Source organism: Ixodes scapularis, unplaced genomic scaffold, assembly GCF_016920785.2.
Source record: "Ixodes scapularis isolate PalLabHiFi unplaced genomic scaffold, ASM1692078v2 PGA_scaffold0__279_contigs__length_252992795, whole genome shotgun sequence".
Classification (NCBI taxonomy): domain Eukaryota; kingdom Metazoa; phylum Arthropoda; class Arachnida; order Ixodida; family Ixodidae; genus Ixodes; species Ixodes scapularis.
Genome location: NW_024609835.1, coordinates 56,910,793 through 57,054,195, shown reverse-complemented (window position 1 = coordinate 57,054,195; position 143,403 = coordinate 56,910,793). Strand labels below are relative to the sequence as shown.

Genomic DNA, 143,403 nt, shown 5'->3' with positions numbered 1-143,403 from the left:
CACGCGCACCCACACACACAAACAGAAGACTGCCTTATCGCGCGCAACATTTATAGTTATTGCAGTGTCCGCCGGCCACAGGGACTGGGCGTTTCGCGTGAATGGTTCTCGCTTTCTCGTAACCGCAGATGTCGCTGCTGCTGCTGCTGCTGTGGAGCCCGAAGCGTCCGGTCCGGCGCCTCTGCGGGCCGTCAAAAAGCCGCGTCTCGACGCGCCGAGGGGCAAAGATGACCTCAGGGAGGCTAATGGTCCGGCAGCAGGGCAGGCGCATGCTGGAAAGCGGATGAGCAAGGGGGGCATTCGCCGTGTGTGTGTGTGCGAGTTTGCGCGTGTCTGGAAGCGGGGCAAACGTGGCGAGGACCTTGGTTCGCGTTCATTCATTCTCGGAGGGGCATCGTCGCTGGCCGGACACCGTGCATCCGTGGACCCACTGCCCCTAGAACGCACGTGGAGGTGTGGTGCAGGGTCGATCGAAGTTTGAGTGGTCGCGAGTGGACTTCCTGTTCTTCGTTCGGCGGCTGACTTGTCTGTTGGAAGGAAGAGTCGGCGATCGCTGACATTGCCTCAAAGTTTTGTGCCGGTGAGTGAATGGTTTCTAATGCCTATTAATGCGCTACATTTGCCGTCCGCCTCGTCGTGTTGCTCCTTGTTCCTATGGCAAATGGGACTGACGATTTGGTTTGTTGACGTTGACGTGTGAGGAATAATTGAGTGTTGGGCTATGACTAGGGTGTGTACTTTCCGGTGTTTATTTGTGAGAAAAATCGGCGGATGTTTTTCGGTGTTTATTTATTTTCAAAACACCGGTGTATTTCGTGGAACGTCTCACGACGAGGCTAAAATCGGTGAATATCGGTGAAAAAGAGCGATTGATCACAGAAAGAGAGTTCCAATTTTATTCACATAGTTCATACACTTCTTCTCTAGGAAGCAACTATTTCTAACACTTGGTTATTATAGTAGATGCAAGCATACTTTTATGCTTGCATCTACACGCAAGGAACGTGGCACCACGTTCCTTGCGGTTCGCAACCCGCAATTATGAAAACGCACGCTCCTGTACGACACGGACGTTGGCAGTGTCTTCCAGGAACCACAGCAACCTCTGAATACATGGCTTGCACCGACATCACTTGGCCAGACACAATGAGGAAAAGGCGCGTGAGAGCCTACCCTTTACTGTGTTAATTTTTCCACAAAAAGGGGCCATGGGAGATACAATAGGGGAAAGGCGTATGAGAGCTTAGCGTCCACTGCGTTCACTAGACGCTTTTGACCCCCAGAAAGGAGGGCGGACTGACGCCACCTGCAAGCCATGTATAAACACTGGAAGAATGCAGGATCCACGAGATAACACGTTTGACGAACCTCTACGGGGAAAGGGTTTCGCTAGGTCGGAAACTAGCAACGACCGGTGTTTTTCGGTTTTAACCAGGGCGAAAATATCCAACCACCGGTGTTTTTCGGTTTTAACCGATTTTATATTTTCGTCACCGACGGATGTTTATCGGTGTTTTTCGGTTAAAACCGGAAAATGCACACCCTAGCTATGACGAAACCCATGGTTTGATGGCCTCATTCCTCAAAAGGGGGAAATTCATGTATACCTCTAGATTGGTATCAAAAAAGATACTCTTCTTTGATGTATATTTTTTTTCTCGTGTTTGTTTAATTTTTTATATATATTTGTTTTATCGTCGGTTTTACCAGTTAGCTTTTTTGAGGATTCCTACATTTACGATGCGTTAAAAATGTAAAATGGACGCACCCTTGTGAGTCTGGTTTGTCCTTCCACTGCATGCTTTTCTGTGTGTGTGTGTGTGTGTGTGTGTGTGTGTGTTTGTGTGTGGAATACCTACATGCTGATCTTTTGCTTTGTGAATAATTTAAATCACTCTGAAATCTGCTTCAGCTATATAGCAAAATAAAGCTCATGTTATTTAAGATTTTGGAGCACTTTCGAAGTTTCCAACTTGGGTAATTGACGGCGGAATTATGAGTGGTGCACCCCAAACTTAATATATATATATATATATATATATATATATATATATATATATATATATATATATATTCATTTTTACGAGAAACACTTTTTTGTTGACATGCATGCATTGTTGACGGGGTCAAGCAAAAACCACCGTGCTTCTGAGAACTTCATCCCAGTCATTCGAAGAACTCCTTGTGTGGTTTTAGATGACAACAGATAACGTAGACAAAGGAAATTATTATTTTTTTTTTGTGTGTGTGTGTAGTAAACACTCCATCTCAATTTGAGCAGGGTCCACGCGCGCTTCGCGTGGCTATTGTTAGTGGCGCGTGGCCGCCGGTTCCTTCGAACATCAGCTGCAGAGATGAGTCGTGCGTTAGGGGAAAGAAAAAAAGAAAAGGAAGAAAAGAACTCAGTGACCCGAACCGAGCAACTTAGACCCTAATGGGCACATCGCGTGAACTGCGGAGGCAAGCAAGCAACACTCGGCAAACCATACCTCCTCCTCCCTCCCCCTTTCGCTCCACGAAAAACGAGGCTGAAAGGAGCCACCGAAAACCGAGCAGTACAAGTCTCGAATCTAGACATCTTGGCCAGGTGGTCCTCGCAGGTGCGCTTTGGCCTAATGAACCGGCGCCGAAGAACGCCAACCGAAGCGCGATCGTGCGCAGCTGCACACCGCGCGTATACTGTTATTATTACAATCGCACGCATGCCGCTATCGCTCAATCAGACGACTAGCTAAAAAAGGGTGACTCTCGTCTTTGCGCTGTGCGCCGTGTATGCGTGCATCCTCGAGTCTTCTTGAGTGGGAGGGCAGAGCTCGCCTCGAAAGGGTGCGCGAGCTGCCGCCGAGCCGAGCTACCTGTTTCGTAAACGTTCTTTTTGTTTTGTTTTTCTGGCATCGATTGAAGCCGACCGTTACAGTGTCCGGCTCGGGGATTCCCCTAATTTCTTTGACGGCGGCGACGGCGCCGGCCGTGTGTCCTTCGCCGTGACTCCTTGACCGTAGCCGCCGTTCCCGTGATTGATGGGCGCTCGGGTGGCTCTGTGATTGGCCTAAAGCAACCGCCCCAAAAAGGGTCTCTGTCTCCAGTATGGCTCGCGGATATCGGTTTCTGTAATGAACCTAGGCATGTAATTATTTTGAAGGAAAGTTTGAATGTGTGGTACTGCCAAAGAGTCACTGACAACGCAAGATACATAGGGTGTGGCTTCTCATGTTCACGTTTCTCGGTTCGTGATTGGTTCTCCGGTGCTCTTATATCGGCTCATGCTGCAATCTCATTGGCTGCGGAGCGACGATAAGACTCTCAGGACGGTGTTTTGCAGCCGTTTTGTCTCATACCTTTTGGCCATTGGCTCATGTTTTATAAGGGGCCGCTCCGAACTCCTTTTGTGTTTTCTGTTTTATACTCAAGAACTCCAGGAAATTAGCAAAATATCGTGTGACGCTGCGACGGCACCGAAAGTACTTTCTGTGATCTTTTCTGTTTAAATTTTTAAGTTATTTGTAGTTGTATTTTCATACTAGAGAAAAATGGTATAATTATTAGTTTCCTTTCCACAAGAAGGTGCCAATTTTTGTTTACCTTCGAAGTGCCAACACAAAAAAAAAGCCAAATTTGGGGGTTTTACGTGCCATACCAACGACGGGCATCTGGCACGCCGCAGCGGAGGACTGAGGATTAATTTGGACCCCCTGGGGATCTTCTGATGTGCAACCAAAAGCTCGGTTACACGGCGCCTTCTCCGCAGTAAGCCTCCGTCATATTGCGGGCACCTCGGCCGGGATTCGAACCCGCCACATGGGGATCCGTAGGCCCGCGCTCTCGCCTCGGAGCCACCGAGGCTGCTAACGTGCCATCACACCGGTATACATGATGTATATGTGACGTTCAGACTGATTACCTTCATTTCGTTTTAACGAGTTGGTAAAGGAAAGGTGTTTGGTAATTTATATTTCAATTTACCACACACCTACAGAGGCATTGATTAGATTTGTTTTACATTACGGTAACGATCTACGGTACACCGCCGGCGCTTTTGGACAGCCATTAGGAAGTTTTAGTAGATCTCTACGATGACTCTGGTAGCAATGCGGCGTGCATACGCCAAGGCGTCGGCGGAGTACCGGGTATTGTTATTCGAGTTATCGGAACTATCTACTAAACCTTCTTATTATATCGTTATTGGGTATCGTTATCGAAGCAGAAAAATGTTATACTAAAATTTGCTATTAGGAAGCTTTGCTAAGTCATTTCGACACTTCCGATAACGATACATTACATACGCTAGGGCGTCGGCGTAGTATCGGGAGATTTAGTAGATTGTTCCGACACCTCCGATAACGATACTCAATGACGAATCGATGTTTGTGCAAAGGCGAAGGTCGAGGATATCGGATATTAGAGAGTTTTAGGCAACCGTTTTTGTACATCCGTTACGTACGGTACACGATGAGCCCTCCGGTGCGAACTGCGCATGCGCGAATCTTCTGCGGTGGCGCATGCGCAGTTTGTACCGGAGGCTCTATCGTATCGTATCGATTCTGCAAGAACGGTACCCTAAAACTCTCTCTTGTTAGGGGAGTTCCCGGAACGATATACTAAAGCTCCCAATTATTGTAGTGGGAGGGGGTCGTACGGGATTCGTCGTAAGAATAACGTGAAAGCAGTCAATTTTAACTTCATAACCACAGAAAAACGCAATTTTGTGCCTCTTTGGAGACCGGCAAGAACTATGGTGCGTCAGCAAGCATATCCTAGAAGTGCCCAGTGTGTGTTTTAGGCAAAAAGACAACAGCACACATGCAAGGATTTTTTTGTATTCCAAAACAAATTGTGTAAAAGGAGTGAGAACGGTTTCTAAAAAAACTACTCATAATCCTCCTCCGTGCCAATTTTGTTTTTTGGCAGAAGCACTAAGTGACATAATGATTGTGATGGTTAAAAGGAGAGGTACTAAATCCCCAGCACAATTGTACAACTAAAACAACCTCCCCCCCCCCCCCCTCCTTTTTCAGAAAAAAAAAAAGATTAGGACAGTGCACTATATAATGCAAAAGCTAAGAATGCGAAATAAAAACAATAGTAAAACAAAGGACCGAGCAGCCTTGTGGGCACAGTGAAAACAAACGCTTTGTCAAAATTGTTCCAACACAATCCTTATTTGTTTGAAGAGCATGTCGACGGCATAAGGTTGAACTACAGGACAACTTCCCACGTAATTGAATGATAGTGACCGAATAAAAAACGAAGCTAGTGAGCTTCTGTGTGCTAGACTTACGACAGACAGGCGAGAAAGAAATCGGGGTGAAAATACATTTTTATGAAAAGTAGATCCGGTCGTCGGTCAAAAAGTTTTGCCCGTTTAATCGCTATCCTTTAATCGATTAATTAATCAATTAATCAGTTTACTGACCTCCAGGCTACATATACGTTAAAATGTTCGAACTATACAATTTTCTTTGACTGTGCCATCTATGGCAGACTGTATGTACAATCGGCACGGAATGAAACCCGAACGCCAGAACGCCTGGCCATCGATACAGGCTGCTCCACCTGGAGGGCCCCTGAAAACTAATGAAAATGCACCTGGGTGCGAGGGTGCGGGTCCTACTAAGATATCCACAACCCTCGCGCTGGGCGTCTGGGACTTTCGCGTTTCGCCGGTGGCGCGCTGTAACCGCCGTCACTCGGGGTGCTCTTCTGTCGCCGCACTGTCGCCCGGTCGACACCGGGCGGCCGCTTAACCTGGCTATAGCTGTTTGCGATAGGCCCTGCTCAGACAGGGTAACGAATTTATTCCACTCCGGAATGGGTACGCCTGGCGCGTACCAATTCCGAGGTTCTGAGGTTCTCTTGGTGGTTACCGAAGAGAACCTCAGCGAGCAATTTCTCGATTTTTTTAAGAATCGACTGATAACCACGCACGAAAAAATGCGCATTGCTCATAAAACCGAGGCATCCGCGTCGGTCTGTTGCAGCATTTTTTTTTCATAAAGAATATGGGTGTGCGAACAAACGAAATTTATTTCGCGTTTATGGCGTTTCACTATTTCTCAGAAACCGCGCGTGGCATGTTGTTTCCGGTGACACGTCATCGAGCACTACGGGTCTTTTGTGCACGAAATGTTTTAACTTTAATTTCGCCCTTGCGATACACAAAGTGATAATGAATGACAGCGCTGAAGAGATATCGCTGGGAATCCGATACACAAAGCGAGTAACAGTGCTTTTTGTATCGAATGTGACGGCGCTTACAGCGCGCCACCGGCGAAGCGCGGAACTCCCAGACCCGCCGCGCGATGGTCGAGCTCATCGTAGGAGGCCCCGCACTCTCGAACCCCGGTGCATTTCCATTAGTTCTCAGGGGCGCTCCAGGTGGAGCAGCCTGTATCAGCGGCCACGCGTTCCGGCGTTCGGGTTTCATTTCGTGCTGATTGTACGTTCTCATTTAAAACTTCAAACTGTACCACTTACAACAAGGCACGAGCAAACAATTTCAAAAATGAAATCCTTTATACTGTTATTTTAGCCTGACAATCGTTGTGGATGCAAGTCCTATGGAATCCTAAGTGCTTTGCCCTTAAGTGCTTTGCCGCACCTACAACAGAAAGCCCGACAAATAAATAAGATATGTAATTGAAATTGTGGGTTTCTCCTTTGTTCGGGGGGGGGGGGGGGGGGGGGTTCCACGAAGAAACACATAATATCTGCGTCGTGGGTCCATAGAGCGGCGTGTTTATTGACTTGAACTGCCAACACGCATTGCCCTCGATAAGGTTTGAAGTATCGGCGCTGCCTACTTGTGACGGGACTACCGGCCGGACTCCGCGTTGCCACAATAGGCAGATTCAAGGAAACAGGAAGAGCCTCAAGCAGCTCCGTGGAGCAAGGCCCTCCCCCGCCGAGAGTCCCCGGACGTTGTTTTGGTCCGTCTTACATAGCCTGCAGGAAATGAACGCGCCCACGGTTCACACTACTAGTAGGTTCGCTCTCCGAAGGGGTGGACGTGTCCAAGTATGAATATTCTCAAATAGTGTGCCGGCGGTAGGTCACCCGAGCTGCGCGAGGGAGAGCCGTTTACAGGTGAATGCGACCTCTTCTCGCACCTGGGTAGCCCGCCAATACATGGCAACGCCCACGGCCTGCCTGGGCCGGATCCTACAAAATGTACCTCATCGCAGTGAAACTTGTATAATAACGATATCAAGAAAGATATTAGAAGGATTACGGCCAGTCACTCTTCACTTCAAAAGTATTTTCTATACACTTAGCTTATCTTGATCGTTTTGACAAATAGCAAAGTAATTAAGACAGTGCATATTTTTCAAGAAGAAGTCTGCGCATGCGTGAGCTCCCGAGGCCTAGCGGTGAACGCTGGAATTGCACCCGGTTCATCCGGTGGTTGATCGCGGCGTAAGCGGAAGTAAGCTACGAGTTATTGAGTACCGTCATCGCGTCAACCAGGTTCAAGCGAAGACCGTCTAGACCTACCGAGACCCGCCGAGACTCATGGACCCCTTGCCTTAGCCGCCCAATCGCCATCGTGCATTGCGACGTAGTTTTGCGTGAAATGTGCTACGTTGGCGGAATACGTGCATGCCGAACTCGTCGTCCCCAGGCCGACCGGGCCACGGTTGCTTGCATCGCGGTCATCGCGAACTCGCCGGTCTCGCTAGGTAGTCATGTGCCTCGTTTGCCGTTGGTTTTCCCCACGCAGTTGATCATGTGGTGTGACAATTTGTTGTCCCGTACGTTCGTTCTCCTGGTGTACCGTCCGTGCAGTCGGTACAAACCAGAAGGGCATGACAGTTGGTAAAGCAGGTCCCTTCAACCACATCTAGTTCGCACATCGGCTGCCGGGTGGCGTCTTTATGCGAAAAATATCCATTCTTGCAAGACAAGACGCTTGAGAGTACTCTGTCAGTTCATTGTTTGGTTTCTGCTGTAGTAAGCAAATTTGAAGGCGATTTTCAACACGCCATTGACGTTTTCCGGAAGTGCGGTCAGATATGCAAAGCAAAGAAACCCGTGCAAGACGAGATAAATGAAGACAAAAAAGGCATTAGGGAATTTGCGTGTCCAACAATTTTATTCCGAAGACCATGCTCTCGTTCATTACAACTGTTGTCTCACCTTTCCAGACTAGAAAGGAGGAATGGCACAGCTGTTTAAAGGAGAAGGTTTTTCAGAATTTAAATTACGTTTGTTGAAGATTTCTCGAACAGCCGTGTCAACCGTATCTTATAAAGGAAAAAGAAGTTCACGGTGATCAATTGGTCCTTTTCTCCCGCATGCTATTATATCGGTAGGACGTTACCAAAAACCTTCACAAAACGTAACTGTTTTTTTTTTTCTGGTTTTTTTTTTTTTTTTTTTTTTTGTTCACGGCAGCATTGTGTTCAACGTCTGGCAAGATAAGCTAGACGCCTAATACATCGCCGAGGTGTTATAATAGGATTTTGTTCCGCTAGGTGGTGAAGCCATCCGTTTGAGAAAAGAAAAATTTATTGGAGGAAGAGCTATATAAGCTTCCTAAATGCACTTCACGAAAACAACTAAACGGCCCAACAACTTTGGGCCGTTTACTGTGCATCGTGCGCTACGCGTGATAATAATCCGCGACGTTTTGACGCCAGTCGTTACCAAACCGACAGACGTGAAAATTGCAATAATTATGTCTTACTCTGCAAGGGAAGGTTTTATTTTTTGTGCTGCTGAGCTGTGGGCATTTGAAGCATTCGGCATGTCCTCTGGCACCCTGGAGCGAGCTACAGTGAGCGGCACAGTAAACCCGAAGGCTCATTTCTATATTGCTTTCTTTTTCCTTCGTGGTATTCAGCAACCAAATATGACAATTATATCATCAAACACCCGCAAATGCAAATCCTACTATCTATTACCCTCTCTTTCTCTTTATGTCACAAGTATAGTTTTTGTTTTCCGCGTGCCGTCAGACCAATTATTTAAGCGATATGATGAGCTGCCCACAGAAAAGACATAAAGAAAGACAGAAACGAGTATAGTTATTTGGACCTACGTGTAAGACTTAAACGAAAGTAAGTGACGCATAGTTAGGTTAGGTTATTTTACTGAGCTTTTTGGGTAATTAATCATAATTACTTTATCTTTAGCCTCCATAGTTACGTGCGTAACAACCTCGTTCAGGCCGCGGCATTGCAGCATGCATTAGGTTTACACGCTTCTGTCCTTGACGGTTAAGAGACAGCTATGCGTACATGTATGTACGTCCAAAGGTCGATCGCATGTCGCACGTTAGTGCCTGCCCATACATGTCCGCGCATGGCACAATGAAACGTAATTTCCCCCAGCACGCATTGTCGACTCAGAGGCGGCGCTCAGTAACCCCTGATTGTTCTGTTGTCGGCAAACAAGACGGTACGTAACACGTCATCAGGCTGTGTCACGACTTCTTGCGTCGGTCCGCGTCCGCCTGGCGTCTATTCGAGAAAGGGCTCCCGCTCCCACGCCGCGGCGGTCAGTAATGCTTGGCGGGACATCAAAAACCTTCAACCCGCGGTAAACTCTCGGTTTCTTTGTCTCTTTTTCAGCTTCCTCATTGGTCTTTTGTGTGCGCGACCATTCAGAGCGCCATTAACGACCTTCTGGAATAGATTTCCGCTCGTGGAATGGCATTTCCACGCCCTTTTCCTTTTTGCCTCGGGATACGCGCTTACTGTTTACTCTCTCATCCTACGATGCTTGAAAATGTCTCGCACCACTCCTGTGGGCTTTTTTTTTTATACTTTGTTGTGGTTGATTGCCGCTGGTCTATGAGCTTTGCAGGAGTTTCCTCAATGTAAGGCATTCTGCAAGAGTGGTATGGTTTTCTCCCCGAGAATTCTCAATGGGTTCCTCTGCGGCGCGTTTGCTTCATTGTTTCGGGATATCTGGGGTATTTCTCTTTTGCTATTTTGTAGAAATGGGTGTTTGTTTTGGTTACAAATAGAGCATAAGGTTTTATTTCAGTCCGCGGTGGTTAACGCGTGAAACAAGAATAATTTCACTCCCGGGGGGGTGAGTTCTTAAAAAGCCCAATGGAAATTAATGTTTCGCAGTCGCCTTCGGCTAAAAGTTTTATTTTAATTTTATGGTTCTCTCAGGATCGGTTAAGCTATAGTTTCCGCTTCGAATGTGTTGCGGGCTTGTAGTCTTGCTTTTAGCATCCGATCGTCAACGAATTTGTGTCACCAAGAGCCATCCAAACTTCTGAATAGTTTGGCTTCGAAGTTGTGTTCAGCATGTTTTAGGCCCGGTTTCTAAGAAAAGCGCCAAAAACTGGGAGAGAGTAAAGAAGACGACAGCACAAGGCGCCTTTTGTTGTCGTCTTCTTTACTCTGTCCCTGTTTTTGGCGCTCTTCTTTCCGTGGCGCCTTGTGTTGTCGTCTTCTTTACGTTGTCCCAGTTTTTGGCTCTTTTCTTTCCGTACAATGAACCAATTAGCCTAACTCACCATTTAGGGTTTCTCTTTGCTTGAATATGGACGTCATTATAAAACATTGAAAATAGTACTTCTATTGTCTAGACATTAAACATAGTTCCCAGTTTGTTGCCAGTCTGATACTGCGTAGACATGAACGATGCCATGCACTTGTCACGTCAATGCTGAATGCTGGGCTAGTTGGTATTGGTCTCGGGTTGCCAAAGGCATGGTAGCGCTTTTTAGACGAGGACAAAAGAAAGAAAGACAAGACAGACACGAACACATGTCACGGTTATAGAAATCTAATTTCCTCGATCCGTTTAGTTTTTACGTGAAGACGCAGGCCTAATTAATTATTCGCACGCGCTTACTTGTCGATTTGTGGTCAATCTTAAATGTTAAATAAATTAGGTATGGGTGTCGATTAGAAATTTTAACTTGATTACTTGCCACAATTTAATCGATTAAATAATCGGTGTTGTTCATTCCCATGCAAATTACTATAAAAAAGTAAACATTTTGCCCTTACTGAATTTGTGATAAACGGCACAAAGTACAATTTAAGATTTTAAATCAACTTTAAAGTGTAGTTGAGAACGAAAAAAAGAAAAAGCTTTTACACTCACAAATTATAGGCCAAAGAGGTTCGTTGATATTTTTCGGCAATAGCGAACTCCTTTGATTCTTCACAACAGTCTTTGCTGCTCGAAACGGACTCTCGCACGGCGTTGTAGTGGCTCGGAGAGGTATAACCTTCTCCACTTGTTTGAAGTTACAACTCTCGCCCTGGCTGCTTACTTTAGGTAAAAATTTTGCGTGAAGTTTACTTCCACACAGAGGTACTCGTTCACGTTTGAGTAATGAAAGCGTTAGATTTTTGCTTTTTTTCTTGTTACTCAAAATGTAGCCGGTTAAAAAAAATAATCGCGATTTAAACATTAATCGATTAATCGGTGGGTTAATCGATTACGTTCCCAGCCCTAAATTAAAACTTTTCTCGAAGGCTAAATAGACATCTTATTTGATCAAATTTAAATATAGTACCTTAAGTATTTTTTTACGTCACGTTAGTTCAATTTCTCATATTTGCCTGTGTGATGAGGATAGGTTTTTGTATTTGAAGTACTCGATGTTGGGCCATAGTGTCACACGCTGAGACTACTCAATCGCGATTGATTTTGATTTTGGAGATCACAGCGCGTTTTCTTATTCAATGTTTGTTCATCGTAGCAAGTAGTGCATGATGCATGTACCCTATTTTTCAGACTCCTGTAACTTTCACGTGTTTTATTGGCATTCACGCTTGCCGGTGTATGTCTCGACCAGAGATGGACAGTATCTCAAATACACTTGAAATACGTATTTAAATTACTTCGAGTATTTTGCATTTTTTATTTAAATACATATCGGGAAATGATTTTGCCTACTGCATTCAAATACTTAATATTGAGTCTTTCAAACACTTGCATTTCAAATACAGGCCCAGGTACAATTTTGAGCACTGCTCTTCGCAATCAAATGTGATTGTGGGCACTCTTCTCGAAGGGAGTCATGCAAAGAGCATTAAAATTGCTGCGCTTTGCGCCGAGTAAACGTTAAAGAATATAGGAAGAATCTAAGAAGGAATTATTGGGATGAGTACAATTATTGCTTTTTGGTTGGGTGATTTAATTTTTAAACACGTAGAAAACGTTTCAAAAGGCGATGCATCAAGTAAGCCGTTTAAATTAGTTTTACACTGAATACATTGTTTTTTCTTATGTTGTATCCGCTTATGAACGTATGATAAAGAAATGTTGTCTTTAGAGCTGCAACAGTTTTTCTGAAGACTTCACTCATAGTATATAAAACTTCACTCATTCTTTAGCATTTTTTACTTGGTTTAAATAAAGTCTAAAATGTCGGTCTTTGGGAACAAAATGTATTTGAAAAAAAGTACATGGGGATTATAAAATACGCGCCTGTCCTGTATACTTCTTGTCCTTGTCTTTTTCGCGCTATTTTATATGTTTTACTAAGATGAACCATCTAGCCGAACAACGTACCCTACTAAACTATATTTGTATCTTCTATATAAATACTTTTCTTTGAAAAGTAATTGAATTTTAAGGTAAATCTATCTTATGTGGAAGTATTTGTATTTGTATTTAGGTACTTTTTTTTTTAGTTTGGCCATCTTTGGTTTTGACTACTCGAAACTGTGGAACATATCTGATTAATTTTAACCACTGAACATACTCACGTGGAACTTCACATTTCACATAAAAAATGTTTACGTGTTCGTTTTTTTTTTGTCTTAGCTATTTAAAGTTTTAATATTTTTGAAAGCAAACGTCTAATGTGATGTGGTCCTCTTGCATGCCAAACAAAAACCCCAAGCACATTGTATCATTTATTTAAGGAAATAATATGTTTACATATCAACGCTTTGGTAGAGAGGAGCAGATCTCACTAGTCCGTTGTCGCAAGGTCAAAGTTTCTTGTTGTGTTATGTTGGCGTGACGGTCTTTCCAACAATCTTCCGGGAGTCTGGGAAAAGGCGCTAATGAACGCCTGATAAGGGCTGTTTTACCCATACTCTTTTTAAAAAGTGTTTACATATCAGGCACATAAAGTAAATAAAGCTTGAGAACCGAAAGTTCGTGGAAAGTTTCTTCGTTTCTTTTTACCTTTGTCAGTGGAAGAGCCCATTAGCTCTGTGTCTTGTGACGATCCATGACGTTTGTAAAAGAAAAATGGGACAAGAGTATTTTAACTTGCCTACTTTCCCAAACAACTCGTGAATGTAGCTTTCATCATTGATGCATAGTTATGACCCTGCTGTGTGGCACAGACCGGCCTATGTTTTATTAGCAGCGTCTTTCCCAGCTATTCAGGAGATCACATCGCCATTTTTCTGTAGGAAGGCCGGATGTTTTATAAATCAGGGCAATTCAAACGATGGCCCCGCTGTAGAGATATTGACTGCAACGGCGGTCAAGGGGACGAAACCTTGTCTTCATCACAACACATAACAGCACACTGTCATTCGTGCGAACTTTGATTTGACGAAACCTTGACTAATAAACACATCACTGATTTTTTTCTTAATTGATGCCCATTTAACGATTGCAGAGCGACATTAAACAAAAATTGACTTCGATTTGAAGCCGAACCACGTTTGCATACGTCGCACCAGAGCGCATACTGACAGGGCAGTATAATTTATTTTAAGGCTTTCGGGCCATTAGTCGAACAAATGAGAAACACTGCCGCATTCGAGTCAGAAACAGCGTAGAACCTAATTTTTCGAGTGTCTTTCACCAACCGGTAGAAAAAGAACATGTTCCAAAACCACCGATATTGCTGAAGATCGGTTGGGGTCGCCAGTAAGCTGCTTTTGCGATGCCAGCGAATTGTGATAGTTGTTGGTTCGCCTAAGTAGAACTAGTTCTTAACGTGGATGTAACACCTGGAAAACAATCGAGGAATAAGCAGCAACTCTTTCTTGTAGCTAATAACGAATTTCTATTTTGGGAGGAATCATTTTATCCTGACACTGATTTTGTATTTTTCTCGTGGCCGGGTGTTTATCGACTTGTTTTTATGAATGAATAATGAAAATACTGCGGCGTGTCTGGGATCAAAAGGAACACCGAAAAAAACTGAAACGTTCCAACTGAATAATTCGCTGGTTCATCTCTTAAAGGCTCTGGGCGTTTACCGTTTTGACACATTCACTACTCCTTTGCGAAAAACGTGCGAAGACCCTGGAATGTGTGGTCTACAAGTAGTAGCAATCGGCAATAGACAAGTTGCGGGCAGTCCACAGATGTTCAAAAGCAAATGACGGGTCTGAATGTTTGAATAATGCTACTCTTCTAGCGACCCTCGTATGTTATTTGTTACTTTCCGCTTTCCTACGTTTCTTCAACGTCAAAACAACGTTGTTGAGCACTGTCATAAAAACACATTTTCACAGTAAAATAACTTACATCAAATCGCTTTCTGCCTACTTTATTATGCGAGCCAAAAGGCGATTTAGGATGATGAATTTGTTATCTTGATATTTAATCAAAGGTAATGTTTATAATGTAAACGTATTCAGATAAATTGACTAGGCTTCTTCGTAACAGGCTCTCCAACCTATAAACTCGTAATTCCATCTATAGAGAGAACACAGAAAATAGTTTGTGTTCTTTTTATAAATGAAAAACACGGCCATCTTTGCTTTTTGTAGGGAAATTTATTCGGCAATAGCTTCTCAAAGTAGTTAGGTATTTTCTAAGAGATTTCTACTGATTTCTACCCAGATCACAATTGACGCACGCCGTTTTCTTTTCTCCCGAAAACCGCCGTTCGAGAATTGGCTGGTTTGAGTCGCGCTCACTCTCTTCTTTCTGGTCACATGCCGTTTTCGATGGTTTAGACACAACCACCAAATATAATCAAAGCCTTGGGTCATCGAAGGCACACATTCCATATTAAAATATAAAAAAAGATATGATACCCAGTTTTTGTGGCTTCTAAAAAGCCGCAAATACGTTGACTAAAGAAAAAAAAATATGCACAGCTATAGGTGACTTTAGTCAACTCCCTCCTCCTCTATATTTCTCGTTCCTTCTCAGGCCAGTTTCAATTTCGGTTTCGAGAAGATGCGTTTTTTTTTGTTTGTTTTTTTACTTTATTTAAAATATACGTGATGCTGTAGCAAAATATTGATTGTTTAGACTTCTGACACCGTAATAGATCGCCTGGCAAAAATATAAACCAAATATTTTGGGGGTCTCACTGTCCCTTTAAGCAAAGACTAGAAACCCTCGAACGCGGGAACGATGCCCAGGCAGAGTCGGGAAAATAAATTATGAAAACAAGTGATTGTCATGACTGGTTGATGAAAATGGTATTGAAATTGTTATTCTTCCTGTTGGATGCGTGCTGTAGGAAACTTTTTTTTGTGTGTGTCAGCGTTCTTGCGATTGCGAGGTATTTTTATTATAAATTTATCGGACGGAAAGGTAATCGAATCTCTCCTGGTGTTAGTCTTCTCCGCAGAACTCCGCTGTCAACTGCTGGATCACGTTTTCGAAATCGATGGATTCTATTCCTACCGGAATTCTCGCGGACCGAGCTACGCTAACAAATGCAGGTCAAGCAGCCCTCGGGGTGGTCGAGGCCCAAAGCGATTCTGTTACATATTAGGTCACATTACATCGGCCCCAACTCGTACACTATTTAAAAGTGGGGTGTCGTTGCAGGGTATGGATTTCGGTGCTTGTTCAATATTCTCAGGTGGTCTGAATTACTAGCCAGTGGCTTGACGGCTTGCAGAAGATTACCTTCATTGGTTTGATTTATGCGCATATTTTTTCTTTATTTTAGGTTTTGGTGGCGTTTAGCTTAATCTGGCTACACGACTAGGGAGTGTTGCAGGACAACTTTAGCTAAGATCTGGCTACATGACAAAGCGTAGCGTGTCCGTTCAAGTCGCGAGTGCAGCCACCGTTCAAGCTCGCAACCGAGAATATACCGTGGCGTGCCAGGACTACACCATCTGCCGTAATGCAGGACAACACAAAAGAAAAAGGGGTTGCCAGTAGGAATCTGGCGAGTAATTGTATCGCCTTGGAGACCCGCTGCCGATGTTAGCAAGATCGTTAATCCAGATGTATCTGCTTCTGTGACTGGTAAGTATAGATGAGAAACAGTCCACCCGATAGCCCCTTAGTACATTCATTTGTATGTCCACGGAACAATCTGAATCGCTCTAAAAATTCATAGAGGTTATCGTAAACCCCGAATATAAAGTAAGCACGCACCTGTGCTTGTAGAGGATAAACGTGGTGAAAATTAGCCGATACTGGGGTTACTTAGATGACAACACAAATACATATGCGTCTCAGTAATATTATTCAACACATCTATTTGTAATCACCACAGGTTGACCTCACAGTGTTTCTTACGCATACTTTTCTTGGGCGTCCCTGCTGCGCCGGTGAGTATTGTTACTCATTTCAACTGCACGCCCCCATTACGGTATACCACGTAAAATTAATACAGCAATCACTAGTGTCTAAAAGCAGCATTTTTATCGCCTCAATAGATTAGCAATTTCAGCATTGACTACAGGTCTTTTAGTGCTCCCCTGTCACAAATAGTAAACGGCATACCAGTACCAGGCACAGCTAAGTTATTGCGTTTGATGTTAAGTGGTAGCGCCCAGACGAAGCTAATGTGGGACGCTTTATTTTTATTGTTCAGATTCAATTATGTGCCCCCTGCCTCTCTGATTTCCAGTTTCCCATTATACGAATAATAAGAACGTGTACCTTTTGTTAGGCGTTAAAGAGATTGCACTTTTTTATATACACATCATCTACCATGGTTGTTCGCTCGTATCATGAACCCTCAAAATTGAAGTAATGCAAATACTTTATTTTTAGATTTTATTATTCCGGCATTCTATTTTAGCTTCTTTATTTTTTATTTTTTTATATTTTAGCCAACATTTGCTTGCAATTTTAATGCAGCACCGTAGTTATAATCATTTTATTGGCCGAAGCGAACACAAGTTTTTTTTCTTCGGGTGGTTCCAGAACCTCAACTTCACGAGAATACCGAAGATTACCGCGTCGACTCCTTTTACACAAATGGTGTGGTTCCTGTGATGTGTCTGCTACTTAATATATATCGGATAAGGTAAAGGTTGGATATGTTTATATGTTAGGGAATCCGTAAGAGCGAATAAGTTTGTATTTGACCATTTTACTGTACAGCTTAGGAGGGATTAACAAAATATTACTTGTATACCTCGAAATAACGATACAACGGTGAGAATCCAAGTAAATGCAAACAAAAAACTCTTTTTTTTTTAAGGTTTTTTTTTTTATTTTTTTTATCTAAGTGTCAATACGTCAATAGACGTGATTACGAAATGTATACCGTTCTAAACCTTGCCTCTGATTTCTTTCTTTTTTCCTTATTAAATGTACACAACGCTTCTAGCTTATATACCATGTGCTATAAGGACGGGCAAAGATCTTACAAGAGCATATTGCGGTCACAGCATAGCACTATATCCGTAATGACCGCATCAGGACGAGAGCTCGGCCAGCCAGGGTCCCATTGTTTGTACCCTTTCATTACGCGAGGGCCATTGTCGGCGCAGCGAGACTTCTATTCAGTCGAGAAGGAGTCCATTCTGAGAATCCTTAGCGCCACCCCAGAAGGCTACAAAGGCCGCGTGGGCCGCCGCCTCGCCCCTTGATGTCACGTGTAAAATTCAGGGTAAAAAGATCTCTGAAGTCGACACTGACTTGAGATCTTTGTCATTTTGAGAAGTCTCAGTGCGAAGGGCTCGAACACAGCAGCACTTTGTTAAACCACGGTGAATCGTTCCTCGTGGCGATTTGTCTTCTTGGGATTGTCAAGAGTGCCTTCTTCCCGGGATCGGTGCAGACGCAGTGAACAGTTGATGGATTGGATTTTCTTCGAATCATATTGAGTAATACTGAGAATTATGCGCAGCTCCCGCTGTGGCGCGCGCGATTCTACGGTAACCATACTCTTATTTGGCTGAAAAGGGGAGGGTTGTACTGGCTTTCTGTACCATTGTTGGTCTTGCAAATCAATGAAGTGGCTAGCGTAAATTCGCATAAAGGTGAATTTAATGGTGCGACACAAAATTTGATAAGGTGGAGGAAAATAAATACTTTATTGTGCATCTTGAATGTTGGCTTACTTGCTAAACACGATAATTTCGTAAAATTGTATCTACATCAAGTGCTACTTCCGGCGAATTACTAAAGTCTTTCTGATGATTTAAACATGCCTTTTAAGCAAATTTGGGGACAATATTAGGAACGAACCCTCTTGAATTGAGTATCGAAAGAGGTTTTTTTTTAATGTTTATTCGTACGTTTCGGTGTCCACTTCCTTAAGAAATAACAATAAATTAAAAGAAAAGACTCACATATAAGAATGTCAATAAAACTATTAAGACAATGTATTTATTACAATGAATGTACATTGTGTTTTATTTTAATTCGAACATATATATATATATATAATATTGCCAAAATACCTAAAAGGTACGCTAATGCAGTCTGTGCGGCAAAGTTATACTGCCAGGGGTATATTTTATAGGCTTTCATCTTCACAATAAGTAAGATAACTAACAAAAATTTCTTAAGTATATTTTGACAAGTGAAAATGCAGATACGGCTTCAACTTGAAACTTGCTGATCGTCATTAAAAACCTGTCATCAGTCAATCTTAGAAGAACTTGAAGCACTTGAGAGACACGGGGTGCACCAAAGTTACCACTCGTGCAGCAGGCGCAAGGCTAGCGGTGGGGAAATGCGGAGGATAAGATTATCATACGCAACTCCCCACCGCTAGCTTTATGCCTGCTGCACGTGTAGTAACCTCGGTGTACGTCCGCGTTTTCCACGTGCTTCAAGCCGGTCTTAAATTAGCGAGTGGTTTTTGATGACGCTCAGCAAGCTTTTAATTGAAACCATATTTGTATTTTCACTAATTAAAAGGTTATTGAAGAAATATTAGAATATTATCCGACGTAACGTTAAGAATAAATCCCTATATTATGTCCCCGTGGTCGTATAACCCACCTGCATGAACCGCGTCAGTGCACTTTTCACGGATTTCATAAAAGAAATCTGTTCAAATTAAAATCAAACACCATCTATATGTAGCGACGTGATCTCCCACAAACTTATATAAAAGAACAAGGTCCTATTTTTTTATTTTTGTTTTATTCTGAAAGCATTTACAGTTTAAAACAATGTACCGTTTTTAAAGGATTCTCGCAAGGCATATGTTTGGTTGTGCTTACCTGGACTGCATTTCGTCATGTAATAATAATAATAAAAAAAGAAAGAGTCACGGCATTGGAATAGTAAAGTTCTGGTTTTATTTTAACGAAACTGCGTTGTTGTTGTTTTTTGTAACCTGCAATTTGTAAGAAAATACAAAAACGTGCAATTAAGCACTTTTTTTTTTTTGCTGTTAATGCAATTAGGCAAACGAGTTGGTTAAGGATAGTCATGGTAACCCTGAAGCGAGGGACAGGCACGAAACTCCGAGTTGCGTGTCTGTCCGTCCTTTTTTGTTCCCTCGCTTCAGGGTTATCGTGTCTTTTTGCGATGTTTCAGTTTTTTTGGAAGTGTAAAACGTGATTTAAACGTGCCATATTCTTGATGACGTTTTAACGGTAATAAGTAATGAATAAGAATACATTTTGTTCCAAATAAATCATAATTCACCCGCATAGTATTGCAGAACTTGTGCTTCTTGAATTTCTTATTCGTGTAGCGTCATTAACCATCATGGAGATCCAAAACTGTAGAGAGCTAAACATTTATTGTAGGTTTTCTCAGTCTCGTCTCTATCGTGAATCAATACCAGGTCGCCTCCGCAAACCAACCTTTTTTCTATAATAATAAAGAACTAATATATTATGCTGTAACCAGAAAATACAATAAACAGTTTTCCTAAAACGATTGCCATGTATTTCGCTCCGTAAAGAAACTGGAAAATAAATTTAATTTCGCCTTGGAAAATTGGTGCCAAACATTTTATATGTCGTATTTTCGGTACGTGCCTGTTTTCCGCCGACGGTTACTCTTCATGGTAAATTTAGTTTAAGAACGAGCTAGGAAACCGTTTTTTAGATCCATATGGTTTCTAATCACGTGTAAAAAATATACGTTGATAATTGTTTTTCGTTGTTTTTGTAACTCTGGTAGGACATTAAATTTCAGATGGCAAAAAAAAAAGTAACTGCACTAGAAGAAATATTTTCTTTAAGAATCTTAAGCCATTCAAGCTCTTTTCGTAGAGACTTTTGTTCACAGCTAATAAAATATAACAGATTTCATTAGCTGCTTATTATCACACGACATCAAAAAATCTATACAAGAAAAGCTTCAATACCTTGAGATTGTTCATTCAAATTATTGCCACTGGTGACGAATTTTATAATTTTATTTTCTAATTTCTGACCGATATATTGTAGGCAGTATAGCTTCATACCATTTAAAACAACCTACTTCATAATTCTAGCCTCTGAGTGCTCACCTAAAAAGGGAACATTCGTGCCGAAATCTCCCCGTGAGGTGTGTGCTTAACTAATATCGTGGTCTTTGCAAAAAATAAAGCCTAGCCAATGACGAAACGGAAGAGGAGACGCGGAGACGCCATCTGCGCTGAGGCAGTCACTGAACATGACGCTTCTCTTGCTGAGCATCCCGGGATCAATCGCATATTCCTGAGCAGAGATGGGCAGTATTTCAAATACAAGTATTTGAAATACGTATTTTAAATACTTTGTGTATTTTTCATTTGTATTTAATTACAAATTGGGTAATGTATTTGACGTGTATATTTAAATACTAAAACGAGGGTATTTTAAATACAATTATAATTAAATACGATTTTGTGGGCGAAAATACATCTTGTTTTTATGCATGTGGTTGTAAGATATAGTCTCCATTCTTTATTCGGCCATGGGGCTTTTTTTCTTTTTCTCCTCCGGCTTTATTTCAAAGGCACTGACCAGAGCAGGAAGAAAACTACGTTCTGCACCGAATGCAGTGTCTCTCAATCAAGCACAAGAGTTTAGTGACTTTGTGATTACGGTGCTAGTCCAGGGCAGGAATGGGGACGAAATCGACTTTCACAGGCAGACTGGCTAAGTAACTGCCTGTGACAACTTGTGATGCTTTCCAGCCTGATTTCCATCCATATTTTTGCCTGGAACATTCTAGATGCGCGGGTGGTCCAGATTTTCGTAACTGGTGCGAGTTGCAACATTAAAAAATTCTCTAGCTAGTGCTGCGCGTCTTGGTCGTCTCGGTTCTTTGTTGGTCTATACCAAAATGTAATCCACAAAAAATGCTGCGTGAAGCTATAATTTTTTCACCTATTACATCCAAGCTGATTACTTTTTTTTATTATATTTCAATTACGTTACTAGAGCCTCGCACACTAATTTCCGAGTGTGCGATGCAAAATTAAAATGATATACCCAGAAACTTGTTGCAGGTGCCCTCAAGTCGCTGACGCAAATTTTGAGAAATGTATTTGGAAAAGTATTTGGAGGAGACCAAATACATTTGGTTGTATCTTTATCTTGTACTTAAATGCTTTTTTCGAAATGTAATTAGATTTGTAATTAAATAGATTTTTGACGAAGTATTTTGTATTTGTATTTCGATACATATTTGCAAGTATTTTGCCCATCCCTGTTCCTGAGTCGCAAAGGAAGGCGCGAATAGGCAGCATACAAGCGGCAAATGGCGCCCGTCGGCACGTTCGTATGCGGGGAGCAAGTCGTCCGCTTCTCCCACAGGAGTTGTGGTGACGTCAGAACGACACCGAGCTCTGATTGGCTTTGATCGAAAGGATAGGGGTAGACCTCGATGCTAGATGCCTTGAAGCAAACCAACTTTTTTTTTTTTTTTTTTCAATCATCCCGTAAGCATTTGGCGTTTTGACATCATTGCAGCTCCTGTGCAAGAAGCGGACGAACTTGCGCTCCGCATAGCTTGTTGTACGGTGGCTACTGGTTTGGCGCCGCACGCTGGGCGAACACTGCTGGGCGAAATTCGTTTATTGTTCGCCGCATCGCTCCTTGAAGTCCAGCCTTGATTCGCTAGGCTTCTTCCGTAAATCGCAATTATTGGTCTTTCCCATACGCGGGCATCGTGGGTGATGAGGACGCTTATAAGTGGATGAATAAATAGATTTTGGATATATTTTTGTTCTTTCCAACGTTCACTAAAATACTTTGGCTGCTGGGTAGTGTCACTACGCGCAAACTGACCGAAGAAATAAGCGCATTCATGATACTATGTCATAAAACCCAAAAAACGCAGGTGAATTGTTTGTTTATATCTCGTTTCAGGGTTACTTTCGAATTGAAGACAATCGATCGGACCGACTTTCTTGAAACGAGATGCGCATTAATATCATCAGAGATACCAGTCTCTCCACAGCAATGTGTTTCCTTTCTCTCTTTCATTCGAGATTGCCTCGACTGAAACATGGCCATGACAAGCGGATGAGCCAAAAAGTTCGTAAAGACATGAGTCTTCATGTACCCAGACGCATTTTAGATGGTCTTGAATTTGACTGTTTCTTGTCTTTCACTAGGCAAGCCCTGAAGTATAATGTTGTGGAAACGCTCTAAACACTTCTTGACACCTAAGATATGCTATTTCAACGTTTCCTAGTAGCCTAATGGGTCAACATCGCCCAAAATATTTTTTATGCTTATTCTACAGTGAACTCCTCTATATCGTTGACTTGCGAATATGTATGTGAATTGTGCCAAGTAATTGGAGTAATCCTTGGCATCACATCCCGCTCTCGGCATATTATATGACGCTGGCCCCTGTTGCTACTTTATGGCTGCGTAAGTATCATGCAGTCGAAATATTCATGGTGTTTGATTTTAATTTGAACAGATTTATTTTATAAAGTCCGTGAAACGTACACTGATGCGGTTTGTGCAGGTCAGTTATATTGCCAGGTAGGCATAATATAGTTTTTTTTCTGACCTTACGTCGTATAATATTTTACTATTTCTTCATTAACTTTTTAATTAGTGAAAGTAAACGTATGGTTCCATTTAGAAACTTGCTGGGCGTCATCGAAAAGCATTAAATTAGTCCATTTTGGATGTACTTGAAGCACGCGGGAAGCGTCGGGGTACGCTAAAGTTACCGGTCATGCAATAGGCTCAAGGATAGCGGTGTGAAAACGCAAATGATAATCTCATCATTCGCGTTTTCCCATCTTTAGCCTCGTGCCTGCTGCACGAGTGGTAACTTTATCGTACCCCAGCGCTTCCCACGTGCTTCAAGTCCATCCAAAATGGACTGATTTGGTGGTTTTCAATGACGCTCAGCAAGTTTCTAACTGGAGCATACGTTTATTTTCGCTGATTAAAAAGTTATTAGCAAATTGTAGTTATTTGTCCGATGTAACGTGAGGAATAACCCTTTATGTTATGACCCGACCGTAAAACTCACCTGCACAAAACACATCAATGTACATTTCACGGATTTCGTAAAATAAATCAGTTCGCATTGAAATCAAACACCCTGCACATTTTTCCAGAGAGACAAGAGAGTTCCGAATTACCTCATGTTCGCCGGAGCAATGAAAACGCCGAGGGAGTTCAGATAATCATCAGTTCATTATTCAAGAGATCATGCCAAGTTCTTAACAAAGTGATGACTTATTCGTACTTTTTTTTTTGGTCGGCACATAACCAATTATAGAACATCCTGGTGGAAAATATCGCCGTGGTCTCTGTTTCACGGACATGCTTGTAAGGCCCAAGAAAGAGACAGAGGCTGAAGGATGATGAGTGAAAAGATCAATTTATTGCACGATAATAATGTTCGGTATTGAAAGAGAAAGATGGAAACATTTTTTAAAGGCAAGACTTATTAAATTCGTTGAATCAATACAGCTGCACCAATTATACACTTATAATGGGAAGTGACAAAGAAAAAGCGTATCACCAAAATAAGTAAAAAGACATGTCACTATTTGAGATAACCTTTATTTTCCGGCGACACTAAACGTTTTGCGCTCCGGGCGATCCTACGCAACTTACTTTTCATGAACGTATGGCCTACGAGAATGTTGAAAACGCTAAAACGTTAATTTCCTTTGTGAGGCTGCAGCCCAGAGTTTATCAGAAGTTTTCCCACGGTGGCCGCTTAGGCCGGACATCGCGCCTATGTTAGCATTCATATATCTCGCAACAAATTCCAGAAATGCGTGTACCTGTCTGTGTTACCTATCACGAGATCGAAGTTTCACATGGGTGAAAACGTTTACTTGAATTGATAATTTTTTGTCATGTTTGTTGGCTGTGTCGAGTTTGCGCTGCTGGCTTCTTGTGAGTTCTTGTTATTAAACATTGAACTCGTTTATATATACTTACCTCTTACCTCTCTCCCATCACTTACATGACTGGAGGGTACAACTCTTGAGATCATAAAAGTTTTTGTGCACCGTTTAGCCCGTTTTGCTGGGACAGGAATAAATAGCGACATTTGCGAGCACGAGCTCGCAGCTTTGCATACGGTTCCACCGCTATTCGAGTCTTCTTACAGGGAAGCCGTATTCTCCCATTGCGTTTTTTCGAATTTGCAAGAGTCACTTTGAAACCCCATTAAAGTGAAACTTGTCTTAAAATTGTCAGGCATATAATACTTAAGGCGAATTTCTTGGCTTGGCGCTGCTTGAAATGGGACGGGAACTGAAAAAGAAAAATCAAATAGAAGTATTATTTGCAATTCAATAACTTTCAATTGTATCGATTTTTACAAAATCGGTAGCTCACAAGGAGAGTTTATGCAGGTTACATGGTAGAATTTCTTTTCTGCCACCTAGTACTGCGGGCGCGAAGCGACAAAACACGAAAATCCAAACTTTTGATGCATCGTCTAGTTCTGTGTTCTGTGATTCCGGGTGTTAGCAATGGTCGCGTACGTGAAATCCTTGGATGCAGTTAACAATAACTTTGCCTACAACGTAATGAAAGCCACAAGAGAAATAATTTTTGTCACAACGACAACAGCAGTAACGGTTTCAGCTCCTGACCTTTCTAGTTTTCAGATTATTCTACGATTTGGTGGAGGATTTTAGATGAAACAAGTAGACGGTCAGAAGTTATGATCTTAGATTGGCGAAGAAGCCTTTTCCGATGTTTTCCATAAATTGAGGAGTAGCTCGGACATCAACGTCAAAAACCGTTGACTTTGTGGATGTCTTACTTCCAATAGAAATACACCGGAGCGACCAGTCCAGTAAAGCGCCGGAAATATAACATGCACTTAAAAAAAAAAAAAAAAAGACAAGAGAAAAAAAAACAGTGCGTCTACTTTCCTGCACAACACTCGTAGAGCCAATCACCCAAACTTACGGAGGCAGCTCAACGAATGACGATGCCCAAACATATGTTTAGACCAAAAAATGCAGTCTGAGTCGTGACATTAAGTAATGGAAGCGTGACGTTTTGCATTGCTTAATGTCACAACTGAAAGTGCGATTTTTGGTCTAAACTTATGTTTTGGCATCGTAATTCGCTGATATTCCTCCGTAAGTTGCTGTGATTGGCTCTCTGAATGTTGTGCGGGAAAGTATACGCACTGGCTTTTTTAGAGTATATAACATTTCTATTTCTGCAGATCGATGCCTTTTCATGGCTCAATCGTACTTTCTGCGGCTGGAGTGCAGATCTCTCCGACCACATGGTTCGAACTGGTGGTGAAGCATCTACAACAGCGTGTTTCCCCCGCCTATTTTTTCTGATTCCTAATACGCTTAGCACGTCCCACATATTTGCATGGTGGAATTGTTTGATGAGAACAAATAAGAAGGTGCTGTGATTGCTTTGACATAAAGCTGAAAAAGCAACGAAGATGGGAATATTCCCTCGCAATTTAGGTTCCACGTACCTTCATAAAAACTGCAGTTTTTTTTCTATAGTATTGTTATTCTCAATACCTTCGATGTATCTTATTTATTTACGGAATCACCGAAAGATTGTGATTTCTTCCGTTTGTATTGACATACCTTGGTGCTTCTCTTCGCTAGACCGAGCGCCTTCAAGATTTGTGGCAGCGTGGGTTCAGCTTTTCCAATTGGACGTCAGGATATTCTGTCTGTCGGTGCACACAAAGTCTGGCCGGGGCATGCGGTACAGGATTTCGACAGCGTGTCTGTAAACGTAAGGAGACAAACCGCTCAACAATAGTAAATCAACTGCTATCTGCCGCATCTATAAATCCTAGAAAGAATGAAATAACCACGGCTCACATAATACAAGTATCTAAAGGCGCGCGTTTGGAAAAAAAATATTGTAATGGCTTCTATAGTCTTGTTGAATGCATCTGTCAGAAGAAAAAAAATTAGATAGCCGCGCAATAACTGGAAGTGCCAACCTGTCGCGTTTAACATTTCCTCCGCAACAAGATGTAGATATACACCTACCCGCTACGAATTCGAAGCACCTAAAGGAAGTTTACTCTCGACGTATGCAAGAAGTACCTGTGGGGAAGGGGGAAACGCATCGGGTATGTACGAAATTGCCTCTTCAGCAGATATGTGATGTAGTTTCAAAGTATATTAAACAGGTTACCCTGACTAGGGGGGGCCAAATATAAATATACAATTGCTTGGAACAAGTGTGGGAGCTCACGAAATTATAGGTCAGGAAGCAAATTATAAAAGTAATCGACGTGTGTTCAGAACGAGCGCACATCTTTCAGCAAACAATGACACAGAGGACAAGTGTAATTCTGGAACAGTGAAGGACCCTCCTGGTTGTGATTCAGTTTGCGGAAATAAATCACTGGCTGTGGCACATGTGCCATAGCCAGTGGTGAGACGCCTTCAGTGCGAGAAAAGTTTTTCACCATTTTTCACCACCTGGTTGTGGTCATTTAGAGCAGCCAGCCCTCATCCGCCGTAAATGTACGGTGAACTGAAACGGGATTGATTTCTAAATTAAATCAATCCAGTTGATTTTGCACCTTGCAAAAATACAGATGGAGGGGCTGTGGAAAGAGCCGACGCGGCGAATATAGTCGAAAACAAAAAAGAGAAAAGAAATCTAAATACTTTCTAGACACGATAATTATGAGAAAAAAAAGTTAGGGCGCAGGCGAGCTGGTGTAAGTTTACCATTTTTTTAGACCACCTGAGACTGGTGGAAGAAACACGACAACGTCTCAAACACAGCTAACCACCTTATTCAGTTCTCCCTCCTTTTATACATCCTGAGCCCCGTGAAAATGAGGTATATCCGACAATAGAAGGCTAGTAGAAGGATAGTTTATTACTAGAGCTACTACGTTCTTAGGGGATTAACTGGAATACTCTTTACCTTGCTCCTGTCCCGGAGGAGGAATTTAGGAATGTCAATAATTTAGAGCCCAGCTATCGGTCGGCTTTATGGGATCATTGAGCGGTGCCGACAGAACCAATACGCGGTATAAAGCACTTATTTTTCTGCTAAGTATAATCTGCGGACGCTTTCTCGAAATAAAACAAAAACAAACACACAAATTGACAGACTCATGTGTGGCCTGCACCTTGAACCAATCTTAAATATCGTGATAGAAAGAAGCTATGTACAAATATAGAACACCAAATCGGCACATGAAGAGGCACCGATGATCCTCTTTCTATAATTTTGTTTAGCTTTGTTGAGTTCCCCTTTTCTGGGAACTCGACCTTCGGGGGGCATTAATGACCATCTTCCTCTTAACTGCCATACACGCGCCATCGTGCCAAGCCCCGAGGACGGCTTCAACGGCGGTGGCGGCGGCATCGGCGGCACACAGCTGTCAAAGAATTGACTTGGGTTGTTGCGTCACAGCAGAACTCTGCTTAAAGTGGCGTCCCCTTCGTCCCCCTCACCCCTGTTTTTCATCTGTGCCCGTTGGGCCCATTGGCTGGGCGCTAGAGATTTTCTCTATCGCCCAGCCTGCCTAGTTGCGGAGCCAAGTCGCCGTCACTGTCGCTCCGACCAATGAGATACGTCCCGCGCGGCGCTCCCTTTCGCTACACCCTCCTACTTTCGCCGCTTTCTGCGTGACCGACCGAGTGGAGACTACAAAGTGGGAGAAGTCCTCCTCGCTTTCGGCAGCGGTTTCGTTGCTGCTCCCGGCGGCCGCAAGGAGCGCCCCGCGCGCTTTATTGGTCGCGGCTTTCCTTCCTCTTATTTGAATTCGCAGATACCCCTCCTCCGGGAGCTTCTTTGTCTGGCTTTTTTGGCTTTTTTTGTTTCTTTCTTTGTGTAACCGGTTATAGTATTTTGCCTGTTGACCTTCACCTTCGAGGGACTTGGTAGCCTTTCTTTCTAGAGGAGAGTGCCGGCGTTTAGAGTGCGCTCTCACTCGTCTGCTCTCTCGCCCTCGTTTCTTCCTTTGCCAAAGAAGATACAGTGTAAAATGAAGAGTGGAAAAAGTGGCTCGCTCCGATTCAGTCGGCCTTTTTTTCTTGTGCTACGCGGACCACGTGTCGTGTTATACTGTGTGCTGTGGCGCGGAGTTGGAATACCGTTCTCGTCGGTGATCGTCTCGTTCCCAGGTTATCTACCATAGGTAACTTTTTTCTTTGAGTTTTTGCGCGACAATGTCAAAGACTCGCGAACCCTTTCGGGGCCGTTCTAAAACGCGTAATTAGCTGCACTTTCATTTTTTTTTTATATTCCTAAGAAATTTTTTTTATATGTAAATGGGGCAATGGCGCGCGTGTTCCTCCCTGATCGCAACTTGTTTTGTCGTGATACATGCGAAATAGAGCAAGCGGTCTGGAGTACTACTTCACAATAGCTTGATTTCCCCTTGATTGAGTGTGCACCCGCCGTTATACAAGCGGTTAGGACCAATTGAGCAACGCCAAATACCCAACGTCACGTAATTTGCCGTCTTTCTGTGCATGTATTTTCATCAATTGAACCGGTCAGGCTTAGTGAATTCGCCGGGAACAGGCGCTTTTGTGGTTGCGTGTCTTTTAGCCTTTTACCATGCTCTGACATGCTGAAACGGTCTGTAAAGAAAACCCGTCGCTGTTGGTACGGCTGAAGTGAAAAATACCGTCCCACAGATTTTCCTCCGAAAATCGCACTTCATATTTTGCTATCTTTGCTGGATTACGACGAGACATTTTATACAAACTTTGGGAGGGCTAATTACAGCAATAATGTTTGCTAGAGTTCGGCAAATTGTGTTATTAAACTCTCATATCCCGCTTGATGCGCTCGTTCCTCATTTCATAGGAGTAACGCTGACCCAATGTTTCAATTACCTCTAGGTTTTCTCTTAGAGCTTCATAAGACAGCGCTGAAATATGCATGTTTTTAAACCGATTTTTGTTGAAACTTCGAACTTTCTAAAGCTTTATGGGTTTTAGGAGCATCCACGCCTGCGTAACTCATAGAATTGCAGTATGTGTTCTAATTAATCAATAAATTTACTTTGTCGTTGTTCAACCAATACTCGTCTGACAACATGAAGTTGTACCTGTACAGAGATACCTATTAAATGGTCGTTAGGGTCTCTAACTGGAGGACATTACTTTGCGTTAGATATAAGTTGACCTGGATCCAACAATTTGTGTGAGTGTACATTGTTATGTTTTTACATAAAAGAAGTTGATTTATAACTCGGATGTATTCATAAATAGATCACTTCACATACAATGGCTTGACCATTCGGGAAATCCATGTTCTGCAATGGCTATTTAGAAATAGTACGTGACAAGACAGCATATATTTTAAGAAAATCCGTGGGCCTTCCTTATTTTCGTATCTATGAATACAAAAGCACACTTCTCGACAACTCGTGCCATATGTTTAGATATACGCACTGATGTTCGGAAGAATGAAAAGGTATTGCAATTTTTGGAACGTGAAACAGTAGTTTTGTTCGGATGAGACCAGTACTTATGCGCAAAATTACCGGGCCAACCATGTGACAACTCGAAACACATTCGAAACTAAAGTATGCCCATTTGCATCGATCTTGGGAAATATTATAAACTACTGACTCTTCTGGGTACCCCTTTGTACACGTCATGGAAAAACTAAAGTTTATGTATACTGTATACAGTGAATTTCTCGCGTTACCTGGAATAGGTGGAAACAAGGAAATGAGAAATATATCTCTGTCAAAAAATCTCGACAAATAAATGCTATTCCTATTTCGAATTAAGGGTTGTAGGCAGGCATCTTAGATAACAATTTAAATGCGCCGACAGAGCCACTAGTACTTCCTTTAAAATGTTTCCCTAGCTCAAATCCAGGTTGTTTAAGAGACCTCAGCTCGTTCATTTCGTAAAACATTTGCTAATTTCAATTCTCACTTAACATATATCCCCCTAACCTCTCACTTCATATTCTTTTCAAAAACATACGTTCGACGGTAATAAGCCGCTTATTAAATATCATACACAGCAACACTTAAAATCAAAATGGACTGGATAAATCTAGAAAAGGAGATTATGTCAGACTTTAGCTACGTCCCGAGCTCAACACAATGATTTTCGATCTTACGAGGGTTCTTAAAATTCAGATCGGTAAATAAATTTGAAATTGGCATAGCAAACTGAACAAAATAACACCTGTCAACTTCGCAATTGAAATATGCATGAAGGCCTAAATATGTTAATTCTCTATGTCGTTGTATTAGATCAAATTATTACTACACAAAAACGAGGGTTCTGGTGACTGAAAATAGTCAGGAACAACCTGAAATGCCTAAAGGCGGTTGGTTCTCTATGTCGCTGTACCAGCTTGATTGAATAGTACACAAAAACGAGGGTTTTGATGATCTAATATAGACAGGAACCACAAGAAATGATCAGAAGCTTGAGTCTATGTCACTGTATCAGCTTGAATGAATAGTAGAGAAAAACGAGTGTTTTGGTAATTGAAAATAGCCAGGAACAACTTGAAATGCCCAAAGGTGTTTCTTTTCTATGTCGCTGTACCAGCTTGAATGAATAGTAAACAAAAACGAGGGTTTTGATGATCGAAAAGAGTCAGGAACAACGTTAAGTAGGACCAAAGGTGTTAGTTCTTTATGTCGTTATACCAGCTTGAATGAATTGTCGACAAAAAACGAGTATTTTCATGAATGAAAAATAATCACGAATCACTTGAAATGGCGGAACGTACTCTCTATGTTTTATCAGTCTGAACAAATAGTTAACAAGAATAAGGATTTTTATGACTGAAAATGGCCAGAAACAGCTTATGATGGCTAGAAGTGTTAGTTACCCATGTCGTTGTATCGAATTGAATGAATATTAAATAACCAAATCGAGGCTCTTATGATTGAAAATACTCAGGAAGAACTTGGAATGCCTAAAGATGGTGTTATCTATGTTGTTGTATCAAATTAAATGAATATTAGACAAAAACAACTTGGACTGCTTAAAGGTGTGGGTCTTTTATGTCGTCGAATCAGATTGAATGAATCGTAAACAAAAAACGAGGCTTTGTGATGACCTAAAAAAAAAAGTCGGGAATAGCTTGAAATACCTAAAGATGTTTGTTCTTTATGTCGTTGTATATCAGTTGAAGCACTGGCAAACAAAAATTAGGGCAAGGACTACAGAAAAAAAAACACACTTAAAACAGAGGGTTTTCTCAGTTTAAGTGTGTTATTCTTTCTGTCGTGTTTGTCCAATAACAAAAATGCTCCCAAGTTTAGATTAAAAGTTAGGGTATTGATTATCAAAATTGGTTAGGAACAACTTGGAACTAGCTCTCTACAGTGAAGAATGCTCAGATCACACACTTATACAATCATATTTTCTACGTGCCACTTCAAAATGCTCCGACACACCACCACCACAAACAGGCTCTAACGCGCAGATTAAACCAATAAAAGTTAAACAGAATGCCACTACTACTGATTACACCAGTGATCGCAAAGATATGAAAATAGCGATATACATCGCATTCATTATCAAATGGGTCCTGCAATGCACTACGCAAGTATAAACTATACTAATTTATTTAGTACATACTGCGGACCTTTCGAGGTCCAAGCAGGGTGGGCGGTAAACACAAATAACGCTACAAAAAACAATGGTTGCATATAAAACAAGGACATAATGGTTGAAAAACGGCTGCACAGAGATACAAGATATACAAAATATACATATATCAAAATCTAGTAAATCACAAAGTTATAACAATGACCCATCAAAATATACAATGACAAAGATAACAGTGAAACTACAAAGCTGAAAGCTCCATCAAAATATACATTGACAAGAAGACTACAATGAAACTATAAAGGGGCGACGGTCACTGGGATGGATAAAAAGATTCCAATGATGATGCAAAATCAGGTGATGAAAACAGTTCTAGAGCCTCTTCTGTTATGGCCTAACAATAAATGTCTCTGTTGTGTCAAAGGAGTATGCAATTTTCAAAATACACAAATAATGCTCAATCAGATAACACAGACACCACACAATAAGGGGCATGGAGACATATATTGTCCGTTATTTTCTTCTCTGATATCTCAATCCACCTGGAAGAACTTGACAAGCACACAACTTCTAATACAGGGTCAATGCTAAGCGATGCAAAAATAGACACCGTCTAAAAATCTGGCATTGCTTCAATTAACATGGCACAAGACCACAAGTGCTATGCACGAAATTAAAATTGTAACAAGACACTTCGGGCTAGGCACTGTTTCCAGTTTCAAGTGGAATTATTTTCAGTGACAAAACTCACTCCTCCTACGATCCTTAATAGTTCGTCGTTAAATAATAATTATTCGCAGGTACATGAATGTTTAGGTTCAAGGAAAGTATGTACTTCTACACATCTGAGTTAATTACCTTGGTTCAACTGGTTCTGATCGAAAAAAATTTATCGCGACAGTTAAAAAGTATCATGAGCCAATATTTTTTTTAAGCAGATGCGTCTTATTTACAATCGTTTCCTTTTTTGCCATTTCAGATAAGAAGCGACAATCAAGAGAGTACCACAACAAAACCAAGCGCAAATCACAGGACACCGCGCGTTCAAGACAAAGACGCTCAATAATGTAACTGTACTTACCATCGGCCGCATGACAGTGCCGTCATACTCACCGGTCTCGTCAATCTCTGCGCGTAATCCAAAAGTGCGACCGTAGACCACAGCAGCCATGAACTTCCCCGTAAACGCCTTACCGACACCACCGTACGACCACGAGCACCGGCACTTCGAAATGAGCTTCCGCGCTGAGCGGCCGCCGCTGTCCGGCCAGAGCCTGTCCACCAGCGAGATCATCGACTCCTTCTGGAAGACGCTTGAGTTCCTGAAGCAGGACTTGATCCGGAGCTCGCCAGCGGCTCTCCTCGCTAAATCCGGCAGCCAGGAACAACCAGACGCAAGCCCGGCGGCCGGCACCGCTGCGGACTGGCCGCACCGACGGGTATCCATGGATCTCCCGCCGCAATGTCTCGTCGACGAAAGCGACTTCGGCCAGCGCGGTTTTGAAGACATCTCTTCACCGAGTCTGTACGAAGAAGAGCCGATTCCGGTGTGGGGAAACAAGAAGCAGGAAGAAGAGCGCGTCGACGACAGCCGGGTCAGTCCTCTAGAACAGGATGAATGGAGCCTCGAAGACGGCATCGTGAGCGAGCTCGACTCGTCACCGGAAAAAGGTTGGCCTTCGGCGGCGGCCAGCGCCGCTGAATCAGCTGCCGGACGTGAATCAGCGGAGAGGCGACGGCGGCGGTCGGGCAGCCGTGGCGGTTTCGACGACGCCTGCACGGACGTGCCGCCGGTTACCACCGTCGATGTCTGCGTGGGTGGAAGCGCGACAACGACGGCCATCTTGGAACCCGTGACCCCGGGTTGGGAGGAAGACGCGGACTCCGAGACGGAAGAGGAACAAGTGCGCCTTCCCGCCGGTGAGTTTTTAAGCCGCTCTGCTATCTGACGTTCTTCGGGAACGTCTCGAGTTTCCCGCTTAAACGGCTGAAACACGTATAAGCCGTCAGCCATGTAGTTTCCAGCCCAACTCCAACTAAGAGGATCTGGCCTTCCCTTGATATACGAGATATATACTCTTGTCACCAGGACGCGTGAAGTCCTGCATATGAAAAACTATTCCGGACGTCGTAAAAATTGTGTAAAGTTGTCGTTTGGATTAAAGAGGTAACGATTCCGTTTCATTTGTGAACCATTAAAGTTCGTAAAAAGGCATTTCCAGGTTTGTTCCCCGTTGAATAATTTTGCCCTCGGCGAACGTTTATAAATATTTTTGGTCTATATAAAAACACTCGGTTCCTTCGGTGGATGATTGTGATCAGATGAATTACTCTGCAGTAACACAACTGCTTAGAAAACAAATCGACTTATTTTAAGAGACTAAAATAGGCATAAGGTGTATTAATATTGATTTTAAAAGCCTTGCGTTGCTGTGTCTAGTAACTATTTTGTGAGCACTTTTTTCCGCTAAATTTTTCGGGGACGTATTTTTGTCACTAAAAGTGCGACAGAAGCTCTTTAAAGGTCTGGCCTGAAAAAGTCGAAAGATTGCGAAGTTAGGTCCAACGTTGCGTACTCAAGAACGCCCTGAACACATACTGTATATGGTTGTAGAACTTTCTCATCAACCACGCCGGAAAGACTCTTTGGCTCAGACTTGGAAATCGTGCCAGCGCGCCTCATTCGGACTAGTTTTCTTCCGTACACGTGTTAATGACAAATGAGTCGGCGACCTGACGTCATCAAATGATGAGCTTTCGTGAATGGCCAAGAGAAAGCAAAGAAAATGAATGTGTTATTTTGAGGTAGAGAACCCCTCAGGAAAAAAGACACAACAGATGTAGCTCATAAGAACCCCCCCCCCCCTTTTTTCTTCCCTCCCTCTCTCTCTCTCTCTCTTAGACTTACTTAATTTTGGCAACCCTTTTATCATTTTTTATGCTTTTTGGCAAAGAGAGAGAGACAGAGAGAGAGATTTAATCAGTCTACATTTAAACAAGCGTCCGAGTTACTTCAAAACGCTTAGGAAAACCACAATTAGAAACGGATGAAAATAAGTTCCCTTTGACTTTACCTAGTCGTTCTAACTAGGGCGTGAGCCAAATGAATCTACCCACTTTAAACAAGTCTTTAAAAAAAGTTTCGTATGTAATTTTGAAAACTCCCGAGTCTGGAGGAAAAAACAGACAGGAAAAACGAGAACTCTCAACTATGATGCCCTCTTTTTTTTTCCCCTAGTCTTGGGATTTTTCCAAAATATGTTCAATTTACTCCAGCTTGTTGGCACACTTGCTTTTTGTTTAGTTGCGAGTGCTTTGACAGTGTGAATTATCACGAATGTGCGACTAGGCGGTGCATTTGTTTTGTGAAAATATCAAACAGCAAACTTGCCTCAATAAAAAGATACATATAAAAACTGTTTATTTTTTTAACAGCGTATAATGTAATTTTGTAACGCCAAGTCTATTTGTGATCATTGAAACGTCTTGTTAACCAAAAGAAAAAAAGAAATTCAAGAAAATTATTTTAATTTTGCTGTCGTTCCCTGCTTTGTCCAGAAACAAATACCGATGACGCACAAGAACGCTTTCTTAGTTTCACTTTATTAATGCCTAGCTCTGTACTTACCCATAAAATATATTAGCTTTTAGGTGCAACTTTTGGTTAAGGCAAATTTTACTTCCTTTTTTTCACAACCCAAATGCTCCACCCAGCCACACTTCCGTACTAAATTACATACAATATCGAAGCATGCGGAACTTCTTTATTCTTCAAACCTCTTTTGAATCTGTAAGATCTAGTTGGCTCTCGCTGTATAGAATGATATCAACTTTGGTGGGCATTAAGATGGCACGTGCAGTCATTTGGGAGTATTGTCTTCGCTTTGCTTTAATCGAAGTGTACCAAAATTTTCACGAAAGGTTTTTAATCTTAGCACACAGACACTTTGAGACTGCACTCTTAATGTGTCTTTTCTTTCAATCGGTTAGCGTTGAGCCTATCTTTCGACAGTCTCGCGAGAGATATTTCCTCGGCTCTTTTTAAACAATCCCACCCTGTACTTCATCGGTCATTGTGTGAGTCTGCTTTCATAGCGAAATAGTTTTCGTATTTTAGTGATATTAATTAAGCATCCTGATAGCAAAATTCAAGATAGGTGTTAGGCCAGTGTAGAAACAAATAACTACACGCAACATGAAGGAATCAAATAACTATAAGTGAGCGACTACGCAAGTTCTCTTCATCAATGTAAGAAAGCAAACTGTTTTGTTTGTAAGTGTTATGAATGAATTTGAGGATCATTGTAGCTTGCTTTGCTGCAATTTTCTGTTACTCTATATAAAAAAAGGATTTATCCCGCTCTATAATGATGTAAAAAAAATATCGATTCTTCCAGTTCGAAGAAAAGGTCGTTTCATTACTATGTATGTCGGACTACACAGGGTGACTATGAGCCTGTAAATCCTGGAAACCATGGTATCGCCAGGCAATTTCGAAGCACCTGGAAAAACCAGGGAATTGCCAGGAAAATCGTCAGAATATTAGTTTAGTCAGGGAAAATGACCGATGCGGACAGCACAGTGACACGCAACAAAACAGGACGGTGTGGCGTGGGGTGGCGTGAATGGTCGTCGCCCTGAGTAACAGTGGTCCGAGTCATCACTACTCAGCGCAAGCTACCGCCCGTTTCGCCGAAAAACGTAAACAACCCGAACAAGTGCTGCAGCTAGTGGTGCAGAACTATCGGTAATGGAAGCCAAATCTATCAATCGATAGTGAAAAAATACGATCGATAGCATTATCGATCGTCGACTGTTGTGAAACCTTGAATGGTACTATAGATACTCGATTATCATACAACTATCGATACTATACCATCGATAGTTGACTTTCGTGAAACTACTGATATTAAACACTCGTAAAGTTATCGATGGTATTTGATTAGGTGACGAAAAACGTCAAGTGTCCACCCTGGAAATCCCGTAAAGCTCGGAGAAAAAACGGAACTGCAATTTGGGACTTTCGCATAATCATCGATGCGCAATCTGAAATATATTAAAAAAACTATCGGAAGTCGGTAGAAACCCTCCTTCGAAACTATTGACGATAAACTTTTGAAACATTATCGATTGTGTATTATCAGGAAACAGTGATTAAAAGATGTCGATAATAAAATTCAGATAAGTTTTCGATAGATTGTCGAAGTTTTTCAGCTGTTCTTAGACTGCTTTTCGCGAGTTTGTACTTCTTATTTTTATAGACAATTAAAATAAGAATCCATCGATCGTTCTTGATACGTGAACTATGCGACGCAGAAATACCAAACTCTGTTTGAATACTGAGGATGCAGGCAATGGTGATCGAATGCTTAAGTATTGGGACATGACTTTACCCAGATAAAAGTTAAGTGTGGTGTTTTTTTTTTATTTTCTAACAAGTTGCGAAAAATAAAAGAAACAATCTTTCCCTCTAGATTTAGAAGCTCATTTCTTTTACTTAAAAACGACTTATTCCCCGCCATTCAACAATTCCGTTACTTGATTCACGGAAAAGGTTCGTCTTAATATTTTATTTTTGATCCAGTTGGCTTTATGTTCCCGAGCTCATTGCATTGGAGATGTAAAATATAAAAGCATCCGTAACTAACCATGTTGGCGTGGTATAACCTTTTTGATCTGGTAATGTTAAATTTGTAGTGTCAACAACGAAATCTCTGTTACATTAATTTATTGACTCGAAATTACTCATTAATGCATTACGTGACGGCTAGCTCCTATAATTTGATGTTGTAAATTATACCAACAGGTCAATAATTTTTCAGCCACCGTTATCAAAATCTGCCAGCATAGAACCGAGCAAATATGGCTACATATCACGACAAAGAAGCCTAGCTGCTTTTGGCAACTGCTAAATCCCGATTTTCGGGAATTAGCTACGTTTCGTCATCAGCTGAAGAAAAGAATTATCCCCATCAGAGTGCCGGTTTTCACCTGTCAGTTGTCAAAACTATTAAAAGTAATATGTAGAACCGAACAATAAAGCAAACACAAGCGTGAAACAAACTTGTAAAAAACCCTGATGCTAAATATCTTAAGCGAGTGTTTTTCCTAGCTACAAGACAATAAGAAGAAAAAACTTAAGATATATATATATATATATATATATATATATATTTATGTTTACAATTGTGTGCATACTAAAGTGCAAAGCCTCATTTCTGAGCCATATACAAAAATATACGCATAAAAGCTGTAGCAAAATCTGACTTCTGATTTATATCTAAATTATAATGCATTACATGATCATGCCATGTTTTCTTCCAGAGCCGCTCGTTGTCTCCCCGTACATATCCGTCGTCATTCCCCTTTTGAATTGTGCGTTGATTTTCGTAACATTCGCGATAGTTCTCTGAAAGTTAACTTTCTGAAACCAAGCGCGACCTATTAATAGTACAACGCACAATAGTACAAAGGAAGTCGACAATCGATAGCACTATCAACACTCAATATCGATAGTACTATCGATACTCAAATATTGATAGTCCTATGAACAATACTATCGATGGTACTATCAGTTATTGGCTGTCAGTTATTACTGTTAAAGGACAACTAGTCGGTGGTAGTCTCGATAGTATTGTGAACTGTCCACTAGTGATAGTTTTAGGCACTGTAGTTTAATCTTTCGATAGTGTTACATCATTACATGCAACCCCATCCTCTGCATTTCATTATTCTGTAAGGATTGGGGTACTTTATCGAAATATTCCGGGGGAACCTAGAAAAGTTCGGGAATTGGAGAGAAACAATCGGTGCACACACTGTTTGAACGGTTATATGTAAATATATACTGAATGTCACAAAAAAAAAAAAAATTACAATTTTTTTTTTTTACCTTAAAATAAACTAGGCATCGCCGAACGCTCTCCGCCCGAAGGTTGCGCTTGAGGTCACAACGAGATGCCGAAGTTTCAGCCCGATCCCATACCTTATTCAAAAGTTATAAGTGATTTTCCGAAAATTTCAATGGGAAGATGGCGGCCGACGGAGTTTTCAAATACGTGGGGCTCTATGGCACCAGAAACCGAAAACGGGAAAAAATGGGCTCCATTTTCCCCCATTGAAATTTTTAGAAAATCACTTATAATTTTTTAATAAGGTATAGGATCGGGCTGCAACTTTGGCATCTGGTTGCGACCGCTGGTGCTATTTTTCGGCGGAGAATGAGCGCTCGGCGATGCCTAGTTTATTTTTGCGGTAAACAAAAACCTTGTAACTTTTTTTTTGGTGACACCCTGTATATATATATATATATATATATATAACGCCATAAATCATAAATATCCCATTTAATAACCAACTCCATATGGGAAAATTGTTTATCTGTTATAAACACATTCAGTTTTTTCTCTTCATTCTATATATATATATATATATATATATATATATATATATATATATATATATATATATATATATATATATATATATATATATATATATATATATATATACATATATATATATATATGTTTCATTTGACTCCACAAAGAGCACGGAGAAAGAAGGGTTAGATTCAGACGCACCGGACCGCACACAATAACCAGTCATAAAGTCGCAACGCCGCGCGGATTCGCACAACCAACTTGCCAACATTCGTGAAACTCGCCAACACGCGCCATGTAATCTGACTATCACGGGAAGCCCTGCGGGAAAACAGCGTGCGTTATAAACACGACACCGTGTTTTTTCTTCTTGTTTTTTCTTTCTTTCTATTTTTTTTTTTTCTTTCGGGCAGTGAGATACAAGACACGACTGCGGACGGTCGAAATTAGATTTCGCTTCGGAGAAATGTGTCCCCGCCCACCCCGACTGGCTGTCGCCGCCTGGAAGTTGGCTCTGCCGCGAGACGCGCGCCGCGGTAGGTGCAGCCCGCAGCGGGATGATGATGCAGGCCCGACGGCGCCTCAGCGAGCGACGGCAAGCGATGGCCGGCGCCTTTTGGCCGCCTCCGGTCGCCGACGCTTGATGGGCGCCGCCGACGATGTTGTTCCGCGGGACCCGCCGCCGAGTCGGCACCTCGTTATGCCGGCAGGCCGCGCCGCCGCTAAGGAAGCGCAGGTATATAACGGGAGGCGAAGACGGGTCACCGGGCTAATTACAGCTGCTTGGGAGCGCTTATACCCCGATGGAGACGGGTCCTGCTTCATTTGGTCGAGGCTACATGACGCGGGGAAAAGCAGTATTTCGAGGAATCGAAGCGGTTTTTTTGTTTCGTGAATGAAACGGAAGGTTAAAGACACCGCCGATTCGGTGGATTGCGTTTTGTTGGGAGCGGGGCAGCAGGTTGTTGCACGAGAGCGTCGACATGTCCGAGTGCTTAAGGGTAATTTTTGTTGGTAGGTGTAAGTGCTTCGGGCGTTCATCAGGCTTTCGTATAAAGAGTCTCTTCGTATGAATTTTGAGTCTCGGGATCTAGGGGAAATTTATTTAACGCTCTGCTTTTCTCTTCATCGTGTTTCCGGTAAATGATTAAGACGTTTTTTGTGTTTTTTTTTTTTTTTAATTATTACTTTGACGTTTTTAGAGGTAAACGCGTTGAACGTTTCTGCTTAAATAAACGCATAAATGGGGCTGTATGCTCGTTTTTCCTGTCATGGCGAAAGAGTTCCTTGGTAGTGCTACTAAAGGGCTACGGCGAACAGCTCAGTCCTTGGCCCGTACAACGATAAACTGAAACCATGCAGGAAGTGTACGGAAAAACAATATATATATATATATATATATATATATATATATATACAGTCATTTCTCGTTAACACCAGCCCCGTTAATATGGATGACCCGCAATGTGGACACCATTGTCGGGGACAAACTGAGAACATACCTGCATTTTTGTCTCGTTTTTATGGACAACTCATACTATAGCAGGTTCACACGACGTACTGGTGAGCGGGCGGATTGATCATGTGACGACATGTCCGCGGTTCGTCCGTCTCCCAAGCGCATCCATACGACGCAGACGACGAGCAGACGCCAGTGATGATGAACCCAACTTTTCGCCACCCCACAGTGCCGCCAAACTCCAACATCGTACCATGCCACCTTTCTCCAAGAGAGAAATCGACGTTTGCTACATCGATAAAGAATCGTACGCCGTTTTTAAGTGCACATCGAGACAAAAAACTGTAATAGGCTTCGCGCGAAGCGCCACTAGCTTTACTTACTCAAGACATGACAGTGACACAGGCATCGTCCTGCTCGAAAAGTGTTCGGCGTAGAGGCAAAGAAGTTCTGGCCTCGCGGAGGGGCGTTTAAAGATGCCTTCACCCAATCCGCGCTCGTGCGCAACACTCAAGCACACCACAGCCACAAGAAAAATCTAGCTCGGTGGCAGCCTGATCGGACGTGCAAGAATAATCGCGGTGTGCTAGACGAGTTGAAGGTTGGAAAAATTAAAAAAGTTTATTTCATGGTATGAGTAGCGAGAGTTAACAAATAATTAACACTCAAATTTTGTTTTTGCGTTAGAGTTAGGGGGTGTCCACTTATGGAGAGCGCCTCGAGAGCGTACGACAGGACAGCTCTCAAGACATGCCTGCATGTCTTGTTAATCAGATGTACCCACCTTCTAAAATCCCTTTCATGGATTGCCGTATCAATAAATAAAAAGCTCTCGTGTCGTGCGTTCTCTAGTTATACAGCCGTGTACTGGAATTGATTGGTAGATGTTTTCTTTTACGCACCAACATATCACTTCTTTCGCGTTTAGTAATCTTCTTGATTAACGTCCCATTTATTTATTTTTTCTAACAAAAACAAAAATCTGCGAAGAATCTCAGTTCAACACTGCGACTGAAAAGGGTCAATACAAGCGACGCACCTTGGATCGAAAGGCGGATAGGAGACACAACCAAATACCGTCTCGGAATAACGTCGCCTCCCGATCGGCGTCGCCTCCTTTCTATAAAGCTGTCGTCCACCTTGATTCCCAGGACCCCCAAACTGCCCTCCCCGTTGCCCCCCGCCACAGGGACCGTGGAATGCCGGCCATCGCCGTACGGAGTTCCTGCTTCATATTCAGTGGCTGTCCCACTCCGGGCTCCTCCTCGGCGCTATCATTGCTCTCCCGTGTCCGAGCGCTCAACCTCCTCGCCGCTACTGGATCGTGAGTCAGCTCAGAGGCACGGGCTTATCTCCGCGGAGTGATCTCATACCTGCGCCAGACACTCGGCGGCTTTGCTGCACGAATCTATCGCGAACCGTGCTCGCGTGTGGCCTCCGGACAGGTCCTATGTTAGTTGTTTATGTTTTTCCGTGTTTTTGTTAATTGCTAAATTGGGTTGCTGGAATGTGCTTGGGTTTATGAATGCATTGCTTCGTCGATTACCGGATGCAAAACGGTAATTGAATATCATTTAAACATATTTTTATTCCAACAATAGTAGTGTAGCTATGTTTCGGAAGATATTGTGATCATCACTATCTTCACGTTGTTTTCTCTAGATAAATTTAAAAATTCCAAACCCGGTGGTACTTTATCAACCATATCAACAGTCTCCTTAATTCAGTTTATAATACACTTAAAATAGATGGGTTTCAAGGGTACTCTATAACATCGCAACCAGCTCCTCCGAAATTTAAAAAAAAAAAAAAAAAAATGTCCCATGAAATAGTTTTTGAACAGCCCCTTAAGCGGCTGCTCAATTTATCATTGCGCGCTGAGTTTTACACAATAAAATACACCCGGCAATACGTTATACCATTTACGGACTATCGCTCTCCATTGGTGATTTTTATGATAATTTACAATAGTTGAGTGCAACACTAACGTACAAGGAGGGTGGCGACGTACTCGTGCAGATATAATATTACTGGATTACCCAGATTCTCAGCTGTTGTCATTTTTTTAATAATCTGATTATAATGAACACATTCCTATTAAGAAATTAAGAGCATTTAGGTCCTATTATAAAAGTCTGGGTGACCGGAAGAAAGAACAACCTCTAAGAGGAAGAGAGAGAACATATGTTTATCAAAGGAGATACGAAGGTGACTTGTTAAGAACCATAAACACCAAATAAGCGATATAACTCATGCTAATAGAAACTTTGGAGTGGTAACAACCGGCTTGCGAACATAGATAACGACATACGTTGCTTTATTTTTAATAATTTTTATCAAAGTTCAAAATAATTTTTTATCAGAGACTTTTGTCACACGCCCGCCTTCCCTCTGAAAAACATCTCATGACCGCGTGACTGATGGCTACTGGCGTCACATCTGGCTTGCACAAAGAAACTGGCACGAACGTATAAAACAAGCGAGCGTCGTGTTTGTGAAACAAATTGAAATATATTTTAATACTGATACACTCATCGCATCTGGCGAGAGCTTGATTTTGGATCAACTCCAAGTCACGGGCAAGACGATTTCCCTTGTTCGGATGGTGATATATTCTGATCCGCGGAAGAACGTGCTGGAAATGATCAATTAAAGGAGGCGTTTCGTAATGCCCCGATATCGGCACCTCTGCTGTAGACTCGCTCTGTGCTTCTTCGTCTTAGTTCCAGGTATTAGTGGCCATTTTGTGGCGAACGACAAATTCTTCTGCTCTCTTTTTATTGCATTTAGTTTCTTCGTGTATTTTCTTTTTAATTTTTTGGTCGCTTTGCTATCCTGCTGAGTAGCTGTTTTTGGCGAGGCAGACATCCAGTGGACTCAATTCTTTTTTTTTTTACGTTGTAATTATGAAATTGCTTTAAAGCAGTCCTGATCATTGCAGTCACTTCAACAAGACGTTGATAGCAATTTTGTTTAAGCTCATCTCTTTTTTTATTGCAGGTGTTTTTCTGTCATTTTTGTTTAAGATGGCTGATATGGTAGTGAATTAGCAGTTATAAGGGTAAGGGGAGGGGAGTTAAACCTTGTAATTCGCAGTCATATAAAGGCACAACCAAGAAATAATGGGGTATCCAGGTATTCTCGAACCACGGCAACGCTAATCAGCGAACCTCTCTAGCTTGCAGAGCCAACTGAAAGCTATCTCACGCCCCGACAAGCTGAAAAAATGTAGTGACCCCCACATTCCCGTTTCTCTGCCTTGACCGAGCCCATTACATACGCGGAGGAGTCATACTCGCACCCGGCCGACCCGGCTCTCACCACCGTGTGAACCGTTCGGTCCAGGCGTGGGCGGAGCCGATGCGTCGAGCGCGCTCCGCAGAAAATTCCTTCCTGCCTCCCGAGCCTCCCTTCCTTTCCAGGTCTTCCACGTTCCATCGCGCCGCAGGAGGAGCAGCAGCATCAGCGGCTGCTTCGGTGCCTCGCGGAGGTCCGCGTTGCTCAGCGTGACGCATACATACGAGACCCCAATTTCGCATTCGCCTCGCCCAGCAACGAACCGTGATAAGCGTTTGCCGAAGAGCGCGAAGCAAAGAAACCTGTATATATCCCGAAGATCGTCCGTCGGACATCGAGGAGAGAGGGAAACGGTTCTCGGAAATCGAGGTGAAGAACGCGTCGCCACCACGCGCGCGCCTCGATGATCAGCGCTCTTCGTGATAAAAGTTTACAACAGGCTATGAGGAGCAGGAGTTGCGCCTCCGTTACCGGTGACAGCGACATGCTATGAATGGCGAGGAGGCAACCGCGAGCCATTATCGCCAGGTTTTTGTTTTGTTTTTTTGTTTGTGCGGACGGTTGTTAGAGGGAAGCGAAAACTGCTGTTTTTGATGTACTGTTGGAGGACTTTAGTTGTTGTTGTATGTTGGTGTTGATTTGGCGCTGCTTGTTTGCATTCTGGAGCTCGTTTTAGGGCAGGAAGGTCACGCGGTGAGTTGGGGTTGGTTGCGCCGCTCGCGAGGGCAACTGGGGGCGATGTACCGAGCACCCGGCTCTCCTTCTGGGAAGTGAGCGAACAAATGCTGCCTCGTTTCACGGCGGTGGCGCAACCATGTGTCACGGCGTGGTAATCGCTTGCCTTCGTGTGTTGCCTGCGCTTGCTTTGGATGGGCTCGGCCCCCGACGTCTATTCTGGGGCGAATCGCGAAGCTGACTGCGTTTGTCTCTAGGTATCAGTTTTCAGGGGCTCGGTGTCCCGTACCACATCCCGCAAAAATATTTTTGACGGGCTTTTTTTTTATTTTTTTTTTGTAGTGTGCTTGTTTGTATGTTTGTGTGTTTGGAGAAAATTTGTAATTACCACTCTCAAGACGGCATCGCATTATAACGGGATGTGGTGACACGTACCCCTGTTACGGGTGTGATGAAAATATCCTATATTCCTAATAGCATGAAGCGTCTTCACAGTGCACCGGAAACAAGTTTCCCACCAGACGGTTCTTTCGACTTAGATATGCTGCGATCATTTTTACAGATGGAATATTTCGAAACTCTGAGGTAGGTCGAGTTACGTAATCTATAGTGGGTTTCCAAATGTGCAATCCTGATTAATAGACAGCGCAATTATTTAATCTTATCATTAGCTTAAAAGTAGGAAGAAGTTGTGAAATTCGTCATCCAAGCTTCTCAAATGATCTCTCACCAAAACTAAAACACGGAAACACATGTTTAAAAAAAAACACGTATACGTTGAGCCCTTCGGTGACTTTATTACTAACTTTTTTTTACATTTAAATTGTCATTGAAGCTATTTCCTTAATTTCACTATACATCGTTGAGAAGGAAACCTTGAAGTTTATGATATACAAAATGGTCATTTGTAAAAGAATTGAAGAGAACCAAGTGCCGTTCGCTTTCTCAACCAAGACCGCAAAGACTGGGTGGGGGCTGTGGCCGTGTTGCCTCATGCTGTATAATTTCTGCTGCCGAAGAAAAATAAGAAGCAGACACCAGTCCATGCGTCTAGCCGATGCCATCCGCAGTTTGGCTCAGCTCGAAGAGCTCAAGCTGAACCAGGTGACGCTGCGTAGGTGGCACGCTGGCCTCCTTGGCATTGGTCATCGTCTCAGCTCGCAACCGGAACAAGCAGTTACGTCACCTGACGATGGTTCTGCACCGGAAATGTTCATAATACCCACGCACTGCGCTTGGTAATGCAGAGAACACAGGCTGATCGGGACATTGATATAGCTCGGTGATTTGTGTAAGCGCGATAATTAAACGAGAGTTCTGTCGGGAATGTTCTCAGGGGCATTCAGTGTGATCGAATCCGAGACGTCAACTCACGTAAACTTGCGAGTGCGAGAGGGAAAGAACAAGTCCTATTCCATTCTTGAACTCAGAGTGAGAAAAAAGACTCAACAGCGTCGCTTGCGGGTACGCTCGTTTCGGTATGCCTGCGTAAAACTCAAACCAAATCTAATGTTATGTTCCCTTTAACCTCTGAGAAGCTTGACGCGGCTCCAACAATCCGCCTGTGCCCTTTTTCAATATTTAATATACACTAGTCTAATTTAAATGTAATTTGTCATTCAGAGACCCATTTTTCGCCATTTGGCAGCAGCTTTTCGCATTCTTTTTTTGCATCGCCATCGACTCTTACGACCAAATTAAGCAGCCCGTCCAAAGTGACGCCAATTGGATAGTGGACCGCACTCGTTTCTTTTCCATTTCTCACTTAGGAACCTGCCATTAGTCTGGGAGAGCAGACCCCACGCCGATACAAGTGTCCGACATAGACTTCTGCAGCCGGTGCAAGGATATGCGCGCACCTGAACGTCGTTTCGCGTTGTTCACCTTCTCTCCCCGAGGCAGTGCCGAATTGGAGTTGCTACAGCGAGCACCACACCCAGATTCTGCGGGAGTTCAGAAGACGCTTTTGCTTTGAAGGGGCTAATTCCTGTTCTCGGAGGTTCCTTACCGTGGCGTGGGAACCGAGACGGTCTTCCCGCGTCGACCGAGGGGACGCCCCTCGAAACTCCAGAGGGTCGCTTCGCGGAGTGGGCTGCATCGCTAACGGGAGGGAGGGGAGTCACCCTGGCTGTGCGCGCTGCTTTGCTCCATTGCCTTCATTTGCCAAAACTGCGCGGGTGAACGGTTTTGCCACCGCAGCTCTCTCATTTTGAGAGAGACCTATCTGCTTGCCTCGTATTTGAAAATTACTCTTCTGTTTTTTTTTTTCTTGTTGCGCTTTTTAGTTTGTATTTTTTGTTTGTCTTTTTTTTTTGCGAAGTGGTGTTTGTAAGGGAATCGTTGGTTGGGGAAAAGCGTTTCTACGGTTTATGGTAATTGATGTCAGAAGGGAGTAAAACCTAAGGTTAAGAGTTTCCTTCATTGTAGCGAGCTAGTTTTCTCAATTTACTGTAAGCCCAACGCAGGCGAAAGAGGTAGTTATAGTAAATATTGTTGCTATTTACAGTGGTCAAAATGTTCTATGGGGCATGGAGGCTAAGCCGTTTCTGGCTAACTATTGAATCGTTCGAGATTAGTGCGCTTTTTGTCTTAAAAGCTCTGTTTTCTGAATAATTTTTCAATCAGAAATTGTTTCGGCACATTATTTGCCGTTTTTTTTTTTTCTTTCCGAAATTGTTAGAAGTTGTTACACATCCGGCAGGATTACCATGGATAGGCGAAACACAGGGGGAGCTAACTGAAGGGACGGAATCAAATGCTGCTGGTTTGTGCAGACATATGCGCATGGTACATTCGAATGTAGTCTTGATGGCGACGTAGGAGCTTCCGAGATCCTTTTTTGCGGTGCTGTAATAACGTTATGACGACAATACCAAACCGATTAAAAACAGAATCATGAAGTACAAGTGGTAAACGTTTACCGTGTTCCTCTCATTGAGCGAATTCCGCATAAATATACGTAATAGGGACCCATAACCGCAATGCTCAATTGTTATTGACATTCTCCTAACTCTGTAGATAAACTCACTTCAATACCCACGCACATAAAAAGTACCGAAAAGTAAAGCGTCCTTCTTCAGATTTCTTGTCCTACCAATTCTATCGGTCAATAGATATTCACATGTAAAAACAGATTGGTGCTTAGGCACGAAGCCTTTCCCATTTAATTGAATTAGGAAACTTCAGCAAACATACTATGGAAATAAACAATTCGTTTAAATGGTAGCTCGATTATTTCTCTGCGTCGTAGCGAATACACGCGTAAAATTATTCTCTTGCGTCACGTGCGTCTCATATATTCTTGAACTAAAAAAAGTAGTTCCAAGTCTCTCACTTAAAAAAAAATCTTTTGCAACCGGTATGATTGTGGCTTGGGCACGCTTGCTACCGCATTACACTTCTAGAGAGACAGCCTCCGTAATGTCGGCATTTATGAATTGCTTTTAACAGTCTCCTGATAAGAACAGTTCGTAGAGAGACCGTTTCTCGAAACGAAATGTCTTGCTCGCACCAAAGTAGCTCGTCTTCTTTAAGCCAAGTTTAATCTTAGGTATTATCAACTTCATAGCAAACATTCACTGATAGAGTTGATAAAGCTCTGAACTTTTCTTGCTCCAGTTGGATTCAGTTCGAATCCGCTCAGTTTTACACGGGAAAAGAAAAAAAATAAGCCACATCGTCTTAATTGACAACATAAAGTGAATTAAAAAAAAGTATATACTAAGGCAATCTCGGGGCGCACTTTCTGCGGTTTCACGAAGAAACATATCACTGTAGAGACAGTCGGGCTTCCCCACCAGAGACGTAAACACACAAATAGCCGCCATAACAAGCAAGCCCTTCGAATACGAGTGAGAACAGCAGAGCACTGTCGAACAACAATGTCAGCCAAAAACAACAACAACCAAACACAAAGTAAATACTAGGGGGAGATGCTCTCACGTAAGAGGAGAGTAATCCGTGGCCCATCACTCGTTGTGCGCCCCTCCTCCCAAACCAGACCGCCCCGTTCCGTCTGCATCGCCTCCGCATCCTCCCGGCGGTCACCCTTCGACCTGGGAGCGGCTCGGACGACAACCGAATTCCGCCGGACTCATGTGCCTCGGGGACCCCTGACCCGGATTCACCCCTGAGTCCGGCTCCTGGTCTCTATGCGGCTGCGGCCGCAGAATTGCACCGAGCCACCGCCGCCTCCAGCCAACCGCGCGCCACCGACGGCCAGCAATGCGGACCTGCGCGGAGCTCCTCTACGTTATTGATATCGAGGAACCCTGGAGGCAGAACGGGAGGGCCGCTGCTATTACGTATACACACACGACGCCTGGAGCCCTGATTCGCGGTGAGCGGCGAGCGGGCACCGCTGCAGCTCGGGCCGCTCCCTGTTTCTGCTCAATTCGCTTTAATTTGAGGCTTAGCTCGGCCTGTCAAAATGTGGCATAGCAGTTCCGTGTTCGCGCCCGTTGTTACCATTAGCAATGGGTGCGACCCCGTTGATGAAGCTCCGCTTTCTCTTTCCCTTTCTGAACCCCCGTTCGCGTGCTTGGGGATGAAGCTTGGTGGCTGGTTTGCGTTTAAATGATGATGAGGAGAAGGAAGAGGGGGGAGGGGGTTTGGACGCACGATTAGCGAGATCGTTTATGTTGCGGATTTTTGGGATGATTATGCCGTTCGGGCGAGCGTGTGGTTTGCTTCTGGCTGCGTGTCAGGGTGGTTGGGTCGTCTGGGAATGTCTGGCTTATGTATATTAATTGGATGCGGTGGTCTTCTGTCGTTGTCTGCATTCTCGTAAGGCCCAGTTGACGTGATAACGTGGGTTAGACAGCTGCTGTTTGAGCTGGACACCACTGTCCTTTGATGTGCGAATTTAATTACCGTGGCAAGAGGACGCTACACGCTAAATCACGAGCTAAGCTAATCAAAAAGAAGCTTAGTACGCTCTTCAATTTTCACCTGTGCGGTTTCTTTTATTCAGCGTATAATAACGCAATTAAGATTTCTTAGGGAACTGGTTCACAATGTTTAAAAGTTTCAACACATAGGATGTTCGACGTAGTTGACGCGTTACACTCGCGATAAAGCAAGCGTTAGTAAATAATCTTTCTTTTCATCGTAGGACACATTAACGGTCACCGAGCAAATTATTTGTGTTGCTATACAAAGAAAAATAAGTACAAGAAAAAAAAGAGACAACTTGAAAATAAATGGAAATTTTCAGACGGTATGCTCGTAGCAACAGATAAAAGGGGCGATGTATAGTTGAATAATGGGTTTTTGCTTGATTTTTCAATGTGACTTTTGTTTCAATAAAAGGGTTAAAATAGGCAAAAATTGTGAAATATGAGCTTGCATTACGTTAGATACCTGAAGCGACATTTCACGAGGTCCCGATTCATGATGAAGTCGTCATTAGAAAACGACATCCAGGTCCGCGAGCGGTGGTAGGTGCATCACCACCATCACGATTCTTCAAGGTTTCTTCCCAATGAGGGGTCGCTTCTGCTTGTCTTGGTAACTGTAGATTAAGCGATGGGAGTTGCCCTTCTTGTTGTTTTGTGCAGAAAACGCTGGTGCATGATATAGCAGAGTGCCCAGCTTAGTACCTTACAGACTAGCAGGCTCCTGTTCAAAACCGTGAAAAAACATTATTATCTTTTTGTGTGTGTGTGTGTGGGGGGGGGGGGGGGGGGGTTGAGGTTAAGTATGCAATTTATTAAAACTACTACTAATATTGCTTTCTTACACTGTAGTCCGAATACAAGACCGTGAAAACTCTTATTTTTATTAGATTCATAAAATATAATTCTGATCTAATTCTGATTGTAGAGTGAAGCAGGAGCGAGTCGGGAGATGGCGCCCGGCCAGTGTTCATTTATTATTTTTTATATATATTTAATGCATTGTGCCGAATTTGTAATGGTGAGACGTATTATTTTTAGAAAGCCTTCCATCATTTCTCTTCTTAATGTATACACAGCCGCATAAAACGAGAAAAAATCCCGTGACGCCGAGAGCATGTAACTCAGACGGACAAGTTTGGTCAAGGCCTCGCTATAGGGACGCGCACAGTGTAACATATGCAGCATCCGTGCTTACATAAAAATGAGACCACAACATAGAGAAACCAATCCATCACGCATTGCTGTAGCGACGCCATCGATATAACTGCGTCAAGTTGAAGACCAGATATTATCGTCAGCAGGGCCGTACCCAGAAAAAAATTTCGGGGGGGGGGGGGGGGGGGGGGGGGTTTCGGGGACAACGGCGGCCATTTTGAAAGTGTCTGTTGTCTTATTTTCGCCTATGAATCATGTGCATCGGTGGCATATAATGGAGAGTTACAGCAAACCGGAGAACCGGTCTCGGTTTGGTACCCGGTAGCCGACCGGCGCCACTGCGCGTGCGCAGAGGTGGAGATTAAAATCGGCTGGCTGCCAGTGCACCGACCAGGGCCGTACCCAGAAAAAAAATTTCGGGGGGGGGGGGGGGGGGTCAGAACCCCCTAATCCCCACCCTGGTTACGGCCCTGATCGTCAGTCTCTAATTTGACACAGTTTGGCGCGATTCCTAGAGAACTAAGGAGACTTCCTTACAGAAGATGTCACCTTTGATTATTGAGCAATCGCGGCCACGGTACTCGGGAAGAGCCCAGTGCACGGTCTTCATAGTCTTTCGCTGCTGCTTCGGATTCCTTAGACAATAAAACCGCCTAAACAGTGCACCTGTGGGCTACCGCCTCATCGGCAGCACCCGCGCGCGGGCTGCTGCTGTATTTACTCGGCCCCCTGCTCCGAATTCAAGGCTAGCCTGCCCATTTCCTGGCAGCTCGGGCAGGAGCAAAAGAGAGACGCCCACAACCGAAAGAAATAAAGAAAAAAAGAGGAGCGAGAAAGCGCGGGAGAACAAAACCAGATCGGCGGGTCATGCGCCACCTGACCCTTAATTACCCGAGAGCGTCTATACCCGCGCGCTCCGCTTGCGCCATTCGGAAGACCGCCATATTGGTCACGACTGCCCTCTGGTGTCGAGGGTGTGGCGCGAGCTCCACCATATCCATCCGACGGGTCGCCCTCACCTGCGCCGTCGTCTTTTCTCTTTTTGCGCAAGCTGGCGCTGACGGTCTTTTTTTTTATTTGTTTAGATTGCATACCTCGGTGATCTAATCTCACTGAACGCAATCATCGTTCCTTTTTCCCCCGGTCCGGAGAGCGCCGATCCGCTTTCCGTACCCGCAAAACCGGACAAACGATGAGACCATCGTCACCCTCTTCGCTCCCATTTTGCCCCCCCCCCCCCCCCCAAAAAAAAAAAAAAAAAAGTTACGCGTGGTGCGATCGGGTCATCCCAGACACGTCAACGATAGGAGGACGGTCCGGAAGACCACATGACCCTTCTCCGAGAGCGCGGGATGACCGATACGGATACTCGACGGCTCGAGGAATGCCGCCAGGCATCACCGGAATGCCTGCCGCGGCCGTCCAAACCCGTGGAGCAAAGGCGGACTTTCTCCCACCACCAAATGGTCCCGGAATGCCGAACAGAGAGGGCTGGGTCGCGCGCGGGAACCGACCTCGGACGCTCTGCCTACCGCCGTGGAATGTGCCGCAACAAAAACGCTGTTCAGAGCGGTGCGCCTCGTGCGCACTGTTGCGGGCCAGCGGCAGTCGCTGCTGCCACCGCCGCTGCGGACGCTTCACGCTGGAATGCGTAGGCGATTGGTGGTAGGCACCTGCCGCCTCCCGGTTTTTCATTGTTGTTCGAGTGCGAGCGCCGTTGGGTAATTTCTCCGTAGGGCTACCGATAAAAGTCGCGCTAATGGCCGCCGGGCACGCTCCGAGAGAGAGAGAGAGAGATGTCGGCTTCGTCCGCTGAAGAGTCACACCTGTGTGACGACGGCTGAATCAGAAATTCAGCTGAGTCAGCCGTGGCGCTTGCGCGCGCTACGGATTGTGACTTGGCGTGGGCGGCCCTCGAGAAGTCTGTCGTGCCTCGTTCCCGTCGATGATGCGTTGTCGACGTGATGTCACCCGCATTGTGCGGCGGATTCCGTGAAGAATTTCTCTTAGTCAGGCTGTTGTCTGCGCTGCGCTCAACAAGCTATTGCACCACTCTTGATGCTTCCGCTCTGTGGACGTTGGTCGTCGTCGAAGGGTTGGATCTTGACCGGAGTCACGTCGTTGTCGTCGTGCTGCCGCGGTTATGTTAAAGCTTCGCCTCGTGAGATGGGGGTCGTGAAAATGAGGTCAAATCACTGAAGAAAATGAAATGCGTGAGATAAAAATGCGCGAGGAGGTGACAGTATACGCAGACCCATCAGTTACAGTTACAGCTTTCGAACCACGTATAAATTGCGGTGATTTGGGTTTGCAGACTGTTTTGTATGATGTGTGAGTAGTGTGACCCCGGACTCAGAACGTGGCGCGTTCTTCTATACTTCTGTAGGTTTGTTTAAATGTATTATATCTTATACAGACGGTGATATTTATCGGCTTTTTTTGCAATTCTTTTTTTAATATTTTGTTTGTGAACTATTATACATTTTAAATCCCAGATCTTAGCAAAACTTAGGCACCAGAGGAACCCAGTCTGCTTTTCTTTTTTTTTTATCTCAAAATAAAATGAAAAAAAAAATGTCCGGTCGACAACTTTATTATTGAAAGAATTAAGTGTGTTTTGTGTGTGTGTGTCTTTTCTTAAAGTTGCCTGGACCAATGTAGCAGCCAATGAATTTACCTTAATAATTCTTTTTGGAACCACATTTTATTACGGGTATGAACTTGTTAATAGACCCTTTTCAAAAGTCGGCGCCAACACCTGTCCGCCGTTGCTTGTTCACATACCCTGAGCGTGTATTGGACACGACTGCTGACGTCAGCGTTCGGCATCCACTCGGATCCAATCACACGCTTCGTGTCCAAGCTGCGTTTTGAGACTTCATTATATTTGTCCCTTTCTTTTTTTTAATTTTGTTTTCCTGTCTCGTTTTTTTTAAGTATGAACTGATTAGTTGGCTATTGTATCTTCTTCTACTGAATTCAATTTAAATAAAATTAAATGCCAATATATAGAGAGCAGACGGGGTGCGTAAAAATATTAATTTCAACCTTTTCTCAAATATGTGTTTTCTATCACTATTTCGCCATTCGACATTGATCGCCATTCATTCCACAATTAATGGTGGTGTTTTTCTAATCTCTAAAACAAAAAAAAAACAAAAAAAAGAAAAAAAGATTAGGATATTAAATATTCCACATGGTAACTCCATATGATAACATCTACACGGGGTTGCCAGATGACTCCATCTCTTAATAACAAAAAGCATTGCTAGAGCAAAGCTTACTGTTTTTCTTGCTTTTTCTTGGTGCATCGGCTATATCGTGTTTAGCGTGGGGTTCCTATTGTAAACTTTTCTTTGTGTGGAATATTAAGTCTCACAAAACACCTAAATATTTAGATCCCACTAAGTGAGCATCTAGGTCTCTCTTTTACATTTTCTAAATACGTCGTCTTTATGTAACATATACCCTCGCGCATTTCCGTGTAGAGATCGGTGCTTAAAACTCCAAGAAACGTCGTCAAGTCCAAACGATTATGTGCAAAACGTCGAAGAAACGTAAGAAAAAAAGAATACGAACAGTATCATTCCTAAAGTCATCCATTTTGCGATTCTTTCACAAAAATTGACCGAGGAATGAAAATCCTGCTTCACTGGATACTAGACTTGCTCTTGACTCCTTCACAAACTCCGGTTAAGCAGTTGCTAGCCCTGCGGAATTTAGTCTTTTTTTTAAACAAACATACAAAAGCCAAGCAATACGGCAGCATATATTTAACGAAAATGCTAAGCCGCGCTCGATTTTTTCTTCGCGTTTCCCGCAGATCCTCGCCAGTGGGACAGCAGTGACATCCGCGCCTGGCTCTCGTGGGTGAGCGCCAAGTTCGGCCTGTCCCGGCTGGACGACACCAGGTTCCCGGACAACGGACCGGCGCTGTGCGCCCTCACGCTGTCCGACTTCAGGGAACGCACCGACGTCCGGTCCGCGGACATCCTCAACACCTTTCTGGCCTCCAGGAAGCTCGGTGAGCCTGCCTATCTTCGCGTGCGATCATTCACGATAGACACGCTTTCATGCTGTCATGCGGCGCCGTATCACTCTCGAAGAACGCACCTTAGAAACCGACGTGTTCTTCTATGCCTCTGTCTGTTTGTTGAATTTTATTTAATTGTATTTAATTATTTGTACTTAAAGAATTGTTTTAATTTATTTACTTTAATGTTTTTGTGGAACAGACGTTCTATTATAGTTACGAACTTCTTAATCGTAGCAAGGCTAACTTTTAAATATTATCCCTCTAACGGCAGGTCTCCCGCCAGTATTATTTGTCATTACTAAAGGAGCCCTGCAACAGTATTCGCTTGGAAGGTTTTTTTTTTTTTTTTCACTTTACACGAGCTCACTTGCACTATTTGGAGCCAAGTATGCTCGCACGCAAAGCCACTCACCAAGAAACTCCTTTGTTGCGGTGTAATTTCAAAGACAAAATCGAGCATTTTCTTTCAATCTCTCCTTCGCAAAACTTGATGACGTAGCTGGGGGGGTCGCAGTATCTCTCAGTGACGATATTTGAATGCGGCACATAAATTGGACCCGAGCAATGCGTGAGCACTCAGTTCGGGTTCGTGATAATCATTAGCTCGGCAAGCATTCGGGTAGTGGCCCGTCTCCAGTCGCTGCAATGACGATAATAGCGGAACCATAACAATGTCTGGAATTCAGCGCGTGTCCCGTTCTTTGTCAACCCCAGCGCGTGGCTATGATCAACATTGGCACTAAATAATCCGCTCCAGATCACGTGACCGTTTGTTCTGGCTCCGAGTTGAGGGGGTGAACGCTGGTCGTGTTTCTCTAAGTTTTTCTTCGGCTTCTATTGCGTGTGGTGCAAAATGAACGCGTGTTTCATCGGTCATTAACGTCAGAGATTTGTTCTAAGCGGTATATTCGCAAAGTACAAAAGTCTTTGCATCGCTTCTTTTAAAATAACTCTGCATATTTCTCAGCACCTGAGTTTCTAACCAAAGGAAAGTCTAAGAAGTTATTTTAATTACTGAGGACAAATCATATATGCCCTCGGTTTTGTGAGCTCACAGAAATCACAAGTAATATAATTTTTTCCATGTTCCTGTAAAAATTGACGTCTTTTCGTAAGGTTGATATGGTAGAAAAAATAGGCAATCTCGGCATTCAGATTCAGTACGTGTAAGTGTATACCGAAAGTGATTCATCACATTCTTTCTAACTCGAGCACACAACGCGAGGCATCATCTATTCCTTCGGCTCGTTCAACCACGAAAGCCATCTCTGACAGGTTTTATAAGCATTTTGTGGAAGCGAATGAAGGAGGCCAGCTCCGATACAAGGCGGGCTGTCCATTTTTATTGCCTCGCAGCGACTGCTCGTCCTCGCCGTGAATAGGTCCGCGTCGAAGAGCGCGGTCCGACGCAAAGCCCCGACCACGGGCTGGAAGAGGCCGCAGTTGCGCTCCCGCGGACCGCTGTAACCCGGGAACACGCGCCGCACCGATGCGCATCTGGTCACCGCGGGAAATTTACAAGCCAATCCACGTTTCAGATGCCGGCCTCATCAAAGCGCCCGCGCTGGACCCTCCATTCAGCCCGGACAGCGCCGATGCCAGAGCAGCTGAAGAAGGTGAGTTTGCCGCACGAATTGAACGTCCTTCTTCTGTCGGTCCCTTCCGAGTTGTTGGGGCTTTCGCCGATAGATTCTCGACGACGAAAGGCAGAGTGTCCAGATAGCCAGAACAAGTGGATTGTGTGTGCGGCAGGAGCGAACGATCCCCTCGCGTCCCTTGTGGCGATCAATTGCGTTTAGGCCGAAGCGAGAAGGGAAACAGGCCGAGCTCCAGGTAAGGTACGAGGGTCGTATATCGTTCGACGTGTATCGTCGCTGTTGATGGGCTTCTGTGGAAGTACCTATCAGTGATTGGCTAGAAAACGCTATCAGGGCAGTGTTATTCTGCTGAGCTTCGGGTTTTTGGGGTGAACTCGGAAATTTAGCTTCAGTAAGAGACACGCGTGGGGAATGAAGTTATGTGTTGGGGCACTTATATACGTACGTGGTAATAGGCACTGTGTTGAGGAGTGTGCGTAGCTCACTCGTATTGGTGTAGGCCACAAAATCTGCCCTTCCCAAAATGTGTGCCTTACAGATTTATCAGTAGTCCCATTACTTGTTTCTATAAGGGCGCTTCCGTTCGTACTAGAATAACATAAATGTACTGTGACGCGACTGTGCAAGCCACCGTAATTGCCTAGACTGGGAATTTCGACCTATCATAAGTAGAAGAACTGGGTGTCGTATCCAAGCAGGCGCACATAGACCCTGAAACTGGGGTCTGGACAAAATTTGAGCTATCCCTTACAAACAAATTATATCTGGCCAGATCTGAAGATTTCAGATATCGCCATATCAAAAATTGGCCACATATAACCTGATATGGTATATCTGCCAGATATAGCCTCATAATGCCAGATACAGTCTGATATCCCTGGCCAGGTATGGAAATCCCAGATCTGGCTAAGTATGGAAATTCCAGATCTGGCCAGGCATATCAAAAGGACACGAGCCTGAAATCAGCACTGCATATTTTTTTATTGTCTACAATTCACCCAAGTGCCCCGGCCCGCACTCGAGGAATTATGGGACGGTGATCCTTCAGCTCCCTAGAGATCGCTAATTTTGACCAATGCCATGGTTACACAGTTCCGAGTGTAATTCGTAGTCACCCTAAACAAGCGTCCCATAGGGGCCAAGGACCTGTCATATCACTTTTAAAATTTCTCGTCAATGGCAGCGTTTATGATACTGTGCATTCGATCCACCTTTTAACTTGGCTGATCCGCAGAAATCTCTTACCATATTATCATTCTCGTGATTGTTGTTTTCGCAGGAATTACTTAAAAGTCGAAAAGATCACAACAACCGAAACCGGGATTTACCTCGGATTGAGCGGAGCTGCTTATATCATTTGTAGCGTTCCTAACTTAATATCAGCGTATTTGAAGCTGTACGAGAATGATAATAATGTAAGAGATATGTCTGCAGCTCATCCAGGTTGAAGGTTGGACGGAATGCACAGTACTGACATTGGCGAGAAAGTTTAAAAGTGATATGACAGGTACTTGGGTTCTAATTGACACGTGTTCAGGGTGACTCCGAATTACACTCAAAACTGTGTAACCATAAATTGGTCGAAATTTCCAATCACTAGGCAGCTGAAGTAACACCGTCCCTATAATTGCTCGAGTACAGGCCGAGGCGCTTGGGGGATTTAGCAAATTGTCTTTTCGGGCGTAATGTTAACACTTCAAAATAAGTAAGCTACATTGAAATCCTCGGGAAAATTAGCACAAATAATCCTAAACTTAAGTTTGCCAGAGCTGAAGTTTAGGATTATTTGTGCTAATATTTAGCTCGCGAACAATGAATCATTCAGAGTTTGCTAACAAATCACTTTTTTTTAACTTTTTTTAAACTTTTTTATATATTGAAAACCGGCCGCCAGATAAAGCTTTATATACGCCAGATAACGAAGAATATACCTCAAATAAGGCCGTATATGCAAGATAAGTCTGTATATACGGCAGATTAGACTATATATTCCAGATAAGGCTTTATCTTCGCCAGATAAGGATGTATATACGCCAGATAAGGCTGTGTATACGCCAGATAAGGCTGTATATACGCCGGATAAGGCTGTATATACTCCAGATAAGGCTGTATATATGCCGTATATAATCATATAATGTTTGATATGGCCAGATATGCCCGAGATATAAAATGTTTCATACGGGATACGCTGCCGTTGCCACTAATGTGATCTTATGAACGGGCCTTCTTAACTATTATTTATGAATAACGTTCTTAAATTACGCTAGCTATAGAACGATGTATCATCTTCGAAATGAGTCTATCGGCGAATAATTGCGCTCTATTTTGAGCCCACTTATTCGATATTTGTTAGCTTTGATAGTTCAGAAAGATGTTTTTTCGTTAACTGTACTTTATATCATCAAATAGTTAACAAAGATGTATGTTACTTCACTATTTAAGTTTTATTTATTTCATAACCTCGAAGAGTTACCGAACATGTTCGTTTCTAATTAGTGATTGACTTGCTGTTATTTTGTATTTAGTTACAATGAATAGTTTTGTCAAATAATACAACTATGAACGTCCATAACTAGTGCAACCTTTTGTAAAAACCTGCCTTCTCCGACCACGGCTGCTCAATTCTCACACTTGTTGCGCTTACAAATGTTCCACTGCCCGCAGTCCGTGGCAACTCAGATTCCAGGCATGCTGACGGGCATAAAAGCACGAGAGTCACCCAGAAATAAAATAATGCGTCTCTGGTGCTCAACCCACTTATTAAGTGCCTAGAAAGTTTAGTAGGAGATTACACAGTCCCGCTCAATAAATTAATTGTGTTGAATTGAATGGCTGAAATCGGTATGACAACAAGAGCCGATAGGGCAAAACAACCACGATAGCATAAAATGACCGGAGACTGGGAGGAAAAGGAAGATGTTCATCATAGAATTAGCGAACACACCCGCATTTTTTTCGTCCAAGGTTTCAATGAGCAGAAGAAAAGAAAGGCTTTCAACGTTGAAAAAGAAGATGTCCACGTCCGGGTCACGATATGAGGCGCACATTTTGAAATTGTGGGCATCTTACCAAGGAAGTTAGACTATTAAGCGTTCCCATGTGGTTCTCAGTTTCAGTAATCAAGTTAGTCATATGTGCTCGAGTGGAGTTTGTATTTTTTACATCTGGGTGTACGCCGGTGCCTGCGTATTCAAACCCGCGTTATGTCTAAATTATTACAGCATGATTTGGGGCCTCAACAATTTACATTGTACGCCTTATTTCTTACACCAGATCCTCACTGTTACATTTCAGCGAGTTTAACTCATCACAGCTTACGATATTAAGGTGCTACGCTCACTTAATGACACCGCCACTTCATGGGGCATCGCGTCGTTTCTGTCCCCCAGCAGCTAGCATAGTCGACGGTCTCCATCTCTAGCCAGCGTACCAAACGGCCACTGATAAGCTCGACTAAATTCTCCCTGCATAAGACAAAAAGAAGAGAAAAAAGAAGAAGAAATACCGGAGCGGCTGAGCGGGGGTTGTGACCCCCCCACCTCCGTTCGATTCCGGCCTGGGGAGCGGGCTTTCGAGATCGGACCCGAAGCCAGAACGGCCTTTCGTCCAAGGCAGGCTGCGTGCTGCCGAGGAAACCGTTTTGCCAGCCATGTTTGCGTCGTTACTTCTTTCCTGCTGGCCCCCAGCGCTCAAAGGGGTTCGGGTCGCGATAACGGAGCGCGTGTGGAAGCGGCCGCTCGCTTCTTTGTTTTCGGGGGAGCGTGGCGGAGGGAGGGAGGGAGGCGATCGGGCGGGAGAGGATGGATGGCTGTGGCGGCCGATACGGGCCCGGGTCTGATGGCCGAGCAAAACGGGGCCCGAATTGCAGGAAGGAAGCTGTGGCCGCCGGGGCACTTTGCTCGCCGGCGGACCCCGGTCGGCCTCCTCGCGCGCCCCTTTGCTTTCCTCGTTAAAGGGGTCCTCTGCTTTTTGCTACTTTTTTTTTTCGTGGACTGGACCGTTTTGGCGCTGTTTGGGTACCGGTGAGTGTGTAAGTGACGGACCTTATTTCGATGTGCCCAGGTTATAAAGATGATGATTGTGTTAGGTGCCCAAAATATTTGACGGGAGTAACGGTTTTGTTAAGAAGGAATACGGCCCAAGGTTGCTGAATAAAAAGATGCATAAGAGACTTATGATGCAGAAGAGGTGGCTGTTCTGGCGATTCTGCTTTTGTTTTCTCTTTAGTCTAGGTATTTCTAGGAGTAAGCATGATTTCTTTCACGTGACAGCAATGAAGGCTTCGAGTTAAAAATATTTGAAGCCAATGATTAATACTTGAGTAACGTTAAATCATGGTACGACATCGTGAAGATAAGTTAAGGCTAAAAGCTAACCTAGTTAAGTTTTATTTTTCAGGCACGCAGAGAGGTCCGTCTAAATGTGGCGAAAAAACGTTTCATTCATATAATCATGGTCCACTTAGACCAAACACGAGCATGGGAAAGGTAACGGTATCTGACCGGGCCACGCAGGGTATTGCCTTTCTCAACGCTCCACACAGACGAGCTCGCCGAAGCACACCGTTCCTGGTTCATCGCAACCACGTCTCCCGTCAGAGAACCGCAGCGCTGATCCCATTTCATCCCGCATCACCATTCCGCGGTTAACCACCCTCGACGGTCCCGGCTCTAACGCCTCTCTAATGTCCATTTAACACGGGCGTCCCTTTCAGCCATGCTAAGAGCAGACGCTCGGCACACTAACGCATCCGTAATTTATGACTAATGTACCGCAGCTCGTCGAGGGAGTGCTGCCTCAACGGAGAAATCTCCCACCCCAACAGCAGCAACCCACCGGCCTCGTGGGTTATTAAAAGAAGAAGCGCCCTAGATAATCCTGACCGTATGCCGATTTTCGAACGTCGTTGTATAACCTTTTCCTCTCCTCCTCTCTTGGCGTACTCCACCCTCTATCTTTCTTTTTTCTTTTTTTTATGAAGGATTGTTTGGCGATTATGGTTGCTGCGTGCACGTGCTGCTTGAAGCCTCGGCACCTCGGCGGCGTTCGTGCCGCGAACGGGCAGGGCGCACGCGCGCGCTTATGCAAATAGCAAGGGAGGGTAAAGAGAGAGCTATGCATTCGGCCGGGCGCGTGCGGCCGTTTATATTGAAAACTGCCGCCGCTTCGGAATAATAATAAGGAAGTCCAACGCGAGAGGGTCGCGATAGTGGCTGCTGCGAACAATGCGCTCATTCTCCCCCGTGACTGCCGCTCGCTCGCGCTCGCGACCGCCCGGACCCCCGTTGTGGGCTCTCGCGTTGCTGACTATCCCGTCTGCTGTAATGGAAAAAAGTCGGAAGGGTGCTGTGTTGTGTGTGCGTGGGGGAGAGGGGACCGCGTGTAGTTCATTAAATCCGGCCATGATCCTCCGGGGTCCTGCGCGCGATGGTATCGCTTCCCCTTTTCATCGGTGGCGAGGAGCGGGGGAGAGTGGTCTGGGCCCGAGGTCGGAGCATCGAGTGCTGTTTTTCGGGGGCTTAGATCGCGTTGCCTGCCTGCCTTTTGTTTTGCGCAGCGCCGCTTTGTGCGCGCGTGTGATCTCTGAAGTTTGGGAAGTCCGGCGCATGATTAGCTTAGCGGGGTGCTTACTACTCGCGGGCTGATTTTGGGATTTGATGCGAAGAATGGGAGGGGGAGGGGGGAGGGTTGGCGTGGAAGTATTTACGAGGTCGTTTTCCCCGCGCTTTGAACGCTCGCGTTTCTTAGTTAATGGCGACTTGCGTTGCCGCCTTTCGCATAGATTGTATTAGGAGAGGGTGGAAGGAAAAATCGATGGCGCTAAACGGGAAAAACACGAAAAAGTAGGCGGTAAGTGATCGGGAAAAATACTCTGGGTACGTAGGGTCGTAAGTATATAAATAGAAAGGGACATTCTATCCGATAAATACTGGTAGTTCTAATTCTGCTTAGCTTACCGGCATGCAGTCGTATAATTCCTAGTACAAGATGCACATAATAAGATACCCTAGATTAGTTTAGCAGGCTTACTGAACTGGCCGAATTTCCCATCTACAGCAAAGACACTGGACGCCGTTGTAAGGCAGAATAACTTTCCCCTTTCTAAACTCCACACAACAAGCATGACTTTTGACTTTGACAAGAGCAAAGTATATTGCTGTTTTTGTTGCAACAACGTGGTAGTCACGTTCACGAAAAATGCGTCTCAATGTTAAGAGAGAAAAAAAGAAAAGAAGACTGATTGAACATTGAGGGAGTTGTTCGCGGGCACCTTCAATAAACTGCCATACTTTCTTGTTGATGATTTCTATTCTTCTTCACTTTATCACTAAGATCTCCCAAAAAAGTAGTTTCATCAGACACTTTTTTTTTTTCATCAACGCAATATTTTTGTGGGTTCGATTGTCATCGCCAATTTCGGTAACTCAGCATCTTGTTGGTGCACCCGAAGCTCAGTAATAACTGTACTAATTTGAAGCGCGGTGAAATCACCAATAAATAGACTCTTAACATTGTCATTTTATAGAATAAGGCGGGCAAGTTCCTCTGCTCCTTGCGCTAGTCGCTCGTTTGTTTACCCCCCAAGTCCGTCCATTTGCCTTTGTTTCCCCCGACCTCGATCAGTGGCAGGCGCGTTTGGTTGCTTCGTCATCGTGCGTTCCCTACTCCTTATCTGCGTTGATTTTTGATTTGCCTGTCCCTGCTTGCGTTCTGATGTGGCAAAAACGCGTTTTAGACCACGTGCTCCCTGTATCGTTAACCGCAGCAGCACGCCTCCCTCGCGTGTAGCGCCTCGCTATCCTTGGCTGGCTCTAGGTTGCACGATCGGTGGATCGTCTGATCATGGCGAAAATTAAAGAGGCACTGAAGTCATTTTTAGAAAAGGTTGTTTTTGATCTTATATTGTTTAAAATGTGTTAGTTCCCACATATACCAAGTCCTATATTACAAAACCGCCTACTTATCTCAGGGCAATAGAAAACATGTGGACTATTTTTTCTCGCGGACTACACTGCGTGGACCAATAAAAGACTTACATTACGCGCAGATTCCGAATGATTTTATTATAACTCGTTTTGAAGAGAGTCCAATAGGCACACATTCGGATAAGACTCCTCTTTTTTCCCTCGGGCGAAGCCATCGCTTGCAACTCGCCGACAAGAGCCCTTCGTCGACCACTACACTCGGAAGAAAAGTCTTCCCAAAAAGGGTGTGTCGCGATCTTTGAACACGCTTTTAACGAGGAAATAAGCTACACACGATTGGGATTTTAAAGTTTGTGGATGCTTAGCGCATCTAGATTGAGTTGTCACCACAAAAGGACGATCTCAGAATCGACTTCATGTCCCTTTAATAGCTTTAATATCGGAAGTTGCGGTAAGGGTCTTTGTACATCGATAATTGCACCGATGTTAACCGAAACGAAAACGTATTTGGCGCGTGCCGATTATGAGGTATTTATTATTTATGATTTATTTAATAAGGACTACCTGCAGCGCCTTCGAGGCATTATTGCAGGGAGAGGGTCTTCAAAAAAAATTGTTTGGGGAAAATGCAGGTGGCCACACAGTCTGTTTAAGCAGATTCCATCTAATGCTGTACAAAAAAAAAAAAGATTCACAACCAGAGTTAACAGTTGGAATCTTCAATTGGTTATCTACTCTTTCTGACATGTTGAACAGACTTCGAATTAGTTATCTCTAGCGATACCGATTGCACCATTATAAAAAGAGCAGAAACATTTTAGTCTTAGGTACTTTCTTCTGCAAGACGGCAGTTTCTATTTCATTCGCGATTTCATATTTGTGACGCTCCCTTTGAACATATAATTATTTAGGACAAAGCTGGCACCCAGACTATGCACCCAGACTGAAGGACTGAACGAACAAAAGAAAAACACAAAGTTTCTTTTGGTTCTGAAGGGCGGCGCTGGAAATTCCGGCACAAGATTCCCAACATGCTATATGCCTTTTTTATCGCATTGATATGATTGTTTCATGACTGGTCACTTAAATAAGTAACACCGAGATGATTAGTTAAATTAGTTATTACGATGTGTTTGTTGTTGATGATGTAGCACATGCCTTGTGTAACTTTTTTTTCCGCGAAAACTTTACCCTTTTGCATTTACGTCTATTAACTTTCATGTGCCACCCACTGCACCAGTTTCATACTCGATTTATGTCTAATTAATGTGTAAAATAATCTTCATCGTCCTTAATTCTTCTGTAAAGAACAACATCGTCAGCGAATAATTTAAGATGCGAAGAAATATTTAAACAAATATCATTTATATACGTCAGAAAAAGAAGAGGACCCAAGACCGATCCCTGGGAAACTTTACGTAAAATGTTACATTACTCGATCAATGATCATTCAAAATCACATGCTGCTTTCTATCAGAAGAATACCAGGATCAACATTCAAAACATGTAACTTTTTTCGCAACAAAACAGTGATCCACTTTACCAAAAACCTCGCACATATCTGTAAATACACAGTCAACCTCTTTTCCGGATTCAATTGCAAGCGCGATGTCATGATGAAATTCAACCGACAATGATGTGCAAGGTGCACCGAACTAAAAACCATATTGATCTTTGCTGAAGTAGCTATGCGCATCTAGACGTGCAACGCCACCTGAAACTGCGTGCTCAAGAACTTTACATATTATAGAGGTCAACGATATGGGCCGATAATTACTGGCGACATTTTTGCTACCGCTTTTGCGGATGGAAACTACTGTCGCCATCTTCCAATCGTCGGGAGGTTTATACTCGGATAAATTCATGGTAGAAAGAAAGAGAAGGAAACATGAAAGTATAGAAGCGCAGTCTTTAAGAACCACAGCAGGGATACCGTCAGGACCGGTTGCTTTTTTAGGTTTCAAAATTAAACAGTAGCTTTTCAATCCCTTGTAGTGTATAGTAATTAGCAACATTTCGTCATAACTTAGATTTGCCAAGCGTGGCGCCGTCATTTTTGCATTAAAACAGATTTGAAATAATCATTCAAACAGTTCGTCTTTGCGGAGTCCTCAATTACGTCAGCTTTTCGGAACAGAGTGCTGGTATGGTAGTATCTGCCGGAATGTTACTTTTCACGAATCGCCAGAATTTTTTTTTTTTATTGTTAGCAAAGTAACTATCTAATTTATTAAAATGCGTGGCCTTGCATTTTTTCTACGACTAACTTGTATTGATGGGACTATAGGCTTTTCAACCTATGCATATTCATCTTGTAAAAGTGCTTTTTCAAATCACGAATTTGTTATTTTCTTTTCACTGTGGTTTTCCTAGTGTCCGCTGTGTTGAACGTACACTATATTAAATAGTGCATTGTGATTGGATGACAACACTGGGTGACTTGTAGCGGTTTTGTACTTATCTGACCACAGGTACAAAATATGTGCTCGAAACTTTTTTTCCCGAATCTGCGAAACATTTAACCGTGTTGCGCGCTCTGACAAATTTGTAACTCCGTTCCAGAATTCGCACTTATTTTGATTTTGTTTGATTTTATGGCTGATTTCTGGCTGACCGGAATCAAGAACATTGTGTGGGGCAGGGACCTCATCACGTTTGGTGGCCTTTCGGTTTTTTCTCCTTTCTCAGTTTACAGCAAAAAAAAAAAAAATCAGTTTATCTTAGTTAGAAACTATAACCAAATCTAACTTTGTTCCTGGATTGGACACATATCGAACTCCGTAAATGTTGAACATATTAGTTTATTTTTAAACTCATACAAGCTTTTTTTTTTTTTGTAGATTGAACTTTAGTTTACTTGCTATTTTGTACACATCGCGACACTGTTAGCGCGAACACGACATCGGCGCATTTTCGCATTTTACTTCTAAATAGTATTAGCGAGCACGAAATTTTATCGCTTACATTATAGAACTAAGTGAGCTCTCTCCGTAGCAATAATAACTTGGATGACATCCCTTGGTTTCAAAGAGAAAAACTGAAAAAAAAACTGGCGATCGCTTGTTCGCGCTAACAGTGTCCCGCTCTGCACGTACACTCAAAATGGCGAGGCAGTGCTTACATTTTTTCTTTTTTTATTCCGATCCGGAAGAGAATATGTCAATTATCATTACAGACACCATGTTGTGAAGCCGTTTCTTACTTAGCGTTTTTTACTGAAAATCATTAGATGGTATTAAAAGAACGGGCACGTTCTGGGCAAGTACTGCTAGAATATTGTAATGCTCCACACCTTATTGACAATGTAATGTTTAATGACCATATATCTGACTATCGTGGAAACGGTTGGTTACAACTGTCGCCAGCCAGAGGTCCTTGTAAAAATTGTGGTGGTTTCTGTTTTTTAAATTTGTGATTATAGGTATTCTTTTTTTTGTGATAAGTGCCATGTCTACTTCTCTGATCAGGCTGAAAAGCTACATTCTTGCAGATAATATATGAAAACATACAGTTCATCCTAGTCCATACGAAGTTCGCTTATATTTTATCAAGTATACGATAGACACGCATAAATATGTGAGTGTCGAAACTGTCGTCGACTCCAATTTTGTTTTCTGACAACGTCCATTTTTTTTTTTGTGTGTGGTTGCACTTGTTTCTCCGCGGACAATCAAACTTCACGTGCAATTAAAGGTACATCGATTAATGACTACATTCACCAAAATATTGGACACCGGGTCACCAAATAGAAAGCTCATACTAACCAGTAGTTTAATTGCTTGTGACATATAATTCGATCGAGAGTATAGTCGCTTCAATATTCCTTCCATGAGAGCAGCAATACTTGAAATGTTGTTCCACTATCTTAACTGAACGTTTATGCTATTCTTCAAGCGGGACGTACGAGTGCTTCGCAAACAAATCCATAAGAGAGTCGGGGATTCAATTCCTCCATTTCGTGCTCTGGCTGAAATTCAGAGTTCCGGCTGAAATTCAAATTCAGCCGGGAATCGTGCACAAGAGCATCTTTCCGTGTGAAACCCTCACGAAGCGCGCCGAAACCACGCACACCAACGTTTCAACGCGTACGAGTGCGCAGATATACATCCATCCAGGGACCCGCAACCCGGGTTTAACGCACGTAATACCTCCTATTACACCCACCCACCGCTGCAGTGGCGGCCATTCGAGCGCCGAGGCATCCATCCCTCCGTCCGCATCACTATATCCCGATTCCCTCCTCCCGATTTCTCCTCCTCTCCCATTCCCGGAGGAGGCGGAACGTGGATCAGAACTTCCGGCCCACGCGCGTCGAGCTGAGCGAAAGAGGGCCTCTCATTGGCTGTCGCCATGACGACCGCGCAGTCCTCGGCACGTTCGCGCTCACCCTCCGCGACTTTCCCGAAAGGCAGCCCCGAAAACCGTGTTGTAATCCGCGCGCCCTTCCTTTCCCTTCATCGCCGGCGTCGGCCCGTGTCTTGCCGTATTGATTGGCCGACCTCCGTTTGTTCGCTCTTTAGACATCATCATCATAACTCCGGGACAGAGTGAAAGGGAAACGTGGAAGGCTGAAGCACAAACACGCGTACAAAGACCCGCAAGAGGGGAAGAAAGAACCCACTCTTCCCTAAAAGGGAGAAATTATTTTTTTTTATATGTTTTCTGGGTGCTGCGGTTTGGTTGGGAAACTTTACCCTCCGCTCTTCCCTTTCACTTTCTCTCCATCTTTCCTAGCACTAGGCGCGACAAAATATTTTCCAAGAGATGACAATCCGCGATTGCAGCAGCATCGGTTTCGGAGGGCTTTTTTGTCGTTTTTTTCCCTTTTGTTTGGTGTTTGCGTTTTCCCCGTTCCCTTCGGCCGAGAAGCGGCGGCGACATCGGCCGCCTCCTCCCTCCCCATCTCGTCGGCTTCGGCGCTGCGGCGCCGCCGATCGCCCTCTCGCCGCGCTGCCCGCTGAGTTGGACCGCACGGCCAGGAAGGAAGGTCTTGCGGTGAAACCGACCGTCACGGTTAAGGTTCGACTTCCTCCGCTCGACGACGACGCTCGTCGTCGCCTCCGCTCTGTTTTGCGCGATGTTGTACGCCGCTGCGGCCGGTAAGGCGAGCCTCCCTTCTGTCTGCCTGTTGTCTTTTGATTGGAACCGTTTCCTTTGTGTCGCGGGTCGCCTCCCGGACCCTATCCGGTGCCTTTTTACGCCGTGTTTTTTAAGGAAGGAAGTGATTAGGGCGCGGTCGCCTCCATTCCGCGGCACCTGTTGCCGTTATCCGGTAAAACTGCAGAGACTGTGAGTTTGGTTTTAGGGAATCGCGATCTACTCATATTCAAAATGGAAAAGCTTATTATGGTCGGTATTATCTATCGGAGTATTTTACTTTAATTTATCAAATAGATCTACCTCTATTTTCGTATTTTCTTTTGGCATACCCGACCTCGAAATTCGTTTATTATTCTAAATGCACTAGTACGTGAAATGTACATTTAATTTTGCTTTGTTCTGCGGACGGGGAACTTTTTTGTTGCGGATGTAATTTCCGTTGTCAGTGCACGATTCGGGCACGCCAGTTAAACAGGTGCTTGGCGATGATTGATAGATTTCGTCGACTAGACTCCATTTTGTGCCTTACTTTATTCCTTTAATTCCCCAAAAAGCGATGTTGGAATGTTTTTTTTACGAAACTGAACAAGTCCGCTTATTTATTTTTATTTGTTTATTTATTTTATTTACTAGCGATAACCTAAAACCCTCCGCACGAAATTTTTTTTTTGGGGCATGGTGCCTAAATCATTTTGTCTCCTTAATCTATGGCTCACAATTCTACCACACGTTCAATACATAACCGTTTCTGCACATGCCACATGTGTAGAATCGCAATTACTTTTCCTCGAATATCCTAGTATTATCAATTGAACGGAACGGCGGAGAGCCAACTCAAGTTTGTTTCGTGCATCCCCCCTCAACCTTCTCAATCCGCTCATTCGCGCTATCTGTGCGACTTAACTTTAGGAGAACATAACGGAGCAATATACATTTTATTGACCTTACCGACGCAATACGTTCCCAAAATTCTGTTAATTACCGCATTACTCAACTGTCATTTTATTGATCTGTCGGTGCCTATGCCGAATCAAAGCGGCCATTGAGGTAATAACGATCGCAAACACTTCCCTGGAGGTTTAGATTTCCGACTTTAGACGTGCGTAGCCGTTCGTTGGACTATAGACCAACACAGTGTTCACAAACAAATCCGCTTTGCCCACACCAGGTGTGAGCATTGCGTGTCCGAAGAAACCAAGTGTGGGAGGAGGGAAGCGTTTGCGCATGCTCAGTACCGTGATGTGACTTCAGTAAGTTGAGTTGGTCTATACTTATATAATCCGTCTTGTAGTAAAAAGCTCCTTTTTTGTCGTTAATTTGTTGGAAAGAGTTACATTTGTCTCCCTAAAAATTAGTCAACGACAAAGGTTTAGAAGGCGCGCCGTATAGTTAGCGACAACACGCAAGTTTCCACAACTCCTCGGTGGTGCGATGGCACGTCTCCCATTGGATACGGTGTTCGTTCAGATCAGACCCCATACTCCGAGGCCCTCCGCAAATCCGGCTGGTCATCGAGTTCACCCGGCAATGGAGGCTACGACCATCAGACTTCAGTTTCATCCTGTGAGTGTGGCACCTCCTCCTTCCTCCTGCCCCCTCAGTCTAGAGCCGGACATTGAAAGGGCATTGGCATTCATTCACTCGAGGCGGTGGCGTGCCAACGAATGATCTTCGTTTGTCTAATACTGTATCTGCGCTGATATAAATATGTCGGAGGCAAGAGAATTCAATCACATTCGGTTCTTGAATTCTGTCATTAGAACTGATTGTTTCGGTTGAGCGAAAGCGGGCTTAAAATTACCTCGCACTGCCATCACTAGGGGCATATGTGGCGCTGTTGATGCCGTGTTATACTCATTGTGCGATTGTATCTCTATGTACGGCTCTTTCTCAACCAATTATTCTTTTTCTTTATCTGGCTTATATTTATCATTTCCTATTTTTCTCTTTCCCACTTCTTTACGACGATTCTTGCGCGTGCTTTGCCACACTGACACTCCTCTTGTGGGTGAGCAGAACCCGAGGAGTGACTTTCACGTTTTCTCATTTCGAATGAGCTTTCTAATGCGAAAACGAGCTCGGTTGAAGACAATTCTTATCATAATTTTGGGGGGTGTTACGGCGCGGACTTGAGAACAAATCATTTTCTAAATGACGGAATGCAAGAGCCTACGTCGAAAGTTCTACTCCTGACTGACGCGATGTTTTATTATGTGCCATAAGTCTCGTCATTTATACGTCTACGTTTTTTTTGTTGGCGGCTAGAGGACTCTGCAATTACTTCCTATCAAACAATGATTGAATAACAGCAATCGGAGAGTGTAACTTGTAGCGTAGCTTTTCTGAGAGCTTTGAGCAACACTACGCTACATTTGTGGTTCCTTCTAAAGTACTTCCACAAACGACTAGCTCTGCCTTCGGTGATTAGTAACTGCACTCCGATACCTACCCGCTCGTTTTCCACACATGTTTCGGCTGCTGTGTTATTGTTATTGTTATCACACATGTAACAATTCATGCGGATGCCTAAGCAATTGCTATACAGATTTGCGGTGAACGGCTCAATATATTTTGATAGCAATACGAATGTCAAGAAATGTTTAATTCCGTTATTCATCGCTCGATTGCATCTAAAATGAAAGGGGTGCGATGAGGTGCGATTCCAATGGGGGTTTTGAGGATATGGTGGCTCCAAATTTTGTCTGGCCCAGTCCGGTCGTTTCGAGTGGTGCCACATGGCTCCTCACAAGGTGACATGGATAATCAGGGCGTTCTGATTATTTTGTTCTGAATATTTTTGTTAAATATTTCCGCCATTGCTTTTGCACGGGTAAATATCGAGAATTAGCAGTGGCATATACACTACGCATCTCTTCGAAATACTATAGAGACTTTCTCTCCTTATAATTTTAATCGTTTTTATCTGAAGCCCTTTTTGCATTCTAAATATCAATTGTTTTATTTTTTATTGTTGAACATTGAGTGTAAAATATTTTAATGTTTCCCATTTTTGTCTTATTTTCTAAACAATTTCACGATTATTATACATTTTGTTTACAATAGCTATACGGAAACGGGAGGTTAGTCGCAGCTGATCGGCGGAAAAATGTTTTATTTGTTAAATAAATGTTAAAGTGGAAATAATCCTTCTGGAAGCCTACGTTTCGCTATATGCTTTGCTTTTACAGGGTCTGCAAGATATTAAAAGTGTTGCGTCTAAAGTTAAAAACAACGTAACGCGGTGACCAAGGAAAGTACGCCCGCGATAGTTTAAGATATTACGCGAAACGAAATACCCAGGTTCCACATAGATATTGACATAAGAGTAATACCAGATAGGCCGCGATGTAATCAACCATGCGAGCATTTCGAATACGACTATATGATCTAACCTAGAAATCACGCGTTAGTTCACTATTTTGGAAAGGTGTGGCCACTACTGCCGACATCGGAAAGTCGTTAACCTTGACTTATATTCCTTCATTAGAGTTCACTCGCAGCAAGTTTCACTATATGATGATAAGATGAAGCAGTGGCGTCACAAAGGGGGGAGACCGCCCCGGGTGCAGCGCTCAGGGGGGTGTCGCGGCGGGCATGGGGGGGGTCTCGGGTCTTGGCGAGCTGCCGCCCCGGGTGCCGCTGACCCTGGGGACGCGACTGAGACGAGGCAACTGTGAGCAGTCAAATGATACTACCCAAGCAAACGCTGACCCTTCTCTTGGCATATTTTGGTTGCTGCTGCGCACTGATACGTGGTCCTGCATTGATGCCGAGTTACATGCTTTTTTTGTAGACTCTATTGCTATAGACTCGGAAAGCATAATATGACGCCAATGCCATTACGCCTTACTTATTAGTTTTTTTTTTCTTTCTATTCTTATGCATTCAAGTGCTCTAAGCAAGAATAGTTGTGACTGCTATAGGTCTTTACATGGCCGACTCTACGTTACATGATATTTGTTTGCTCTTAATATTCTATCACACTCGACAGGCCTATAGTTTTGAACATCATTATCGTAATCGCGGCTTTCACGAGAGAAAAGGGTTATTTTTTATTGCTACGCTATTTGAACCCGGAGCGTTTCAGTTTCAGTTGCGCTTGCAACAACTGAGCATTTTAGTAAACCATTGATTATCTCAAAGACGACCGGAAATCTGGTAATGACAGCATTATGCGAACTTCACTGTTAGTATCTGGCCAAGAGGAAACCTATCAATGCGACGTCTATGCCGAGTGCGCTTTATCAGCCTCGTTTGTTTCGTGTATACGTTTCTTTAAAGAAAGGTGTGTCATTTATTTTGCCGAGTACAGTTAAAGTAATTGCGTGGCTCCTATACCAATGCGTTGGGGTATATATAAAAAAAAAAGGAGGTGACATACGCAGTTACCGCTACTCCTGACGCTGTCAGTGAAATGGACGAGCGCAGATGACCTCAGAACATTTTGCTGTTTATTAGAACCGTCGGTGTCAGCAAGATTCCCTGTTACACACGACCTATTTGCGTGCCGGTTGGTCGAGTGCATGTCGCTTCGCATGAGTCGCATCTCAGCTTCCCATGTGCAGAATTGTCGTGGAATGCAGAATCCCTGCTCAGTTTGTCAACCCAACGAAACCTACAGCGGCTATCGAAATGATTAGTGACTCTACGCTCGATGACGGAGAGGACGGATACACCTGGCTCGGCCACACGAATCACGCATTACTGCATCTCAGTTCACTTACGCTTTTGCGTCCTTCAATCAGGGCTTTACTCTTTCTTACATGAAAAACAAACGAGCAGAGGGGCATGGTTGATATAATGTTTCATAGGCGCAGCTCTTGTTGAAGCGTCAAAGCAAGCATGGAACGTATTCATGTGCGGTTAAAATTCGTATCACACGTAGCGACGTTTTGCAAAAACGTGCCTGCATTTGTGCAATACGGCACAAGCATCACCAGCATTGCACCTGTAAAAGGGAACGAGGATGATGATGGCGGTGGTGATGGTGATATCTGTGCAGCGTAGCCTCTGTGTGGTGTTGCATACGTACGTGACTCACAATATGTATACTTACGTTGTTACTTGCATTCGTGATAAAAAAAACAGAGCTTGCTGTAAAAAAAATTATCCGCTTCTTTTATCTTTTTTGTGTCAAATATTTGGTGAAGAATAAAAACGGACCATTTAGTATTTTTTATGTTCTATGAACACTTACCTTCCCTCGTACAAAAAAAAAACAATAAAACAAAATAGAACTCCAGAGAATTTATTACCTCATTTAAATGATGGCCCGGTTGCAAGCTTCAAAAAGCACGCTAAGTTGATATACCTAACTGGGGGCTATCTTTCGTGACTAAAGATTTCGTTTGACGATGTGAAATGAGCGTAGTGAATGGAATATTCGCGGCATGGTGCCATGAGCTCAACATCAACGCGCGTTGTTTCTACGGCCTACAAATGCACTCGTGCATAGGTGTTAGTGAATGTCGGAAACTTCAAACAAAATTGTGGTGGGATTTGTTTTCCTTGTTTCTTTAGCGTGGATCAGGCTGGTGTTACGTTGCGTGAACAAGAGACGTTCATCTGGCCTCTTTTATGTTTTCATAGCCGCCTGGTCTTAGTGCTGTGTCACCCGGCAATCGAAACCGCGAAGAAGCCTTGCGTGTTCGACGAGGCTGGCAGTTAATGGGCGCTGTTTTATTTATTTGATCTTCCTTGCTTTACTCATTTTTTTGTTACGGCGCTTTGCAGGCTTCGGCGCTCAGTCCCTCACGGCTTCGAGCAAATCTGATCCCCAGTCCCCACAAAGGACTTCAACACCTGGTACGTCTGTCACCAGTTTCGCTATGACTTTTTTATGCGTATTCATACGGCTTATTCAATAGTATGGTTTGGATCCCCTGCTTTTAGTGTCTTTGCTGCACGATTACATTTACCCGTGCTCAGAAACTGTTTAGTTTTTATTTAGATTATTTGTTTTCTAACCATGCCGAAACCAACATTTTTGTTGCACGAAAACAAGTCTTTACCCTTTTTGTTTTTTGCGCGTCAACTATAATTAGAAGTAATTTTTTTTTTGTCATCCTGTAGATGAACTTAGCGAATTCATGAAGCTCATATGTTCAGGTGTTGAACTTGTGTTGCTTAGCACAATAGGCTTTGCTTACGTGTGCGCCGTTGAAACAATAAAGTTGGTTAAAAAGGTGTACGTTTATCACTGTTGTCTGGGACAGTGCACACTGGAAAGGAACTAAAGCACATTTCATATTAGACAACAATTAATTTACCATAGCTGGTAATTTTTTTTAAATAATATTTAAATAACTCTAAGTTTACTTCGTAGGAACAGTAACAGTGTCATTGCAAATTTGTTCTAACTTTATTTAATTACGAGATATTCATGCCGCATGCCCGTGGTACAAGTCGGGGAGATACTAAAAAAACGTCTTGTGTAGTGCACACACCTTAAGTGCCCTTGTTTTACTTCTGTGCGAAACATGCTTTGAACAGATGAGATACACCAGTAGTTAATATTAAATTATATATGCCCACCAAAGTTATTCTATGGTGCGTAAGGTTTCTTTCTATCTTTCCGTCATGAAAGCGAACTGCATTATAATTTTCGTTTGTAACCGAAACATGATCACGCGAAATATAATGTTGCCTTAAGTTCACGCTATTAGCAGTAAAGGATGTAGCCAGCATGTGTGTGTTAATGTTGTCAGGAGTTAATGACATTTGCAGTAAATAGTGTATCCAGCATGTAAATGCTAATGTTGTCGGGAGTTAATGCTATTAGCAATAAAGGACGTAGCCAGCATCATTTCGGTGACATAAGTGTCTCAGGTATATATCATTTGTAGAGTCGCGGTTAAAGACATGGCTTGTTGTTTAACATTGCCATGTGGGTTCTTTGTTCCAGCAGTCTTGGGAGAACTGAACGCCTAATCCCGTCAACCTGAATTATATCTAAATCAGACCTAATTCACCGTGATGCACCGCGCGTTTAAATCTCCCAAGACAGTTGGAACGACGAAAACAGATACTATTTCATTTAGATGTCGGTCACAGATGGGGACATTTAGCTCGATTTTTCTCATGGACAGCTACTTACAATTTCTAGTATCTGCACTGTGTATGTGATACATAAGACCATATGTATTCTGCATGTTTACTTTTTGTTGAACAAATCTTAGTATCTAATTCTGTATTTCTTGTTTGTTTCAGACTCCTTTCAAATGTTCCGGGCAGCAAGCGCGCGGTTTGCTTCTCAAGGTGCGTAGATAGCCGCTCTCTCTCTTGCTTCCTGTCTTATTAGGAATTTATTCTTGTGTTTTTTGTTTCCTTTTTTGTGTCTTTGAACATAGTAATCCGATAGCGAAGTGCAAGTTTAAAAAAATGTCGAAGAGAATAGCTTTGATATTACCCTGCTTTTTTTCTTTTTAGTTGGCTTTTGTTTCGTATAAACTTGCCCGTGTTCTTTTTGTTTTTTTTATTTTGAGATACAAAAAAAATTAGAATATATGGGACGGATGTTTGCTTATAAAATGGCTAAAACTGAATGTAGAGACTGGCTGAGCTGTCGTCCCATCCGCATCATCTACCATCTTCTGATGCGAATTGTCTATGGCGGCTGCCGGGGATAGAGAGTATCATTTTGTCGAATACGTTTGCGTGTAATGGGAAAGGCTGCTGATTTAAGCGACTTTGACAAAGATGATGTCAAAATCACTGTTCACCAGTTTGATGTCAAGATCCCTGTTCACCAGTTACAATCATTTGTAGCTTGTCTTCCCCAACGGAACCGGAATCTTCCAACAGTACAACGCTCAATGTCACTAGGCCAGAATTGTGCTACAGTGGATTGAAGAGCAGGATGTTGAATTCCAGTTGATGCTCTGGCCACATAACTCGTCAGATATAAGTCCTATTGAGCATATCTGGGATGTGATGTGGCGCCAGTTTGGAGCTCACAAAACTATCTCCTCGTAATCTGCAAGAATCGGGCGACCTGAGCTTACAAATCTGGTACAATCTTATTCAAGACACTAACCAAGGACTAGTAGAATTCTTGCCAAGATGTTTTGCAACTGTTTTGCGTGCCAAAGGAGAATGAACGCGATATGAAGTGGGTGGTCATAGTGTTTTGGATGATCTTTTCCGTTTACTTTGTGCACTGCCAAAGCTGTTTTTTTTTTTTTTAATTTCGTGACAATTAAACGTTTTCATTTCTACCAGGGAAATTAAATTAGGCATAACTCACTAGATTAACTTTCTTGTGTGTTTTGGGGTCAATACATGTAAATACGAGCTCTGCCCTTGAATGCAGTGCAACACAAGGCTTCTGTGCGGCCAACCAAGACCCTGAAACCAATGTAGTTAAACGTGCTGCATATTGTTGAACTTTACACGCTAAACTTACGCTCCTTTACACAATTAGAAGAACTTTTCGATCAACAAGTTTTAGATTGGGTCCCCTAATTTGTTCACCCGTTGTGAAGCCTAGATCCAGCCAGCATTGTAATCTCGGTCTGTATTGAATCTCCTACCATTGCGCTTTGTTTCCTCATGCTAACTGGCTGAAGGCTGGCCACGGTTCTAGAGTCAGCACCTGCAGTCTTTTCTTTTTTGGCAAGTTGCTCGGTTTCACTGTTCATTATTGCACCTAAAGTCGATTAAAATATCAATAGTGTAATATATATTTGGTCGCGATAGGTACACAGGAAGCGGTTTCTTCAATTCGAAGCTTGATATACGAGACTATTTGTGAAATTCACCCGACATTGATTAGCGGCAGATGTTTTTCGTTTCCCGAAAAACAAAAAACAAAAAAAAGAAAGAACCCGCGACTACCTCCCTCGGTGCTGACAGATTGCCGAGCGACCTTCCGGACTCTTGCGAACTCCCTCTCTAGCATTTCCGACTCGCAGCACTCCGGTCACACACCGCTGCTCGCGTTCCCTATCGGCCCGTGTAAGCAAGCCCAAACGCCGCCGAGCAAAGTCTGCCGCTCCGGAAGCACACGAGCGAGCGCGGACCCGGTCTCTCGACCTCCGCTCTTTAAAAGGCCCTTCAGCCCACTTTTAAGCTCTACTTTACACACATTCCGCCTTCTCTCTCTCTCTCGCTTTCGATCCGGCGCTTCAGCTGTTGTTTCTTTTATCGCGGTGAGCGCATACGACGTCACTCACGTACGTACACACACACACGCACCCGCGCCCACGGGCCGTAAAAAGCCAGGCCCGCGCAATATTTACATATCATCGCGGTCCCATTAAGGGCCCGCTCGGCGTGTCTCCCCTCCCCGGTTCGGTCGCATATCGCTCGCTCGCCGCGTCGAGAGGGCCCTGGTAACGTCAACGCGGCGTGCCGGCACCCGGGGAGGAACCCGACCGGTTGATTTTCACGGGCTCAATCTGGAACGTTAGTCACGGCTTTGTTGGCGCTCGAGGAGCCACGAAACCGATGGCCCGCCGCGGTCTCCTTCCCGTAGCTGCGCCAGCGGAGCAGGGGAGCCTCGCCGCTGCGGGCTGAAGCTTCTCTACCCTTATGCATACACGCGGACAGACTCACACACAGGGCGAGCTGCGTTATACTTCCTTCACCCCTGCGCTGACACCGCGGTGGAAGCTATACGCGCTTGTCGAACCAATCAACCGCGCCAATTTCGTCCCCTGGCCCCCTCCTTGCGCGTTGGAATGAGGCTGGAGCGTGATCACGTGAGAGATAGATGTGCGATTGGTTCAACGAGGACGTGGCTTCCATCGCACTGTCAGCTTCGGGGTGACCGGATCATAGAAGGGGGGACTCTGATCGCCTCCCTCCCTCCCGATCCATCTTTCCCCCCCACAACGCAGTTTGGGCTGTCGTTCGGCAGTTTCGGGACGCCCTCGCGTTGACACAACGCTTATCGCGATTAGGACGTCAGTTCCGCGCGCGCCCGCCTCCCGTTACCCCCGCCGCGTTTGATATCGAGCCGGCGGATGAATGGGTGTCGCCAGTGAGGGACGAGGAGGCGCCGTGCATTGGCTGTAGCTGTTGTTCCATCTCGGGTAGTCGGTTTATAGTCTTTTCGGGAACCCTTCGTTCGTATACGAGCCCGGAGGAACTTACTAACAACTTCTGCACGAGCGGTCGATTCCGCGCGCATTGATCTTGACTCGTTCGCGCCTCGTTAGGCCTGTTCGTGGCATTATATATACCAGGCGTCATAAAGTATCGAAAGTGTGAAACTGTCCAGGATTCCGCGCAAGCTAACCGCAGTTTGACGACTTGGGCGTAGCTACGAAAAAGTTGTTAAGCAAAATACACCGAAAACTTGAGTTTGCTTGCGCTGATGTTTTTAACAAAGGTGTGTCGATGCGCTAGCCGCGCGCAGCAGACTATAAAGCGCACGCGCTCGCTTCTGCTGCGATCAAGAAGGGATTATAATTTCTCCGAACCCTTCGCATGTAGGAAAACATTGATTTCGAGAAACTGCATCCTGTCATGTATCCTTCTTCACAAGTCTGATGTGTCTGATGACTTCGCTGGTGTTAACCCTGGAGCAGCATCCATGTAAATTTGTACGGAGATGTATTAACCAAATTCACAAAAGAGGAGGAAAAATAGCGCCGACAAACAAAACTTTTGTGGCATCTGAAAGTGCTTACATCACAGTCGCTAAAGCAAACGAAGTATAATCATTTCCTTAACTCACAAGTATCGCTGTGGCCACCAATGATGAAACGGGCATGGTACAGCCTGCGTTTTGTTAGTGCCTCGAAAAATAAATAGTTGGCGACAACCTTTTTAATCTGATATTTAACCGGCTGAGTTTGCGTATCTCACGCTGTGCAGTTATGATCAATTAAATTGTATTAGAATTATCTCGTATAAGATAATTCTAATCTCTATTCTTTAAATCTAGCCCTGTTGGCGTAGAGATGCCAACCTAGATATGTCAGCAAACTTTAGGAAACTGTAGTACATACCTCGGCATTCTCACTCATGAGTGCGATCACTCACGATCACTCACGCTCACCGTAAGATGTGAGGTGATCGTGAGTGAGGCCGCGAGTCTCGAAAAATTGTGAGTGTGAGTGTGAGTGTGAGTCCTGAGAACTGACGAGCGTGAGTCTGACCGTGAGTGTGATCGCGAGTTCTGGGAACTAATGAGTGTGAGTGCGAGTGTAAGCCCTGCGAACTCATGAGCGTGAGTTTGATCGTGAGTGTGATTGTAAGTTCTTAAAACTCTTGAGTGTGAGTGTGAGCTTGAGCGCTAAGTCAAGTACTCATGAGTGAGTTTTGAGGTCTCTTGAGTGTGATTGTGAGTTTCGAGGCTCATGAGCATGAGCCTGAATCAAGACGCGAGTCTTAGAATGGATATGAGTCCGGTGATCGCATTAGTCTGCGTGATTACGTGAGCCTGAGGACCATGGCCATGATGAGTCGCGGTGAGCGCTGGTATTAGCTGGGTTGGTCACGTGAGCTCCCGGGCCGTCTGAGCAGTCTTAGTGGGCGAGGAACCTCTCGCTTCGCAACTACTGCGTGGGGTTCAGGCCTTCAGGGTTGGTTTGGGTGTCGCTCGCCTGCTCCTTCGCCATGTAAGCGCACCGGTTCCTGTGGAGGGCGGAGGAGGGGGAGAGGTGCTTGTTCTTGCAGGCTCCTCTTTGCCAGCGCCCTCCGCAATCTCTCAACCAGCTGTAGAGGGCAGAGGGGGTATGGGGGAGGGGGGGGGGGGGGGGGGGGTTGCTTTCGTCTCTCCTCGGCGTTCGCTCTTCGCTTCCCGGCAGACGGCGAGACGCCAACGGACTGACGGCGCCTCGAGGCGGCGCGGTAACGTCGGAGTTGGGCAAGCGCTCCTCTCTCTGTGGCATGGAAAGGCTCATGTGGACTTCGGCTCCTGTTGTCAAGTTGGTGTCAGTGGGCACAGAATTGTATGATTGCGTCAACTATAACGTTCGCTCGGCTGCAATAAAATTAAATGACTCGCATGGTCCTCATCAGCACCCGGAATTTTATTTTTCCGCGCAACTCAACGTACCTTTCGCAAATGAGTCATAACTCAGGAAGTGTAACAAAGGCGGTGTCATGATCGATCGAAGCTTCGAGTGAGGTCTTTGACATTGCGCGATATCAAGCTTTTAAGTGTCGTTTGGGGCAAGATGGCGCAAGTGCATGATAGCCAGCCGGCAATGGCCAGGCGGCGCCACGAGAGTGCTGCATTCAGCGCCACAAGCGGAGGTGTGTGTGTTAATGGGTCGGCCAGTCTGCCCGTCGGGCCGTGGCGAGCGGCGGCGACTCCGATTTCAGCAGTCCCCGTGTGCACGTGCGCGCCATGTCCCTGTTTATTTTATGCGGTTTTTTCAGACCATCGGGAGCCCTGATAGGTCGAAGTGTTTAGAGCATAATCTGGAGTTGTCATTTGGACACCAGTTTGAACTGTCTCGGTGCACTTGCGGGGTCGCTCTATAATAATCGCCGCCCGATCGGTCTGTGCTTCGCTCGTCTCCCAGGAAGTGACACAACACAACGAGAAGGCAGCGAATGGGTTTACTGTACTTTCCGGTTGCCCGTCTTCGAGAGCCGGCAGTCCGGACCCGCCGACCCTTGTTGTCACCTGTCGTTCATAGCTCGCAGTCACAGTCCGTGTTCACGCCTGCGGATCGTCCTTCCCACGCACTGCGTACGCTAGCTGTTCCGGGCTATCACAGCCCGAGTTTCGCTGCGGAACCAATCCTGGACCGTCATGGCCGAGGCCTACAAGGCCAGGCTCGCCGTTTCCGCCGGTCCTGATCAGAAGTTTGCTGGATCGACATGAGCCGGACCAGCCAGAACGGCTCTATCGTTCCTGCCCGGCTCCAGCCTCGTGCAGCAGGCTCTTCCTCTTTCCTCGCCGGCTGGCCCCTGGCCCCCGCTCGCGCCTCGCTCGACCGTCCTCTTCTCCCGACGCCCCCACGACACTAGAATAAAATGTGGGCAATTAGAACCAAACTCTGCGTGCTAGAGAACAGTGCACAAGCCTGGTGTAAAAAGGCGACAGGCAAAAAAGTGTGCGTGTGAGAATGATATTCACGCTTCGCACGAGCTTTTCCTAGAAAAACAAAATTTTGCATCCTGTTTTCTTCACGCCGTCACATTTGTTACCAGACTCAGCATTAAATTTGGTAGCCAAAACAAACAAAAATTTGTTCTACGAAAATCCACTATTTGAAAACTTGCATGCTTAAAAGGTTTTGGTTGCGACCGCGCGTGCCGAACGGCGCGCGCGGTCGCAACCAAATGCACGTCTAAAACGGGAGGCACTCACTTGATCGAATGACGTTTTAGCGAACGCCCACGTTTGATCGAATGACACTTTAGCGAATAGTCGGACGCCGCGAAGCGGCGTTTTCGGGTGGGCCAAGTGAGTTCATATTTTTGTAATGAGTTGCCGCAGACTGTCGCCGCGAAGCGGCGTAAAGCGCAGCGCGACGGATGGGTTAACGCGCGCCCCCGTTATTCGCTAAAACGACCATTCGCTCAAATGTCGCCGTTCGCTAAAATGTCATTCGCTCTTGTGATATGGACCCGTCTAAAACTACGAGTGCCGGAACAGGTCGAAGGGCATCTCGCTTGAAGACCTGATCGCCTGATTCTCGACGTCAAAGCGAAGCAACAATCGGCCCGATTTTTTCTACTGTATTTCTCTAAATGGCTGTCTCAGAGACTCGTAAAACAACTAGTATAAATACGTTATTTTGCAAAAGGAGTCCGTCAGACCACTTTCCAAGCCTGCACATCTATTTTCGTTCACTTCAACAATTAATGTAAAATTCACTTACTTGATGTATCGCACTCCAGTAATCCACTTTGTCGCCGTGTCGCTTCCCAAGATCTCAAAGGGAAGCGGTAAAGTTTGACGCTTGGGTAACCTTCGCGACTGTGGCAGTCTTTCACGCTGCAGTAGCGGCGTTTATTTTTGGGAGAAACTCTGGGCTTAGGGGAGATGTCACAGGAACCCGGAAAGGTCATAGAGACTTGAAGTTGAGACTTATTTTTATGAAAAAAAAAAAACAGTTTCAAAAAGGCTCACGCCGATCCAAAGTGCCACGTTCACACGTGGTTTCTAAGTGCGCCCGCCCGCAGTTCTCGCGACCTGAGCCGTCCTGGACTACCCAATTTGTTTTATTTTTCAGTCGCTAGATGGCGCAACGTGTAGTTCCAAGCTGCATTGCTGGATGCCTATGGGCACACTTAGCAAACTGTGGAAGTTACGACTCAGTGGGCGAATTAGCGCGTCTGGAATGGACGCCTGTGAGTTAGAGCATCTAGAATGGACCATAGAGTTATTATAATGTACGCTAGAGGTTCAACTGGCGCTAGTGTCTATGCGACTTCCGGGAGGCAAATTGAAGCAGACAGCAACCAGTCTACTTTTGCGGTGCTCCTGTGCATTCCTATGGGAAAACGCGCGTGCATTTTGTCTCTTCGCCGGAAAATAACATGAATAACTTTTATTATTTCGGTTGTACCGGATAGTATGTACATTTATTAATATTGTAAAAGTGTAATTGCTTTAATTACAGCATTTTTCATTACCACTGAACGATGTTAAGCTTCGCTATATTTCAGGCCCAAACCTATGTTTCATGACAGGTATGTAAAAAGAAGCGACGATTCTAAGCAAACTAACGATCGAAAATAATGTAGAGTGTGTTCAAGGTTCGCTAGCAATGCGGTGGCGCTTATATATTGCTAATATGCCCATCCGGTCACTCTATGAAAATCACTCCGTCGTGCATCTTTACGACGGTTAAACAACATTCGAATGTAAGAAATAAAGTACGTGGACTGCGAAAGGTATGCCTTTTTATTATCTCCTATGCCGGGCAGTTTTTATCGGGCACCTGTTTTCCGCCTTTTCCTTATTTGCAAATATTTAGAGCGTGCGGTTGATGATTTGAACCCAGAACATGCATCTTTGCACATATTCGTGAGCAGAAAGAATAAAGCAGTACTCATTTATTGCAGATCTGACTATATTACGTGGCTTTCAATTTATTTTGATCGTCTGCATTCACAGGACGTATACTTATCCAGTGGTACTGCGTAGTTCTTGCCGTCTCTTTTGGTTTTCCACTTGTCCTTCGTTTGTTTGGCACGTATAACCCCCCTGCTGAAAGCGCCGACGCCGTGTTCGCGCTAACAGTGTCCGACAGTGCACATAAATACACGTACAAAGCGGTTTAAGCACCGTTTTTCATGCCACACATTTCAAATAAAAACACAGTAACTGACCAATTATATCGTCTGCGTAACTGAGAAATGTTCGAATGTGCCCAGTACGTACGAATTGTTTGTGATATTTTCTCTTATAATCAAGTACAGAGAGAAAATGCACTCGCTTTTTTCCATAGAAATGCATTACCGGAAGTCAATTTCGGACTGGTTGCTGTCTGCTTCAATTTGCAGCAGCACACTAGCGCCAGTTGAACCTCTAGCGTACATTATAATAACTCTATGGAATGGACGCCTGTGAGACGCTGTCACTAGTTTCACTCCAATAAATCTACCGGCTCATCGGTATTCGTAAAATTCGCCGTGTGCCGTTTGCCTTCGATGACGGAGGCGCGCGGTGGCCGCAACGTCGCGGCGCCTGCCGCACGGCCACGGCCACGGCCGGGTTGCCGGCGCGCCGGCTGGACGCGACTCCGAGGCGCCGATTGCCCGGGCTTCTCGGGCTTCGTGCATGACGCTGTGCTCCCCTTGGCCGTTGTTAACTCATGTTTCTGTTTTAAGTTATTATGGCCGAATGCGTAAATACTCAGAGTGAGGCAAGAATTTCTTGTAAAACAAAAATAATATATCTGATAACCAACTTTTTACAATTCAATTCTGAAGCACTTCTCATCGTTGGAAGGCATATGACACATATCGCGATGATTCAAGCCCGTAATGAATTTTTACAATGGTGTAGCAAAGGGGAAGATTGATCAGCGGGTCTTTGAAGCGCGCTACTGCGTTGAATGAACACTTGTTAACCGAGCGACAGAGAATCTGTCTCGAACCGATGGTTACAGAAAGGCCGCGGGTTTGATAATTATGAAACATAAATTATAATATCTCTTGTGAATGTGCAACTAAATGACTAGAGAAACCGTTTGTCATCATTTCCGCGAGTTACGAAAAAAAAAAATACCAGTCAACTTCAACTTCCCGAATATGCTGCTAATTTCCGGGAACTAAATGCGCGAAACAATGCTGAATATCGTATTTAAAAACACCGCCAAGTTCGATTTTGATAGGGGCGGTCATTGTGCCCGGGAAGACACATTCGATATGTTTTTTTACATTTAGAATAGGATTCAGGCAATGTTGACAATGTCATAACCTGTACTGACGTTTGTGTGACGAACAAATCACTTAATACACCGCTATTATTCCTACCCGTGGCGACACCTCGAAAAGGCGAGAAGACCGATTTTCCGTGACGTTCAAGCGTACCATCAGAGTAGGCTCGTAAAGGCCGGTTCACACATCTGCGTTCCGAGCTGGAGGAACGACAGAAACGACACTAACGACATGACACCGGGACAACCGTGACACATGATTGCTTGATAAAGCTGCTCATTGCATTATCTGTCACGTTCTGTAATAAGAACATAATCATGTCGGCGTCATGTCGTTCGTGTTGTTTTTGTCGTTTCTATCGCTCGAAACGCAGATGTGTGAACCGGGCTTGGGATAATAGACCGACCTCACCGACAGTTTCGCAACGCCTTCTCTGTCGCTATGGTGGTCTTTCCGCACGAGGGTAAACGCCACTTTGCGCGTGTCGATCACGAGCCGTCTCGTGCACTACCGCTGCCTCCTGTGAAGTACAACTGTGGCTGCGTCAGGCACGCTCCAGGCAGTTGGTAAGATCGGTCTATTGGTCAAAGCGAACGGCGCGCTCTCGTTTTCTTTCTTTGTCGGGGGGTGTTTACAGATATTGCGTTTTCCGGACTGATAACAATAAACTATTGATATGTTGGGCCTGAAATATTCATTAAATTACACACGGATAACCACTATATAAATAGGATTACGCTTCCAGCGAGAGCTCGCGCACGCAGAATCGGTCAGCTGCCCTATGGCAAAGAAGACGACGTAGACGATTGAGGAGTTTCAGCGATGGTGTCACCGCCCAGGCGGCCGGTCGCCGAAAGAGAAAGAGGGGTATAGGTTCGCTGGGCGTTGGCTTTGTGTAAATGCGTTGGCCGCGAACGTAGGCTTAATAATTTCGGCTACAAGAATATTACGTGGCACTAGTGTTCCGGTACGAGCAACAGAGCTGACACGATCTGCTACGACTAGCTACGACCACCCGCCGCAGCGATGCAGGCGTCGAAGGAGCGCAACCTGTGTGCTGCGCAGTCAGTCGCCGTCGTCCGACGCAGCTCGTTTGGCATTCAGGGCTTTCCGCCCCGGGTTCTTCGCTTGTACTTGAAACCGAGTTTTATTTCCTGTGCTTGTGTATGTGCACAGTGGCTGGATATGGACCTCATAGAGCAGTCCTTCAGACTCAACAGCGACTCAAAGTTGACGGCGGATGGGCTTGCAGCAACGCTTTCGATTGGTGCACGGGTGTGACGACTACACGAGTGAATTCTAAGATACCTGCTAGCATCGTGGACCATAGTCGCTTTATGTTGACACGATTTTAAGTTTAAGTACTCCGTGCAAAGGCGAATCTATCGCGTGTCTAATCCACCTTTGTTTTTGTTGTTGTTTTCATCACGCACGACCGACTACTAAGCAAATGCTTCTGTACCGATCACGGAGTGAATGACTTCGGTTTTACATTGCGGAACGCCCAATAAAAAGTAATGTTCGTTCGGCGAGAAAACTTCCCTTTCGAGTGACCTTCTTTGATTGATCGATAATTTCTCTCGTATCTAGGTGCTTTAATCAACACGATCGATTAGGTTTCCTTCCCTAGTTAAGACATTTTGCTACCACACGCGGCACTAATGCTTGGTATGATGTATGCCACTGGTGGTATTGCGAACTGGTTTACTTCCAAAGCTAAAAGTGTAACAGGTGGGACCATTCAGTTCGCTAAAAATGTGATGTAATGGGAATTTCGTTGCATAACTAGCGTTTTACGTTTAAGATTGATAAGAAACATGCTCATGTGATGATGCATGTCTACAGCATAAGCTTTGCAGATCCAGAATGGGTGTGCTCGTGGCTACACCCTTAAGGTTTTTAATGATCTAAATGTGTGATTACACGGCGATAAATATTGCGGTGGAAAACTGCCCATTGACTCGGTGAGTTTTGATTGTGACCATTGGTGTGCTGTTGGCAAATTAGGTAATTGCACACCTTTTCCCTGACCATCTGGCTTCATGGAACATCGCGTCTAGATGTGCTTAAATATGTTTATTTCAAGGTTCACAGTTTACCCCTCTCCATCATTACAGGAAGGCAGTCTCAAGCCGCAACAAACAGTAGTGAATATACAATGCATAATAACAGGCAGTGTCCAGGCGTATAGTCCGCAGAAGCCAATTTGAGCCGAAAAAATGTTCTTTTTTTTAGGTAGTTTGCATTTTGTGTATAATCCGCAGGGCCTGGTTTTGCGCCCAGTGCATAGTCCGCCAAGCTGGTGCGTTGTGTCTTAGTGCTTTTTTTTCTGGGTGGCATTTTCTTCACAAGTTCTTCGGCGAATGCTATTGAGCCTGAAGAACTGCTCTTGACGCCCATATTCAGCCACTGAGCACAAACACAAGCACAGAAAATAACTCTTGGTGCCAAGTACAAACAAAGCACCTAGGCGGAAAGCCGTGAATGTCAAACGAGCAGAGTCAGGTGACGGCGACTGACTGCGTTGCGCCCCTTCGACGCCTGCATCGCTGCGGTGTGTGGTCGTAGCTAGTCGTAGCGAGATGATCTTCACTTCAAACAAGAAATCTTGCCATACCCTAGTCATGATATGGGTGCAAGTGTTCGACGACGTGGGCTCTCTCACGTTGGTGCAGTTGTCATCAAGAAAGGTGCATATCAACAATGTTTGGCGTTTGAGGCTGAAACTATGACGCATACTTTATCTAAACCTAAATTTATCAATCTGCGGCTGCAAACATTTTCGGTGACGTTGCTTAGATGATGTAACCATTCAGGCCGTGCATTAAATGGTTTGGCGAACTCTTTGGTTGTGTATGAAAACCTATTTTTGCCCTAATAAAATACATTTTCAAAAGGACACGTGCCTTCTGCTGATACATATCTTCCAATTAACAATGCAGATGCAAAAAAGAAAATCAACAGTGTACACCTACCACTTAGCATAAGCACCTTTTGCCATTCATTCTTGAGCACACTCAAATATCAGCTTAGGTTGCTCTTGTTTTAGAAGCTTTGCCCTGTTTTGTAAAAAGAAAAAAAAAATTAAAAAAAAGCTTTACCTTTGTTTTCCTTCTGGCATTTAATACAGACTTGCTTATTTTGCACATCACACACAGCAGATATCACCGTGGTACATACAACTCGAACGGCCGATGAGACTATTGCTATTACAATAAAGCTTTCCACAAAAGCCATAAGGAGGCTTGTAGGGGTGCACAAGCACATCGAAATGAGATTGGCGCTTCCGGGACTTGTTTACATTATGCTTAAAAACAGGACGATCGGCGACCAGCTGACCGCAATATAACACCAAGGATACCGATGTTTCGATACATAGAACGCAGGATAAAGACCTGAATCGTCCCTTGTATGCTGTAGCTGTCACACTTTCCATCCAACCGTTTTTTAGCACAAGTAACTAGAACCGAAGAGTTCGGAACACCGTTTAATGCGAGGCCTGAATGGTCACTTCATCTAAGCAACGTCAACGAAAATGTTTGTAGCCGCAGACCGAAAAGTTTAGTTTTAGATAAAGTACGCGTCATAGTTTCAACGCGCCAACATTGTTGATGTGCACCTTTCTTTGGATCCGCGTACATTCGGTTCAACTTGATGACAGCTGCACAAGCGTGAGAGCTCACGTCGAACACTTGCACACATATCTTGACTATGGCAAGATTTCTTGCCTTCGACTGGCTTGAACACTTCATTTGTAGCATCACGGTTGGTCTTGGTTGAAGCGATGATCGTCTCGCAAACGTAAGCAAACAGAGAACGACACGCTTTGTTTAATTTATACGCTACCGGTCTACGGGCGTCGCAAATCTATCCCCCTCTTTTCCGCCATGTTGGATCGGTCGGAGCGTCCCCTGTATTCGCTGAAACTCCTCATGCTCTGACTTTACAACAATGCAAATACCTCGTGCATTGGACTTCTAAAGACTAGAGCACTATATAGCTCCTTCGGAGCAGAGTAGCGCAATCTAGAACGCCATCTCTCGGCGACTAGCGGCGAACGCCCGGGGGCTCCAACTCCGGTCAGAAATGTTTCCTCAATATTGAGGAAACATTTCATTGTTTCCTCAATATTGTGGAGATGTGCGGAACGTCAATAGTTTTTGACATAATAAAAAAAGCAGTTTAGAATAATTTGCGCTAAGTTGCGTGCCATGTAAGGACATAATTAAAAAAAAACAATTGCCTGAGCGGCATCATGCAGCAGACGACGCGGTGACGTCGCACCGTCCACGTGACCCGCTACGGCCAACCCAGAAAGTCCATCTCCGCTGCGTACAAAAATCGTCTGCTTCAAACGCCATTGCCTTGGAAATTGCCTTCTCAAAATTTTCACACGTATCCGATATTATGAAAACTTTAATAAAATGTTTATTGTTTTACCAACTTCACGACAGACTAGTTTCAAAAAGTGTGAAGTTGGCGTTTATTTTTTAATCAGCCGTGTGGAGTCGATCTCCATGTATTCTCCCATAGGGCGGGCTGCCTCCTGGAACCCCGAGTACCACGTGACTCGCGCCGCGCTGCTCCGTGGGCCATGTTGCCGGCGGAACACGCGGATCAAAGGATTGCGTTACTCTGCTCCGTAGGAGCTATATAGTGCTCTATTAAAGACTACCGAAACCGACAGATTAATCTCTACGTCACTACCTATTTCCGAACACTTGAAAGACGAGAATGCAAAATGTCAGTTTTGGTATTTCGCGTGCATTACTGGGCACAAAATAAGCCTCACATGATTCTACAAAAAATGAGTGGTATACTAAGCCAGCACTGCCACGAGAAACACTCCTTTTAGAAAAAGTTTAGTATGATTCAGCATCTCGCGAGCTTTGAGTGTGCACGGGCCAAAAGCCCGACAGAAAGCAACAATTACGTCCGGCCGTCTGGCTGCCGAGCTCCGAGCCTCAGCTTCCCCCCCCCATATAGGGCAAAGCTCTTTACGTAAACAAATATCTGCTAGACAAACCGAGCACGCGCCCAAACGGCCATACGTGTGCAAAAGGCCGCCGCACCGCACGCACCACTCCAGCAACGTAAGCGACGTAAGCGCACAGCACACTGCACAGCATGCGTACAAAGAGTGAGGAGCATTTGCGCTTCCGCCACCTGCGCCCTGTCCAAAGCGGACACTGTAGTGTGCTGCGAACACGCGAAGAACGCATGACGTGAAGGAGCCAACGCCGCGTCGATGAAAGAGAGAGAAAGAGAAATGTCGTCTAAACGCTCGAGTAAAACAAAAAAAAAAAAAAAAAAAAAGGTCGACGAAATGTAGTAATTTGGTGGCTGAGTATTAAGCTCTGTCGAGCATGGAATGTCCAAGAGACGATCTTCGGATGACACATCGATGGAACAAATGTCGAAGAAACGATCTTCCGATGAAACATCGCAGTGTCGCTGAAACAATCTGTCTATGAAACCTTGTTCGACGAACTGATTGCCCATTGTAAAACTGCGCGTCAAGAATGACGCGGCTTGCCACATAGAAAGTGGCGCGCCCTACATCATCGAAAGCGCGACAAAGAGCCACGTAGGGACGTCCCCAAACCCCCAAACCAAACCAAGCAAAGTCATGCCAAAGTCAAACCAATCCAAACGAAATCAATTCAAGGACGGCAGCATGTATCAAGATAATAAATGCTGACAGTATTTTATAAAGGCCGAAATGACTGAAAAACAATGCCGGCCGATGATTCCCTAAATCGCAGCCTATTCCGGCAAACACGGTCGACCAACAAAAGCAGAAGCAACTCGAGTGAGAAGGAAACTCGTCCACCGCGGCCTCTGTTCATAGACTAGCATACGACTGACGGACACCACTGTCAACAGGGATTATGATGAGATTTCAAACCGTCGTCACGTGAAACCACCCTACCTAATATTTCCGCCCTCCCCTCCCCCCCCCCCCCCCGCCCCAAGAAAAAAAAATGGTCGATGCATATGTTTACTATGTATACATTCTGCATAACTTCCGTAGAATTACGTGTGGGTGGCACAAAAAAAGAAACGGGGGTGATATATGTAGTAATTGCTTATCTGTGTATAAATGAGCGAGGAATGGCACAGCGAGGCGATGCTCTAATCACTGCTACGTTGTCTGCGTAACCGGTCGGAAGTCGCGTTTGTGTTTTTCCGCCGCCCTTGTCAGCAGGCGAAAGTTAAACACACCCACTTTCGTCAGCTTGCATTTAGTTTCTTTCGTAACTCATCCAGGTTTACGAAATTTGGTAGAAATGTGCGGGGCATAAACATTAACATAGTACATTCTTTTAAAATTGGATTAGTGGCTCAGATGCTCACTGTTTTGGGGTAGTTTCCCCGCCGCACGACTCACGCGAAGACAAACCAACGGCTTCAGAGAAACAAAAGAAAGCAACCGGCAAGCGTGATGACCTGTGAGTGTGAGGATCTGTGAGTGGGACGAGCGTGAAGACCTGTGTAAGGACCGTGAGGACCTGCGAGTGTGATGAGTGTGATGACCTGTGAAAGTGAGGACCGTGAGGAGCTGTGAGTGTAAGTGCCGTGAGGACCGTGATGACCTGTGAGTATGAGGACCGTGAGGATCTGTGAGTGTGATGACCTGTGAGTGTGAGGACCGTGAGGATCTGTGAGTGTGATGACCTGTGAGTCTGATGATTCGTGATGACCAGTGAGCGTGATGACCGTGATGATCTGTGAGCATGACGACCGTGATGATGACGGCGAGTGAGTTTTGGTTTTGCGTTGAACCGTGAGGGTGAGTCCGGGTGATGACCCTATTTTGAATAAATCGTGATCGTGAGTGGGCGTGAGTTCTGATTGAGGAAAAAATGGTGATCGTGAGTTTGAGTGAGGACAGCTTAAAATGCCGACCTATGCTGTAGTATCACCAACTGAAGACAAAGGAGAATGTGTACGGGCAACCGGTATTGCTGGCAATTCTTCGGGTTCCCACCAGACAGCTGTTTCTGCTCTGTGGGTGAGCAGTGTTGGTTGGTTGATCGCCTGATGACTCTAGCTCGTAACACCCATTGGCAAAAACCAATGACCTAAAAGTACAAGAATTTTATTTTCGAATGAAATAAAAAAATCAATTTTAAAATCTATTTGAGTATTATTCTTTCAAGACATGGAGTATACCTTCTAATATACATTTTAATGTACTTTTTGTGTACTTCGTGTTGTGCGTTGCGAACGTCGACCCACTTGGGCAACTAAAGGGAACGTACTGAAGATATATTTTAAATACGCTGTTGTAAAGAAATATATACTTAAACTATATATTTAGAAGTGTTTTATAAATGCACGAAGATAGTGTGCATTTTAAGTGCATTGCGTTTTGCAAAGGGTGAGAGAACCTACGCAGCGGTAGTTTAACTTGGTGTTTATTCTGGGAACTATTGTATTATCGCGTCCAGCCTGGTCTTCGTACTGATCCCCAGTTGGCGGACTCGAATCCCAGCCGAGGTGCCAGAAATATCACAAAAGCTTATTGCGGAGAAGACGTCGTGTAACCAAGATTTCGGTTGCACGTCAAGGAACCCCTAGTGGTCGAAATTAATCCCCAGTCTCCGCTAGGTCGTGCCAGATATCCTTCGCCGGTTTGGCGCATAAACCCCCCCCCCCCCCCCCATCCCCCCCCTCCCCCCAATTTTGATTTTTGTGCCCGATCTTCGGCAGCCCTGATTCATTGAGTATTGTTCCACCTGTACCTCGCAGGCAGCGGGCAGATCCAGCTGTGGCAGTTCCTGCTCGAGCTGCTCTCGGACAGCACCAACGCCAACTGCATCACCTGGGAGGGTCAGAACGGCGAGTTCAAGCTCATCGACCCGGACGAAGTGGCACGCCGCTGGGGCGAGCGCAAGAGCAAGCCCAATATGAACTACGACAAGCTGAGCCGGGCGCTGCGCTACTACTACGACAAGAACATCATGACCAAGGTGCACGGGAAGCGGTACGCCTACAAGTTCGACTTCCATGGCCTCACGCAGGCGCAGCAGGCGCCCACCACGGAGACGTCGGCTGCGTACAGGCTACAGACGGAACTGTTTCTGCCCCACTACCGGAGCAACTACATCGGCGGACAGACGGGGCCCGTGGGGCTGCCCCCGTCGGCGACCGCGGTACGGAGTCCCTACTGGACTCCTGGAGCGACGGGGCCCTGCAACCTCTACCCCAACCTGTCCGGACACTCGCTGAGTCACGCGAGCCACAGGGCGAACAGCCTGAGTCCCTACTACGCATGACGGTGGTACCGGGACTGTGGGAACTTTCTCGCTTCCAAGTTGCCGACGACGACGTGAGGTGTACCCTCGGGACGGTGTTGAGGTGTGCTTCTGTCGTTGTGCACGGTGCTTCACGAACATGCGTGCGTGAGTGTGTGTAAACTGGTTCCGGAAGAAGCAGTGCGGAACTCGGCAGGGGAATGGACCTTCGCGAATGAGCACTCATCGGGTTTCCGGAGCAGCTGTAGAGTTGTGAACGATTTGTGGCGAAACAGATTTTGGACTCCTTGCTTCTTGTTGAGCCGGTGCGGTGTTTTCTTTTTGAGTGATTGAGGGACGGCACTTGAAAATCGTTTAAATTGCCTCTCTTTCCTATTATATTGTACTAGTACCTTGGCTCACAAAGTGCAAACGTAAATTCTGTTTCCGAACGCTTTTTTTTTTTTTTTTTCGCTTGAGAACTTGGTTGAGGGATAAGAGGCTTGAGCAGTCATGAAGCTTTGTGTGTGATTGTCGTGGTGGATTCGGGAGTCACCAAACCAAAACATAATGCGCAAGGCTAAAAAATACAATTTTTTTTCCTGGGCACTTTATCATGAAGAGTTTCGCTCAGTAATTTTGTTGTGCTCGTTTGTTTTATATTTTTGTTCAACCCTGCCGATAGCGCACCGACAGATGAGTTTATTTCAAAGCACGGTCTAAATACTCACTAGATACTAAGAGGGGTGGGACATCTTTTGCACACAAACTGCATCGCATTAGCAATTTCCTAACCAACAGCCCTGTATACGTCCCGGTTAAGTTAGTGAGAGGTGAACATTATTTGCTATGTTATTTATCAAAGCAAATTTCACTTGTTTGAAAATACACGTAGGAACGAAAGACTATGCAAATACGCTTGCAAAAATCACAGACCGTGAAAAAAAAAAGTTTTTTTTTTTAGTCGAAAGGAAATGAGAATTGCATTGAGTTCGGGGACATGACGACGGTTCCAATAATTATAGCGATAGTGTAAACTGGCCCACTACGATCTTGTGACTCGGCAACGTGGGGCTATTCAACTTTGGAGCAGCAAGATGGTCTCCGGTGAACTTCTTTTGCGTTCGAACTGTGTTTTGTATGTGCATCAACTGGAACGATTTTTTTTTCCTTCAGCACTGTGTCAACTAGTACACACTACGTCTTTTTGGCTGGTCCAAAGAGAAACTTGCTTATTATTTATTCTGGTTCGCTTAGGAAAACTCCGAGCAACCTGAGGCAGATATTCCTGGCATTCCTAGCTTGGATTGGTATTTTATCTGGCGTGTACGTTGTTATCAATTGAGCGAATAAACGCGATGATCAGATTCGTATTATTATTTAGAATACAAAATCTAAAGCCGGGTACATGATAGTGACAGGGATGACGGTTCATACAAAAAGTAAGGAAGAAAGGCATCCGCTACATTCTGTTTCGTTTCAGGCACATATTCGGCTGCAACAAATGTGTCTTATTTGATTTTTGTTTTTTGTTATGTTGCATAACTTTTAATAAATGTCAACAACTGAGGAGTTCAATGTTTTCTTTGCAACAATCGAACGTCATCAGTTCAGTAACGCTTGGAGCGTATGAAAATGAATTGGATCTCAATATCCTGTACTTTTGCTTTTCTTCCGGCTGGGCTGACGCATTTTTCCAGGAATACTTATATTTGCCATGCGTGGTGACAAGCTGCTTGCGTTTTCGTGGGTAAACATGCTACTCAAGTCTTAACCTGCTGACTAGTTAGCCACCGGCAGACCAAGAGAGGTTGTTCAAGGGTATGAGAAAACAAACAGGTCTGGAAATGGCTGTAGATAAAGACCAGATTTTGTGCCTCCTTTAGCCGATTAGTGTTCCTAGATTTCAGTAGTCATCTGTTGCCACAGTCAATTTTACAGCACTACATCGCGTGTAATTATGTCTTTAAATGCGGGACATGTTATCATTTCGACGTCAAGCTTTCTGTATAAGACATTTTAATTTAAATGAGTCCCATGATGAGGCGTGGCTACTGACCGAACTCGTTCTGCTGTTATACATTTGGCGATACTGTAAAGCTTTTTTGGGCGGCCATAAGTATTTTGCGAAAAAGAAGGACGTTTACAATTCTCTGCAATGCGAAATTAGAGTGCAGCTCTTGAGGAGGAGGAAAGGAGGGCATGCCCCTCCTCCCCATCCTCTCCTCCTCCCCTCCCATTTAGCGGAAACTTTTCGCTAAATTTCCCGCTATATTTAGCGAAAACTTTTCCGCTAAATTTAGCGGGGACATTTTCCCGCTAAATACATGGCATACAAAAATATGTTTTTTTTAACCGAGATATTTACAGTAAATCTTAGGCCGTTCTTCAGCCTGTCACATTCCTGTGAGCGCCCTCTAAAAAATAAAGTCGTCACGGAAGAACAGACTTTTTCTCTTCATCTGCAATATCTCCGTTGTCTCACATGTACTCGATCAATGACGTCATCTAAACTTTACCGGGTTAAGGAATGAAACTGGTGAATTAGTCTAAGTCGAGGGTCTCCAAGCCCCGGCCCGCTGTCCAGATCCGACCTGCGGAGGCGTTCCGGCCACCCAGCGGATGGATGCGGTCTTTCCACAAATATACATATGAGAACGAGAGAAGACTGCAAAAAACCGCGGGATCTCTCGCCATAATATTTATTTTACATTGTCCTTCCCAGCATAACAGTCAAAGTTCCCTCCTTCATGTCTTTGTTACTATGATAAAATTCTTAAGCCTTCTCATGAATATCGGGCCTAGTCTCGTGTGTCATTACCTTTTCACATTTTCATCAGAAGATCTACCATTCTCATTAGTCTTCTGCCTGATGTGAATATGGCAATGGTCATATGCGCTTTGATTAATGCCTGGTGAGACCTCTAGGTTACTGTTAATTTATAATGTCACATTTAGCAACATATCACTTGTAGAAAGTAGATCTACTATTATTCATTCGCCTTACATTTCTTTCTTTCATTATTGCTTTAGTATACACTTTGAGTTTAAATGATTATTTAGAATTATTCATTTAGTATTTATTGTTTTAGCTATTTTCCGGCCCTCGAGTCTGCGGTAGGTCCCCAATCCTTAGCCAAAATCTTTGGAAATCCCTGGTCTAAGTTAACCTTGCTCTCAACTCTAGACGACCATATCCGTAATGTCCACTATTCACAAAACCGATTATATAGTAAATATAAATAATCTCACTTTTTGTTTTTCGCGTGTAATGAGGTTGACGCACCTTTGACTTTACGAGATCTCATGTTGCACAGACATGTGGCCTTGGACCTTATCCAGAATATGAACCAGGCTGTCCGACGCGACCCGCAGCCAAAGGCGTTAGAAAATTATAGCTCCCTGTGCTCTCAACCACCCAAAAATAATAAGCATGTTTTATGTTCCTAATATTTCGGTGCGCCACATGATGGTTGTTGTTGTTGTTTATTAAAGAGGAGCGCTTAGCAATGTTTACACAGGGGAAGTTAGTCTTTCTTAAATTCCGGCGACATTAGTTTTCTCTAAGAAAGGGATCGGCATAAAAAAATAACAAAGGGATTTACCCATGTTAATAGTCCTTTTTGACTACTCTGTGCGCGGCAGGAGATATGGGCCCGAGGATTTAACTCTTTAGTCGGTGACAAATTGAGAGTTCAGGGTAAATTCCTTGCCCCCAAACTTTCCACTTCAGCGGAGCGATCGCTGGAGAGGAAATCGCCTCCTCTACCAGCGTTCGCTCTATAAAGTAAAAAGAGGTGGGAGGAGCTTCCCTTGAACCCTTAACCTGTCACCGAATTTACAGGTGCACAATTCATCCGGTACAATGACTGAGAACCTGAGGTCCGGCATCATGCAGTAGTGATTACGTCGCTGCACGCTGGTGCAACGAGGCACCTAGCTGCAGACTTGTGCACGTTACTAAAAAAAAGGGCAAGGAATTACATTTGCAATTACACAAGGCTTAATTTTAACTAATTAGAGTTACAATGAGACTTTCATAAGAGTAAGTGACAGTTGCCACAAAAAGGAATCTGTTACTTTCACGGCGTTACTTTCTACTTTACTGTGCTAGGGTAAGACACAAAAGACAGGAGTTGTAAGCTTGCGTCACACTACTTACACATCATGCAAAAGACAGTCTGCCTACAGATTCGAATGCGAGTCGCCGAGAGATCCGTGCTTCGAATGCCGCATGGCAGTGAGTTCAAGGAGAAGACATGGGCACGCGGCATTCGAACCACGGATATTGCGGTGACTCGTGTTTGCAGACTGTCTTTTGCATGATGTATGAGCAGTGTGACCTCGGCTTTATGGAACTGTTTATTGTTGCCATTAGTCATACTTTTGTGACCCGGAGCAATAGCTAGCTCTCGAAAATATCGTGGATGCCTTGTCTCGTTTCTAGGTGAAGATGTCGCCCGCCGCGCTGAACACCCTTTCAACTGAGGCACTCACGAATGCCTGACGCACTGCATTGCGTGCTTCTTGAGAAAAATGAAACAAGCGCAAAGATTCGTTGTTACAGTCGGAGTTTTACGCCGTTAGAATTGAAAATCTATAAAAATTGTAATGCAGGTAATTAAACCTTGAATGAAATGAATGTGTGCGAATATATTCTATAAACATATATTATCTGGCCAATGTCGCCAAACGGTGGTATAAGAAAATAGGAAGAGACGGTAAGCACACATAATAAAATTATATAATATATTTTTATATCAATCTTCCATTAGCTCTAAACGCATGTCGTGCCTATTGAAACCTCGGTGAATAAAGGGATGGAGCTTTTTGGATATATAACCAGCAAAGATACTAGGGGATTGCTCGGAATATAAAAATATAACGTCGATTAAAACGGAAATATAGCCGCACATATGCCGTGCCTACCGCTTCTTGATCGCGTCCAAAACGCATGTAGCACGGGTCGCCCGTACCACACCACATGTTCTTTAGTTTAATGTCAGGTGAGGCAACGGCTCTTACCTTATACTTCCACGTCTGGAAGACGTAAGCAAGCACCTTCATTCGGGGGTAATCATTCTCGAGCTGGGGAGCGCGATTCTCGCAGCGCGGTACCACCATTGCTGAAAATTGCCATATACTACCAACAATACACTAAAAACAAAAAACAAAAAAAAACATGACGCACGAAAAGGATAACGGGCATGTAGGTGCAGGCTACCCGAAGTTTTTAGAAGATTAGGTGAAAGGCAGCAAAAATTCAGATAAACATTCGTATCGCTTAAAGATAAAAAAGTGTTCTAATATATCTTGAGCAGAATGTCAATTAATGTCACATCCTTTTGAGTCGATTTCTGTGTTGAACTTTATTCAGCGGAAAACGGAGCGTCCCCTCTTGTTGTCACGGCCTGCGGTCGTGTATCACTACTGCGTGGTGCACGTTAAAGACCCCAGGCTAGCGGTTGTACTGGACTGGCTAATTGTTCATCTACAGCTGGGAGACTCGTCGTCCGTTGAAGCAGACCAAGCTCTAGGCTGTATAAACATACACACAACCCAATTATTTTATTAGCACTCTTCCGCTTTCAAGACGAGGAAGCTCGCGCTATAGGGGCGGAGCTTCGACTGTTCTGTTCGCTTGCCACCACGGCTATAGTGAGTAGGCTCGTTCGATTTAGTTGTACCTCCTGCACCGGTGCACAAACATGTAGAGCGGTGTACTTCCGGTCGTATCTCAACACACATATCAGAAATACGATGGCCTACACTTTTCTGCACCGGTGTAGGACGTGCAAGTAAATTGAACGAGCCTATTGTTTTTTTTTGTTTTTTTTTGTGTGCCATAATGAGAGCAAGGCGCGTTGCCATAGCAGTTATTTAACGCCGATAAACAAGGCAAATTATATTTATGTATATTCTGTTTGAATACTTAGAGTGATGACAAATTACAACAGTTGCCTTTATTTTGACAACAGGGGTCAAGATACTCCTGTTGGGTCAAGTTGTGTCTAACCGCGGTTAGTGGCCGCAAGGCTGCCCGTGCAAATAGGACATTACATTTGTGCAGAAAGCCAAGCTGATTTCATTTATCATTTTATAATTAGAAGAATGGATAGTTGGGCGAATTGGTGGAAATTCATCTTGGGACACAGCGCGAACAACAGACGTGGACGAAGAAACACACGGGACGAGCGCTGACTATCAACTGAAATATTTTAATAGGAAAACATATGAAAACTACCATTCATCTTTTGCAGTTCACCCCCTGTCTGCGTATTACGAGACACTTTTCTAGCAGCGTGATGGCACGTGTTGCTATCCCAAATTCAAAAACGTCACCTCACTGTCCAGCAGTGACAAAGACGGTTGGCTGACACACGAGGTTCCCGCCCTTTTTATTTTGTACGCTTCTACTATCTCTCTAGACACTTGGTCCCTGTGCTTGAACAAAACTTCAGTGTCACTGAATCTCGGCTCTCAGTCACAATCGCGACAACGCATTGCAAGATAAGAGTATGCACACCCCTTCAACGAACTATGGTGCTCTCTTAAACGGATGTTCAAACAGCGTCCCGTTTGGCCAATATACACCCGCCCACATAAAAAAGGTATCCTATACACTGCTCCAACGGTACATGATGCGAACTGTGTGCCATGCTTTACAGTGCAACCATGACTACTCGGATTTTTCCGCTTACTAACACGCCTTTCTATGGCGGGGCAAATCTGGCTCAGCTTGTTTTTGGCCGAAAAAACGACACTCACGCCGTAACTTGCTGTGATCCCCTTTAACCCGTGCGAAACGCGGTGAACGTAAGGAATGGAAGCCACCTTCTTTTTGTTATTCCCTTCCCGCTCAGCACAGTTTGCTGCTGCATTGGCCCTGAAACTCTTCTTTACTTTTTCGCAGGTTGCGGTAATCACCGGATCTGGAAAACCTGCTTCTCGGAGCCTTGCTATTTAGTCTAAAACGCTCTCCTTCATTTTGTGCTACCACGATTTTGACAGCCCATTCCGGACACAAGCCACAGCAATACCGTTTTTTATCAGCTTTGGATGGGCGGACCGGAAATCGAGCAGAGACTTAGCGGTTCTGGGATGGTGAGACCAACATACATGCTCATGCGTAACATCGATACTGAGATACAGAAACTGAATCTGGTGTTCTTTGGGGGTTTTGAAAGTGAATTTTAGTTCTAATCCTTGTTCATTGAATGTCTTTAGCACGTTCTGGATTGTCTGGTTAAAATTGGGTTTTTCTACGAATACAAGATAATCATCCACGTATCTGAAAATTCTTCCAGTAAGTCCCTCTAACTTGATTTTAAGTGCTCGATCCACTCTTGCAAGAAAAAAAGTGAAAGCCGTTTACAACTTCCTGTAACGCCGAACTAGAGCGCAGCTCTTGTGGAGGGTATATTCCTCCTCCTCCCTCGTGATCATGCCTGCTAGTCCTCCTCCCCTCCTGCTCCCCCTCCCTCTCCTTTACCACCTCCTCGTCCTTCAAGCTCCTCCCCTCCCCTCGCCTCCGCCTCCTCGTCTCTCCTCCCCCCTCCTCCACCTTCGTACTGCTTTCCTCCTCGCCGCTGAAGTCATGTGACCCCCTCCCCCCGAGGTCACGTGACCCCCCCGAACCATACTAAACAATGAGGGGAGGAGGGGGAGGGCAGAGGTCCGGGGGGTCACGTGACCTCGAGGGGACGGGATCACATGACCTTGGGCGGGCCGTCACGTGACTTCGGCGGGGGGGAGGGGTCACCCCCCGGGGTCACGTGACCTTGGCGGGGGAGGAGGGGGGAGGAGGAGGAGCGGAGGGGGAGGAGGGGGAGGGGCGACGCCGACGCCAACGCCGACGCCGCACAGGCTGGAAACGGGTCATGTGACCCCCTCCCCCGAGGTCACGTGACCCGCCCGGACCATACTACACAATGAGGGGAGGAGGAGAAGGAGGGGGAGGAAGAGGAGGAGGAGGGGAGGTGGAGGAGGAGGAGAGGGAGGGGCGCGGTTACGCCGACGCCGACGCCGACGCCAACGCCGACGCCGACGGCGACGGCGACGCCGACGGCGACGCCAACGGCGACGCCAACGGCGACGCCGACGCCGCTCAGGCTGGAAACGGGCCCCTAAGAGCTGCGCTCTAAAATACTACTCAGTACAGGGGCCACTCTCGATCCAATGCACACTCCGGATTTTTTAATGCAAACTTTGTCTTGCCATCCAATACAGGTGGACTTTAAATAAAAGGACAGTACTTCAAGGAAATCTTGGACTGTTACACCGCATTGAGATCTGAAGGCTATCTCCTCATTCTGGTCCAAAATACATTCCTGTACGCTCCTCATGAGGTCGTCGTGAGGCATCGAATAGTACAGGTCTTCAACGTCTATGCTGAAAGCACTGCAGCCTTTTGGGTTGTTTTCCTTCAGAAACTCAATGGCAGCCAAGGAACTCGGGATGCCAAAAGGGTCGCCTATTACCAGCGAGTCAAGGTTTCTTTGTAGGTACCCAAACAATGCGTGGAGCCAGGTGCCCTTTTCCGATACAATGGTACGAAACGGGATCTCAAGTTTGTGCGTCTTAGCTACAAAGAATACCTCCAACATGAGGTTCTTCCCTTTCTTGATACCTGCGGCCACTTTTTGGAGGTCAAGTCTATTGAGGAGTTCCACAGCTTGTGCCTTAACCTTTGAGGGTTTATGGAGACCAGGCACGTAGCCAGGATTTTGTTTCGCGGGGGGGGGGGGGGGGGGGAGGGGGCCCTTCCATGACAAAATGCTGTATGAGGGGGAGGGGGAGAGGAGGTTCCAGCAAAATTGAAGATTTCGGGGGGGGGGGGGGGCGGGCCCCATGGGCCGCCCCCCTGGCTACGTGCCTGATGGAGACTCTGTCGAAAGTTTTTCTTCACCGCCATGCTCGCTTTCTCTGAGAACATGGATTCTGGCATAATGACAAAGAACCCCTCCTTATCTGACAGGAGTGCACGTAGCTCATGGGAAACCGGATATTCTATCGCAGGTCCCAGCGCTCGGCTTCTCGTAGACCTACCTTCAGTTTTTGCCATAACGTCCACGCACTCCGCTCTGCATCTCTGTTTTTTTTCCTCCGGTACTTGGCGTGACACAGACCTTGATATCCCCAGTTTCTCAACTCAGTTGAGGTCCGGCTCGAAGCAGAACTTCGGGCCCCTTTGCAGAATCAGCTTGTGTTTTTCCGGGATCAGCTGTTTGCCTAGAACCAACACTGTGCCCTCCTTGGTGTTGGTTTTCTTCTTGGTTGGTAACGTGTGACGCACTTGATTCCACAGGACCTCGGTGCACTGGGCTGTGATGTTCGACCAGTCCCGAAATTGGCGATTCCCTCCTGGCTTTCGCTGCGTGTGGCCGCAGGTGACACGTAGGCGGTCTCTGAAGAAGCGAACTTGTTGCCACCATTCCGAACATAAAATTCGGCACGTCCTTCTCGAGTGTCCCGTCGATGGGGTCATCCAGCCACAGAGAACTTGTAACTCCGGAGGGCACAGAAATTTTGTGGCATACCATGACGCAACTCGTGCCTTGCAGACGTACACCGCGATCAGGAACGATGAAACCGCGAGATGAGAATGAAGGTCGTTAGAACATTGAAGAGAGCCCTTTGTACTAAAAATTACACTTAGAAGAATGGGTAGTTGGGCGAGTTGGTGGGAATTCATCTTGGGGACACAGCGCGAATTTCAGTGGCGAGCTGGACACCGGTGCTCCGAACTTGAGGGTAGCTTTCCATGGCATTTCAGAAGAAATAAAGAGGGCAAGTTCATAGAATTGATCGACGCCCATAGCTTTGACTGCATTGCCAAGAAACGCTGTTTCTGAGTATCCGGAACCGGTTTATGCTGATCCTTAATTCTATCATCATTACAGTTTTGCGTCACCATGTTTATAAATTTATTTATTGCCGTAAACTTTTGCCTTCAAATTAAGCTCCAGTCGAGCCCCGGTACGCCCCCCCCCACCCCCCCCCCCCCCCCCCGGGTCGGTATGCTAAGTCCAATTTTGCAGGATTTGAACGATGCGCGGTCGGGCATGCGCACCCGGGCACACAGTGCTTAATGGTAACGTTTGCTAAAATTCCCTATTATGCGAACTGTCGTAGTCAACCGTGTTGAAATTGACCTGAGACTGGGGTAAAGAAGAAACATCAAAACGTAGAAGGGACAGATAATAGACAGGACGACGTCTCAAACTCAGCTAACTCGTTTATTTAGTCCAGCTCCTTATATAGTCTCACTCTCAAGGTCATCTCCACCAACACAAAAGGACGAAGTCTTCAGTTCAAGCGCCACAGTCTTCATCACACATAGTCCTTTTGTGTTGGTGGAGATGACCTTGAGATTGAGACTATATAAAGAGGTGGACTAAATAAACGAATTAGCTGAGCTTGAGACGTCGTCCTGTCTATTTTCTGTCCCTTCTACGTTTTGATGTTTCTTCTCTACCCCAATCTCAGGTTAATTTCAACATGGTTAATATTCACCAGCTCGCCTGCACCCGTACGATATTTTCTATGTCGTAGTCACTATAATCGGTGAGGGCATTGCCAATTCTCTCAAGCTTTTGGAAAGCACGACGACCGATTTGTGGCCTCTCTGCGTCTCAAAAACGTGCACTTTTACAGTTTTTTCCCCCCTCGTTTGACTGAAACATTTTGACCTCAGGAGTTTGCCTAATATTGTTTCCACCGAGAGTCAGTTTTTTTTATCAGTGTGCTTTCCCATTCGCCGTGGACGAACAAGCTGACCAGTTACAATTTGCAAACAACCAAGTCAGGAAAAACGAAAAAAGTTTCGAATCAAGGGCTCTTTTTTTGGTGATGCGAAGAGTGTTTTAAAGTACCTGGGAACTCGCCGGGCCCCTGTTTTTTTCCCGTGAATGAGAAAAAAACGTATCGGATTACAATCATTCCCTTACCTAAATAAGTAAAGAAATTATGTTACATTTTTTTTCTAAGATACGTAAATCTTCCCTTACAAAATTACTGATAAATGTAAGGGATTACAAGTAACTTCGCTACTTGTAACTGATTACGTACAAGTTTGCCTAGCGGCAACTAGTGATTTTTTTGTGGGAAATGAAATCCGCTGAAGTACCGTTTCTATCGTTTTCGACATAATTTGAGGGTGAAATAAGATCATCTCAATCTGAGCAAACAAAAGATGCCGATGCTGCCCCTGCCCGGCCGCTGATGAAAAAAGGAAATGCATATCTGCCCTTCTTTCAACCAAAAGAATAGAGACATTTTTCGCTCGATGAAAGAAAACTCGCAAATTTGCTGAACACCTATAAAAAGAAAAAGTGAAATCATAAATTTTGAATTTAGAGTGCGAGCTCATATTTCGTATGTTGTGGAACGACTGCACACCCACCAAACAAAATCTCGATGAGTCCACTTTGTTATGAAGGTCAGGTTGAGCCGACGCATGCTCGTCGCCCAGTTGAGAGCACTAAGCTACAGACCGCATGTAAGCGATTTGGCGAGCGACGAGACAAGTGACGGCGACGACAACCCGCTGTCGCTCGGTCAGTTGTGCGACGAGACAAACAGTATGTAAGCGACGGCAGCAAGTGATCAAGGCGATGAGCGACGTCTTCTAGAAATCAGAGAACCGAGCGACGCAGCGAGCGACAGTGAAAATCTCCGCCTCTCGTCGCTGACCCTCGCCGCTTGTAGCAGTCGCTCGTCTTGTCGCTCGCTAAACCGCTTACATGCGATTCAGCCTTAATCGATACCACTTGGTCGCTGGCCTATAACGAGCACGTAAAGTGCCGCACGGCGGCAGTCTTAAAAAAAAAAGTATATATTGTTTTTTTTTTTTTGTTTTTTTAGGCGATTGTGAAATGGTCTACCCGCACGTCACTATATCTTTGCCACTCCTGTGATTATACTTGTGTGCATATAAAAACAAAATACTATCAATGATATTGTAGTGAGTGCGCAGGCGAGCTGGTGGAAATTAACCATTCTGTTGTTTAGCCTGAGACTGAGGCAGGAAAAGAGGAAATTTCAAAGTAGAAGAGAAAGGAACAGTCGAGGATACGTCTCTAACACAGCTAAAGACAAGTTTATTCGAATAAACTTGTCTTTAGCTGTGTTAGAGACGTATCCTCGACTGTTCCTTTCTCTTCTACTTTGAAATTTCCTCTTTTCCTGCCTCAGTCTCAGGCTAAACAACATAATGGTAAAATACTATCGTTTTTTTCTTTTTCTACAATAAACATGGCGTCTCAAATTGATACCAACACATATTTTTAAGGGGTGTGAGTTACACGGGTGCCGTCTTCACCATGTATGTATCAGGCTTAACCTACATTAAATACGGGAAATACCGATACAGTAAGTTGGCTAATAAGTAAAATATGTTTATTAACTTTTTAGATATTGGTTTCAAGTGTCATGTTTCAATTGCAGTATTAAAGGCAAATACTTTTAGAGGCTAGACAATTTTAAGTAATTTACGAAAAAGTTATTATTTATTATTTTTTAGAATCATCGATCAGTTTTAGCATTTGTTCTCCCGATGTTAAAAGTGCGCTCAGAATGAGCGCACCCTGCCCACAATGACGCTCAATCATCTCGTCACTATTTCGGCAACGGGTCCTTGGGTGGATGGGCCAACAACACATTGCTGTCTGTAGAAAATTAAGATTACGTTTGCACAGCCTTCAAGCCGATGGTTTATATTTTATTTATTACAAGAACCAAAATAGACATTGTAAACTATTTTTGGCAACCGTGCACACAAAAAAACGATGTTCTTATAAACGACAAAAGCTCAGGTCCTGGCGCTATGAGCACAGTATTTAATTCATTTATTTCAAATGGGATTTCGATCGTATTCTCAATATAGATGATTTAAAATGTGCCATAAGGTATCCGCTACAATCGAAATAAATTAGGAAACTGCCAAAAAAAAGCATAATTTTGCGAGGTCGTGTCCCCCGCACTAGTGTTTCAGCTGTTCCTTAATTGAGGGCGATTGGTCAAACTTTCAATTAACCGAATCAAACACTTCTTGCGAACTGATATCCGTCTAACCGTAATTCGTCATCTTTTTTTTTTCTTTTTTTTTTTTATTTGGAACAAGAATGGTTAACCAGAATTCCCCAGCTGTTTCCTTTAGATGAATGTCAAAGTAGGGACACGAATCGCACACCTTAAGTGTACATCTGTTGCGAATCCCAGTAAAGTTAGCCGCTAATTATTTGTATTAAGTAACATGGACAAGGTCCGGAAAGAAATGATTGTTTCGAGGTTTGCGTTGAAGGCAGATGTAATACCTTTGGTCCGAATACATCTGCCGTGCTATAGTTTCTGCAGCAAAAGAAACGCAGAGCGTGTTTTATTTTGTTCACGCTTCTTAATGTGCGATTTGAACTTCGCCGTTCTTATCGGCTAATGCAGCAGACCTTTTGACAGCGGGGCGATGTAATAAGAGGCTCAGCTACTCGTCACGCTCTGCATTTCCTAAGCTGTCAGCGACTGTGTGTCCTACCTAATATAATGTATATAGGGTGTCCCAAGTCACCAGGCTTGATCTAAAATGGACCGTAAGAATCAACGCCTGCACGTAGCAATCTAAGCTTTTCGTCAAAGGTGTAATTCACAGGTCGGTTTTTTTCTTGTAAAATTACAAAGCGTAGCTTCCTTTCTGTAAAAAACAGGGAAAAGAAACTTGCCACGGTCAATGACGGGCGGCGACACAGACGACCAAGTCGAGTAGCGGGTCGGGTTTGGCGCTCGTATTGATAAATGGCGCTACCTCTTTATCGAGATTGCTCGCTACCAGCGTGGTTTATTAAGAATGAACATAATCGTTTTGTAATGTATCTGTAGTTAAAAAATAAATGCGAAAATAAAAGCAAATCTTGAATAAAAAAAACCGCCTTTGCATAACACGGCGCTTTTGCCACCAACGGATTTCTCCTGCGTGTCGTCTGCTTTCTTTCGCTGGTCGGCTAAACCTTCCGACGCTGCTCCCGACGCCATCTATCAAAACGCGCGTCATACGCGCCCCGCAACTCGACTCAGTCGTCTGCGTCGTCGTCCGCCGTTGACCCTGTCAAATTTTTTGGCCCTATGTTTTACAGAAAGAAAGCTACGTTTTGTAATTTTACGAGCAAAGACCGACCTGTGAAATACACCTTGGGCGAAAAGTTTAGATTGCTACGTGCAGGCGTCGATTTTTACGGTCCATTTTAGATCCAGCCTGGTGACTTGGGACACCCTATATATATATATATTTAGAGAGAGAGAGAGAGAGAAAAAAACGAAGCGCAGGATGACGAAAAGTATATATGGAAGAAAACGCACCTGAGACGGTTGTTGGAGTTGTTGGAGTCTGGCTCAGGCCGAAACGTCGACCAACTTTACCAATAATATGTTTTAAAAACTCCAACAACCCTCTCAGGTGCGTTTTCTTCCATATATATATATATATAATTTACCGTTTTATATGTTAGGCTTACTTTAACAAATACGTCTACGTCGCTGGGTTTCTTTGAGTGGTTTTGGGATGCTAAAATTTACTGAACAAACACTGATGATTGGACGTGGTTTTGAAGCGACGACAGGTTCTCAAATGTCCGCCTGGCGGTTCTACATTATGTAAACTAACGCTTCTAATTCCCTTTAGACGGTCCGCCAAAATCAGTTTCTCAACGTGTCGCGCCAAAGATTTACCACAGAAGCTCAACAGAGTTACCACGGAGGCGCGGCTAGGTAGTGGAAACATAGAGTGAAAATATCAACGGATGAACTTACCTTGCCCAAAAAAGAGAAAAAAGAAAAGCCTGTTTCGGGCTATCTGCCGTGGCATTCGCAGACGACGTTATGACCGGGATCGCCAAGTTGCATGTGCTGCCGAAAGATAGCGCAACGTGAGGTACGACAGTAATGCAGCGCCTCGACCGATCATCTCCGTACCAAAAATGGGGAGTTAGGAGGATATTTAATTTAAATCACTATTTTCTAATTAAGTTCATTTGTTTAATGAATGAATTATCACACATTTAGAATTTAACACTAGAAATACGCGCGCGGCATAGTGAAACGTTTTAGAAGATCGTCTGCTGGGCTTAGCATCGGTCGGCGGCGAATTTACCTAGGCGAGCCCGCTCATGACGTCATCTGCGACTGCCAAGGCATAGCCCGAAACTGTTTTTTTTTTTATTTTTTTTTATATTTTGAACAAGGTAAGTTTTTCAGTGGATATTTACACCCCATGCTTCCACCATCTGGTTGCACCTCTGTAGCAAATCGTAGCGTGATACGTTGAGAAACCAATTTTTTCGGCCCGTCTAAGGTGCCTTAGAAGCGTTAGTTTACATGCTGCATAGGATCCTCTAATCTCGCGAAGACATCTTTTAGTTTCGCGAAACAGCCTCCACCAAATAAGTCAAAGCTAGAAAGATAAAACATACACAATGCGAAAATAAAATACGCTGGCGAAAACAAAATGAAAGCAGTTTTGTGTGAGTGTAACATTTCGGTTGATGGGTCGCATGCACACAAGAGAACTAAGTGTGTGCGTTGTTAGTATTTTATGATGTCGTCTTTGTTTATTAACTCGCACTCTCTCTCTCTCTCTCTTCGTGCTATCAATTAAGCCCAAATTCGTTTTGCGAAATCCACGAAAGGGCCGCAGGTAAAGGTCGATACTCTACATTGTAGGATAACAACCGAGACCTAACAGATAACCACCGGTCAAGATGATATTATGCATCATCGCTACTGTTCTGATGACGCATACTTAGTGACATTACATTTTTGGGAAAAATAGCACACAATGTGCACTCAAATTCTTATTACTCTCATTTGTAGAATGATTGTGATAAGCCGTCAAACGTGAGGCTCCAGGAGTGATTATGACCGTAAAACTTGCTAAAACAAACCAGTCGTGGACTGTTTAAGTTTAAAATATTGTTATGTGGCTTCTAAGCTTAAATTACAGGGGGTTCTTGAGCGCTATTTACTCACAAAAAAGAAAAAGAAAAAAGCCGCATAAGAAAGCTAAAGAATTGAGTTCCATGAAGTTATGAATAAATCTGTCTTTAAGTGTGGCATTTATCGTATTTAAATTTCGCGAGTGTGGGCTTCTGTGAAAGATGTATAAAAAGTGTTATTCCTATCCAGAGGGAGAAAAAGGGCCGCAAACCAATTTTGTTGATGCTGCTACTCAAAGATGGCGCAGCAGACGCTCAGACATAGTCGGATCTGCTGGATATGCTTCAGATCTGTCCATCTCAAGTGAACTTTCTAGATTTCTTCCACGTAATGTCATCCGTGAAGCAGCGCCAACTAGATGTTCTTCCTTTTTTTTTTCTTCTTGTCGTGCATAGAAGTCATTACATATATTCAATTTCTTCAATATATTTTCCCCAAAAGGCTATACTCATGAAATGCGTATATAATAAATGGGCCACCTAAAGAAACCTTTGTGAAAAATTTAACTCCGTTCTTTCGTTTCTTTACAATTTTTTATGACGGAGTTTTGCTTTAGAAACTCCTGTAATCAGGCACTGTGTATTGTTCATATTGTCCACATTTTGTATACATTTATTTATTCTTCTGTTATCCCATATCGGCGGTTTAATGCAGGATCACATTAAAGAATAAACCTCCACTCAAGTAGTGTGAGTTTAGAACTCACAATAAATATGCATTTTTATTATTTTTACTATCGCGCGGTCAGTTGAACATATTTAGCCTTTTTTCTATATCATTCTTGCGTACGGTAAATCTAATTTGACGAATTACACAGCTCCGTAGAAAACATCTGGATGGGTTAGAATCGACTGCGAGTTGATTCTAGAAAAGTGACAACTTCACAGCCTCAAAAACAAGAAGGCTATGGTGTTATAGTTTACTTTGTAGGGTGCCGTGATGTTTTATTAGACTAGCAGAACCTAAAGCGACGCATTCTGATAATTATGGCAGCCGAAAAGTGCAGTAATTACTAATTAGTGGTATATATGCGTTTCCCACAAATATAAACGTTTAGACTGAAATGCGTTATGAAGTTTTTCACCTCGGATCGGCTATCTTCATTCCGAAATAACCCCGCTGAAAACAAGATTTGATCACCTTCGTGACAGGAGGCCTTATATTTTTTTACTGGTATGATAATTTTTTTTCGATTTTAGTGTAAGCGTTTCTCAGAGAGTACGGAACGTGCATCAGGGCTTGTCTCGAAGCCTGCTGGCGCCCTCTCTATTTGAAAAGCGTAACTGCTTTCACTCTCGATCAGAGAGAGGAATAGATGTAGGGTTCTCCTAACTTCTCATAGAGGGAGCGACGTCCGCTTTCAGATTGTCGGAAATTTTTATTTTTTTTATCACTCCAGCTGCATTTATTGCAGTACACTCGCTTTAGATTAACCAATTAAACTTTGCATTTAAGTTATAATTTTTTTTTTCAAATCTACAAATTATCACATCTGCGATAGTTTGTTTTTTGCTGAATAGAGGTGTCTGGTACAGCTCCTTGTTGTCAAAAGGAAAAGTAACGAAAAACTGCAAAGCAGAAGAGCTACACCAATGCGGAGAGCAAGTCGTCTGCTTCTTGCGCAGGCGTTGGGGTGACGTCAGAACGACGCCACGCTCTGGTTGGCTTTGATTGAAAGGATAGTGGGTAGACCTCAATGCTAGATGTCTTGAGGTTTACCCACTATTTCTTTTCCAGTCATCCAATAAGAGTCATGGTAATAAAACCCGAGACTCAGGAACAAAGAAGGGGACGAACACAACACAACGTCTCGTTGCGTTGTGTTGTGTTTGTTCCCTTCTGTGTTCCTGAGTCCCGGGTTTTATTACCATGTTTTTTTAAGTATTATTGCAGTTATCCAATAAGAGCTCGGCGTTCTGACATCATCGCAATCCCCTGTGCAAGGAGAAGACGAACGTGCGCTCCGCAAACCCACCGAAAAGACAAGGCATGCTCATGACGTAATCTTTCATATATCCCCGACTCGCCTCAAGTGGCAAACACGTTAACGCTCAACCTGATTTGCCTCAAAACGGCAGACGTGTGCGTCGTGGCGTCCATGTGAGACACTGCAGCGTCGTCTTGCAGTGAGGCACTGCAAGACGCGCTGGTGTCGACGCTGACGCAATCTAGGCGGCGCGGAGCGTATCCACTTGTGATGACGTTTAAGGGGGAAAGACTTTGTCTTCTGGGTGGTATTGGCTATACATACTGCACATATGTTTATTGACGTCCAACGGCGACAAGCTGCATCTACACTAACGCGTCGAACCCATGTAATACCCCTTTGAGAGTGGCAATTTAATGTTGTGTCAGTTCCGTCGAATGACGTTTGAGCGTTCGGCGAATCAGCTCGCGTGCTGTCGCGCGTGCAATACGCTGCGCCCTGAGTGCCACGCGCTGATTGGCAGATCGTTCAAATGTCATTCGTTGGAACTGATATTATATTGCCCGTCTGACGGGGGTATTAGACTGTCCGCCGAAATCGGTTTCTCAACGTATCGCGCTGGGATTTACTACAGAAGTGCAGCTAGGTGGAGGAAGCTTGGAGTGAAAATAGCAACAGATGAAATTACCTCGTTCAAACAAAAAAAAAGAAAAAAAAAGAACCTGTTTTGGGCAATATACAGAAGCATTCTCAGACGATGTCATGACGTGGTCATTACTGTGCCCAGCTAGATGTATGAGCCCCCGACACAGGGGCGAATTTATGGGCCAGGTTTGGGAGGTGCGGTAGGCATTCGGTTGGCTGGGGGGGGGGGGGGGGGGGGGGGGGGGGGGGAGTCTGCTGAGATATGGATATGACGTTACGGTCGAAACGTTGCCCAGATCTATGTTGTTTACCCAATATTTGCTATGACACCAGAAACTGAACCTTTGGCTAATATATCAATGATTTTATTTAAACGAAGTAGAACTTGGGTGATCTTAGGGGGGGGGGGGGGGGGCGGTCGCCTTCTCCCCGAAGCTTTTAGGTGCAAAGGCATATTTCCTAAAACACCTTCACGAAAAACATTTTTATTTCGCTTACGTTCAAATAATTGTGCATTCTTAGACCTGTCTACTTCAGTCTTGTGAATTCAACACTTAGAGACAAATTTAGTCGAAATATACAAATAAATAAATAAATATACATTATTAAGTAACTCGGGAGCATGCATTACCCTTTTATTTAGATATCACATTTTCTGCTCTTAAAGTTTGTGAACTTTGTTACGTTGATTATAGGTTAGGAAATGTGCACCCTCAACCGGAGATATTCATATTACGCAAAACAAAACAGTATTAAATTACCTATCGTTATGGGAGAGATGAAGAGAGAAATCTTGTGATAGAGCAAAAACTAAAAATGGAATGGTTGTCTAAGGGTGGCGGCCACCCTCAGGTTGGTGAAGATTTAACCTTCCCACTTTCGCTGGCCGAGTGTATTCATCACTTCGGCTCTCGAAAGCAACAATAATTATGCACCGACTTATGCTTACAAATAAGGTGCTCGGCGCCCCAATCAGCTCCAGAGTCCGAGCATGCATGATTAGATGTGGCCAAGAAAAACAGCGTCCCACATTAAGAAAACATTGGAATTAGTTTTCTGCCAGCGTCAGTTCGAGTTCTTGCGCTCTTTATTGTATTGGTTCTGTTGATGCTAGGTCTTCCTTACCAAATTCGACTACTTTAGTGGCCTCAGCGAAACAGACAAGACTCATTAGACCGCGAAAGTTTCCAAGAACGTTATGACGGTACAGTGATCCATAAAGGTGTACAGTCAGGTGTACCGTCGACATGATCTATGGTTATTTATCATTTGAACATGAACACACTTTGAACGCTGCCCGAGTAGTCAGTTCACGGTTCTTTTATTTTCATGGTGGAACATTAGAAATAGGGTTTACAATTTTTGGTGAATTCACTCATAACAATGGGCTTCACGCACAAGAGACTGCTATCTGACGCCATTGTTTTTAAATTTTGCAGCACGTATTACCATTTTTACTTTCCTAGGCGTCAGAAAATACATAACAATGGGTCATGGAATCACTTCCTAGCACTTTTGGTGCGGCCCCTGGTTCACACAAATCTTTCATTTCGACAAAAAGCACATGATATGTGGCAATTTTTTCAGCAATTGCGAGTAGTCGCTCGCTAAACACATACTTATTATCGGTCTGGTTTGAAGAAACAAATAGATTGCTGCAATTTGGGAACGTGTTAGGAGGGAAGGATAGCAAGACAATTTAGATGTGTCTATACAATAGGTTACTTATTTGTGAACAGGTCAATAATCGAGAGAGATCCATTGTTGCAGATGGGGGAAAACCGTGGGGTAGACTAGAAAACACAATGCTGATTCCAGATATGAAACTGGTGTTAAATGCCTTCTGGCTGCTATGCTTCATCGCTTCAGTCCAGTTTTTATGGTATGTTCAGTCTATCTCCTGTATGAAAACCCTGTTTATTATAACCCCGCGAGAAAGCTCGGTCACCAAGGTTCAGCATGTCGGCTCGCCAGCACATGAAAAGAAAAGTCGATAATGTATTGCTTGTGTGGGATTTGTTAGTATAGTGCTTGGGGTATCGGTGATACACTTAGCAAACTTTGGCAACGCACTAAGCATGTCAACTCAAGCTCTGGTCTGTCGTGAAGAACTCCAAGAAATTCCATGGTATCAGTTTGGCTCGCAGTCAAGCCTGTAAAGGCCATAAGGATCTGCACGCTGGTGATCTACCTTCAATGAAGACAATGATATCTCCACGCTTTTTTCTGCTAGTTCAGTGCTTGTCAAACTGTGGGTCGTGACACCCAGCGAGGATCGAAAAGGGGCTTCTGGCATGCATTTTTTTTTGTTGCACCCCTAGCCCACTGTCTGATAACTACGAAATAAAACTTCAGCGTCAATTTTAGACTGCCTACTACTATTACGAGTGTGCACTGAAATCGAAATGCATGTGGTATACCAAAGAGAGGGCGAGTGGTTGGGGTCACAATGCAATGTTTTACATCTTGGAGGGTCGAAGTGTAGCAAAGTAAGTGAAGCACTGCACTGGACCTCAGATCTCTCACATATTCTAGGTAGTGATAAAAAAAATGGGAGAACTGCCTATCCCTATACTCTTTTCTTGCTCTGATTGGTATCAGCTATAGTCCACAATGGCAGGCTTGGTAAATCTGGCTTGAAAGGCCAGCTGCTAATGTTTGCATCTCACTGTCACCCATGATCCTGAAATCTATGTAGTGATCAAAGAAAGGGCTGAGCACTCTCTGTTCTTATCCTCTTTTCTTGCTTTGATTGACATCAGTCATGATCAACTCTTGCAGGTTGTGTATATCTGGCTTGAAAGGGCAGCCGCTAACGCTTGCATCTCACTGTCACCTATGAACTTGAAGTCAAACAGCACTATCACAACAGATCGAAATTCTACTGAAAAATGCGTGTGGTTAGAATTGACAATCTGCTTACTGCAGGTCAGGCTGTCTGGGCCAAAAATGATGCGAGGACTTCACCCACAAAAACGACCCTTGCCCTCTTCTAACACAGCTTGGCAGCGGTCTGCAATTTTGTTGCAATGCAGCATTAAAAGTTGCGTCCAAGGGGTGCAGGGGGTTGTCGCCTCGGCAGAACTAATTGGCGGGTCAGGCCTCGCACGCTTATTCCTGGCGGCATGCAAAAGGGAGTTGTACTAGGACGCCCTGACCGAATCAGGGCGTCCGTGCCTCCAGCTACAAGTTCCTCTTCGGACGGCTTCGTGGAAGGTGCTGTCCCGGGAAGCAGAAATATGCCTGCGTTGGCTTTGGATGCAAGATAGAGGTCGACACAGTTGGTTGCTTTGTTAACAGACTCGGCAATTAAGCCCCCATTCGCGATAACGTCCCTAATTGCACTGAGTAATGCACTCACCCTGCAGTTGGTACTACACTTACCATAAGTTGGATATGTTCTCAATGGTTTCGTTTAGCAGTGACCCATCTGGGCCTGCAAAAACTCCGTTGCAAGACGTCCCTGGCTGGACGGTGGTCTGGAATTTCGATGGAATACTGCATTGCAAGTTGTGTCAAGGGGGTGCGGGGGCCTTGTCGCCTCGGCAGTACGAATTGGCGGCTCAGCCTCACATGTTTACGGCAGCATGCAGAAGGGAGTTGTACTAGGGACCCTGACCGAACCAGGGCCTCCGTGCCTCCATCAACAAGTTCCTCTTCGGGCAGCTTCGTGGAAGTTGCTGTCCTGGGAAGCAGAAAGGTGCATGCGTTGACTTTGGATGCATGATAGAGGTCGACACGGTTGTTTGCTTTGTAACAGACTCGGCAATTGAACCCCCGCGTCATAACGTTTCTAATTGCTCTTGTGGTTAATACCGCACTTACCAAAAGTTGGATACGTTCTCAGTGTTTTCGCCTTGCGGTTAACCCATATGTGCCTACAACAACTACGCTGCAAGACGTCCCTGGCTTGACGGCGGTCTGGAATTTCGTTGGAAGGCGGCATTGCAAGTTGTGTCGAGAGAATGCGGGGGGTCGTCGCCTCGGCAGACACAATGGGCGGGTCAGGTCTCGCATGCTTACCTCTGGCAGCATGTCAGGCATGTAGCCAGGGGAGGGGAAGGGGGGCATGGGGCCCGGGTTCCCCCCCCCCCCCCAAATCTTCCATTTCGCTGGGGCCTCCTCTCCTCCTCCCCCTCATACAGCATTCTGTCATGGGCGCCCCCCCCCCCCCCCCCGAAACAAAAACCTGGCTATTTGCCTGCAGCATGTAGAAGGCAGTTGAACTAAGGACCCTGGCCGAACCAGGGCTTTCCGTGCCTCCATCCACAAGTTCCTCTTCGGAAGCTTCGTGGAGGTTGTAGTCCTGGGAAACAGTAAGATGCCTATGTTGGCTTTGGACGCAGGACAGAAGTCGACACAGTTGGTTGTTTTGTTAACAGGCTCGTCAATTGAGTCCCCATACGTTAAAACGTTCTGAATTGAACTGAATAATGCACTCATTTTGCAGTTGGTTCCTCACTTAGCATAAATATGCTCTCAGTGGTCTCGCCTTGCGGTGACTCATCTGTGCCTTCAACGACTCTGCTGCAAGACGTCCCTGGCTTGACGGCGGCCCGAAGTTTTGTTGGAATGCAGCATTGCAAGTTGAGTCGAGGACGTGCGGTGGTAGAAAAAACAGAAGGACGGACAAGACATTGCGAACGGTGTCTTCCCCTCCTGTTTTTTTTGTGTGTCTTTTCTCCTTTTTTGCAAACTTTACTTGTAAGCTCTGCACCCAAATGTCTTAAGCGTATTTTCTCTACTTGAACTATATAATACCACAGACGTACATTTGTGTGAAAACCTGCACCGATAGTTTTGTAAACGAGGTACCCGCGTTTCCACACATATATCAGTGCGGAGTTGTGAAAGAACAGGCCGTTCTATGAAAAGCAATTTTGAACAATTAGGGCGAAAAGGGACTGTTTGTGGACACGGGCACTTAGAATGAGGTTCTGAGTTAGCTTTTTTCCATTAGTCGTTCCCATAAAATAGTGCTTACGCACAAAATAGCGCTTAATTAAATTGATGCTGAACCGAAATCTGGATTCCCCAAAACATGCGGCAAAAGCGTGCAATGGGATGCTACAAACACCAAAACATCACTCGTACAGTGATATCTCAAACGGATAACCGAATTTTTCCAAAAAAGAGGCGCATTTGACAGGAATGTTGACGTCATGTTGCTCCGAGAAGGAGAGGAAACGGCCTCGCGTCTTCTCCGCCTCGCGGCCTTGAGGGAGCGAAGCGAAAAGAGGAGGCCTCTAGGTATCTTGACGTCACGCGCCTCGTCAGCCTGGTTCATTCTCGACTTCTTTTTCCAAAAATGCGGCCGTCCATTCCAGATATCGCCTTACTAGTAGGGTTGTAGGGATTATAGCGTCCCGCCGGATTCTCCAGCATAGTTTTTGTGAAATCGAAATTTCGGTTCACCATCCCTTCAAGATATTTTAATGACCTTGATATCAAGAGGAAGCTCAAAATTATCTCATCTTATTTTATACAAATTCAATATTTTATGCACAAAATAAATTCCGGTACATAGATATAAATAAACATGTTTAAAAAAAATCTAACAAATTTAGGCTGATTTTCTCAAAAACTAATTTCTTTCTGCGCTTCATGTTTTATTAGAGGCAAGGTTTGATTCTGGTTTATCAGAAAATATAAATATAAAATAAAATACAATATTTTGTTTCTATCACCGCAATTAAAGCTTAAATCTTGTCAGTTGTGCTTTGAGACTGCGTCATGCATGGGTGCGATTCAAGCCAATAATTTTGCAAACAAAAAAAAAGCTATACTTCATATTTTTATTTTTGATGAAACATTATTACCCCTAGATACTCATAAAAAGTAATGTGAACAAAAATGTGAGATTTTGGAAATATCGATAGAATTTGATACGTTCTCAAAATGTTCGTTCATTCAAATGTGTGTAACGAAGTTTATTTTGTACATATATTATCCAACGTGTGCGTAATAAAAAGAGCTCTGTTCGAGCTTTTTGATACTCTCAAGTTTATTAAAATATTTTACATAGGTCAGACGTAAGAAATTTCCAAACATTGTCAAAAATCACCAAAAAGATATGCAGTTCCACATTATTCATCAATCTTTTTCTAAAAGATAAGATTCTCAGTGAATTAAGCGCAATGAAATCTATTCTTAGAACGTCATAGAAGAGTCCTAGTGCTGTAGTTTGATATTTAAGAAAATAGTGAGCGGTAAAACAAGCAATCCCGACAGATGGGACAAACGTCGATTCTCGCCTAGTCGAATTTGAAACACAATACCTAAACAAAAATTTAAAAAAAATTGCGATGCTTGCCGTTTGCGTTTTTTTTTTTCATGTCAAGTGGGCTCCGTTTTCTTTCTTTTTTTTCAAATTTGCAATTTTATTTTAGAACTGTGCTTGATTTTGGTGTTTAAATGTGCTTAAATTGTCTTCATCATTGGTGCTATCAATTTGTACTTACTATATGTAGTTTTAGTACGCGTGCTTCGTTGTGCTGTGCTAAACTTTTATTATATATCTGGTTTTGCATTTACACTGTACCGAATACCAGTAATTTTACATCCCAAGGTGTGTTTTGCCTTTCTTGCGTCTTGTGTATTGCCCACATCTGCCTCAGCTCTCAACCGAGGTTTAGCATTGTTCAAATAAAATTAAAATTAAAAAAAAAATAATTAACAAAAGACAACTACGATATTGATATTTATTAGCTCTTCTTTAAGAGAGATATCTCTCAACCTCATGCATAACCCTAGTGAAAAGAAAGACTTGGTCGTGGACTTCGGAAAATTCCAAAAACAGATATTCAATCAACACTCTACAATTGGTTCTACATCCCGATGGAGTCCCTTGCTGAAAGTTTACACAGGATGTACGGCGAGGGGCTCACGAAAAAGAGCAAACCAGGGAATTATATTAAAAAAAAAAAAAAAATAGAGATCACACCAAGTACACGAGCCGCACGTACGCCATTGGTATTTGAGAAACATGAAACTGGAGCTTTATATTGGGTATTAAGAAAAACGTTACGCTTATATACGATCAGAGTAAAAACAGAGTTGAGGAGATGATTACATTAGTGCTTACAACAGAAGGTGTGAGTAGAGACGTTGAGGTGTTTCCAGCTGATTCGTAGAGTTTTAAAGGCTAACATCTCCTAAGGTCAAGAACCTAAATCCCTTGAACTCTTTCTTTGTATCATCTTTGCTAAGAAGAAACTGGTAGAAAACATATAGTACCGTTAAACAAAAAAAAAATAAGATAGCAATATAAAACGCACTCTGACCGAGGCCAAATTAATACTATTTATCAAGAGAGCCTTCATGGAATTATATATCTAATTTTTCTGTTCTAGTGTCTGCACGGCTCAGGTTTTGATTAATTAACTGGCCTCGTCTGTCGTGGTTTCCTTCCAGTCAGAATTAGCGCGTCACCTTTGAAACTAAGCTGATTTAATATTTTATTTATTATCATATTATCTTACTGTTCACTTTTTTACTGAGCTTTTATTTAATTTCAACGATTCGTACATCGTAAACGCTCTTGACAGACATGTACAAAAAGTAAAACTGTACGATTTAGAAAGACTAACCTCAACATACAACCGAAGAGCAATGAAATTTAAAACAAAAGAGAGTGATGTGCGTCAGGCACTAACATCTGTTTTTACGAGATGAGCAAAAGCATGTTGCGTTTTCGAGCCTGCTGTTAATTCCCGGGGTACAGCGTACAGCGTCTGGCCGCTTGTTCGGCACATTCAATCAGCTCCACATTCGTTTAATTTTAGAAACTTGAGCTCAGGTGTAGCTCAGCATTAATTAGGTTGTATGCCAGTAACGGGGCCAAAATCACATGACAGAATTGTGTTTTTTTTTTTTTCTAACCTGTTTGTTGATATTTAGAAAACCGTCCAAAAAATCTTATTCTGAAGCTAAGCGGTTTAAAAAAAGAATTTTTGACAAAATTTGTAACAAACAATCTTTTTATATTTTTGTTTTGGTATGTATTTTGCCATTTAGAGCTAGGGACTGCCTTAAATATTCGTTCACACATGGTAGAATGTGGGCCCAGACGGGCCAAGCGCATTCGCCACAGAAAGCTGGATATTTCACTAATTTTATCCGCTGCCTTGCCGACTTCAGTGTGTTACTTCACGCTCAGTGTCTTCTTTCTGAAAAATACCTGTCAATGACCGCTATGACCAGGGCCGGCCCTAGAAGTGGGTGACCTGAGCGGTCTCCCTGGTGCCATCTAAGTGGGGGTTCCGCCGCGTAGCTTTTTAGTTATTTTTATTTTATTGATTTGGACACGGCGCCCGACACGAGGCTATATGCTCGATTGCCGTTCGTTTTTGAATGGGGTTCTCACAAACCGCTCGTTTTGGGTCACTACTCACTTGTTTACTAACAAAGTGGTGTCCTACCTAGTAGATAGGGACATATAAAAAGAAAAAGGGGGGGGGGGGGGGGGGAGTTTGCTCAGGGCGCTTGATGGTGTGGGGCCGTCCCTGGCTAGGACTTTGAATGTGCCCGCGAGTAGCTAAATAAAAATTCGGCTGCGACCATTATCTCCAAAGTACAAAAGTTATAATGTTAAAAAATTGTTTAGGATATAGTCTCTCATGAATGAATTATAATGACTATTTAAAAAGATGGTATATGTCAGGACGTTCATCTGAACCATATGTTTAATAATTAAAATATTTTAGCCTAAAATTATATTTTGCTAAATTAGAAGAAGTGTGTCCTCATTTGAGGGCAACATGCATTCCGGTTGTCATTTAATCTCATTTTTGATGGTACGCAGTAATTTGCTCTAATCAAAAAGATTAGTGTATTCGGGCTAGAAGACGTTATGACTGTTTTATGTCTGTATTGCAATACTAGACAGAAACCTCTGGCAGAGAAAAATGAAAGTGAGCATCTCCACAATGCATGAAGCCCTTCAAAGCCCTAAGGGTGAAATGGGACATCGCAACTCCCACAGGAGTAGCATGTCTTGCAGCAACAAATCTTTGCTTCGACAGCGCTGTGCCTGACGTCAGCTGCACTACTGACGTCAAAACTATCTTCAGAGTCATCATCTATGTCTAAAATTGCGTTAATTTCTTCCCTTGTGACTGAAAGCTCCTGTATAGACTTTTTCATACATGCCACTATAGAAAAGGCAGAGCGATACAAAGCTCGCATGCGTACGAAGTCAACGTGTTCTGCAAGCAAAAGTCGAAAAAGCACGAAACCAAAAGAGGGCAGTGTAGCTGCGTGGTGTCTGTCCCCACTTGAGGACAGATATCGTGAGCATCAACAAAACTAATGAAGAAAATTCATGTCTAAATTTTTATGGCAAATAATTTATTCCTGGCTAGAGCAACCTAAAATTATTTTTGATTCAATATTCGGGGAAAACTTCGTCCGTGACCAATTATTGACTTTTACGAACTGCTGCTTGGTATTGATATGAGGGAAAGAAAAGTATTAGGCAATCTTGGTGACAGCCGGCATGTGCTGCCATCTACTGGCCACCTGGAAAAAAAGCTTTTTTCTGTCCTTACTCGAGAGACACCATGCCGCAAGGTAAGGTGCGATACTTTTTGCTGCAGTGTAAAAAATAAGAGAAAAAAAAAAAGATATCTTCATGTGGGGACGATATGCATGAGGGGTTTCAACCGTGATTTCGGGGAGTAAAGAACCTTTATTTTTATAAATTTTCTCACTACATTGTGCTGAGGTGGCACGTCACGTCAGTTTTTCTGTTAGACTTAGTGGGGAAATTAATGTATGTTCCAGGTGTCGCCAGTTCACGTGACTTCAATTTTCCCGCTAAATTTAAGGAAAATAACAAATTGGTGTATAAGTGCTGATGTCAAGTCACGTAATGTTACACTTCCCGTTAAATTTAGCAAGGAAGACGAATTGCTGCATAGCTCATGTGACGTCAGGTAACGTGACGTTAATTTTTCCCGTTACAGTGTCATCTAGATTATTTGACATCGATTTCCCCGCTGACTTTGGTGGGGTAATTTAATTGGAACATAAGCCACGTGACGTCATGTCAGATGACATCAACGTTACTATAATCGAGTCAATCAGCAAGCTCCTCATCAGCCGCGCTTCGGGAGGCCGGCCCTCTCCTTTCGTGTGAGCGTGCTGTCGCTGTCGTCGCAGCCCTCCCGGTCCGCAAGGCCGGCCAAGCTCTGGCCGGCCAAGCTCTAACTTTCCATTGCGAAATCAGGCGGCCGGTGGCACAGCGACGGCCCTCGCGCGGTTCTCTTTTGTGAAATCGGCTCTGCAAGTAGATTTTACTGCGGCCACATAATTGTAAATATGCACGCTTACGATTTTCAATTTTTAGACGGTATGATGCAACGGAGAGGAGCGTAGGTGCCTAGCCTTGGGTCGAGCTTCGGAGTGCGATTTTCTGCTTGGGTAATATTAAAATAAAACGGGATTTATCTGATAGCTGATGTCTCTCATATTAGGCCAAGACCAGCTTCCACAGCCAGGAATTGGCATGCGCTGTCAGCGCCGTACCCAGTTCTCGATAAACGCTCCAGATACTTGTCACGGAAAAACCAACAAAATACGTTTTCTACCTTTTATTTGTTGCCACAATAAATCTTCGGCAAGGCTAAAATTGTAGATAAATGTTGCGCAAACGTTAATTCCTCTCTTTTATTTTTTTTTGCTATGAAAAAAAAAATTGCGACCAGAATGCAAAATATTAAGGCTGAAAATTTATTTAGTTGGCGATCACGGAGCCGGGCGTTATTGTTTGCTAATACCACCTTGTCCATCATCTCTAACTTTCGATTGGCTTCTCTGACATAGAGCTTTTAGAATAGAAGTGCATTCGCGTTGAAACAAAGAAGCAGAGTAGCCGGACAGTGACGTTTTCACAGTGGTCATTGCACTCCAGCCTTTCTGCACTCTAAAGGAAAAAGAGTGTAAAAGGTACACCCTTTTTCCCATATAATACACCCCAAAACTTCAATTCGACGTACGGCGCCCTACAGTAGAACAGACGGCCTGGAATTTTACGAGGGACTTGATAGCCGTGTGGTACAACTTATTAAAATTGCTAATGTATGTTTTACTGACTACAAAAAAAAAAATACTAATAATCGGGGTTTTCTTGGCCCTACTATAAAAACTCGGTGTTTTCTTTGATACGTACCTTAGCCATTTAAAAAGTTATATCGCACCGCTATCAAGACCCTCGTAAAATTTGGGGTCGTCTCTTCGACTATAGGGCTCAGCACGGTCGAAATGAAATTTTGGGGTGTATTATATGGGACAAAGGGTGTAACGATACACCCTTTTACACCTTTATTTTTTAGAGTGTGTGTCGCCTTCTCAGGGGCTAAGTGGGGTAGCTAAAAATGTATTTATTTTGTTGGAATAGATCACAGAAGCGTCATCAAAATTGAAAAAACAACATTATCATGTATTTATTTTAAGCCCAAATGCGACGGCAAGAAAAGACTAGTTAACATATACCGAATTTAAATTAACGCCCTCATAAAAACACGTCAACATGCATGTTGCCGTATCAGGCACTGGAGCATGCATATATGCTTGTAAAAATGAACTCGTTTCATGTAGACAACGAAAGTGTCTCACAATTCGTACACTGTTGCAACGAAGATGTATCAAGTACTTTAAAAATACCGACCCTAATATCTATAGGACGTTCCCACGTAAATCTTCAAAGTATACGCACACGAATCCACGCTTATCAGCAGATCGGATGTGATGTCTTGAAATTCTTACCCCTTACTCAGACGTCTCCGAAACGGCACGCACACGCAAGGGACCTAGGATGTCACACACGTAAAGAACACAAGCGAGCACTAACTCAACCGTTTCCGCCACCTCAGATGTTCTAATGGTAGGCCTCCTCGGCATAGCCAAACACAAATACAAAAACCGCCCGCGTCCTTCAAATGACGAAGACGTCTTCAAATTGTCAGTCTTTCCTAATGTGGCTCTGGAATATATGCAGCAGCTTATGCTTGAACTACTGGCACAAATTTAGAACACCAGAAGAGGGAATGTTCATGGTATCTCAGTCCTCAAACGACCAAAACACAACGGTTCGTGGGCCGGAAACCACGACAGACGCAGCCATTTCTCTGAGCTTGCTTCCCTTGGTGCCGAGTGCCAAACACTGCCAAACCTACGGAGGTCCGGCGTGCCTGAATTTACCTCAAAAGTCCCAGGAAATGTTGTCTAAACTCGAAAATTATCACACTGGCAAAAGGCGCGAAAAAAGCACCTTGTGAACCCACACAAAAACGATGTTTCACGGCATATCCAACCGAGGCCAGTCAGACAGAGCGGGCCAGGCAAGCTGCGACACGAGCGCCGCTATGCGGCAGTGAATTGCAGGGCGTCACTCTTTTTTCTCGGAGCTTGCCAACTTAGCCAATGCAGTGACGTTGGATGACATCAACTGACATCACGTGACCTATACACCCCTTAAGTTTCCGCGCTAAATTTAGCGGGGAACGCTCGGACGGACGGACGAAAGAACGGAGACAATTTTGTGATTGGAGCGTAGCGTTAAAAAGCATTTCGTTCCCTAATACGCTTCGTTGAAAAGATCATTGGAGCACGACGTCCGGCTAGTGAACAACAAACATATAACGTCATTTTTGTTGTTTATTTGCGTGCGAGGACGTTACCTGTACCAGCCCGTATTATTTTACCGGTGTATGTTAATTATTTATTTATTACATACTTCCAAATATTTCCACATCCTGCAAACAGGAAGAGCGAGAATGAACAAATATAGGGACACCCGTTTAACATTCACACGCCTGCAGATTATGAGGCTATCTGAGAACCAGCAATGTCAGCAATAATAAGATGGGCCGAAATGGGACACGGCTCAAATATGTTGGTAATGAAACTATAATTTCAAGTTGAAACTTAACGGATCAATTTAATAGTTGAATGCGAATCCGTCGGAAAGCTCATTGCTTCACTTTCTTGTTTTCTTTTCTATTCTTTTTTTTTTTTTACGGCAACGTTGACTACTGGTTAGAAGATAGAGTAACTCTGACCAAACAGAATAAAACCTTCTTCAAATGTTGACAACACAACCTTCTCTGACTTCAATAGTTGTAGTTTACACATCGGGTAGAACACAGATGTATAAAATTCGAACAAACACTGAGAACGATATACCGGCGTCGTTGATTTGCTCACCTCTTTTCGATCGCAGTAGCCGGCACCACCAAGCACGCACTCAATGACGCCAGGCTTGCGCTCTTAATTGTTTATGCTCAAATAATTAAAATAAACTATACTTCGTTATTTTACTATAGGCCAAATAAGCGGCACAATCAGAGCAGGGGACAACCCCACACGGATGGCATAGCCAATGCTGGAATTGAAGTGAGACGTCGTTAAGAATGCATCAGGTGTCCTGCAACCGGCTGCTGAAGCGCGGGGCTATGGTATTTCAAAATGATGCTAGCCATCTCCTCCAAGCCAGAAATACGTTTCTGGCAAATCCCAAAAGGCCCTCGGCGACCCCACATTGCACCGAGTGAAACCAGGAATCGGGGCACCGTTTCGACCGATTTGTACATTCGTAGGGCCTGGAATCGGTGCCGTCTCTTTTCTTATCATTGTGACTTCAAAATACGAACAAGCAGAACGAACAGGTGAGAAAGTCAATGCGTATCCTGTCTTCTTATCGCGCGACTTTCGGCTTTTAAATCAATAAATGACAAAGGAATATGAACAGCTTTTTCTGTTCAAAGGTGCTCCCTCACGCGCCGTACATCGGACGGCCGTAATGCATCGAAAAGACGGTGGGAGGCTGTGCACTTTCGGAATGTAAGGTCCCTTGATACTTTTGTTGCAAGTAACGACAATCAATACAAATGACAAAGCACATTCCGCTAGAACAAAATCGCGACACACAGTTCAAACTTCTCCTATCTGCCGCCATTCGCTTCCTAAAACCTGCACCGTCACGCAGTCGGCGCTTCAAAGAATGTCGCTACTTGTAGGAAGCTCTTATCTGGGGACTTCATCGGAATGGCCTATTGCCTATACACTTGACTGAACGTCTGGGTAGTTGACACTGGCGTGGCTTTCAAAGTTTAAGTTGCAAAGTCTACATTTGAACCGCGCTCACCCCTGAGCTGACAGTGCGGTGGAAGCTACATGCGTGCTATATACCCGTCACGCATCTAACTTTTGGCACGTGATCACGCTTTTCCCATGCCACATTTCTACTACGTCTTGTTGCCCCCGTTCCAGTTATTTGTCACTCCTAAGAACTGAATCAGGAGATAGTTTTCTATGTAGATCGGTAAGAGACCACAGCTTTTCCGGGTTTCAGGTGAAAAACTTGCTTAATCCTTGTGTTTTCAGCGATTTTCACCCTACAGTATTCGGCGAATATTGTGCAAATACGTGTCTGAATTCATGCAGTTAAAAGGAGTCAAACAAATAAAAAATCTTCATAATGTGGTGAGTGATGTGGCTGGCCCTCCGGATCCCGCCTGAGCGACCTGTTCGAGTTGTGGCGAGCGCAGGCTCGTACCGGCTGAGCGAGCGCTCGCTCTGAAGATAAATATGCTTCCAGCCAGTGCCACCATCGTCACCGTCTGGTTTGTCTATCTACCAAAAGGACCCGTCTTTCCGGTCATACTTACCACACAAGGACAGGCGACGGACATACTGCTCTGCAGTCACGTGTAAATGCGCTATTAGGATTACCGGGTTTTTTTGTGCGTGTTGCCTGTCGTCAGTAGGTGATTATTAGAGAGTTTTAGTAGATCATTCCGATACCTCCGATAGCCCCGATAACGATACTATGCATGCGCAAGGGAGGCGGTGGCGGAGTATCGGGTATCCTTATCGGAGTCATGGGAACGATCTACTAAAACTCTCTATTGTTTCTAGATCGTGACAATACGTTGCCCCCAAAAGTGCGCATGAAGTTGAAAAAAAATAAAAACACCAATGCCTACATTGTTTTTTTTTTCCTTGAGGACATGGTGTTTATGTTATTGGGTAATCCCAAAATGCAAGTCTCAGAACTTTCTAAAAAAAGGACTGTGGTCTACATTACTCGTCTTTATTCCATTCAAAATACTTCATCTGAAGCATCTATTCATTGTCATACTTGCTTTCAAGCTTATCTTGACTGGATTTGGTTATCCCTGCTACCAACCAAACAAGATATTCGGAGTAGAATTGGCAGTTCCTTCTTCTAAATCTAAAAACCAACAGAGAAAGGTTGGTACAATGTTCACATGGAGACTGCACATTTATTAGAATACCTCCTTAATAAAAAATAACGAGATAGTTTTTATTTTTTATTTAGGCATGTTTCCTTAAAAATACGGAGTTGCTCAATTATCCACTCTAAAAACACGTTATGCGTATGCTCTTTCTTTATTTAATTTACGCAGGCCAAGCGGATTGGCCGCCTTGATGAAGTACTTTTGCTTTGATTTTCATGCGTGACGACCGGAGGCAAATTAAGGAGTTAATTAGGCACGGTTTACTTATGTATTGTATCTTTTGTTTAAAATGTTACCGCACCCCATTTTTTTCTTTTTTGTTCAAGCTGACAAAGCACGCGATTGCGATGATGAAGACGTCTCATTACTCACCATAATTACGCCGGCCAACGAAATGTAAAGCGCATGAAAAGCATTTATAGAACAATAGAAGTGGTTAGGTGACAAAAATGCAAAGCATTAAAATTACTGTCCACGAATGAAACCAAATACTCCTAGAACCCTCAAGAATAATTACAATGAAATTATAGTTACAATGAAATTGCATCGAGAGAGTTGTATTTGACCATTCAAGCATTCTACATTGATCACGTTGCAACTAAAATCTGCGGAGCAAACTCACAGTCAAACATTGAAGTTCATAAAAGCAGAGCAGTTAATAGAGCGTTCTAGAAGAGAGGGCCCCAACGCTTTGGGTCCCCAGAGCAGCTTGGTGTGTCGCCGAGAGCGTGTGAAGGACGTCTGCGCAAGCGCAGTGCAAGGCCTCAAGCTGCTTGGAAGACCAGAAGCGTTCGGGCCCCCTGTTTTAGAACTCTCTGCTGTCTAGACCTAATAACGCTTTGAGGCAAAAATGGGGTGTGCACTGGGACACCCTAGAGCGCGTGAGGTGTTGCTCCCGGTATTCCGGCATACCGTGTACTTTTTGTTCAAAACGTTATCCGCGCACTTTGCTCCCATGACACGAAGTGCTTACTTTTTTATGTGGTGGGTGACCTCCCAATTGCTTCCAAATACACCTTATCGGCTTATGCTACAATAGCACTGAGCACCCGATGATTATATGATAATCAGAATGATCAGGAAAATATGTGTTGTTTTTTCGCTCTACTATTGTAACCCTTGTTTGTTTGTTTTTTATTTTTTGTTTGTTGTTGTATTTTTTATTGTTTTTCTTTTGTTGCTGTTATTGTTGTAGTTGTTGTTGTTTGTTTGACGTTGTGGTGTTCTGACGCGTTATGGTTTGGCAGGGCCATTTTTTCGCGTGCCGTTCCTTCGAGTAGTGTTTTGTCTCGTTCATACTCGTACTAGGTTGAAACGAAGTATAGTTGAATCAAAGAAAGGAATAAAAATGAGATGAGATGAAATCTGAGTAATTAAAACGTCACCTCGTTAAATGCTATTCGTTGGAATGAAGCTTCGTTTCTACGCAAGTGCACGCGAAGCTAAAGCTGCAGAAACGAGTCTCAAGCTTTTAGTGCAGCCGCTGTCCACACGCGCTGGGGCTGTAAGTGCAAGCATAGTTCAAGTGTACATGATTTTTTTCTTCTACAGTCAGCCTCGTTCGTAACGACATTTATTATAAAACTCTCTGCTTTCTATCATATATGATTCGATATAGTGGGTAGAATGTTAGCTGCATAATCGTGTTTGTTGTTCGGGCTGGCTGTCAATAAAAATATTTTACCTGATTAATCGCTACCCTTTAATCAATTATTTATTCGATTATTCGTTCGCATTAATATTTAGCATATCGTGTTTAATAAAATTTCCAATGGTGTAAAACACTATTTGTTTTACACTATTTACGCTACGGTCACCGAAAGCTTAAGAAACACAGTGGCGCAACGTTGCACGCCTCTTTTTTACTTTGTGATACATTTTTCGGCGTTTAGTAAGCTCATAAGCACCAGGAAAATAGTCAGAGCCTCTTGCTTCTTGCAGGTTTTGCACAGAGTTTCATAAGCTTTGTCACCAATAGAAGGAGTAACAATTCCGAGCGAGCCTGTTCTGTTTGGACGCCGAAATGTTCAATGCCCGATTTAGAGATTCTATTAGAAACGATAAACCGCGCTGGTAAACTCACAGGTACATATATTGTTGTCATTATCCTAACGAAAATTAAATTTTGCGTTCCTCTCCTTGTCGTCTCGGTCTGTCGTTCGTCATCCTCATTTCAGCTGTCTACGTTTTCCGTTCTTTTTCTTATATGTATATTTTTCTTAAATTTTAAAAGTTTTTTCTTTGTTTTCTAATATTAAAACATTGACAGGTGGTTTTGAAAATTAAGGCCAGAACAACAATTCTATTGTCCTCCAAATTACAACATTTTCCTCATCCCCGCCCAAACACGTAGTTCAGAAAACCTGTGTACAGCGTATGCCTGAAGGCCCTCAAAAAGTTTGATTGCTGGAGGGTCCCCGATAGCGTTTTCCACGTGGGTGGTTTCACAACCTGAGTCGTTTCGCCAACACTTCGTCGAATCTTGGGCCACGAGGAACAATCCTCCCAAGGTAAACGATAGCCGGTGATGATCTCAAAGAATCTATTTGACAACCCTAGAACGACGAAATAGACAAGAGAAGAAGAATATGCGATTACGAGCGAAGGATGAGACCTGCCGCCAAAGGAGTGAATAGAATCGCGGCATCCTGTAATCCGACGTCCTCATCCTGCTCTTTCTGCCGAGACCGTCGGAAATATTCCGCGGAGATCGTTGGTTCGTCTGGATATTATTTCGTAGACGAATCCTGATGTTCACGGAGAGATTCCACGCAGCACACTGTCTTTTGGAGGTACCTTGTCGTCATTGTTGTAGAATGGTCAAAACGTTTTCGTGTTTTCGCTATAAGGGTACACAAAAGTTTTTATAATCTGCCCCAAATGTCATTTTAGAAGGTATCATTTATGTAATTAAATATAAATAACAAAAAGGCGTTACCTCTTGCTCTTGTGTTGTTTTAAATAAGGTATGCTGTTTATTTACTATCTTTTGTAGATTTATTGTTTGCTTTTGTCAAATATTAAAATTACACTTACAACCGCAACATAAGCTACAACGTATATCAGTACGTTGCAGATCATTAATATTGAGTCACTGACAGTACAAGAAAAAAAAAAAGCGCTGGGAATCTGTCGTGCTGGCCTTCCGCCAGCGTGTGAATTTGGGCTTTTAAAGCAAGAAAAAAAGGCCCGAGCAACGCGTCCTCTAGAAAATGCCTATCAGATGGCCCGCTCTCCCTTTGCGCCCGGCCAGCATTGAGTTGTAGACAAACGTCACGCGGTGGCGCCCGCCTGCGACACTGTTCCCTGCAATCCGCGCCACGTTTATAGGCGCTCGGCGCTGCTTTTCGCTTATACACAAATGTTTTGCGAGTTTTTTTGTTTGTTTTTTAGGATAATATGTACGCAATTTGGTTCCGTACTACCTAGATAAGGCCGATGGTTCTTGTCGTCTCTTAATGATACTGGAAATAATATAATGTCCGTGAGGACGTAATTTTCGCGACTTAAAAAAGCGTAGACCTCTCTGAATTGCGAAATTTTGTGCCCGAGAAATATTTCCGAAAAGCACCTTTCGCAAAAAATGTAACCGACGAAAACAAGTTCGTTTACAGTATATCCACTCATGCGTCGACGCTCACACGAGGAAATCGCCTATGAATACGAGTTTTTAGAGTGTTTCATCAACTGCCGTTCACGAGCGATTTTCAAAAAAGCATTTGCGACACACATCTCACCTTGAAAGAGACGTCAGAAATCACGTGCATGGCAGAAATGTATCTGGGCATTTCTGCTGTCAAGATGTAGGCACCAGATGCGTTTACAACTTCAACGCTTAATTGCGGAATAGGAGTTCCAGCTCAAAAGGCTTCACGGCAGCATTCCTGTCTCTCACTTCCAGATCATATTTGGCTGAAGAGAGGCTTCATACATTTCCTGGTGATGAGTTCCAGGAGACGTTGCCGGCGATCTTTGCCCTGGTTTCCATAGGCATCGCCGTCGTCGCGTGGTCGGTGGACAGCGCCCCTCGCGGTGGTTTCGGCCATTCTGGAAGGGGTAAAAAAAGTGGATATGGCAAGATGCGCGACGCTCTTATTATAGGTATCTAGTTAGAGGAGGCGTTGGCCTGATCACCAACCCTGAAAGCAGTGGCGTAGCCAGGATTTTGTATCGGGGGGAGGGGGGGGGGGGGAACCAATGGCATCAATTCTCCCCCCCCCCCCCCCCCCCCCCCCCGCCCCAATACGAAGCAGGGTGAGCTGGGCGGTACGGACGCTCACGCAAAGATTGAGGCGCTGTTCATGTAAAACGGGTAAAGCTGCATTGTCATTTTTGAAAACGGAGCAGGCTTCATTTACAGGAAGACGGGCGTGGTGGCTCACTGTTCTGCTGTCGTCGTAGTTCCGGCCCACCAACTTTAAAAGCTTCTTCACAGCACACAACTCTCCCCGCTTTTTGAGGTAACACTGCACTACCAACGCGTGAAGGCTAGACAAAACACAAGGATGGCTATAGACCAATCACCAGTGTCTGCTCTCTTCCATGGGCACCACCATGTTTGTTTGTGCTGACGCAATGACACGGTAAAGGGGTGAGGGGCGGACGTGGGAGAGGGGGAACTGCACTTTTTGCGAGACTCCGTCTTTTTTAGAAACCTTCGCACTAATCGTAGTGCAAGGACGTCGGAAAGGTTGGTTGGTTGGTTGGTTGGTTGGTTGGTTGGTTGATTTGGTGTTTATGGCGCAAAAGCTACTAAGGCCATAGAGCGCCAAAAACGAGACTGTTGCTGGAAAAGGTTTGGAGACAAAAACAAAATGCTTTAGTAGCAGGGATGGGCAAAATACCTGCAAATATGTATCGAAATACAAATACAAAATACTTCGTCAAAAATGTATTTAATTACAAATCTAATTACATTTCCAGAAAAGCATTTAAGTACAAGATACAAATAGAACCAAATGTATTTGGTCTCCTCCAAATACTTTTCCAAATACATTCCTTAAAATTTGCGTCAGTGACTTCAGGGCACCTGCATCGGGTTTCTGGGTATCTCATTTTAATTTTGCATCGCACACTCGGGAGTTAGTGTGCGATGCTCTAGTAACGTAATAGAAATATAATCACAAAAAATGTAATCAGCTGGGACGTAATAGGTGAAAAAAGTACAGAGCTTCAAGCAGCTTTTTTTGTCGATTACATTTTGGTATAGACCAACAAAGAACCGAGACGACCAAGACGCGCAGCACTATACTCTGTTTCACCTTATGATATACCACAGGAAAGGCTACAAGCGCGAGCTCCTTGCTCTGGGGCACATCTCGGCGGCACAAGCTCTCGTGCACCAAGGACAGCTGCCAACGCCATGAGCTCGCGCTTCTAGCCTTCGCTGCGGTACAACATAAGGTGAAACGAAGTATAGCTAGAGATTTTTTATTGTTGCAACTCGCACCACTTACGAAAATCTGGATGACCCGCGCATGTAGAATGTTCCAGGCAAAAATATGGGTAGAAATCAGGCGGCAAAGCATCACAAGTTGTCACAGGCACTTATGTAGTCAGTCTGCCTATGAACGTCGACTTCGTCAGTCTTCTTGCCCTGGACAGGCACCATAATCAGAAAGTCACTAAACGCTTGTGCTTAATTGAGAGACACTGCATTCGGTGCAGAACGTAGTTTTCTTCCTGCTCTGGTCAGTGACAATAAATTTGAGGGATGTACTTTCGCCCAGAAAATTGCATTTAATTACAATTGTATTTGAAATACCCACGTTTTAGTATTTAAATTCACACATCAAATACATTACCCAATTTGTAATTAAATACAAATGCAAAATAGACAAAGTATCTGAAATACGTATTTCAAATACTGCCCATTCCTGTTTAATAGCCAGTGATTAGATAAAAGATGGTAATGGGGTACCAAAAGGTAAAAGGGTGATGGGCATGATCTGTAGGTTAAGAAAGCTAAAGTCGGTGTAGAAGGCCGATACTATCTAAAAATTTGAAAACATTAGTATGTGTCACAAGAGAATCATCACTTAAGAGCAGAGCTGGGTGTAGTGGGACTTGTTCTGGATACAGTTGCAAAAAATACAAAAGCCGTTCTTCATGATAAGCAGGACATTCAACTAGAATATGAAGAATGCTTAAGGCATTGTCACACTGCTCACAAGTTGGGGCATCTTCCCCACAAAGGAGGTGCCATGAGTCAGACGAGTGTGACCAATCCTGAGCCGGCAAAGGACAACCTCAAAAAAGCGTTCCTGGTGGCGTGCACTCTGCCATTCGCTCAAAAGAGGTTTGATCCTGTGCAACTTGTTGCCGATTTCTTGGTCTCATTAAGCCTGCCATTTGCACTTAACGTGACGCCTGACAAGGCCTTTGTAGTCTGCATAGGGAATGCTGTGGAGGTCAACTGTTCGCTTTACACAAGTACTTGCTGCGCGATCTGCCGCCTCATTGCCGGGAATGCCCACGTGGCTGGGAATCCAGCAAAATACAATTTCGTATCCCTGTCTTAAGGCAGTAACAACCTTATTTTGCAGTTCAAAGAGCAGGAAGTGCTTGAGGGGTGTTAGTGAAGACAGTGCATGCAATGCACTGAGGGAGTCGGTGTATACGATGGAGCGAGAGAGCTTGTTATCAAGTATAAAGCCTATGGTAAGAAGCAGACCATAGAGCTCTGCTGTAAAAATAGAAGCAGAGGAGTTGATTCGCCTAACAAGTTGAACTGTTGGGCCAATCATAGAACACCCAGCAGCAGATTCCGTCTTTGTACCATATGTGTAGAAGCTTACATATTCGGAATACTGACTTTGCAGTGCTAAGAATTCCTGAAGAAACACACCATTAGGAGAATCAGCTTTCTTGTATCGCGTGAGTGAAAGGTCACACTTAATGACAGGGTGCTCCCAAGGTGCTCCCGCAACAGTAGACTGCACTACCGGGGGCCTCCAATCGAGTCCCATGTTCTCACTGGCACTTTTCAATCTGGAGGAGAAGGCAGTCACAATTGTGGCTTTGTTTTGAAACACCCTTTCAGAGCGCATGTCTTCTACAGCCATTCGCGCAGGGTGATCAGAGATGGACCTGACTCTCAGGGAATACATAAGCCCCAGAGAATATCTTCTCTTCTCAAGAGACAGCTCGTTGGCCTCTGCATACAGACTTGGCACAGGAGACGTGCGAAAGGCATCCGTCGCCAATCGGAACCCAAGATGATGAATAGGGTCGAGCATTTTTAGAATGGAAGGCCTAGCTGAACCGTAAACAATACTGCCATAGTCAAGTCGTGATCGCACTATCGAGCGATATATCCTCAAAAGGCACGTCCGGTCAGAACCCCAGGATCGGTTGGACAGGAGTTTAAGAATATTAAGTGATTTGTGAGCTTTTAATTTTAGGTTCTCAATATGGGCACCAAGGGTTAGTTTGCTGTTAAATGTGACACCCAAAAACTTGTGCTCAGGCTTCACAGAAACTGTGGAATTGTTTAGTGCAAGAACAGGTTCTGGAAGCAGTCCGCGTTTCCGAGAAAAGCACACACAAACTGTTTTATCTGAGGAAAACTTAAACCCATTCTGATTGGCCCAGGTTGATAGCTTATTGATAGTTAGCTGAATTCGTCGCTCACACAGTGACAGATTGCAAGACGACACAGAGATCTGAAAGTCGTCTACATAGAGTGAATATTGCACCGATGGGGGGATAGCCAATGCAAGGGAGTTCATTTCGACAATAATCAGTGACACTAAGAACGCCTCCCTGAGGAACGCCATTTTCCAGGACAAACACTTTAGATAAAGCTGTTCCTATCTGAACACGAAAGGTGAGCCTGCTGAGGTAGCTCTCAATGGTACGAAGCATTCGACCACGGATACCCATATCATAGAAGTCACTCAGTGTACCAAAACGCCAGGCTGTATCGTAGGCTTTTTCGAGGTCAAAAAATACAGATAGGCAATGTTGTCTATGAACGAAGGCCTCACGCACGACTGTCTCCAGCCGTACTAAATGGTCAACAGTGGACCGAGACGAGCGATAGCCACATTGGTTCACATCTAGATGTCTATTTAGTTCAACGAAATACATCAATCTTCTATTAATTATTCGTTCAAGAATCTTTCCAAAGCAGCTGGTCAAAGCGATAGGCCTATAACTAGCCGCACAGGATGGATCCTTACCGGGCTTGAGTATAGGTATGATTGTTGCCATTCTCCAGTCCATCGGAAAGTAGCCCTCAAACCAAATACGATTAAAAAGGTATAAAACAATATCAAGTGTGGAAGGATGGAGATGCTGAAGCATATAACAATGAATACCATCTGGACCAGGAGCCGATGACTTAAAGTTTTGGAGCACTATGTTCAGTTCGTGTAAAGTAAAGGGGGCATAATAAGCTTCGCGTTCACCACCGGATGTTTTCAGTACCATACTTTCAGCTTTCCTTTTATGTTGCAGGAAAGCAGGCGAGTAATGCTGCGAACTGGAAATGAATTCAAAATGCTCGCCAAGGATGTTGCCCTGCTCTTCAAGATTGCTTGGGCATTTTTCATTTCTGGAAAGAAGTGGAATAGTGAAAGCATGATATGAGCCATTTACTTTATGAATCCTGTCCCATACTTCCTTGGAAGAAGTAGTACTATTGATAGAGGACGGATATTTTGCCAGCTCTCGCGTTTCGCTTTCCGACGAATGTACCTAGCACGAGCTTTCATTTTTCGGAAAGATATCAGGTTATCCCGAGTTGGATAACGTCTTAGAACGCTCCAAGCTTTGTTTTGCTGTGTGCGACTCTCTTTACAGTCTTCATTCCACCATGGCTTCGGTCGTTTAGGGAGCTGTCCAGATGACTGAGGAATTGAGAGCGACGCTGCAGTGAGAATATGGGATGTTTAAAGATGGCTGAGCTCATCAATCGGAAGCTGATCGAGGCTAGAACAGGCCAGGAGTGACGACTGCATAAAAAGGTTCCAGTCTGCTTTTTCAAACTTCCAGCGTGGATGGCGCGTAGGTGAAGACTGCGGAGTGTCGTTACATTTTAAAATAATGGGGAAGTGGTCACTTCAATGGGGATTCTGATCAACAGTCCATAAAAAATCGGGAAGCAGATTTGCGCTGCCAATAGAAAGATCGATGCATGTAGATGACAAGGATAAAGGACTAAAATATGTAGGATGGCCAGTATTAAAAATGCATAATGACTGTGAAAATAATATGGATTCGATTATCTTTCCACTTGTATCTGTATGATCACTTCCCCAGGGGGTACTATGTGCGTTAAAATCACCGAGTAAAAGAAAGGGCTCTGGAAGCTGGCTTAAAAGAGAGTCGAGATCTTGTCGCTTCAGAGAAAGAGAAGGTGGAAAATACACTGAACATACAGTTATGGCTTTATGCAACAAGAGACGAACAGCGACAGCTTCGAGTGGCGTCTGAAGCGGAAACTCTGCACACAGAATATGTTTTGGAATCACCACCGCAACGCCGCCACAAGAAATGGACGTGCTAGGGCGGTCTTTACGAAACACACCGTAGCGTCTCAGAAAGTTAGTGTGAGATGTATTCAAGTGTGTTTCCTGCAAGCATAAGGCAGGTGCCTTATACTCTTCTAAAAGGAACTCAACATCTGCAAGGTTAGTGAATAAGCCACGGCAGTTCCACTGAAGAATTGCAGAGCCCTTTGTAAAGGATAAAAGATTTCATAAATGAATTAAAGCAATTCTACACGTGTTACACACTTAGGAGGAACCACCGGCTTTTTTCCTTTTTGTTTTGATTTAGCAGTTTGCCATTCCATGTCCTCCTGATCCGAGGAAGGAGCTGAAGAGTCGGCAATGTCAACAGCTCCCACTGCATCCTGAACCTTGGACGCGGGTTTGCCAGTTCCGACGTGGTCGGAGACCTGGACCACGAGTTTCCGGCCACGGCCAGACCCCGCCGAAGAACTCTTCGACGTACCAGGCCGAGACCCTCCCACATTCACGCTTTCAACGTCTTTTGACATTGAGGGAGCAGCAGGTGGGCCCTGTTGCTCCGTAACAAGGCGGGCCGCCTCCGAGGGATTGGAACGACGGCCACGCTCTCCATCTTGAGAAGAGCCACTGGCACGAGCCTGCCGATCAGCCGGAGGTCGTGCGTGAATCGACTGGGGAGTCTGTGTGCTCGCAGTGTTACCTGGGGCACCCTGCTTCCCCGCAGGTTGTTTCGGGGCCTGAGAGGGGCCTGCCAAGTCCTCAAGAGAGAACTGAGTGGCCCTGGACTCCGTCGGTGGTGCAGGGCCCCTGGCCACCGCGTCGGAGTAGGTACCTTTGGAAATGAAGGAAAACCTTTGTTTTGCTTCAGGTTACGATAAGTTCTCTTTGGCTCGTAAGGTAAGTATCTCCTTTTCCTGTCGCCACAGCGGGCAGGACCGAGAGTAAGCAGGGTGAGGACCCTTTCAGTTTGCGCAGGCAACCGAACCTTCACAGACGTCGGCCACATGGTCGTAGCTCCCACACTTTGCACACGTCTCCCTCCCCCGACAGCTGCGCGACCCGTGACCAAAACGCTGGCAACGGAAGCATCGCTGTGGGTTCGGGACGTACGGTCTGACACGACAATTCAGGTAGCCAGCTTTGACGAGTGCAGGAAGTGTGTGACGTTCAAACGTCAGGATAAGGTGTTTAGTTCTCACCTCTGCACCGTCACGCCTCGTCATAATGCGTTTGACCGCCACTACTCTAGATGCCCGCAGGCCTTCCCAAGATCGCATCTTCACTACTCGAAAGAAGATCGTCTTCTGAAATCACCCCTCGAATGGTGTTGAGGGTTCTATGTGTGCTCACTGTTACCTGTATGTCACCTAGCGATGTCAATTTTAGAAGCGTAATGCTCTGGGACTTTTTGGCAACTTCTACAAGCAGATCACCAGAATGGAGTTTCTTTGCCTTGTAATCGGCACCGATCTGACTGTCGAGAGCCTTCGCTACAAGAAACGGTGACATCTTAGAGAGAGGTTTGTCAGGGACCTCGGAGTGGATCACCATGAATCTGGAAAATGTTTCAGCTTCTTTATCTTTTACTATGACTGTTCGTTCGGGACGATGCCTCTCAGCGGCACGTCCAGAACTGGGGGTTTTGGTTTGAGGGTTTGCCAGAGGCGAAGTTTGTTCGGAACCTGTGATGTGCCGCCCACCACGGAGCCCAACATGGGAATAGATAACGCACCATAACAAAAAGGGCTTTGCTAGAGACGTTATGCTATTAGCACTGCCCAGGAACTATAACCGAGTGTGGTTCTGGGCAAGGGGTCTGTCGCCACTTAAGGTTAGCCCTTGCCGCCAAAGAAGTTAAGGAAGGAAAGAAGAGAGATGAGAAGAGTGAAAAGAAGGAGAAGACAAGTGTGAAAGAAGGGAGGGGGTAGTAGACGATGTGGCGACTAGACTGAATCGTCCTGGCCGGGCCTTACCAGGACTCCCGTCTATGAGAAGCGGGGGCCGAAGTGGTGTATTGCCTCGCCCGGGGGGCCCCGAAGGGTCCAAACCTACCCCGGGCTTGGCTCAACCACCAGGATGCCTTTTTCCCCAGACACGGGAACGCCACGCATAGCCAGACGTAGGGGGGCGAACCGCATGGCTCGGGGTCCGTGGAGACGCCACTCTCCAAACACCTGCTTTCACAGGTGCCCCCTGCGGGGACGTCGGAAAGGCATAGTCACGAAACTCCAATAACAACACCAATGCCAAGAGTGCTGTAAAGAGCAAACATCTTGCTTTACGTGCAGCCCCCCTCTTCACAAGAGCCTGTGCTTGGGATTATTATTTAACATGTTTATCGCTAGGGGCTAGTATTTCGAAAACTGGTCTATAGGCAACCTGCAATGCTCTTTGGTTTGGCGCTATCTAGCGATTGAAGCAATAAACATTGGGTATGCCTGGGAGTGGCAGCTGCATTGTTCAAACGTGAGTTATTACTCTGGTGGCGCCGCTATAGCCTAGTGTCTGAAGCAAGAAACACTGGGTAGGCCACGAAACCGTGCTCGCATAACATGTAAGTGCGGCGGAAGCGGCGGCCTGGCGATCCAATCGGAACGTGACTACGTATCACCGAAGTGCGCTTTTATTGCGAGGAACTATGAGGGTTTTTGCTGTGTCATGCTCTAATATGCGTGCGTTGCGCTCGTATACGTAGGGGATATCGAAGCCGTTACGTATACCAGTTTAGTTTGATTCAAGTATGTACTTGAGTGAAGATATTTTATTATACTTTGCCTTGAAATTGCCATCCTTCACCCAACAAATGTTTGGAAATATCCGTTTTTTATAAATCTGAGATCAAGTTCCGAATCCCACCAAAGAAGCATGAATGAAGAAATATTAAATATTTCATTGATTTGAGCATTTTCTACCCTACAAACATTCCTCCCGAAAGCATGTAAGTTGGAGATAGTTCACGCTCCTCCTTTGCTCCGTGACCTGTGCAAAACCGACTGCGGGAGCAGGGCAGCGGGCCCTTTGCGGACACCGGAAAGGGGGGGGGGGGGGGGGGGGGGGGCTGTAGCTTCGGCATTTCGGGGTGGGGGGGGGGAGGGGGGGGGGGGGTTGACCCCCGAACCGGCCCCCCCCCCCCCCCCTGCCTACGCCACTGCCTGAAAGCATAGCTGAGCTGCTGTCAGAGACAACACACGCAAGAGGCCCAAGAAAACATCACACCTAAGGCTCACGCCCGCTATCTTCCAGTACCAGGATGAAAATAAAATACAAATATATTCATACTCTTGAAGTTTAAACCGTTAGAGTAATATAATACCTTTTTTTTTCATATTATCCAATCCAACATTGAGGCCTTGTACTTTGAAGTGTATTATTCTAAGAACCAGAGTGTTTAACTTACACTTACGTGACAACGTTGAACATTATTATCACTTCATCACCGTTTCATAATAAACGAATAAAAATTAATGAACGAGCATAACACTGTGCGCTAAAACATATATTAACTTTTAGACAAGCTTCTGAAAATATTACAAATCGACATGGAGAATTTGTTGTAAATGCGCTGAATCGTAAACATGGACCGAGAATGTCATATGACCCATAAGGCAAGAAGGAGAAGGGCAATGAAATATTTATTGAGAAGAGTTACATTAAACTGTTCCAGAAAGTTTAAACTGTACGTTTGATGGAATAAATTTATAAATCGTACTTCTTTACAAAGAGATGACCGTTAGGTAGGCGACAGTCGGCGCAAATGGAAAAACATCTACATTTTTTGCAACCACGATTACAAAAAAAAAAAAAATAATAATAGTAATAATAATTTACGCGCACCATCTTGAAGAAGCGGCTGGAGCTTTTTAATACGTCTAATTAGATAATAAACCTATGAGTCTTTTGATTATTCTTGGATTCAGACTTCACGCAGCAGGTTCTCACCGCTACAATACTAACATATTAAACACAGAAAGAACCCTCGGAACCCTTACTTTACAAGAGTCATCGTAGTATCGCGCCACCAAAAACGTGAATGAAACCGTAGCTCCGATCAGGCTCCCTGCAAAACGCCCAGCACCGCGCGGATCGCGCATGAATCGGACTGAATGAACGCGGTTTAAGGCAATATCTACATTATTTTTTATTTGTTATCATTTCTATTTTTACAGACAACAACCAGCCAGTGTGTTCCAGTGTCCCACTGACACGGTGTGTCTAAGGCGCTCCCCCAGATGTCGATGAACGTTTCGGCGTTTCACACATCGTTCCCCTACTATTGATCCCCCCCTCCCAACTCTCCCCTCTCCCCCCTCTCGCGATTGCAACACCCGAGTATCGCACTTTTCTTTTATTTTTTTAAGAAAAAGACAACAACGAGACAAGAAAAAAAATACACAAACAAAAACAACAAGACCAAGTCAGCTGCAACTGCTTCGAACAGAAATCCCCTCTTGAGAATCCGGGGCTTGTGACCGGTGCACGTCGAATATTCATTTCTCCCCGCGTCGTGTGCGTTCTTCTTCCTCGCCAAGAGGCGTCTGCAGTCGGACTCGGTGTGTATACGGAGAGCAAGCGTCTGGCGACTGTGTGTCGCCGCTGTCACCTTTTATTCGCGTTACAGTTCGATTGTGATTCGGTGCGAGGAGGCTCTCGTTTTCTCACAGTCGGCACCGGGCTGGCTGATGCTACCGACGCTGCTTTGTGCTTCTTCCCCGCCGCCGCCTCTCCGGTGGTGGCAAGGCCGCGCGCGGGCCGACATGTGCACTCCATGTGTAGTCACACGGAAAAAGGCAAAGCCGGTGCGTGGCCCCAAAAAATAAGTGAGCAGTCGCGGAGGCTGCCTGCCGCAGGTGCTCCTCCGGGCACACCGCAGATGTCGTCGGAGAGGTGTCCCACGTGTTTGCACCGCTCGCGCCTGCGAGCCGCTCGGATCATGACGTTCGCTTGTTCAACGCCGTTTGCTTTTTCCTTTTTTTTTTCTTTCTTAGCTTCAATTTTGAAGATGCCGTCAACTTTTCTGTTTTATTGTTGCGTTACTTACGTACGAAACACTATTTTGACCGAAATAATACATCTGCACCACCTATCGAGCTCCATTTTGTATTTGCATAAAAATGTCTCAACGCAGATTTTGTTTTTTTTAATTTTATTTGTTGCTTGGAGTCACTGTTGCCTCTTCATCTTTGCGAGGTTGAGATATTGAAATTGAACGCGTCAGGTTACATCGTAGGAAAAATGTAGAACGTCATTATGTTCATAGGTTTTCGTATTAAGGGAGCCATGAAACGATTTTTCTTCTTTCTCTTAAGAACTTCCTAACGTTACTAACTAAGTGAACTCGCCTTAGTTTCTTTCTGGGCAACGGCAGTCGCCAAAGAAATTCCAGAAATACGAGCATCGTTCATCCCCTGAACTCGAGGCCAGAACAAGCGGCAACTTGAGCTGGTGTCTATCCTATACCGCCAACGTTAATCGTATCCACGCGCTGGGGTTGGTAAAGTAGAAAACGCGCTCTGAGCTCCACTAAATCTGTCCTCATCATTTGCCACTCCACATTGAAATTCGTATTTGTTCTAAACTTCTAGGTTCAGGCGACATCCTTGCTCTAGGCTCAAAATGTTAGTCAAAAAACAATGTTCAGAAACTTCCCAAACATTATGCGTTGTGATGATCAAATTTTCGAAGCGTTACACATTGTCATTCACTTTCAGTACAATTTAGACATATATGTGTTTTTGCTTTTTTGAATATCCTGTATGTGGATATATTGAGATTCGAAACAAAACAAGAGGCACTCGGATATGTATCAGTCAGGTGAAACACGCCCCATAGTAACAACCTTTTTTAATACTAACAACTTCCAGACACTTGTCCTCTTATTTCGGTCATTAGATTGTTAATCATGTCAATATTCTCGTTCAGGAGTCATTACCGACTTCGTGACAGCGGGTGGCGGCTGGCACGAAGGACTCCCTGCGAACCGCTTCCAAATGCATTGCTGCTCTTTTCTCCCCGGCAAAATCCTCTTGCTTCACCGCACGAGGCACTTAACTCGGCGTTACAAAATAAAACCCCAGCGTGTTCATTACGTGGGTACGTTGTCCATGAATATCGTATACGCGGGACGTTATTTTTATGCATCGTCTTTGTGTGTCCGTAGTTCGAGTTGAGCGGCTTTCTTCACATCATACCTCGGAAGGCGATCTGCACGGTGAACGCTCCAAGTTACAACGGCAAATACACGGCGTGCACGCAACAGCTTGTGTATTTCCAGCCTTCGGAGAAAGGCGGCCGCGGCGGTGCAAACAGCGCCGTAAAAGGGCCTCCGACTTTACGATTTTTGCCCGCATAAAGTCGGCAAAATAGTCGCTGTCTCGCAGACAGCAGGAACATTAGTGCGTACCGCGCGGCGCGCTGCCAAGCTGTTATATTAACCGCCGGTTAAATCGTAAAATACGATATTGTCAAACTCGCTGGCCTTGTACGACCCGAACTGGATGAAAAAAAGAGACAACGACGTTAATGGGATCGGTACACTTAGTCGGCTGGTAATAGCGTCCTCGAAAACATGTAGTAAATCGACGCGAACTTTAGAAGGAGAGTTCATATCCTTTGCGTGCGACCAGTTGCGTCTCTCCCGCAGGGATGGTTCAGGGTTATTTAAAAAAAAAAATATAAGAAAGGGTATATATATTTTTTTGTTGTTGCAAAACCAAAAACCATCATTTTCTGTTTTTTTTTTTCTCTTTTTCAGTATGGAGACACTTGGGTACTACGAATTATTGTTGATTGCACTGCTTGTTTGTTGTTCATTGCACCGCACCACTCGGACTCACTACATGAACTATTCGCCTCGAGATCGACCTAGAGGTGGCGCTACGGTCGCGCTATCATCATCATCAAAGCGGGGATAGGAGAACGGCCGCCCCAAAGGCTCTCCACGGTCGCGCGCGAGACGGCGTAGATTCTTGCGTTTATTTTGTCACATACTATGAGTGGGAAAACAATTCTAGCGGAAAAAGATGCAGTACTGTTGGGTGCTTCAGTGAAGATCGATTCGTGTTGCCAGTGTGCGGC

General features: G+C 44.3%; 1 protein-coding gene and 1 long non-coding RNA gene across 6 annotated transcripts; one reads left to right on the top strand and one right to left on the bottom strand.

The window, feature by feature from the left end:
* Window positions 1-24,077: 24,077 nt before the first annotated feature.
* On the bottom strand, window positions 24,078-33,178 carry LOC121834767. Of its 2 annotated transcripts, XR_006077325.1 has the most exons (3): window positions 33,089-33,178; window positions 26,039-26,184; window positions 24,078-24,719 (listed from the first exon to the last, which is right to left on the bottom strand). It is a non-coding gene; the product is annotated as an uncharacterized LOC121834767 (long non-coding RNA). The 2 variants fall into 2 exon arrangements; XR_006077326.1 differs by lacking the exon at window positions 33,089-33,178 and having other exon boundaries at window positions 26,039-26,751.
* LOC8023218 (retroviral integration site protein Fli-1 homolog) lies at window positions 33,145-94,609 on the top strand. 4 transcript variants are annotated; one of them, XM_040215944.3, is made up of 8 exons: window positions 33,145-33,895; window positions 42,006-42,140; window positions 54,665-54,865; window positions 56,416-56,493; window positions 69,969-70,064; window positions 74,235-74,306; window positions 75,711-75,758; window positions 92,553-94,609. In XM_040215944.3, the coding sequence occupies exons 1-8, from the start codon at window positions 33,145-33,147 to the stop codon at window positions 93,077-93,079; spliced, it is 1,908 nt and encodes a 635-aa protein (XP_040071878.1). In that variant the 3' UTR covers window positions 93,080-94,609. The 4 variants fall into 4 exon arrangements, with proteins under 4 accessions (XP_040071878.1, XP_040071880.1, XP_040071879.1 ...); XM_040215946.3 differs by lacking the exon at window positions 42,006-42,140; XM_040215945.3 differs by lacking the exon at window positions 69,969-70,064.
* The last annotated feature ends 48,794 nt before the right edge of the window (window positions 94,610-143,403 follow it).

Coding starts and splice junctions, on each gene's coding strand:
- LOC8023218 (XM_040215944.3), top strand. CDS start 33,145: ATGAACTTCCCCGTAAACGCCTTACCGACACCACCGTACGACCACGAG. Junction 74,307..75,710: donor ACAAAGGACTTCAACACCTG/GTACGTCTGTCA, acceptor TGTTTGTTTCAG/ACTCCTTTCAAATGTTCCGG. Junction 75,759..92,552: donor CGCGCGGTTTGCTTCTCAAG/GTGCGTAGATAG, acceptor TGTACCTCGCAG/GCAGCGGGCAGATCCAGCTG.